Source organism: Orcinus orca, chromosome 4 (assembly GCF_937001465.1).
Source record: "Orcinus orca chromosome 4, mOrcOrc1.1, whole genome shotgun sequence".
NCBI classification, from domain to species: Eukaryota; Metazoa; Chordata; class Mammalia; order Artiodactyla; family Delphinidae; genus Orcinus; species Orcinus orca.
Genome location: NC_064562.1, coordinates 95,584,089 through 95,728,267, shown reverse-complemented (window position 1 = coordinate 95,728,267; position 144,179 = coordinate 95,584,089). Strand labels below are relative to the sequence as shown.

Here is a 144,179-nt window from a genome sequence, read left to right as displayed (position 1 = left end):
CTAGTTTGCAGCTCTTTAGAGAAATTTAGGCCCTTGAGAAGCATAGCTCACTCACCCTGGATTCTGACAAGCTTTCCTTGGCCTGTGTCAGGGGGAATGACCGTCCTTGTGTCAGTAGACTGAGTGGAAATGGGGAGTGATTACTGTTCTAAAGTGGACACTGGAGGAGGATCCATTAGGTCATGGCTCTTCCAGAGTGTGTGCCTTTTCCAGTGTCCTGCTCCTGTGGTTTGTGGCAGTCAAGAGCACCAGGTGGCCAGAAGCTTCCCTGGCACCTTCTTGGATGATTTTGTAGCAGATTGCCTTCAATGAGATACCTCCCATGAATAACTTTCCCTAGCCCCAGAGAGGATGCATTTCCAGCAAATTTGGCCAACCAGCATTATGATGGCTTCTGTGCCATCTAGTGAGTCAAAGCTGTGCCCTCTCCAACACAATCAGGATCTCAGCCCTGGGGTGGGTGCCTCTTCCTTGGGTGCTCTACCTCAGTCCCAGGGTTGTAGCTGTTCCTTATAGCTGGTCTTCCTATATGCTTTAGAGTCCCTTGAATTGCTCTTACTAGTCAACCTTTTGTTACCCCAGTCCTGGTTGTAGTTAAATATTGCTTATATTAAGCTTTTCTTGTTCAAATTACTGTGTGATTTCCATCTCATGATTGGACTGACTGATAGAAGACACCTTAAAGTACTGTCAGGAAAAATTATGAAAGACTCTGAAATAGGCAAAAAAGATTACTTAGTATCTAGTGTACCCTTCTGTGTTATCTGTGCCTTTCATCTTCTTTGAACATTTTTATGTTTTGTCAAGCTATAGAAAAATGATAGTAGTGGAAATGATTCTTGTTCACAGAAATGCAAATTAATTTTATCCAGTGCAGATATGGTTGATCCCTCCCCTCTAAAACAGGTTTATATATATGTTAACACATTTATTTCAATATCCCTGACTGCCTACATATGTGTGTATTCTTTTATCCTGTTTTGAATCTGTTGTAATATCCTCTGGAACCATCTTTAATTAATGAACTAAATTTAATCTTTGGTATCTGTTAAAAAATATGTTGGTAAAAATAGCACTTACTACATGAAATGTCTGTGAAAATTAAATGAGGAATTGGGTGTGATGAACACACATGCACAGCCTCTCCCGTCATCAACATCCCCCACCAAAGTGGTACATTTATTATAATTGATGAACCTTCACTGGCATAACATTATCACCCCAGTCCATAACTACATGAGGGTTGATTCTTGGTGTCGTATACTCTGAGTTTGGACAAATTTATAGTGATGTATATCTGCCATTATAACATCATACAGAACTGTTTCAATGCCCTAAAAATTTTCTGGGTTTCTCCTGTTCATTGCTCCCTCCCACTTAAGCCCCAGCTGCCACTAGTCATATTACTGTCTCCATAGTTTTTGCCTTTTTCAGAATACCACATAGTTGGAATCGTATAATATGTAGCCTTCTCACATTGGCTTCTTTTACTTAGTAATACGCATTCAAGTTTCCTCCTTATCTTTTCATGACTTGAAAGCTAATTTCTTTTTAGTGTTGAACAATATTGTGGAAATTGAAAAACTGATTCTAAAATTTATATGAATAGGCAAATAACCTAAAATAGCCAAATTTTAAACATAAATATGAAGTTCTTACACTATCTGAATTCAATAATTAGTCAACCTTCAGTAAATTGTACAAGTATAGCATTGGCTTAAAGGTAAGCAAATACATAAATGGAATAGAATATAGTTCAGAAATAGGTCGACATATATATAATTGATTTTCAAGAAAGATGCAAAGGCAATTTGGTGGAGAATGGAAACATTAAATGAGTAGTGCTGGAACTGTTGGAAATCCATATGCAAACCCAAACCAGAACAAAACAATAAGAAAATAAACTTTGATTCAAACCTTGATTATAATAAAATATTAACCCTAAATGGATCCTTATCTCTTTTTTAGCATATTCACTAATAATCTATATTTTTTTAAATTTTAATTTCTATTAGACTACTAAGGGAAACAATGGAGAAAATTCAGTTTAAAAGATTTTCCAACGTTCCTTATTAATTTTAGACCTGTTTGTACCCATGCCTTATGGCTGAGATGCATAAATTTAGTAAATGCACAGAAGGGAATGAGAATCTATACCCAGATATTATGTAAGACTTATTTTGGTATGAGCATACCAGGCAATCGGATTCACTTTAATAGTTTTTAAAATAATTTTTCATTTTTACTTACTCTAAATTAGTTTGTTATTTTACTAAATTGCTAGTTGATCATAGTTTAAAAAAAGATTGCTTGAAAGAATTAATTTCAGATTTTATATATAGAGTGTCTCTTTTTTGACAGGAGAAGAAACACTCTTGGATGAGGCCTTTTATCTTTACAGTCCCTCAAAGGATAATTCCTGCCCACTGGAGTAAATGATAACCCTTTCCTTCTGTGAGAACAAGGCAAGTGCAATTTCCATTGAGATTCCTTGTTTGTTCACCTTGAATTTGATTGTTTGGGATCCATTTCCCTATGAAAATAACATTGTTTCCCAAAGGGAACCAGCAATAGAAGTTTACTAACCATTACCCCACACAGAGAAGAATGTGTACACTATCTTCTGGAATTGCTTAGCAAAGACACGAACAGAGAGACGGCTTCTTTTACTTTTATCCTAAATAGTGCTATCCATTTTATTTTAGTACTTTTTGGTCAATGCTGTAAATCTCATGTTTATTCATGCCTGGATATAGTTCCTGGACCTATTATTTTAGGGCACACTACCTCTATGTTGTCCTTGATCATCTTTGTATCCAGCCCCAGAACCTAGCATGGTATCTGAAATATATTTGGTACTCAATAAATATTGAATAATTTTTTTTAATGGTCAATTCTGGAAGGAGTTCAATGAAAGAGCTACTTTTCTATACAGGTGGTAGACAGTAATTTCTGAAGGGCATTTTGCCACAAAGTATCAGTAATTCAAAAGATTTACATCTTTTATCTACTAATTTATCTTTTGGGACCATATCCAAAAGAAATAATCAGAACTATGCAAAAATGTACACATAAATAACTTCAGTATAGCTATGTTTATAATAGAATACACAAACAAATGCCAGTATAATCTAAAAGGCATAGTATATAAGAGAATGGGTAAGTAAATTATTCTAAAACTGTAAAATGGAAGAATATGCTTCTCTTGAAAAGATATTTATAGTCTATTTATTTTTTCAGTTTCAAAATGTCCTCTTACCTATTCTTTTTCATGCTTTGGGCTTTCATTATTTTTTATGTCTTTATATAGACATATTTATACATTAGTCTCTCCATATATAATATATATGTATATGTATGTGTGTGTATATATATATATATATATATATATATATATATATATATATATATATATATATATAATTTGGTAGGAGTAGAGTTTACCTTTTTCTTTGCTTTGGTTTTGATTTTTTGTTTTGTTGCCAAATTTTCTTTGGATGAGATTAATTCCATCTGGGTTACTATTTGCCTCAAAAAGCATCTCTTCTCTGTTTACCTGGAGACTCTTAATCTTTTTGGCACCTGAGTGGGAGGACTGGATGTGCATGCTTTATTTTTATGAGTCAGCAGTTCTCTCCCTGAGGAGAGTAAAGAAAGGAGACAGGGACTTGTTTCAGCAGTCAACAGTTGGAAAACTTCAATTTAGGACATTTTCTCTCTGATTTTGTTGAAACTATTTTACCAATGTTATCATAAAAATTACCCTAACCTTAGATTTCTGTTTTAACTTCAGCTTTGGGTATTCCCATCTAATTCATGGAGAACACTGGTAATAATGAGACACTACTGTAGGACTTTAGTCTGTGGTTACTCAGCACATATTTTTTCTGCATTACCATGTCACTTCTGATTACAAATGTGAAATTGTAAAGACTTACAGTTTCCTTAAAGGACTTTGCCTTCTTAGTTTACAACCAGAATCAGGATAAAGAAAGTATAACTGCATGATGAAATTGCTTCACCTCCAATCCAGCCAGCATGATTGAACCAGCTGGGGTGGTATTAGCCTTTTTTGTAACTTACTTTTGCTCTAACTCTGTCCTCTAGGTGGAAGACTATTAGTGGGGTCCTCAAAAGTGTATACTTCTTACATAAATCACTGCTAATAATTCTCTGCAACAAAAGAATATCGTGCCAGCTCCCTATGATTTGTTCCAATTTGTTTCTCTTTGGTCCATGGTATATTGTATTTAGCTGATAGTTCACAGACCTTGTTCTATAAGTTATGGGCTCTAGTGCTTGTAGAAATTAATATTCTATGTTTTTAAAATTCTTTAGAAAAGAGAATCTGTTTGGTCTATCTCAGGTTAAATGTCCTTAAGTCCAAGCAACCATGATCCACATATGTTGAATTCATCTACAAACATGTTTGGAGGGGCTCTATTTCTAGGTAACGAGCAGTTCTTATGGAAAAAGTAAACAAATAAAAAAAATGAAGTCATTGGGAAATGGATATACATTCAGAAATTTTTTACTAAGATCAATTAATTTCATTTTAGATAGTTGAGACACTTCACCTAATTCATTATCAATCAATCCCAAATTCAAAAGGATTTATCATAATGAAAATTGTTTTCCTTAATTGCACATATAATCTATCAAAGCAAATATTGCACCAGACAAAATTAGACAGGCAAGAAAGACTTTATTCAATGTTATTGCAATAGGAGAGAAAAGACAGAGTTGGGTTCAGGCTGAACACTGCTGACAAAAAGGGAAGGGGGGGTTTGTTCTTTTTTTTTTTCATCACTGGGGTGAGCTAGTGGAAAAGTACTGGAACATTAGAATGGAAGTTGATCAATGGGATGTGTGATATTAAGTTATTGCTGAGTTTGCAACTGTTTTTCTCTGTGATTAGGCCATCTGTGTTTGCTAATTGGCACCCATCAAAGTCAGGCTCCTACCCTCCACAGAGACTGAGAGATACGGCTTCTATATTTCTGGATAAATACATTTCAAAGGGATGGCTCTCAGGTCCTTGAGAAAGAAATTCCTGGGTTGTACAACTGGCTAGAGCCTTTAAAAGAGATTTACATATATCACAAAGTGTTAGAGAAAGAATTTATAATGATAAGCTCACTAAAGTAAAGCTGAGAGAAACATTAAGGCCATTTTGGTCAAATCTTAGGTAAATAAAAATACTTTTAACTTTTCCCGATTCATTTTTATTTAGCCTGTCCTAATTCTTATTGAATACCATCTTTTAAAATAATGTCAAAACATCTTTTGTTTTCAAAGCGTGTTAAAAGATGCCAAGCTCATGAGTTAGCTTTGAAAAACAAGTCTGTAACTCTAAGTTTCTGTGCCACATTTTTCTCTGTAGAATTGTTTGAATTACTCAGTTATGGTAGAAACAACAGGGGTGACAATGACATGGGTGAAAATTTGTCTTGTGTTCAAATTACTATTGAAGTACTTACTTACCATCTTTGCTGGTTAGGGAAATTTCTCCAAGTGTCATTTTCCTTATTTGAAAACTGAAGGACATATTTACCTTGTAGAACTTTTATAAAGTATAATGAGATATTTGTGTAAATGAATAGAATATGTTCATAGTATGAACTCAATAAATATGTATATTATTATTACAGTATTTGTGGGGAAAATTGTAATCCTTGGGTTGTAAATAATTAAGATTTGCAAAAACTCTCTGAGGGAAATTTAACAGAGAATAGGATGCCTGTAGCTTCCACCTTGGATCTGATGAGTTGACCCTATCATGACAGAGCTGCAGAGTACATTGCATTTACCTAAATTCTGTGGTGTTGTCTGCCAGCTCCATAAGAAATAGTTAACATTCTAGAACAGAGAGTTCAAATATGGACAGGGATATTCTTGCAAAGAAAGGTAAAGTCTTGGTATAAGTCAAAGAAATATGGCTAAAGCAGAAAAGTAAGGTAAAAGATATGGGCCATATAGGCTATACTTCCTTTTTTTAAATTTTCCTGTTGATAGCTATACTCTGTGAAGAAATCTACAGGTAAGAATTATATATGGAACATTGGGGGACTTTCAAGATGGTGGAGAATTAAGATGTGGAGATCACTGTCCTCCCCACAAATACAGCAAAAATACATCTGAATGTGTAACAACCCCTACAGAACACCTACTGAATGCTGGCAGAAGACCTCAGACTTCCCAAAAGGCAAGAAACTCCCCCACATACCTGGGTAGGGCAAAAGAAAAAAGAAAAAACAGAGACAAAAGAATAGGAATGGGCCCTGCACCAGTGGGAGGGAGCTGTGAAGGAGGGAAAGCTTCCACACACTAGGAAGCCCCTTCACTGGTGGAGACGGGGGTTGGGCGGGGTGTAAGCTTCGGAGCCACAGAGGAAAGCAGAGCAACAGGGGTGCAGAGGGCAAAGCAGAGAGATTCCCGCACAGAGGATCTGTGCTGACCGGCACTCACCAGCCTGGGAGGTTTGTCTGCTCACCCACTGGGGTGGTTGGGGGCTGGGAGCTGAGGCTTGGGCTTCAGTGGTCAGACTCCAGGGAGAGGACTGGGGTTGGCTGTAAGAACACAGCCTGAAGGGGACTAGTGCTCCACAGCTAGCTGGGAGGGAGTCCAGGAAAAAGTCTGGACCTGCCTAAGAGTCAAGGGACCATTGTTTCGGGGTGCGTGAGGAGAGGGGATTCAGAGCACTGCCTAAAACGAGATTCAAAGACGGGCACGAGTCATGGCTATCAGCGCGGACACCAGAGACAGGCATGAAATGCTGTAGCCACCAAGAATCCTGTGTGCAAGCACAGGTCACTATCCACACCTCCCCTCCCAGAATCCTGTGCAGCCCGCCCCTGCCAGGGTCCCATGAATCAGGGACAACTTCCTGGGAGAACAAATGGCATGCCTCTGACTAGTACAACATCACGCTGGCCTCTACCATCACAGGCTCACCCTGCATTCCGTGCCCCTCCCTCCCCCCAGGGTGAGTGAGCCAGAGCCATCTAATCAGCTGCTCCTTTAACCCCCTCCTGTCTGGGAGAAGAAAAGATGCCAGAGGGCCACCTACATGCACAAGCAGGGCAAAGTCCAAAGCTGAACCCCAGGAGCTGTGCAAACAAAGAAGAAAAAGGGAAATCTCTCTATGCAGCCTCAGGAGCAGAGGATTAAGTCTCCACAATCAACTTGATGTACCCTGCATCTGTGGAATACCCAAATAGACAACGACGCATCCCAAAATTGAGGCGGTAGATTTTGGGAGCAACTGTAGACTTGGGGTTTGCTTTCTGCATCTAATTTGTTTCTGGTTTTATGTTTATCTTAGTTTAGTATTTAGAGCTTATTATCATTGGTAGATTTGTTTATTGATTTAGTTGCTCTCTTCCCTTTTATATACACATATATATATATATATTTTTTTCCTTTTTCTCTTTTTGTGAGTGTGTATGTGTATGCTTCTTTGTGTGATTTTGTCTGTATAGCTTTGCTTTTACCATTTGTCCTAGGGATCTGTCTGTCCTTTTTTTAGTATAGTTTTTAGAGCTTGCTATCATTGCTGGATGTGTTTACTGGTTTGATTGCTCTCTTGCTTTTTTTTAATTACTATTTTATTTTAATGATTTTTTTTTTTAACTTTAATAAATTTTTTTATTTTTTTAACTTTCTTTCTTTCTTTCTTTTGGTTCTGTTTTTCTTTCTTCCTTTCTTTCTTTCTTTCTCTTTCTTTTTTCCTCCCTTTTCTTCTGAGCTGTGTGATTGACAGGGTCTTGTTGCTCTGGCCAGGTGTCAGGACTGAGCCTCTGATGCAGGAGAGCCAAATTTAGGACACTGCTCCACTGGAGACCTCCTGGTCCCATGTAATATCAATTGGTGAGAGCTCTCCCAGAGATCTCTGCCATAATGCTAAGACCCAGCTCCACTCAACAACCAGCAAGCTCCAGTGCTGGACACCCCATGCCAAACATCTAGCAAGACAGGAACACAGCCCCACCCATGAGCAGAGAGGCTTCCTAAAATCATAATAAGGTCACAGACACCCCAAAATAAACCACCAGATGCAGTCCTACCCACCAGAAAGACCAGATCCTGGTTCATCCACCAGAACACAGGCACCAGTCGCCTCCACCAGGAGCCCTACACAATCCACTTAACCAAGCTTACCCACTGGGGACAGACACCAAAAACAATGGGAACTATGAACATACAGCTGCGAAAAGGAGATCCCAAACACAGTTACGTTATGCAAAATGAGAAGACAGAGAAATACGCAGCAGATAAAGGAGCAAGGTAAAAACCCACCATACCAAACAAATGAAGAGGACATAGGTAGTCTACCTGAAAAAGAATTTAGAGTAATGATAGTAAAGATGATGCAACATCTTGGAAATAGAATGGAAAAAATAAAAGAAAGTTTTAACAAGGACCTAGAAGAATAAAAGAGCAAAGAAACATAGATGAACAATACAATAAATGAACTTAAAAATTCTCTACAAGGAATCAATAGCAGTCTAACTGAGGCAGAAGAACAGATAAGTGACCTGGAAGATAAAATAGTGGAAATAACTACCACAGAGCAGAATAAAGAAAAAAGAATGAAAAGACTTGAGGATAGTCTCAGAGACATCTGGCTCAAAATTAAACACACCAACATTCGAATTATAGGGGTCCTAGAAGAAAAAGAGAAAAAGAAAGGGTCTGAGAAAATATTTGAAGGGATTATAGTTGAAAACTTCCCTAATAGGGGAAAGGAAATAGTCAATCAAGTCCAGGAAGCACAGAGGGTCCCATACAGGATAAATCCAAGGAGAAACACGTCAAGACGCAGATAAATCAAACTACCAAAAATTAAATACAAAGAAAAAATATTAAAAGCAGCAAGGGAAAAGCAACAAATAACACATAAGGGAATCCCCAACAGGCTAACAGCTGATCCTTCAGCAAAAATTCTGCAAACCAGAAAGGTGTGGCAGAACATATTTAAAGTGATGAAAGGGAAAAACCCACAACCAAGATTACTCTACCCAGCAAGGATCTCATTCAGATTCGAAAGAGAAACTAAAACCTTTACATACAAGCAAAAGCTAAAACAACTCAGCACCACCAAACCAGCTTTACAACAACTGCTAAAGGAACTTCTCTAGGCAGGAAACACAAGACAAGAAAAACACCTCCAATAACGAACCCAAAACAATTAAGAAAATGGTAATAGGAATATACATGTTGATAATTACCTTAAATGTAAATGAATTAAATGCTCCCACCAAAAGACATAGACTGGCTGAATGGATACGAAAACAAGACCCATATATATGCTGTCTACAAGAGACCCACTTCAGACCTAGGAACACATACGGACTGAAAGTGAGGGGATGGAAAAATATATTCCATGCAAAAGAAAATCAAAAGAAAGCTGGAGTAGCAATTCTCATATCAGACAAAATAGACTTAAAAATAAAGACTATTACAAGAGACAAAGACAGACACTACACAATGATCAAGGGATCAATCCAAGAAGAAGATATAACAATTTTAAATATTTATGCACCCAACATAGGAGCACCTCAATACAAAAGGCAAATACCAACAGTCATAAAAGGGGAAATCAACAGTAACACAATCATAGTAGATGACTTTAACATCACACTTTCACCAATAGGCAGATCATCCAAAATAAAAATAAATAAGGAAACACAAGCTTTAAATGACACATTAGACAAGATGGACTTAATTGATATTTATAGGACATTCTATCCAAAAAAACAGAATACACTTTCTACTCAAGTGCTCACGGAACATTCTCCAGGATTGATCATACATTGGGTCACAAATCAAGCCTTGGTAAATTTAAGAAAATTGAAATTGTGTCAAGTATCTTTTCTGACCACAACGCTATGAGACTAGATATCAATTACAGGAAAATATCTGTAAAAAATACAAACAAATGGAGGCTAAACAATACACTACTTAATAACCAAGAGTTCACTGAATAAATCAAAGAGGAAATAAAAGACTACATAGAAACATGTGACAATGAAAACATGATGTCCCAAAACCTATGGGATGCAGCGAAAGCAGTTCTAAGGGGGAAGTTTATAGCAATACAATCCTACCTCAAGAAACAGGAAACATCTCAAATAAACAACCTAAAACAATTAGAGGAAGAAGAACAACAACAACAACAAAAAGTTAACAGAAGGAAAGAGATCATAATGATCAGAAGTAAATGAAAAAGAAATGAAGGAAACAATAGCAAAGATCAATAAAACTAAAAGCTGGTTCTTTGAGAAGATAAATAAAATTGACAAACCATTAGGCAGACTCATCAAGAAAAAAGGGAGAAAACTCAATAGAATGAGAAATGAAAAAGGAGAAGTAACAACTGACACTGCAGAAATACAAAGGATCATGAGAGATTACTGCAAGCAACTCTATGCCAATAAAATGGACAACCTGGAAGAAATGTACAAATTCTTAGAAAAGCACAACTTTCCGAGACTGCAACAGGAAGAAATAGAAAATATAAAAAGACCAATCAGAAGCACTGAAATTGAAACTGTCATTAAAAACCTTCCAACAAACAAAAGCTCAGGACCAGATGGCTTCACAGGAGAATTCTATCAAACATTTAGAGAAGAGCTAACACCTAAGCTTCTCAAACTCTTCCAAAATACAGCAGAGGGAAGAACACGCCCAAACTCATTCTATGAGGCCACCATCACCCTGATACCAAAACCAGACAAAGATGTCACAAGAAAAGAAAACTACAGACCAATATCACTGATGAAGATAGATACAAAAATACTCAACAAAATACTAGCAAACAGAATCCAACAGCACATTAAAAGGATCAAATGCCATGATCAAGTAGGGTTTATCCAGGAATGCAAGGATTCTTTGATATATGGAAATCAATCAATATAATAAACCATATTAACAAATTGAATGAGAAAAACCATATGAGCATCTCAATAGATGCAGAAAAAGCTTTTGACAAAATTCAACACCTATTTATGACAAAAACCCTGCAGAAAGTAGGCATTGAGGGAACTCACCTCAACATAATAAAGGCCATATATGACAAACCCACAGCCAACATCATTCTCAATGTTGAAAAACTAAAAACATTTCCACTAAGATCAGGAACAATACAAGGTTGCCCACCCTCTCCACTATTATTCAACATAGTTTTGAAAGTTTTAGCCACAGCAATCAGAGAAGAAAAGGAAATAAAAGCAATCCAAATTGGAAAAGAAGAAGTAAAGATGTCACTGTTTGCAGATGACATGATACTATACATAGAGAATCCTATAGATGCTACCCAAAAACTACTAGAGGTAATCAATGAATTTAGTAAAGTGTTAGGATACAAAACTAATGCACAGAAATCTCTTGCATTCCTATACACTAATGATGAAAAATCTGAAAGAGCAATTGAGTAAACACTACCACTTACCATTGCAACAAAAAGAATAATACACCTAGGACTAAACCTATGTAAGGAAACAAAAGACCTCTATGCAGAAAATTATAAGACACTGATGAAAGAAATTAAAAATGAGATAAACAGATGGAGAGATATAACATGTTCTTGGATTGGAAGAATCAACATTGTGAAAATGACTATACTGCCCAAAGCAATCTATAGATTCAATACAATCCCTATCAATCTACTAATGGCATTGTTCACAGAACTAGAACAAAAAAATTCACAATTTGTATGGAAACACAAAAAACCCTGAATAGCCAAAACAATCTTGAGAAAGGAAAATGGAGCTGGAGGAATCAGACTCCCTGACTTCAAACTTTACTACAAAGCTACAATAATCAACACAGTATGGTACTGGCAAAAATAAATAAATAAATAAATATACATCAATGGAACAGGGTAGAAAGCCCAGAGATAAAGCCACACATGTATGGTCAACTTATCTTTGATAAAAGAGGCAAGAATATACAATGGAGGAAAGACAGCCTCTTCAATAAGTGATGCTGGAAAAACTGGACAGCTACATGTAAAAGAATGAAATTAGAACACTCCCTAACACCATACACAAAAATAAACTCAAAATGGATTAAATCACCTAAATTTAAAGTCAGACACTATAAGACTCTTAGAGGAAAACATAGGCAGAACACTCTGTGACATAAATGGCAGCAAGATCCTTTTTTACCCATCTCCTAGAGAAAGGGAAATAAAAACAAAAATAAACAAATGAGACCTAATGAAATTTAAAAACTTTTTCACAGCAAAGGAAACCATAAACAAGACAAAAAGACAACCCTCAGAATGGGAGAAAATATTTGCAAATGAAGCAACTGACAAAGGATTAATCTCCAAAATATACAAGCAGCTCATGCAGCTCAATATCAAAAAAACAAACAACCAAATCTAAAAATGGGTAGAAGACATAAATAGACATTTCTCCAAAGAAGATATACAGATTGCTAACAAACACGTGAAAGGATTCTCAACATCACTAATCATTAGAGAAATGCAAATCAAAACTACAATGAGGTATATCACCTCACACTGGTTAGAATGGCCATTAACAAAAAATCTACAAACAATAAATGCTGGAGAGGGTATGGAGAAAAGGGGACCCTCTTGCACTGTTGGTGGGAATGTAAATTGATACAGCCCCTATGGAGAACATGTATGGAGGTTCCTTAAAAAACTAAAAATAGAACTACCATATGATCCAGCAATCCCACTACTGGGCATATACCCCGAGAAAACCATAATTCAAAAACAGTCATGTTCCACAATGTTCATTGCAGCTCTATTTACAATGGCCAGGACATGGAAGCAACCTAAGTGTCCATCGACAGATGAATGGCTAAAGAAGATGTGGCACATATATACAATGGAATATTACTCAGCCATAAAAAGAAACGAAATTGAGTTATTTGTAGTGAGGTGGATGGACTTAGAGACTGTCATACAGAGTAAAGTAAGTCAGAAAGAGAAAAACAAATACCGTATGCTAACACATATATATGGCATTAAAAAAAAAAAGGTTCTGAAGAATCCAGGGGCAGGACAGGAATAAAGATGCAGACGTAGAGAATGGACTTGAGGACACAGGGAGCTGGGATGAAGTGAGAGAGTGGCATGGATGTGTATACACTACCAAATGTAAAATAGATAGCTAGTGAGAAGCAGCAGCATAGCACAGGGAGATTAGCTTGGTGCTTTGTGACCACCTAGAGGGGTGAGATAAGGAGGGTGGGAGGGAAATGCAAGAGGAGGAGATATGGGGATATATGTATATGTATAGTTGATTCACTTTGTTATACAGCAGAAACTAACACACCATTTTAAAGCAATTATACTCCAATAAAGATGTTAAAAAACAAAGAATTATACAAGAAATTTTTTTTTTTTTTTTGCCCAGGGTACAAAGTGGATCCATATTTTAAAATCTTACATTTGGGGGCTTTTATGGGCTGAATTGTGTCCCTTGGAAATTCATATGTTGGTCCCTTAACCCCCAGTATAATGGTATTTGTGGTGCAATATTTGGGAGGTATTTAGGTTTAGATGAGATCATGAGGGTAGAGTCCTCATGACCTTCTGGGATTAGTACCTGGTAAGAAGAGGAAGAGATAGTAGTATTCTCTCTCTGTCACATAAGGACTCAGCTAGAAGGTGGCCATCTCCAAGCAGAAAGAGAGCTCTCACACCAGGACTCAACTATGCTGGCATCCTGATCTTGGACTTCCAGCCTCCAGAACTTGGAGAAAATAAATTTCTGTTTAAAATATGTGCTATTTTATTCAGCCCACACTGACTAAGACAGAGCCCATCCTAGATTACCAAAAACTTAGAAAAAAATGCAAAGAACTTCTTTCTAAAGAATCTTCTGAAAAATAAATGTCTTTGGGAAAATAAACCCTAAATGATCTCAAAATGAGTGTTCAGAAAAATGGATTGGTTTCCTCTTCATAAAATTCACTTGCCAGTGATGGAGTCCAGGGCACATTACCCCCAAATTTGGGAACATTGCACTTTGAATAAATTAAGCTGAAGGAGTTTGAGAAAATGGCAGAAGCAGGAAGATCGCTCTGATATCCCCCGCCATCCACACACCCCCAACTTCTTCCCTGAAATAAGTCACAAAACCTAATGTGAGAAGTGCCCTCCTTATACTCGGAAGAAAGGTGCATCCTTATATCCAAAAACTAAGGGATGCTGAGAAGAATCCTGACAAACAAACTTGCTGCGTTTCCCCCAGTTTACTACAATTACTCATACTCTTTAATTTCTCATAATTTCTACACAACTGTCCACACTTCGTGCAATTTAGCATAAAAGTACTCAAGCTTACCTGTTTTTTTCAGGTCATTTCCTTATGAAGTCTCCCGTGTCACATAAATTTTTAAAAATTTGTATGTTTTTCACCTGTTAGGCTGTCTTTGTCAGTTCAATTTTTAGACCCTGTCAAGGACCCTAAGAGTATTGAGGACAACTTTTTCCTTCCCTACACCAGTTATTTAGGAGGAAATGGATTTCTATAAAGTAGGTTTTAGTCCAGGACAAAGTAATCCACTGGTGTTTGAAATCCAAGCATTTGAAATACCCTTTCTTGCAACTTTCTTTTCTTGAATCTACTCTGGAAGCCAAGTCTATCTTTAAACATATTGGTTAACTCCTCAAATTTTCTTCAACAAATGCTGCATTTCTTTAGCTTTAGGGGTTCCTTGACCTATTATAATGCAAATGAGTTTTTAAAAGTTAACATTATGAGTCAATAGTTCATTCATTGCACATTTTATTTATTTGTTTATTCAATAAACTTTCACTAAGCCCTTATTCTCTCCCAGGCAGTGCTCTAGGAGTAGGGGACACAGTCCCGACCAAAGCAGACTCAAATGCCAACCTTTTGGAGTTTATACTGTTTAAGTAGCTAACAGTCCTAGTTTCAACTGGACAGTTATAATACCTATAAGAACCAGAAAATGAGAGAAAGACACCTAGAATATATAGATCATTAAATGCTCAAAGCTAACTTCACTTATTTGAAAACTTTCAGAGCTTGTGCTGCTTAGTGGATGTGTCCTAGCATCTTCTCTTCTCCAGTTTTGCTTTCTCTCTCTGGAAATTGAAGGGTTAGGAAACTCCCACATCTAAAATTTATAGAATCTGTAAGAGTTTGTAAAGGAATGGGTCTCAGCACAATGCCAAAGAGTATATTACAGAGACACATTCTGAAAGGGAGATACATCTTCCTTTAAAATGTGAACATCTCTGATTTATCCTTCATGATTTTATATCACAAGGCCACTTTATATGTAGTCCCCAAGGTCTAATTGAAGATCTGTTCACCAGAAGAAAGAAGGCAATTAAGGACAGCAGGACCCAGTTCACTTACCTTCTACTTCTGTCTAATTATGGAAAAGTTATGCTTTTTAGTTTATATTTTCAGAAGCTCCTGTAAACCTTTTTGGTTGTGAAGGTAAGCATCTTTCAGAAAAACATACCTTCCCCTGAGGTGCTTGCAAATATCATATCTGTTGTAGAACACACAGAAGACAGAACTATGTGCTCAAATTAGAGAGGAAAATTGAAATTTCTCAGTGGATCACTTAAGAGTGACTGATGTAAATAGTTGGAGGAAAATAGCTCTTTCTGATTTGAAACTATGCTTTCTACACAATTGGTATCCACATAATAGGTAAATCAAATCATGACTTTACTCCTCCATGACTGTAAATTAACAGTGAGTAAATAGCAAGACATTAGAATTGTACTGTTCCATAAGCATAAGTATAAATGTTAATCTGAATCTCTTGAGTTTGCAAAATTTGGCTGGAAATACTGTTAAAACATACTTTCTCAAGAGAATGTTCGTTGCTTCCAGCCTCCAAAAAAACTGCAAATACAACAGCAGCATCTTTTCACTGCAGCATTTTGGAGCTGTCCCCATCCAGCAGGAAGTGGGATATATGCAAAGGTCTGCAAAACTAAAAAAAAAAAAAAAAAAAAATACTGCTGTTTTAAAATAAAGTTCAACAAACTTTGGTTTAACTTCTTGCAAAGGTCGCATCAGGATTAGTTTAAATTTCAGGTCAAGAGGCAGCTTGCTTCCTATTTGATCTGCAGCAATTGAAGCATATCTAATAGAAGCACTATTTTAAACACAACGGTTAAACACTGTTGCATTTTGACAAAGGTTAAATGCCTGTTTACTGAAGTTAATGACTTAATAGCATTTTGAATACCATTCTTTATATAAAGGTTAATCTCATATTTTTAACTTCATGTTTCCTTTCTTAAAAGGAAATACTCATTAGGACCCAAACAATTATCTAATTGTTAATGTGTTTTGATCTTATTTATAGTTCTTCAACCAGAGTATTATCTGTTTTGATTGCAAGAAATTTTTTAAAGCATTCAAGAAGAAAAATGCTTAAAGAGAGAAATCAGGTTATTAGAGAATTACTGCTTTCAAAGAGTCCAAAGGAAAGGAATGAAGGTTTTAGAAAGATATCTATTGCAAAGATATAATCTATTGTGGGATCGTATACTTGCCAAGGACGTACGTGAGACCAGTCAATTTCTATTTTTTGTAAAAGCAAATAGTTGATTTCTTTCTATTTGTTGTAAAAACAAATAATTTTCTGGGCTCAATAGAAAAGTCACAATCAGATGATCATACTGTCGACAGAAAAAAATGCACAATGTGAGTGTTGTGAGTTAAGCTTTATCTGGGGCAAAATGAGGACTATGGCCCGGGAACCAGCATTTAAGATAGCTCTGAGAAACCACTTCAAAAAGGTCGGGTGGGAGTTCAGTGTTATATATGAATTTAGTGAAGGGGTGGTACGTGCAGTCAAGCGCACATTTTGGCAGAGGCTTGCTGCTTGTCACGAGGAGCAGATGTCACCATTAATGATTTTAATGCTTTGTAGATATGGGGAGGTGCAAGAATTGGGCTCATAAAATCTCCTGAAAATAACTATCTAATGGCCTGGTCTTCCAGTTTTTCCCAGAGCACAGAGTGCCTCATTCCTGATCTCCACCCTGAACTCCTTTCAGGGTGTGTTGAAGGTCAGTGGCTACAGCGGTTGTTGACTTATTCCTTGTTGAGGCAGATAGCAAGTACCAATTTTTAGTTGGCAGTACTTATCAGAAGATGTAAAAAAAATTTACTATACAAGAGAAAGGCTCCTAGTCAATTTGGCATTTACTCTGGATGACATTTTTAGTTAATATGATTCCAATAGTTTAATGGGTGTAGTGCATTAATTAGAAAAAAATATGCTAAAGTATATTGTCCATCCTTTTTTCAATATCTCTAAATGACTAAAAACACCTCACCTTACTCCCTACTCAGAAATTAAACTTAAAATTCAGACATTGCAAATGGGTGCTGAGTTTTGAAGATGGTATACATTTGGGGAAAATACTCATATTTTCTTGTACTATAGATTTATTGCTTTACAGGTAAAATATCAAACTTTGATGAAACATTTCAAATTCAATCACATGTACTATTAAGAGTAGCACAGCTGTGGCAAAGTTTGTTACCCAAAATCTGGGTTTGCCTTTTGGTGGGTGCCAAGGATTTATTATGACTTGCAGCAAGTAAGGAGAACTCCAGGCCTCTTTCCCAAAGCAGTGTCTCCCTGAACTGCAAAACTGGGGACGTTTCAAGCTAAGGGTACATGTGTATTCATGAAGGGGCTTGAGCAGAGGAGAATTCAACACAGAATTGGGGCAAAGATCAACAGAGTCCAAGCTTTAGTTGATGGATGTCAGGAGGGTCAACATCATCATTCCATCCTCCACCTGGGTGGGGGGCCTTAGTTCTTGCAGAACTGTATATCCCTTGAGGGGAACTAGGACTCTACTTTATCACTGAACTATTGTTTGCCTTTCTCTGCTCTTGTGTCCCTTTGTTCTTTTTTTTTTTTTTTTGCGGTGCACTGTTGTGGCCTCTCCAGCTGCAGAGCACAGGCTCCGGATGCGCAGGCTCAGCGGCCATGGCTCATGGGCCCAGCCGCTCCACAGCATGTGGGATCTTCCCGGACCGGGGCACAAACCCGTGTCCCCTGCATTGGCAGGCGGACTCTCAACCACTGCGCCACCAGGGAAGCCCCCTTTGTTCTTTTAAGATCATTAATTACTGAGACCTGCTCAAGGCCAAGCATTGGGGCCAGGCTGAGATCACAAAATGGCTTAGGCCAAAATGGATTCTCTTATGTCAAGAAAGCCATTCCTGATTTCTCTTTCTCTTTCTCTTTTTAGTGTGCTAAACTCATGACTAGTTCAAAAAGAATCTGAGGGTAAATCTAGGACTTCTTGGGATAAAGAAGTGGATAAAATCAACTGGTTCAATGTCCCAATAGATCCATGCACCATTTTGTATTTTACTGGTTTCATTGCTATTCTGAAAGTGTTCTGTGTTTATTTCTCCTTGATAATTCTTTCTCTTTTACTTTAGTGTTCCCCACCCCTACCCCCAACTTCAGTTTAGTGTTTCTTGGGAAATGTTACTTTAATTTTAATTATATAAACCTGGTGTCTCCTGTCCATTAGGCCTGCATCTTGGTATTGGTCACCAAAACTCTTTCAGGTGACAATGACCTAAGACAAAGTAGAATGTATAAAAGGGCAAGAGATTATTGGAGGCCGTTTGCAACCTTATTCTCATTTTGTGACTGTAAAACATTTTAAGGATGTTATTGTACTTTTGCTTTAAAAAATGCAAATTTCCTTAGTGATTTCTGAATTGGTTCATAGTGATTCTGAATTGGTTGAAAATATGAAAAAATTGTTGAGCTAAGCATATGGCTATGACAGAAAACCATGGGTACACTATCTATAAAAATCTAATTAATAAAAGATTTAATTCAAGGGATATATAAAGTTTCCTCCAGTTTAAAAAGATTATTCATACAACATTAAAGGAAAGATGAATAAATCATTTGGTTCAAATGAGGAGAAATACTTTAAACTTAACTTATTAACCTTGTTATGTTTAACATGGTTAAGGGGAGGGGAATATTTCCGCCTCTACCCTTCTTGAGTTCTTGTATCTGGACTAATAATAAAACTGTCACAAGATAGATTAATAGGTTGTATGGTCAGGCCACTCAAGATGGCAGTTCTCTTGCTCTCTAACCATCCCCTGCCTGACCAGTGCCTGCTGCACCTACACTCTACTCACGTGACTGACCTTCTGACATACTTGCCCTAGGCCCCAGCTAGTGACTGTTCTTATCAAAGGGGCGGTGAGGGGCGTGCCCCTCTGCTGGTCTCCCTGGTAACCGATGAGCCAACCCGACTTAATTCCCCCTATAACTGGCAATCTCCGCTTCCCCCAGGGAACCAAAGACTGTCACCTTGTCCTGCCCGCAGTCTACCTCACACTGTGGGGTGTCAGGACCTTGCTTCAGACATGTAAGCTCCCCTATCCATTAAACCATCTATGTCTCTGTTGCTGACTCCGGGCTCTTTGGTCTTAAAGCTGGGCAAGCACACGCCTTGTCAACCTGTGGGGTGCAGCCCAACAACGGGAGAAAAAAACAAATTTTAATTCAGGTGCCTGGAGGTACCATAGAAATGGGACCTAAGAAGTGGCCAAAGCAGGCAGCTTTTTTACTTTTCAGACTAAGAAACAATAAATTTGTGAGGAATTGACAGGACAAAGAAATTTAGCTTTTGGGTGCTCAATTAGTGAGGAATCTAAACTTAGGCTTAATTTAGGCTTGGGGTAGAATTAAAGAAGTAACAAAGTTGTTGATATAGGCTTCTTGGTCCGAATTCCCTGTCTCAGGTGATAAGAGTGTCCATTTACCTCCAGATGCATGAAGTGCACTTTTCACATTAGAGATTTATTTCCTGCTTTCAGGGAGACAGAAAGGAGGGTCAGAGTGTCTTATGTTGGCTGTTTTTAAGTAATTTTAATTCAAAATAGTCAATATGCCATTGAGGAACCTTTTGGGGTGGCTTACCCTGGGCTCCAACAGGGACAAACTGTCACAGCTTTCAAGTCATATCAATAGGTAACTCTCCTAAGTGCATCTACTGATATACTTAATTTATAAACTAATACAGTATTATAATTATTACTATTATTTTAAATTATTTTAAAGCAAGAGATATAAATTAATAAATCAATTATCAGGAATATTTACCTAAAACATGGGCTAAAATTCATATTATATAGTATAATTATTTTTAAAGGTAAAACAATATTTCTTTCAATAATTAAGCTTTTTATGTACCTAGTAATATTTTGGATATTATCATTTAATTAAAAATTAGAATGCATTGAGCAATCATAAATGTGTTATTTAAATGGAAAATCAAAAATGGAAACTGAGTCATAAAAGTCATCTATGCATATAGGAAAGTTTCCATTCACACAACAAATATTTATGGAATTCATAATTTCCGATATCAAGGAAAATAGTATTTTTGAACAACTGTCATACATTCATGTGGCATTTATCTCAGAAATAATTTTTAGTCTCTACTTGGGTATGATAGTATTTGGTTAAAGAATAATGATTTTATCTGAATTATGTAAAAGCAAATTACATCTATGTAGTGATGATTTACAGAAGCTACAGCTTCTATTCCAGCAAATGCAAGATCTCAACTGGATCAGTTTTGGTACCACATGAAATTCTCTCACCCATTATAATTTATTATTCAAAATTGTTGAGAATTATTTAGACAAAGGCCATCAAAGTCATTGATATTCAGTTCAAGAAACAAAGTCATTCAAGGAGTAATCATGAAATTTGTAGTTTGCAAACCAAAATAAACTTCTCATTTTCTCACTAATTATTTTCTGTTGATATAGGAAATGCTCCCTGAGTAGGTGACATTTACATTAAGACCTGAAGGATGATAATGAGATAAGGAGCAAGCGCATATTAGAAATAGAAAAGGGCTTGGTACAGAAGAATAGAAAGGAAGCCATTTCAAATAAAGGACACCGAATGAGATAGAAATGAAGAGTCGTGGGCTTCGAAAATTGGCCAACAAATTAATCACAAAGGTGAAGATGAGGATTTTAAGTTTTGTTCCAAATCCAATGGGAATCCAATTTTATTATAGTAAATGACAAAGTTATAGCAATTAGAGGCTAAGAGGAAACAGACCATATCTAGATGTTCTAAAAGTTTCATTCAAAGTTTCGTGTTACTATAAAGCAAGACAATAAAATATTTTCCGGATTAGATTAAATTCATTAGAATAAAACTTGAACAGCAATAACTGTAGAGTTTTAGTGTAGAAAGTAATCACTTTTAGATACAGATATTCATAGTAGTACAGAACTGGAAGAAACCATATAACATAATTTAATTCATCTATAAATGAAGAAACTGAAGTCTGAAGGAGTTAAATGTATGTTTTCCTTTGTATTTTTAAAAATTCCAGACGATAGCTTTACCTAAATTAAATTATGTAAACTTGCATATCAAAATTTAATTAGTTTAGGGGCTTCCCTGATGGCGCAGTGGTTGAGAGTCCGCCTGCCAATGCAGGGGACACGGGTTCGTATCCCGGTCCGGGAAGATCCCACATGCCGCCGAGCGGCTGGGCCCGTGAGCCATGGCCGCTGGGCCTGCGCTCCGGAGCCTGTGCTCCGCAACGGGAGAGGCCACAACAGTGAGAGGCCACAACAGTGAGAGCCCCGCGTACCGCAAAATAAATAAATAAGTAATTAGTTTAAAAGAGCTTAAATGAATGTTTAAATCCTCAATGTTATGGAGAAGAGATTTTTATGATAATTGAATACATATGCCTTCCACTTATGAGTTTACACTACAGTTTAACTTTTTCCCTTTCTTATCCCATTGATTATTATGATTCAATTGTATCTGTAATAAGTATTCAGGTAAGCACTGTTAGAGGGAAGCAGATGCAGTCTCTGAAAAGAATCAATTGTGCATCGAGGTATTAGTGTGGAGAGATTTGGGGAGCCATACAGTTAGTTGTTGCTGATATATATTTGAATTTTGGGAGACAAATGTATCTACACAAAAGAATAATGGTAGGCAAGATATGAAAGGTAATTAGAAATGTAAAAAGCAGAACAATAGAGTCTGAAGAATCAAGGGAAGCAACATTTTCCAGGGTAGGAATCGTCAAGAAATGATCTCTAGAGTTTTCAATTGAAAAATCAGAAAGTATATCAGCACTTGACATCCCTGCACTATACAGTCACTGTAACTGCCAAAAACAAAACAAGCAAATTTGAAAAAAACATTAAAATCAAAAATAAAACCCTAAGTAAATCTACTTATGACTGCTTTTGTGAAAAAGCTATCTAATTATTTTGTAGGATAGATTGTATGTAATGATACTCTTTTATTTGTACTTATAAGCCAAAGATTTCTAACACATTTTTGTTTTAGTTTAAATCTGTCAGTGGAAATAAATGGAATGATAATTTCATCAGTCTTCCAAGTATATTTTCTAATAATTCAAAGTTTAGTTTATTTTCTCTTATAAATGGATCAAGTTATTTACTCATTTATTCTATATTATTATAGGTCTACTGATTCAGGTACCGTAGATTCAATGCAGACCTGAAGTCTGTACTTAGAAAGCTTATAGCCTAGTGAAAGAAACAAGACATAGATAAAAATCACAAAATAAATTAAGTTATGATGATGACTATAAAGCAGAAGTATGGTGTGTTACAAAAGGTTTAGCAGTGATCATTGAGTCTATATGTGGGATGAAAGGTATATTTGGTTTAAGGCTCCTAGGTTTTTAATGACTTTCCAGCCAGGTTTTATTAACCAAACTTGCCAACCAGTACATGACTTCTGAAAAGTTGATAAAATGTTTAAATTTGTATATTGAATCTGCAATTCTGTGGAAAATTTTATAAACAAAGTTGATTACAAAAGCAGGTATAGATATACACAACTTGAAGGACACAAAAAGATATCTAATCTCCAATACTCTATATCAATTGTTTACTTCATTCATTGTAATATGATATGATATACAATATATATTATTTTATTATGTCATATAATGACAGACAAAATATAACATAACAAAAATGAAATATTACTTTGACACATGATTCATGTTTTCTTTCGATTTCAGATTGAAAATTTGCCTTTGATTTATTAGTTTTAGGATGTATTTGCTTGTTTCCTCCTAGCTAATTCTGCTATGTGGAGCAAGCTCATGCATGGCGGAATCAATGTGTTGCCATATTCATAAAAGAATAAAGAGATAGATATAGACATAGATGTAGATATAGATTAGATGTAGACATAGCTATAGATACGTATATGTATGTGTATATGTATATGTATGTAGTTATATACACGCGCATAAACACGTATCTTCCTTATGCTTGGTTTATTAGGTCTGTCACAGTGTCAGGCAATATTAGATCTGTGGTATAACTGTAATTTTACTAAGTCATATAAGCAGCTACTAAGTAGCTTGATCTCTTAGGGTTGCTCAGATTGATCTGGGAATTTTTTCTGAGTATTTGCCGTAGCATCTAAGCATTGAAATTAAAACTGAAATTTTACTCCAGCCTCCCTTTGAGGTCAGGGAGAATTGGTGATAACTTATGATTTTGGTTCAAATTTATGGTTAATTAGCTGTGTGGATCATTGCTTTTGGCATTTACAGGCATACCTTAGAGATATTTCAGGTTCAGTTCCAGACCACCGCAATAAAGGGAATATTGCAATAAAGCAAGTCCCAGGAATTTTTTGGTTTCCCAGTGCATATAAAAGTTATGTTGACACTATACTGCAATCTATTAAGTTTGCAATAACATTATGTCTAAAAAATGTATATACTTTAATTAAAAAATGCAAAACAAAAAACCTCTTCCAACAGTAACATCAAAGATCACCGATCACAGATCACTATAACAAACATAATAATAGTGGAAAATTTTGAAATATTTCATCATTCAACAAAACGTGACACAGAGACCACAAAGTGAGCAAATGCTGTTGGAAAAGTGGCACCAATAAACTTGCTGTATGCAAGGTGCCACAAACCTTCAATTTATAAAAAATGCAATACCTGTGAAGTGCAATAAAATGAGGTGTGCCTATAATCTCTCTCAGCCTCACATTAAAATTGGAAATGTGAGGTGGAATTCTATAAAACCATCGGATTCTCTTCCAGCAATAAAATTCTCCAATTATTTTCCTCATCTTAAATGTTTCAAAACTGGTCAGAGGGAGGTCTTGCTCTGACTGAATCACTACTTGTTATGGAGCCAGGCGATCTTTAGACACAGGATATATTGGAGATATATCCAGCTGACTCGATCCCTGAGTTCAGCTAAAATACATTAAACATGTATTCTGTGTTCTTAATCTTTCTTGAAAGCAAGCTAGCAGGCAAAAAATATATTCATTCCTTATCAGCTTAGCCCAAAATGTAAGAAGCAAAATCCTCTATCGTAAATAAGCATTTGGTATACAAATGAATGTGACAGGCTTACAATAAGGGGGAAATAGTGCCTCTGAGAAACTGGAACTCATTTCTTGCCAAAGTATAGATTGCAGTCTGTTGCCATAAAACTAAATTAAATAAAATGCAAGCAAAAAAAAAAAAGATAAATTGCACAGATATCAGAGTGCTGCATAATTAACCTTCTAAATTTTTTGGAACTTTATTTTGAAAGAAAAGAAAAAAATGTCTATTTTATGGGGTATATTGACACTACTAGTAAGATTCAGGCATCTTTTTTAATTGAAGAAAAGCCAAATAATAGAACCAAAATACACTGTACTACGACTAAATCCATTTTAAGTGGAATGAGCATGTCTGTGTACATATGAATTATAAATGAATAAATCATAAACATTGGAAGGTCAGTAAAATGCTTCCATGCTAATATTTTCTATTAGGATAAATACAATTTATAAACAAACATTTATTTCAGTTGTCCTGAAATATAAATTTGACCAGATTTACTGTGTTTGCCCTCCCCTTAAATCAGTCATTCACAACTGGGAGCGATTTTGCCCACCAGGGAACATTTGGTGATGTCTGGAGATATTTTTTTTTGTCACGACTGGGCAGGGGCAGGGGGAGGGTGTTGCTACTGTCATTGATTGGGTAGAGGCCTAGGATGCTGCCACACAATGCCCAGGAAAGCCTCCTCAGCAACAAAGAACTATCTAGTTCAAAACATCACTAGTGCTGAGCCTGAGAAACCCTGACTTAGATAAAATATTACCCCACCATCCGTTTCACTTAAAGTATGGATTTTGAAAGCTAAATTTATTCAATTTTATAATATAGAATGAAGAAAACAAGAAAATGGAAACAATTTTTTAAAAAATTAAGATAGAAACTTATGTAAATTTAAAAAAAATCAATGACAAAATTCCAGTTGTATAGCTGTTTATTCTCAAATTGCATTGAATATTTTTTGGTTTACTATAACTCTGACTGTAGTCTAGCTTGATCACTGTCACTTAAATAGAATCAAGATACTAATGGCCATATAGTAAACTACATATTCTCATCCAAATCTAAAATTGGTTAGAACAGACTTCCAAAATTAAGAAATATTAGAAAATAACACCATTAAAATACATATAATAAAACTAGATCTACTGTAGAAGAAGAAAAAGATATATTTTTGCTTTATTTTACCTAAAGAATAAGATAGTATCCTATCCTTGCAGTAGACTAATAACAAAGTATTGAGTTGCCTGATACTACAAGATTCTGGTTATGAATTTTGAGACAAATATTTTATGAGTAATTTAGTAATCTAAAGTACACACATATTATTACAAAAGTAATAGATGTTTACTAGGAGAGTGGAAAATACAAAAAGCACAAAAGTTGAAAATAAAAATTTTCCATAATTGTGATCATAATATTTTATAAAATGATTCTCTTCCCTCATCATTTCCAACAAACATTTTAATAAAGATTGCATTGCATTCCATCACATGAATTTACCTTAATATAAATAACCATTCCCTTATTAATATATTCATTCACTTGACAAATATTTAAACTTTTACTATCTACCAGGAATTCACTGGAGATGGGTCAGGAGGCAAACAAAATAAATTTCCTACCCTTATATTTTGAACCTATATGTTATTGCAGAAGGCAGGTGTGTATATGTGTGTGTCAAGAAGTGATAAATGTTGAATAAAATGAAGAAGGGTAATGTGGACATAAAATTATAATCAAGGGTGAATGGCTGCTTTCCCAGAATGAGCAGGGAGAGAGTCTTTGAGGAGGTAACATTTGGAGAGAGGCCTGCATGAAAGCATCTCTCTCAAGTGAGAACGATTTACTCTCAGCTGCCAAAAAAACATCAAATTCAAAAGCCCTGAGATGAGACCATGCTTAGTGTTATCAAGGAAAGATAAGTAGACCAGAGTGACTGGAGCACAGGAAGGTAACCAGGGGCTTGGTCAGATGAGGGTGTGAAGGCTGAGGTTGGGAGATTGGACTTTTAAGTGGGATGGGAAGCTACTGGAGGGGATGAAATGATACAATTATATTGTAAATAGACCACTCTGCTTGCTATGTGCAAAGAACATGAAAAGGAGACTAGAGTAGTTGTGAGGAACAAGTTAGGATGTTACTGCAATTGTCCCACAAACATGAGAATGACCTGCACTGGGGCAATACTGGAGGAACAGAATAGCAGAATTGGGACATAACTTAAAATGGAGCTAGTAGGCATTGTTCACGACTTTGGTGATTGATGAGAGAAAGAGAGAGAGAACAAAAATGATGCAATTTTAGCAGTTTGAAATATTTCTTGGGTGGCGATCCTTTTTCATAAATCTTCTTACCAATCTTTAATAATTTATTAAGGGTAATTACTTATAACTTGAATGATTGAATTTCAGATATGCACATTTTACATTTTAAAGCCTATTAATATAGTAGGTAGTATGTTTCTTTTAAACAAATACCTCATAATCAGAGCTTGTTAAAAGATAAACTGAGGCACATTAAAAATTTTAAGACTTTATTTGAGCAACTATGCATTCCAATCAGGCAGTGCCAAATCAGAAGTGGTTAGGAGCGCTCCACTGACAGAAGCTCGGGAGAGACTTGTCTAGAGAAAAGGCAGAAGAAAAGTGAGGAACTTATTGATTGGCTATAGCTTAAAGCCTAGTTGGCTGTTTGTGATTGGCTGTCCTTGATTTTGATTTGATTTGGTAACCTGGAAGCATTTACTGGCTTGGCTTTTGGTTTGCTTATGTGGGCCACCTTGGCCTTACAGCCCCCTCAGTCAAATGGGATCCTTGTTTAATTAGTTTAACAAGCTAAATATGGGGGGATAATTATTTTTCATCATTATTACATCATTACATTATTAAATTTTTCCATAAGCAACTTGTTTGTGAGAAAATAAGCACTAATATACAACTAGCAGTGTATCAGAATATCATTTTCCTAAACACTCACCAATATTGCCTATTGCATTTTTCTACTGACATTTTTATAGGAAGAAATTCAATGATATTATGTTTTTCACCTATGTATAGGTCTTTTATATTTCTGTTTTAGTGAATTGCATATTTATGTCATTTTGTTTCTACTTATCTCAAAAACTGATCAATATTTTTGTATACAAAATATATTTAGCCTTTATGGTATGTTGTAAATATTTTTCCAGGTTTTTATTTACATTTAGATTTTTTATTCCTCTTTTGTTATAAAAATGTTTTACTTACTGTTTGGAAAATCAATTGAATTTACCTGTAATAGATTCTTACTTTGTTTTTACAGTACCAAAGAACTCCATTCAAAGAACAAATACTTTAAAGATATACTTACTCAATGTGATTCCACATTTATCTTTTTGATAACTATTTTCCTCTAATTTCTCGGTGATGTCTTCTTAATCCTTAAACTTCTATTCATTCATCTACTATTCTATCAATATAAATACTTATTGATAATCAAACAAATACCAGGCACTGTGCTAGGGACCAGGGAAAATATCATATGTGAAAATAAAAATGGTGTCATTCCTTGTGAATTTATGCTATAATAAGTAGAAATAGTTATCACATAATCACTAAAATGCATGGTAAATTCCAACAGCCATATGTTACAATGGAGAGGAATCAGTCTCTAGGCCAGGATATAATAAAATGGATAGATTAAGCTCTTCAAGAGAGGTTAGGAAAGTTATTTCTATGACACAAAGAAGCTAAAATCTGAAGGATGTATGTATGTAAGTCAGTGTAGGGGTTTAAAGGCACATTCAAACAGGGAAAACTATTTATTCAAAGACTTAACATCAAAAAGGAACACTTAGCATTCAAGGAACTGAAGGAATTCCAATTATTTAAGAAGTAAGGTAGAAATTTAAAATCATTCTTCTTCCAAATAGTAAATAATTTTTCCAGAATGAATAACTAAATAATCTGTCCATTCCCTACCTTAATTATATACAACTATTTTTATACTTAGATCTAGGTCTCAGAATATTTGTGTCTTAAGGAACTAAGCTTTTAGTCTGTCCTTTCATGAATACCAGATACCTTTAATCACTTGGCTTCTACAGTATTACTAAGATTCATTTGAAATGAAATGCTATTTTTGAATTATGCAAATGAGGCAACATTTTCTAATCACTTGTAATTTTTTTCAGTGTCAACAATTGTCTCTTCCTTTGTACCAGATGATTGAATCATTTAGCTACTGCATGTTTGATAATGTGTCCTACACTATAATGAAACTGGAAACCAATAAAGTCAAAGAAACACATGCTATTTATGAACAACTATCTCAAATGAAGCTTTGCTTTTATATGTGCTTAAAGTATTATAATAACAGTAAAGATGCCAATTACATTTTGAACATTTGCACACTATGATCTACTATAATAAAAGCATTGCATGTGTGTCATTTAATCTTTACAAATCCAACAAAGCATAGACGTTATTTACTCCATTTCATTAATAAGAAAATTAAGTCTCAGTGACTAATCCAGTCACACACAACTAATAAGGGTTGTATTAAGGATTCCAGTTCAGAACGACATTTATTTCAAAAGTCACATATTTAAGTCCAATGTTTTATAGTTGGGGGTTCAGTTAGGTTTGGCAGATTAAGTTAAACCTCTAAATTTCTCTAAATTTCCTACTGTGTTGGTATATTTTAGGTCTTCACACCATATAGTTTATGTCAGAAAGAAAATCTGTTTGGGCATAAATATTATTAACCCCCCACTCCCGACATTTCAATGTATTGGATAAGGATTTAGTCCTGAATCATTTGATCAACTTGGCCTTGAATGCTGAATTGTACTTACATAGTCAATATTGCTTGCTCCTTTAGTCATAGATTTTTATTCTAGAGCTCCAACTAAAAAAATATAAGAATTGAGGATTACATTTCTTGAGAAGGACCATTTATATATACCTGTCTATATTGTCTCCCTTTGAGGCCTAGAGCAATTTTAGACTAAATTATACCTTTTCAAACTTCAAAAGTTGTGTATAGTAATAAATATTTATTTCTGCGAGTGGATACTACTCAAATAATGAATACATATGTGGAATCACTCGATTTTAATACCTCACATGAAAACAGTTGTGGCAGAGAATGCTGTGTAGTTTAAGATCCCTCAGGGGTGAATAATTTTAAATCAATGACTTCAGATATTGTGCTTCTGAAATATAGCCTCTCACAGGAGTTTCTTGGCAACACTGGTAAACATTATGCCATCTGTGTAATTGCTCTGTGTACTTTCATTCCTTTAACTTAAAAGGCAGTGTTGGGGGGAAGGGCAATATTAGAAATGGATTACTCTGAAAGCAATTGACAAAATTTATCTGTCATATATATATATATATATATATATATATATATATATATATATCAGATTAACAATTAGACATTAGACTCTGGACATTTCCGTAGCTAAAACACATTAGACTTTATTTCCTTCTCATAAGTGAATGCTCCTGGGTAGCTTCCCTTCACAAAGTAATTTAGGTACTCTAGCTCCATCTGTGTCATGACTCCATTATTCATTTGCTTCCCATTGCAATCTGCATCTTTTTGGAGGAAATATAGTGAATGTTGTGGTGTGCCCCACTCCTCGGACTCAAGTACTCATTCCTTCACTCTTGAGGGCAGAAAGCTGAGTGCCTCTTCAATTATCCTTGGCTGAAGAAGCTATCTTTCCCAAGGTTACTCTTCTCCTCAGAGGCTGTCCACAACAAATAACCAGTCAATACAGAGTTACAAAGATCTGTCCCATTGCCTCAAGTGTTGCTATCTCTTAAAGGCCATTCTAGCCTTGAACTCACTGTGACGTTGGCTGAGGCCTCTACTGCCGATGTATTCTTCTGTTGCTGAGAGAAGTGTTTAGCTACTCTCTCTCTTTTCAGTACTGCTTCCTTCACTTCCCTACAGGTATTGTTCTTGAGTATTCTCCAAAATAAACCACCTGTATTCAAACATGTCTGTCTCTTATGGACACAGATTACAAGAGAAGAGAGAGAAAGTGTAGAAAGCACACCCTTGTTTCTTAAAACGCCCTAGCCTGGAAGCCACATGTATCACTTTCATTCATATTGCAATAGCTAGAACTAGTCCCTTGACTATATGTAGATATAAGACTACTGAGAAATATACTGCTTTCCTGGAGTATCTACAAAGGAGGAGGGAATAGTAATCACTGCCAGAGTGGTTATGTGAATAGTAACTTTTAGAAGCTAGGAGACTCAGAATGAAATTGGATTTAAATTGTTAATATGCTTCAAGTACAAAAATGAGATATCCTTTTTACTTATGCTTACATTCAAACCAACTATAGACATAACAGAATTATATTCTGTTTCTAGGAATATCCTTTATTTTTAAATAAATTCAAAATAAATATTTTCTTGTCAAAGATAATTTGTACACACCATTCATTCGTCTCACAAGTAAATTTAAACTACCTACTACATACTGTGTTAGACAGTAGGATCATATATGAAAAACCAAATTCATACCCATGTAATATTCATATTATATTGGTGAAAATGGATAGATAGTTCTATACTGTTGGGGTAAATTTTATGATGAAGTCTAGATTAAGAGCCATAGGATTAAAAGGAGAGGTATCAAAATAATTTTGGAGAAACCAAGGAAGTTTCATCAGCACAGCCATTGCGTATGTTTGTTCACATTGTAGGTAGATGAAAAATACCCCCTTCAGTTATTCAGAGTACATCCAGGAAAGCTATACTAAAAGCCTCTATCTAGAAGATGATACAACATGAACTATGTCTTTATTCATAGTCACTAGCCCAGAGAAGTAGCGGAAAAAAACTTTTATCAATTACACGTGTATGAATCCTGTCACATGGTATGCATTCCATGTATAGTTGAGGAATGCATGTATGCATAAAGTAATAAATGTATTATCACAACATTTATTCAACATTAAGCAAGCACATTCATGAATTGCAATAATTTGATTGTATGACTAGAGCAACATTAAGATTATTCAGTGGAAAGTATTACATTGAAGGAGAAATTTAGAAATGCAGAAGTGGCAGCAAATTTAGCCAGAAGACATTTTTAGAAAGGCTCATTAGTTATAGTGATTAACCAAATCTTATGAAAAGAAAAAGATAAAACAGAGAGAACTGGGAAATGATTTGCATTCTTGCAACTACAAAAGGAATATTGCCAAGAGTTAACACCTATCCTTCTCAAATTATTCCAAAAAAGTGCAGAGAAAGGAATGCTTCTGCACTCATTCCACAAGGCCAGCATCATCCTAATACCAAAACCTGCTAAAGATATCACAAAAATAAAATTACAGGTCAATATCACTGATGCACATAGATGCAAAAATACTCAAAAATATATTAGCAAACCAAATTCAACAATATAGTAAAAGAATCATGCACCATGATCAAGTGGGATTTGTCTCAGGGATACAAGGATGGTTCAATATCAGCAAATTAATCAGTGTGATACACCACATTAACAAATTGAAGCATAAAAATTAGTTGACTACCTCAATAGATGCATAAAATCTTTTGACAAAATTCAACTTCCATTTATGATAAAAAAAAACTCTTAAAAAGGAGGGTTTGAAGGGAACATACCTCAATATATTAAAGGCCATATATGATAAGCTCACAGTTAACATCATACTCAATGGTGAAAAGCTGAAATCATTTCCTTTAAGATCAGGAACAAGACAAGGGTGTCCACCTTCATCACTTTTATTCAACACAGTACTGGAAGTCCTAGCCACAGCAATCAGAAAAGGAAAGGAAATGAAAGGAATCCAAATTGGAAAGGAAGAAGTAAAACTGTCACTCTTTGTAGCTGACATGATACTATATACAGAAAATCCTCAGACGCTACCGAAAAGCTACTAGAGATCAGTATCTGAATTCAGTAAATTTGCAGGGTACAAAATGAATATACAGAAATATGTTATATGCCAACAGTGAACTATTAGAAAGAGAAATTTAGAAAACAATCCCATTTAAAATCACATCAAAAAGAATAAAATACCTTGGAAAAATTCTAACTAAGGAGGTAAAAGACCTGTACTCAGAAAACTGTAAGACATTGATGAAAGAAGTTGAAGACAACACAAACAGATGGAAAGATATATGTTGTTCATGGATTGGAAGAATTAATATTGTTAAAATGGCCAGACTACCCAACACAATCTACAACTTAAATTTATTCCCTATCAAAATACCAATGACATTCTTCACAGAACTAGAACAAATAATTCTAAAATTTGTACAGAAACACAAACGACCCTAAATATCCTGTGGAATCATCAGAATGAAGAGCAGAACTGAAGGAATCATGGTCTCTGACTTCAGACTACACTACACAGCTACAGTAATCAAAATAGCATGGTATTTGCACAAAAAAGACATGTAGACCAATGGAACAGAATAGAGAGGCCAGAAATGAACTCACACTTATATGTGCGATTAATCTATAACAAAGGAGGCAAGAATATACAATGAGGAAAAGACAACCTCTTCAATAAATGGTATGGGAAAACTGGACATCTATATGCAAAAGAATCAAACTGGGCTAGTCTCTTACACTATGCACGAAAATAAATTCAAAATGGATTAAAGACTTAAATGTAATACCTGGAACCATAAACTTTCTAGAAGAAAACATACTCTCTTTGACACTAGACTTAGTAATTTTTTGTGGGGAGGGGGGATATGTCTCTTCAGGAGAGGGAAACAAAAGCAAAGGTAAATAAATGGGACTACAACAAACTAAAAAGCTTTTGTACAATGAAGGAAATCATCAAAACATAAAAAGGAAGCATAAAGAATGGGAGAAGATATTTGCAAATGATATGTCTGATAAGGGGTTAATATCCAAAAAAAAAAAAACTCATACAACTCAACATCAACAAACAACCCAATTAAAAAATGGGCATAAGATCTGAATAGACATTTTTCCAAAGAAGACATAAAGATGGGCAACAGGCAAATGAAAAGATGCTCAACGTCATAGGGAAATGCAAATCAAAACCACAATGAGATATCACCTCACACCTGTCAGAATGGCTATTATCAAAAAGACAACAATAACAAGTGTTGGCAAGGATGTGGAGAAAAGGGAACCATCTGGCACTGTTGGTGGGAATGTAAACTGGTGTACCCACTGTGGAAAACACTTTAGAGGTTCTTCAAAAAATTAAAAATAGAACTACCCTATGATCCAGCAATTCCACTCCTGGATATTTACCCAAAGAAAACAAAAACAGTAATTAGAAAGAATATATGCATCCCTATGTTCATTGCGACATTATTTTCAATAGTCAACATATGGAAGCAACCCAAGTGCCCATCAGTAGATGAATGAATAAAGAAGGTGTGGAATATGTATACAATGAAATATTACTCAGCCATAAAAAGAATGAAATCTGCCATTTGTCACAACATGGATGGACCTAGAGGGTATTATGCTAAGTGAAATTAGTCATACAGAGAAAGACAAATACTGTATAATTTCACTTATATATGGAATCTAAAACACAAAACAAACAAATGTAACAAAACAGAAACAGAGTTAAAGATACAGAGAATAAACAGATGATTGCCAGAGGGGAGGAAGGTGGTTAAAGGAAAGAAACAGGTACAAACTTCCAGTTGCAAAAGAAATTAATCACAGGTATGAAATATACAATGTGGGGAGTATAGTCAATAATTATGTATATCTTTGTATGGTGCTATATTGTAATTAAACTTATTGCGGTAATCATTTAAAAATGTATAGAAATACCAAATCACTATGTTGTGTAACAGGAACTAACATAGTGTTGTAGGTCAATTATACTTCAAAAACAAAAACAGAAACAAACTCATAGAAAAAGAGATCAGATTTGTGGTTACCAGAGGTGGGAAATCGAGGGAGCAGAAATGTGTTGAAAGCTGTCAAATGGTACAAACTTCTAGTTGTAAGATAAATAAGTATCAGGGGTGTAATGTGCAACATGATAAATGTAATTAACACTGATGCATATTACATATAAAAGTAAGTTGTTAAGAGAGTAAATCCTAAGAGTTCTCATCACACACACACACACACACACACACACACACACACACACACACACATTTTCTCTATTACTTTAATTTTTTCTCCGTATGAGATGATGGATGTTCACTAAACTTACTGTGACAATCGCTTCATGATGTATGTAAGTCAAATCATTATGCTGTGTACCTTCAACTTATACAGTGTTGTATGTCAATTATATCTCAATAAAACTGAAAGGAAAAAAGGCATAGTGCCAATAGGCCAATTTATTTATCAAAAACCAATCAGGCACTCATGTTATGTTCTAGGGTGAATCAAACAGAGTCTCTGACCTCAAGGATCTTATATTTCACTGGGGGAAACATGATACAGATGTTTTACGTGTATGTAATATGTAGCATGAAATGAAATAAAGCAAGTAGAAAGAGAGATTGATAGTTAATTTATTTATGTTTTTAATAAGATAATCATTGAAGGCACCTATGAAGAGGTGACATTTGACCAGATAACTGACAGAAGCAAGGGAAGGAGCAATTTGGATATCTGGGGAAAGAGAGAACAGTAAGCACAAAGGCCCTGCTAGAGAGCATGTTGAGTATATTGAAGGAATGAGAAAGAAGAGGCAGTGTAGATAGAGTCTCGTGACAGCTGGATTTGCTGTGTCTTTTGTTACAATGCCTGGGCTCTCATAAATTAGTAAATAGCAAAGGCAAATAGAAGTACATTCTCTTACTCGTAGCATTAAACCATGTCCCAGTATGACATTGAAATGGCCTTATATTCAAATTTTGGATACTTTTTAATAACAATTACATACCACAAGGAACCACACTGTATAAAACATGACATGTTTATTTTTAATGCCATAAAATACTTAATGTCTCTACTTTTAACATTATTTTGCAAAATTATTTGAACATCAAACTTTGTTTTTGCTACTGTCAATTCTGGTGGTATATAATAAAACTCTTTTGACTTTTTTTTTTTTTTTTTTTTTGCGGTATGTGGGCTTCTCACTGTTGTGGCCTCTCCTGTTGCGGAGCACAGGCTCCGGATGCACAGGCTTAGCGGTCATGGCTCACTGGCCCAGCCGCTCCGCGGCTTGTGGGATCTTCCCGGACCGGGGCACGAACCCATGTCCCCTGCATCGGCAGGCGGACTCTCAACAACTGCACCACCAGGGAAGCCCTCTTTTGATTTTTTAATTGAATTTTGAAAAGTTTGAAAATATGAACATCTACAGAAGGAACTGTTAAACATGATGATGAAAACTGAATAGACTTAGACTTCAGATAGATTTATGGACTTTGAGGACAGGTAACTTGCAGGTGTTTTAAGAAGGTAGAAAAACTTTAATCTGAAATATTTAAACCCTGAATTATGATAGGAAAGTTAGCTTAAGAGGAATCTAATACAGTCTCAAGCCATGTATCAGTAGTCTACAGACAACAAAATGTAGAAATTTGGGCCAAGAAAAGACAAACCAAACAAGCATTAATGCTATGGAAAAACAAAGAAAGAAATATCTTGAACATAATGACAAAGAACAACACATCATGCAATTCATGTTAAATAATATTTGATAGAAGATATAAAAAAGCATTTTTCATTCCCTTAGAAAGAACCACCCCCTCACACACACACACAAACCTGCACACACTCATGCATGCACAAATGAATAGCAGTAAACTTAAATCTATGGAAACATTTGCTTTGTTTGCCATTTTTTCTCCTCTAAAAAATGTCCACTTTTATTTCACCTAGTCACCTATATGAAAAACTCAGGAAAAACACAATAAAGAAATCAAATTTACTTCATTAAATCCATGGGAACAAATTTTAAAATTTATGATAGATTAACAATGTAGGGAAAAAAACCCAACTAGGCAATATTCTTAAGAATCTTCATGTATTATATGTATGTCCCTCTGATTTTCAGTAGATAATATAAAATTTATCATTTGAATTGTAAATTTCATAAAAATCTTTAACTGGATAAAATATATACATATATATTTTTATTTAATAGTAAGACAAAAGCACCCCAAAACATACAGTCTGGTAAACAGAAAGAAACCATGTTCTTATTGACTCGTGGAAAGTTCCCACATGTAAATTTCTATGTGTAAAGAGCTGAGAAACTAACACTTTGTTCTAAGAGAGAAGCTAGGAGAATTCTCTTGAAGGTGCATTTGAATATCATGAACATTTTTACTTACGTTAGTTGAATTGGCTTGGGAGTGGATGGATGATAGGGATGTGATCATCACTATCATATCCCTGCCACCCGCCAGAGCCACTCTTTGGCAATGCCACTTTGCTAGACACACAAATCAAATGGCATTATGTGGCATGCATTTATAACAAGGAGATGAAAAAAATGGTTTCTATTTTCTAGAAGTTTAGTAACTGAGTGAAATAGGGAATTTAAAAATAACATGAAAATTTCTCAATTGTAAAAATGCAAAATGTACAATAGCTTCAAACCAAATGGTCCTGGAATATAAGGGAAGCCTTTATTTTTAATATTCCTCTTCGGCTTTTTCTCTGTCGCTCATTCTTCTATTTCGCTTCACTTAATTTCCTGCAGATATTTGAACATTTTTTAGGATTTCATCCTGATTTGTTTATAGTGTTTCCTAGTATCTCACTTTGTGTAAATCTCTTAGTAGTTACTCTAGGTATTAAAAGTCATATATGAAATTTATCACTATCTGCTGGTATTGAAGTTTTGGCAGTTCAAGTGAAATGTAGAAACCTTACTTCTATTAGGCCCCTTTACCCTTCCCCTTTTCAAATTTTAATTGTCTTAAATATTTGTCTATATTCATTGAGCACCACATCAGATGGTATTATAATTGTTGCTTCCACTTTCAAATGTGACTTTATAAAACTCATGAAAATTAGAATTGTCTATTATATGTACCTTTACTTTTACACATATTTTATTTTTCCTTTCCAAAATTTCAATCTTTCTTCTATTATTTCCTTTCTTTTAAGAGAACTTCTCCTAGCCATTCTTTAGGTTAGTTTTGCTAAAATAAATTCTCTTAGTTTTACTTCATCTGACAATGGTTCTATTTTCCCTTCATTCCTGAAGAATATTTTCACCGGATATAGGATTTCTGGTTGACAATTCTTTTCTTTTACTTGAAAGCTATTGAGCAATTTCCTCCTGGACTTTATGGTTTCTGATGAGAAATCTGTTGTCATTTAAATTGGTGTTTCTCTGTAAGTAATGCATCGTTTCTCTCTGGATGCTTCCAGACTTTTCTTTCTCAGATTTCATAAGTTTAATTATGAGGTGTCTTGGTATGGATTTCTTTTGTAGGTTTATGGCTTTTTACCAATTTGGGAAGTTTTCAGCAATTCTTTCTTCGAATACTTTTTTTGACCCTATTCTCTTTCTTTTCCTCCTGTAACTCCAGTGATATGAACGTAAGCTCTTTTGTTACTGTCACACAGGCCCCTGGAATGCTATTGTTTCCCAGTTCTGTAATTTCCACTTGGTTCTTCTTAAAAATTCTATTTCTTTACTGAGATTTTCCATTTTTTGGTTTTGTTTTAAAAGAATTCCCAATGGATTGTTAAAGCATTTTCATGATGACTGCTGAAAAATACTTGTCGGATTATTCCAACAGCTGATTTATCTCAGTGTTGGTGTCTGCTGATTGTCCTTTCCCATTCATGTTGGGATTTTCCTGGTTCTTTGTATGACAGATGATATACTGGACATTTTGGATTTTATATTATGAGTCTCTGGATCCTAGCAGGTAGTCCCCCTGTTGAGGTGGACCTCTAGAGCCCGGTAGGTTGTATGTCCAGCCTGCCTTTACGCCCCACCAATGCTATCTTGGAAAAAATGGAGCACTTATGCACACCTCTTCATTTCAGGTGGGTAGGATAGAAGTACAGCTCTCCCAGGCCTTGCTGACACTTCCTTGGTAAAAACAGATCATTGATGATCACTGCTTTATTGCCTCTGATTAGGGATATAAGCTCAGTTCCCTGCTATGCGCCTCTGACACCAGGAGAAGAAAGTAGAATGTCACCCACTTCACTTTCCACCACCTTGTCTACCTCCCTGACACCTGGTGGGAGTAGAGACTCTGCTCTTCATTGGGTCTTGCTGACTCCAAGCAACAGGGAGTATTGGAGTGTTGACTGGCTCTGATTTGCACTGTATCATTCATTCTTGTTGCTGTCAGATGGATATAGAGGCTCAGCTCCCCAATAGGCCTCATTGATACCAAGAATTGTGGGGGGAAATAGAGAGCTAGCAAGCTCTAATTTAATTGTATTGCTCAATATTACTGAGATTGAGCTGAGTGGGATAGATGCTCAGTTTGCTACTGGATCCTTTGAAACTACCCTTGCTGAGGGTATCAGAGTACTTCCTGCTTCTGCCAGGTGGAGAAGAAGAGAAGCTCAATTCCTGGCCCACCATTACTATATTGGAAGGAAAATTGCATCACTGTCACCTACTTCCAAAGGGCATGGGAAGGAAGGTTGCTCTTTGCTCAGCCTGGCTGACATTCCCAGATAGGGGAATCGGAGCACTATTGCCTACTTACATACGTCTTGAAAGGTAGGGTGGAAGATAACTCTCTTCTCTGACCCACAAAAACTGTGTAAGTGTGCGTAAAGGTGAGGAGTCTTTTTTCTGTTTTTGTTTGGCTGAATAATGGGTGGTGATATAGGCTGAATATTTGTGTTCCCCTCAAAGTTTGTAGAAACCCTAACCTGCAATGTGATGTTATTTGGAGGTGGGGCATTTGGGACATAATTATTCATGAGGGTGGAGCTCTCATGATTGGATTAGTGCCCTTATAAGAAGAGACACCAGAGAGCTTCTTCTCTCTCTGCTCTCTGTCATGTGAGGACATAGCAAGAATATGGCCACCTGCAGACTCAGAAGTGGGTCCTCACCAGAACTGAAACATGCTGGCACTCTGATCTTGAACTTCACAACTTCCAGAACTGTCAAGAAATATATTTCTGTTGTTTAACCTACCCAGCCTATGATAATTTGTTATAGTAGCCTGGAGTAAGACAGGTGAGTATTGACAAAAGGTTTTTTTTCATTTGGTCAGATCATTCCCTATCATTTGGCTGAGGAAATAAACTCTACTTAAGCTTTTGTTTATCTCTGCCTGTTGGTGGTTTTGGATTAGATGTTTCTGCATCATCCTGTTCAGAAGATATGTGATAAAATAAGGAAATTCAGAGTCTCACCACTGTCTTGTTCCTCAGGTTCCATGGTCCATAGGCAATCTGAATTCTTCCCATCTTTGAAGTTTTTCTTTGCTGGTTTGTTGTGTTATATCCAGAGGGTGTTAGTTATGAGATGGAGGACCTGAGAGATACAAGAGCATTCTGTCTTGGCAGAGCTTCACTTTTCTAAAGCAACTATCTATTAAGCAGTGGGATCAAAGGCAGAGTAAGAGTTTTCAAAGTCAATATCATAGATGACATACAAACAGGGACATAGAATCTTTAAAGGCATCAAGAGAATAAATATTATTGTGTGCCAGGAGACCTTTTATAATCATGGCAGCTGGGCAGCACTGTTACCCAGGAGACCATGGCAGTAAGCAGGAGCCACATCAGTATGAGCCTTATATGCCCAGGTGAGGATTTTGAATTTCTTGCTTTGTGGACAGGAATCTCTGAAGTGAAGCTTTAGTTTTGTAACTGCAATTAGGTTTACACTTTAGAACAATAGGTTTCATTGTGATGTGGACAATGCAGAATCAAAGAAGTCAAGAGGCAAAAATATCTGATGGTAAGGTATCGGGATGGTGGTAGGAACAGGTAAAACATTTTGAGTTTAAGATATATTTGGGAAGAAAAATTTAAAAATTAAGTTGTGGAGGATTAGAAGAGTGGATTTGGGAAAATGAGGGAGGAGGAAGCATTAAGGATGCCTTCAGTGTTTCCGGCTTACTATGTTTGGCTGGATGAATTAACTGACATCACAAATACAGAATAGATATCAAATGAAGGGGCTAGTAATGAAGAGATTAAGATGCAAATTACCTTCAACTTCTATAGCGTTACCCATATATTGGCAAGTCATATCTTTCTCTCTGTGCTTCATCTCACCCACTCATGTTTAAATTCTGAAAAATGAAGTCCTAGCTTTATTCATCTTCCACACTTGTTACTTCTAGTTCTTCTACCTTAATATCAACCCTCATTACCTTTTCATGGTCTGTTATAATCACTTCTTATCTTCTCTCTCTATATAGGGTCCCATTATCATATTCTTGCCCTCAGAGCAAGCTTTCTAAAGAAGATATTGGACCACCATCCTTTCCTACCAAATATTTTCTATAGATCCCCAATGTACACAGATTATACTGCACATTTCTCATTCTTTTTAATTTTTAGAAACATTTATTATTGGCAAAATATTGAAGTATGCACATCAGGCTGTTAACATAAGTTTCTTCACATGGAATTAAATGAAAGAGGTGAAAGTAGGCCAAGATAATTACTGTTGTTTTGAATTGTTTCATTTGTTACAAAGGGAATGCATGACTTTGATAATGAAATTATAAAAGAATTAAAAGAAACTTTAGGGGCTTTTCTATTCTATTAGTTATCTATTGTCACAATAATGCTGCAAACAATCACCAATCTTCAGTAAAATATACAGTAAGTCCCCTACATATGAACCTTCAAGTTGCAAACTGTCAAAGATGTGCACATGCATCTGGTTCCAGCAAGGAACCAGAACCGGTGCCATCAATGTCAGGCATGAGTAAAACTGCAGCTTGCCCTCCATCTCCTGTTGCTGAGATCCTTCAGCTCTACCATCTCCAACCTCCTCTCCCTCCTCAAGTCAGTAACCCTTCTTGCCTGTTCACTCGATGCCAGCCCCTGTATGCCAGCTGTTGTACTGTACTGCTGTACTTTTTAAGGTACTGTACTGTAAGATTAAAAATGTTTTCTCTTTTTTTGTGTTTGTTGGGTTTTATGTATTATATTTGTATGGAAAGTACTATAAACCTATTACAGTACAGTACTATATAGCCGATTGTGTTAGTTGGGTAACTAGGCTAACTCTGTTGGATTTATGAACAAATTGGACTTATAAACACACTCTCAGAATGGAACTCATTCATATGTAGGGGACTTACTGTAACAATAATTTTTTATTGAACTCATGAGTCTGCAGTCCAGCAAACAAGCTAGTGCAGCCAATTCTTGTCATGGCTGGGCTCATGCACACATTTGGCATTAGCCACAGATCTACTCATTTAGAGTGATTTCAGCTGAGATGACAGAGGGCTTATCTCTGCTCCACATCATACATCCCACAGGTTAGTCCAAATGAGTCTGTTCTCATAATAAAGTCTGAGGAATAAGACTGCAAGCAGAAATAGGCAAGTGCCTCCTCTTGCCTCTGCATTTGCTAACATCCTGCTGGTCACTAAAGTCACAAAGCTGAGCCCAGAGTCTAGGAATGCAGCAGAACATGCCAAACAGTGTTGCCAAGTTACATGGCAAAGGAAATGTATACATGGAGAGGAGACGAATTGAAGGCATGCAGGCAATCAACTTGGAAGAACCATGGAACTAAGTAACCATGCACTCCTCTATTTTATTTCTCCATCTGACAAGTATGCATTCATCCTTAGTTTTAGATGCTATGAGTTCAGCAATGGTTAAAATAAAATCCCAGGGACTTCCCTGATGGCACAGTGGTTAAGAATCTGCCTACCAATGCATGGGACATGGGTTCGGGCCCTGGTTCGGGAAGATCCCACATGCTGCAGAGCAACTAAGCCCGTGCACCACAACTACTGAGCCTGTGCTCTAGAGCCCGCGAGCCACAACTATAGAAGCCCGCACACCTAGAGCCCGTGCTCTGCAATGAACAGAAGGCCCCACTCGCCACAACTAGAGAAAGCCTGCACATAGCAACAAAGACCCAATGCAGCCAAAAATACATAAATAAATTTATTTAAAATAATAATAATAAAATAAAATCTCGGTCCTTACTTCCTAGTGAAAGACAGAGACAGTAAATGAGTAAAATACATATAAATTCAAATTTTAAGGTGTGATATGAGTGATAAACCTGGGTAAGTAGACACATATGGGTGGATCAAGTAGGTGTTCAGGACAAGATTTCTGGGGGAGTGAAATATAAAGAAAGACTGAAGTAAAGAATCAGAGTAAGGCAATGCAAAGCTTTGGGGAAAGTGTCTTCCAGACAGATGGAAGAACATGTGGGAGGCATCTGGGGCTAGAACAAGAATGAGAGTATTTTCCAACCTTAGCAAGTCAGTCTGCCTGTAGTGCAGCAAGTGAGGAAGGCAGTTGGAGGAGGGGAGACAAGAGAGCTAGTAAGGTCACATAACTGGGACTCTAGAGCCCTGGAGGAGTACAGATTTATTTAGAGTGTGCTGAGAAGTTTAAGGGGAACAAATATGTCACCTCAAATTATGCTACTATGGCATACTGAATTTTTTTTTTTTTTTTTTTTTTTGCTGCCCTGCTCAGCTTGCAGGATCTTACTTCCCTGACCTGGGATTAAACCTGTGTCTCCTGCAGTGGAAGCGTGGAATCTTAACCTCTGGACTGCCAGGGAAGTCCCAGCATACTGATTATTTTGAATTAAATTTACTTGAGAAACAGCCAGTACAAAGACCCTTCTGTCTTTGTACTGTCTCCCTGAAAGCAGTAAATAAATCTCCCATGTGAAAGGTCCCTCCTTGTACCAGGAGGAAGAGACATCCTTATCACCAGAGATAGGGAATTTAGGGCCAAAAAGGCTATATAAATACACCTTCTTACTTCCACATTAATTTACTACCTCAAGCCCAAATTTCTTTGTCTTGTCAATTCTTCACAAATAATTGTTTCTTTGTCTAAAAGGTATAAAAGCTGCTTGCTTTGGTTACTTCTTTGAGTCTTATATTTTTAATGGGACTCTCATACATATGAAATGAAATTTGTTTTTCTCCCATTAAACTGTCTTATGTCAGTTTAATTATTAGACCATCTAAAAAACCTAGAATGAAAGAAGGGAAAAGTTTTCCTCCCCTACAAAGTCATTTGAACTTTGAAAGTAAGGCAAATTTAAATTTTTATGAGAACTCTAGGGATGCATATCCTTCTCCAGACATAAAAAGATATATGTTTATCTTCACTTTACATTTGAGTAAAATGAAGCTCAAATATGTTAACATAATTTTTTATTAGAGAGTTCTCACAGTCTGTTCTGAATTAATAGTGTGATGGTCTTGAAAATACCAAAGAATAAGTTTTAAAATAAATAATTAAAAATGTTTAATCATCTTTAAAGAATGCTATTACTAGAGCAGATGGAGGAGAGGTGAAATTTTTACAATAATATATAGGATGATGTATCTCGGAATAGAAATGCTGCAACTCATGAGTTGAGCATTTGTTTAATCAAAATGCATTGAATATAAAAAGTTCACTGTGTACTACAATGCTGTTGACAAGACATAAAAGATTCTCTCATGATTTCTATAGGTGGACAGGTTTATTTGGCAGAAATATAAATGAGGTGTCCTCCAAAAATGGTGACAAAGATCAAGTCATTTGACAGTAGAGTAAAAGGAAACATAAATTCTTTTGAAAGACTTAACAAATCTAAGAATATTTTCAATAATCCAACTTCATGTGATAATAAAGAAGAGGTTGAGATATATGTAGCAAATAATAAATTAATTAGGAAGGGAAGGTGACCATGGAACATTCTACCTCTTATGAAAGATTTTGGTATTTAGGGCTAGATTGAATTTTGATAAATAATACGATCACCTGTTCCTGCTTCGTGAGGGAATCTGAAACAATCCAGATTAATTAACATGATACAGTCCCTCTGTCAGCACTAGTGAATTCTGACTGTATGCCAATTTTTGCATTAGGAAAAAAGAATCACAGATGTTTTAGTAAATTTATAACTTAGCATAGACCTTGGACAGTAAATTCTTTTACTGGCATCCTAGATTATGATGCCTTAACTCTGACACTATAAAACTAAGGCCTTAATACCTTTATAGCTCCATTCCCACACTTTGAAAGGTATTGTATGTTTTAATTCTAAAAGGTCAATTTGGTAAGAACCCTTCACTCCTTATCACTGAAACCAAGTCTCCCTAAAACTGAGTTCTTCTGCTGAGTTTATGATTAACCTCTGTATCCAAAACTTTACTCCCTTTCATTTCCTGAACATGTTCCCCTCAAGACTGAGGAGTATCAAAGAAATGGAGGGATTGAAACCACATACAAACTCCTGTGTCCTTGTCCTTTGAAGAAAAAGGCTCTTGTTTTAGTCTCCCAGTCCTCCCTTCAGTCTCAAAAGTTTGACTCAAGAGTTAATGATAAGGAAATGTGAAGATGTAGAAACAAAGAATAGCTGTTGGGCTGGGAAATTGGTAACAATTTAGGCTATAAATCTGCCACATAGCAGAATCACTGAACTCACAGTTCCTTTAAAGATACAGATAAAGGCCTATCACACATTCCTAAGTTGTTTCTACAGGAAGCAGAATATCCCCAGATGAAAACTGCTGATCACAAGAACATAGACCCTAGACTGGTTGAAACCAGAAGGTTGATGATGCTTGAAACTTCACCTTGATACCAACCAGTCTGAGAACTGTGCATGAGCTGATCACACACTCTGCAATCCCCTCACACTGACTTTAAAACTCCTTCCCTGAAAGCCATTGGGGAGTTCAGGTCTTTTGAGCATAAGCTGCCATTCTCCTTGCTTGGCACCTTGTGATAAACACTGTCCTTTCCTTCATCACAACCCGGTGTCAGTAGATTGGCTTTACCATGCACAGGTGAGTAGACCCAAGTTTGGTTCAGTAAAATCATGTCCAATCTGCAGGCTTGCAACATGGTCTACACAGTACTGAGAATAAGGAACTATTGTCAAAAGTTTATTTTTTCCAAAGATCATCATATTTTTGGCTATACTTCCCTGATGTGTTAAACCTAGTGGTTTAAAAGAAAAAGCATCTTGTGTCTCAGAGTTCTGTGGGTTGACTGGATTCAGCTCTGCAGCCCTTCTGCTGGTTTCACTTGGTGTCTCAGGCAATAGAAGTCAGCTGTGAAAATGAGGGTTAAAAAGTTAAGAATTTAATAACAGCAGCAGCAGGGCAGTTAACCAAATGTAGCACCCATCTAAATGCAGGCCCTTCTGAGCACCAGGCCTGGTGGGACTGCACAGGTCAAATGCACATGTTACCAGCTCTGGATGTTGGCAAAGTCCTGAGCCATCTTTGGGCTTAAAGGTGATGGGATGCTAGGATAGTTGCACCTCATTCAGTCCCTCCTCACGTAGTCTAGGACTTCTCTTCTCCACGTGGCCTATACACATTGTCTTTCCATGTGGTCTCTCCAGCAAGATCAAAGAACTTCTCACATGGCAGCTCAGTGCTTCCTGTGACAAGCATTCAAAGGGAGAGGAAGAGAAAGCTACAAGGTTTCTGAAAAGCTAGTGCCAGGATTATCATTGTTACTGTGTTCAGTTGGTTAATGGAGTCATAGGCCAGCCTAGAGTCAATTCAAGGACATGCACACTAGATGTTCATCTAGTTCATGGCCATATATAGGAGAATAGCTATCATACTCCTCACTTATTAAATCACAAGGATTATTCCATATATTCTTTCAGGTATATATGCAAATGTCACCTGTCCTGTGAGATAGTCTTTGGACATTGTAACTAAATTGGTCTCCCCTCCCCAGCATGTTATATCAATAATCAGGTAGATATTTGTCCCACTAAAATATTTTCTTCATGAAAGTAAGAACTTTATCTTATCTACAGCTGAACACCCAGTGCCTGGAAAAGTGCCTTACATAAAATAAGTAAATTAATTATTTGTTAAATGAATTAATCAGTAAATCTTACATAACACAAAATGCAAGTATATGTCTCTATCTAGCATCTATCTATCTTGAAAATATAGGTAAAATAATTTGGGTTTCATTATGGTAGTGATGATGGTCTGTAGGGTAGGAGTATATTCAAGAAAAATTTTCAGTTTTGATGGATAACTCTGATTTTGCCTATCTTATATGTCTGTGCAGTGGCTTACACTCTGGGTAGCTATATCAATCACGATCATAAAGATGGCTTTCTGATTTGGTTTATTATCATCCATATAAACAGGCTCTTTCTTGCTTTTACATAACAAATTCCTCCATTATATGCTGAAAGGGTCTGGTTTCTCTGTGTATTTCTTTTTTCTTTTTTTTTTTTTTTTTGCGGTCTGTGGGCCTCTCACTGTTGTGGCCTCTCCCATTGTGGAGCACAGGCTCCGGACGTGCAGGGTCAGCGGCCATGGCTCACAGGCCCAGCCACTCCACGGCATGTGGGATCTTCCCAGACTGGGGCACGAACCTGTGTCCCCTGCTTCGGCAGGCGGACTATCAACCACTGCGCCACCAGGGAAGCCCTGTATTTCTTTATAGTGGTCACAATGTTGCCTCTGACTAAAGGAAAGACACCAGTATATAGAGTTAAAAGGAAGAAGTACCCTTGATGGCAACGTATATATACTTGTCATCTTCTTACTTTGCTGGCCAATGGTGTAAAGAGGCTATTAATAAACAAGTTTATTTATAAGGACATTAGAAAAATAGCATAGGGAAGAAGAGAGCATTGCTTTCCCTATCTCCCAGGGAGAACAAATAAGTAGAAAAATTATAGCGAAAAAGCCAAGAACTCACATGAGCACGTTTATGCAGTTCACATGTGTGCATCTATCTTAAAGATATCTATAGACATGACTGTGTCCCTGGACTCAGCATTACTCACGGATATTAATCTCCTAAGAGTCAGAGCTTAATTGATATGCTAGATTTGGCTCTTTGCATTCATTTATTTGCTTAGCCTAATTCTTAGACTAATTATTTGACTAAACAAGCAAGCTGTTTTCAATCAGCTTGTACCAAGTATGTAATATTGTCTTTTAGTGAATGTTGTTTCGAATATCATGAGGCAGATTAGTATTAAAAAAAATAGGTTAGTATTAAAAATAAGTTAGTATTAAATAGGTTAGTATTAAAAAATAAGTATATGTATCTTTCTGAAGGAAAATGACAAAAAATAATATACTGTTCATTATATTATATGCAAATAAAGTGGATATCCAATCGTATACTGTCCACCTGCTGAAAGTCTTCAATCCAAAGCAGAATCATTACTTTGAAACCTCCTCCAAATCACAAGCCCGAATATTTTAACAAGATTATACACACACCAGCACACACACCCACATATACGCACACACATATATACTATACCTATGTACACATTTGTATATATCAGGGCTAATCTATAGTAATCCATCATTTCACAATAAAAATGTTGTCCTTAATAATATTCCCTGATTTGAGATTAAGATTTCATTATAATATTAACATCCATTATATTTCTATGTAGATTTAAAACATATTTTAAATGTTTACATATATTATGTAATATCTAATTTTAATACTACTTTACACAAATATATATTCATTGTCTTTTCCATATTTTGAAAGCCACATGTTCTACAGTGAAAGACAATGAGAGAGGAAGAACAGAGATGAACCCTATTAGCCTTGTTGACCAAAGTTTAAGGAAGATGTGTTTCAACTTTATTTCAACATCTTTATAAACTATTAAATGCCAATAAATTTTTGAGATATGTAGAGTTATTTTTTAAGGCAAGAAAAAGAGAAGAAATAAAAGGAAAGTTTGATCCAATATATTCATACTTAAAATAACCAATAACACAATCACAAGTCTAACTTCTTGGGAAACCAGTCCAATACTCATATCATTTCCCCTTCCACCTCATTTTACAGCTTTGATCTTTCAGTTAATGTTTCTGTATCATTTACAGTCATTCTTTTTACATTTGAGTTTGATTTAGCTAACACATAAAAAATACACATATAAAGATTCATTCACTCAGGACACACTCTTCATTAACGAAGCCAATCAGCACTCATTTATTGAATACCTGCAATTGTCAGAAACTGAACTTGATCATTGCTTCTTAGTTCTCAGGAGCAATGCAATCTACACTGAGTGAAAAATAAAACCATGAGAAAAAAATACATATTCTATACAATAATATATATTGTATATATATGTATATAATAGCACACATGTGCTATATGATAATATACTACATAAAATACTGTTACTACACAATGCAAACTGATCATACTAAGTATGTTGAAATTCTTAAACAACTAGTCAAAAGCTATTATTATTTAGGAATTTATCAAAAAGTATCTAAACACAAAATCCTTCTTCAAAATAAGAGCTATTTAGTTAATCAAAGTTAGACTTTGAAAATATACAATGTGTTCAATAATTTCAACCTACAATAAGAGTGCAGGCATGAGTCAACTTATTGCAAATCCTGAGACTAAATGATTGAGGGGAGTGGAGCCTTTCCTTCCTGTTTTTTTCCAGTATCCATTTAAGAAACTCCTGATCATGAGAAATCCTCGTGGAAATTCAGCTACCAATTCACAAGCTTCAATAAATGATCTTGTTTTTTCTGAAATGAAAATTTGTTCTCGTGGGGTAAATGGGTTTGAGATATTGTTGCTTTTATGGAAATTGCAGACATTTTATCATGACACTTCAATGCAGCATTTCTTACCTATTCATATTTATCTTTGGTTCTAAAGATCTTTCCAAGTTTGTAAGTGACAGATAAGAATCGTTCCAAATTTAATCAGTGAAATTCTCAATACTATATTAGAATGTATCTTACTGCATAGATTTGATGTATTGCCTAAGAAAAGAAAAATATATACCCTGGTTTGGTTTAATATGCCTTTTCAGAAGAGCATTTGAATTAGCTAGAAACCATTTTGACATGTACTTCAAGACTATAAATGCTGCAAATGACAGCTTTTAATCAATGTGATAAATAGCAAAGGTCTGTAAATAATTTCTAAAAATGAAAACTAATTTTCCACTCCCACTGCTAGCAAATTTGTCAACTACAGTTTGGTAGAACCAAAACATCTGCTCTTTGAAGCTGTGTAAACTCTCACAGCAAAATGATGCATTATTTTGTTTTCAGACATACATTCATCTCATTGCTAATTTAGTATGTTTATGAAGTACTAAGTCCCTGATTGAAAATTTTGTGCAGTTACAGACAGAAGTTTTGTTGATTAAAGTTTGACAGACAGAAGTTTTGTTGATTAAAGTTTGAGCTTTAGTATTTCTCTCTCTCTCTTTTTTTTTTTTTTTTTTTTTTGCGGTACGCGGGCCTCTCTCTATTGTGGCCTCTCCCGTTGCGGAGCACAGGCTCCGGACGCGCAGGCTCAGCGGCCATGGCTCACGGGCCCAGCCGCTCCGCAGCATGTGGGATCTTCCCGGACTGGGGCACGAACCCGTGTCCCCTGAATCGGCAGGCGGACTCTCAACCACTGCGCCACCAGGGAAGCCCTCTTCTTTTCTTGTTTCTTTCTTACTGTGCCATAGAACAAGTGTCTTCTTTCTTTTCAATTTTTTCTTTTATTTTGAAATTTTTATTTTGAAAAAGCAAATGCATATAAAGAATATAAAACACTGAATTAGAATATAGCAAGCATTCAGTAGTTCTTAGATATTATTATTATAAAGAATTATATTGAACATTATGTGTTTTAATTTTATAATTAAAAATATATAGTTTTTGATAGCATGATGTTAGGATACTGTTTTGGTCAGTGCTAAATTAAGCATCTACCTTGTGCCAGGTGCCTTGTATACCAAAGATACTGGAGTACACCATGGGTATACCATGGATGTAAACATAAATAAAACATAATTGTATCTTAAGGAATTTATTTAGTAAGGGAAATGTCTCAATGTATTTTGTATATCATTATCTTGATTGAATTCTAAGAAGGATTCCTGTAGTAAATAGTTTGGGGACTGGAGGAAGACTATTTCAGATAGGAAGAAGAACCTGAAAAAGGATATAAAGACAAGAACATGGACAAAAATATAAATCCAATATTTCTGGATATACACTGCACAGTGTGATATGATGGGACATTGATAAAAAATTATGTTGGGCCAGTCTACCAAGGCCATGCTTAGGGCCTTTGTATTATTTTTTTAACTGCAATGTTCTTCATCCATCTATCTTTCATCTTTCAGTTCCTGTATATCTCTGCACATTTATCACCATTTTAGAAAGGCTTTCCCCAGTCATCCTATGTGACATAGAAAGTCTACTCTCTTCCACCCCTACTCCTGCCTTTTATTCTCATCCTGCTGCATTACCGTAAATGTCCTTATAACTATCAAGCACATTATGTACTTACACATTTATATGTTTTATTGTCTATGTTCCTCAGTTAATGATCATTCCATTAAGGGAGCAACTTTGGTTTATTCATTGCAGTATTCCCTACTAGTACCTAGAGCAGTGCCTGGCAAATAATAGGCACTCAATAAAAATTTTTCTTGAATTATTGGTTTAACTTATTTACGCATTAATCAAAATTTAAGCATACATGCATAATTACCTACTTTAGTGGACACCTCTTCCCCTTTCCATTTCCCTGGAAAATTTGGATTCCCTTTTCTAGGTTATAGGTTCCTCTAGCACAATCTTCTCTTGTTCACTGCTAAATCCTGAGCATATAAATGGAACATAATAGGCACTTAAAATATATACGATGAAAGGATGAATCTACAACCATCATTCCAATGCCTTTGTTGTAAATTCTTCATCTGAGTCTGTATTTTATATACTTATACATTCTACTCAGTCATTCCAGGTCTTCTTTAAAGACTATTCTTCTGAGAAGAGTACTTAATATGCAGAAAAAAAGTCAAATTCATAGAAGCAGTAGAATTGTGTTTGCCAGGAGCTGGGGGGTGAGAGAAATGGAGAGTGTCAGTCAAAGGGTATAAACTTCCAGTTTTAAAATAAGTTGTGGGGATCTAGTGCACAGCATGGCGACTATAGTTAACAATACTGTATTATATACTTGAAAGTTGCTATAGAGTAAATCTTAAGCGAAAAAGAAATAGTAATTATGTCAGGTAATGGATTTGTTAACTAACCCTACAGTGGTAATCATTTTGTGATAGATAAGTGTATCAAATAAATTATCATGTTGTATACTTTAAACTTATACAATGTCATATCAATTATATCTCAATAAAGCTGGAAAAAAGTTATAAATGTATCATATTAGTTGACATATCTTTGTTTTAAACTTAGTGAAATCTACACTTCAAAGAAATAGTGATTATATCATTGATTATAACATATATTTTTACTACAAATTAAATATAATCAATGATATATATCATATATCGTAATATATATGTATCATTTGATATTTTTATGCCAATTATACCTATTCAAAAATTTGTTCTAACTAGAGGGAGGGACAATTTTAATGAAAACATGAAGCACCTTCACATTCATATTAAAGCATGCTAGGTATTCTATGCTCTCTTTAAGGAAAGGAGTAAGAAACACTTTTTTCTCTCCTTGTTCCTGACCCTCTCCATCAACTTTGTTTCTCTCTTTCAAAGAAGGCTTCATATATTGAGAAATAATTTATTCAGTTATTATGTTAATTGCTTACTTCTTTTTCCTGCATACCAATTTTCCATATATCCAGTTTCAAAACAAAATTTTTTTGTTGTAATGATAGCAACTATTATATAAAGCTTACTATGCCTGTGTTCCAGATGCAGTTCTAAGGACCTTATAGATATTAACTGCTTTAGTTCTCATAACAATCTTATGAGGTTGTTAATAGAGAAACTGAGGCAAGAAAGATTATATAACTTTCTTAACATCACATAAGCCATTAAGTAGAATCGGGTACAACACCAAGGCATCTGCTCTTGACCTCCACAGTAAACTGCCTTTCCACATGACATGTGCTATCCATATAATTTTGGCTTTTACTACAAAACCCCTCAGTGTTTTTTACTGCATAATTTACCTGATTCCTGAAATACAGACCAAAATTAACCTATCTGTGAGGTTGCAAACTGAACATAGAGAGAGACGTGTCTGCTCCCTAGTATAAATGAGAAATGCTATTCTCAGGAGGTTAATTATTGCAAATTAGGAGCTTTCAGTGGTCTGGAAGCATCAGGAAAAAATGGTAGATTAGTACTGATAAAGTCTTATGAGCTCTGAGGAGAAGCACTTTATACTGGCATTATTGAAAAACTCAGAAGCAACCATGCTTCAGCTGCTTAGAAATTTCAGGTTTCAACATATTAAGAATTCAGTCAAATAAGACTCAAAAGAGCTTTAGGATTACAATAATTGAGTGAAAGGATGACTTTTGAATAACGGCCCCAACTTTAGGAAAATCATTCTATTTTTTTAATGCATTTTTCTGAGTAGTGTATTTATACCTAATTAGAGCATAAATAATTTTACTGTTTTAATATTAAACTTTTTTTTTTAAACAGGATTTTGAACTTTTTTTTTAGATGCTGGGGGTAGGAGTTTATTAATTAATTATTTTTTTTGCTTTGTTGTGTCTTCATTTCTGTGCGAGGGCTTTCTCTAGTTGTGGCAAGTGGGGGCCACTCTTCATCAAGGTGCACGGACCTCTCACTATCGCGGCCTCTCTTGTTGCGGAGCACAGGCTCCAAACGCGCAGGCTCAGTAGTTGTGGCTCACAGGCCTAGTAGCTCCGCGGCATGTGGGATCCTCCCAGACCAGGGCTCGAACCCGTGTCTCCTGCATTAGCAGGCAGATTCTCAACCACTGCAGCACCAGGGAAGCCCCTTAAAATTAAAGTTTGATTAGAAAAGAATAATGCTTCATTTATTTATTATTTATTTATTTATTTTACATCTTTATTGGAGTACAATTGCTTTTATTGGAGTACAATGGTGTGTTAGTTTCTGCTTTATAACAAAGTGAATCAGTTATACATACACATATGTTCCCATATCTCTTCCCTCTTGCGTCTCCCTCCCTCCCACCCTCCCTATCCCACCCCTCCAGGCGGTCACAAAGGACCGAGCTGATCTCCCTGTGCTATGAGGCTGCTTCCCACTAGCTATCTACCTTACGTTTGGTAGTGTATATATGTCCATGCCTCTCTCTCGCTTTGTCACAGCTTACCCTTCCCCCTCCCCATATCCTCAAGTCCATTCTCTAGTAGGTCTGTGTCTTTATTCCTGTCTTACCCCTAGGTTCTTCATGACATTTTTTTTTCTTAAATTCCATATATATATGTTAGCATACGGTATTTGTCTTTCGCTTTCTGACTTACTTCACTGTATGACAGACTCTAGGATTATCCACCTCATTACAAATAGCTCAGTTTCGTTTCTTTTTATGGCTGAGTAATATTCTATTGTATACACGTGCCACATCTTCTTTATCCATTCATCTGTTGTTGGACACTTAGGCTGTTTCCATCTCTGGGCTATTGTAAATAGAGCTGCAATGAATATTTTGGTACATGACTCTTTTTGAATTATGGTTTTCTCAGGGTATATGCCCAGTAGTGGGATTGTTGGGTCATATGGTAGCACTATTTGTAGATTTTAAGGAACCTCCATACTGTTCTCCATAGTGGCTGTACCAATTCACATTCCCACCAGCAGTGCATACCCTTTTCTCCACACCCTCTCCAGCATTTATTGCTTCTAGATTTTTTGATGATGGCCATTCTGACTTGTGTGAGATGATATCTCATTGTACTTTTGATTTGCATTTCTCTAATGATTAATGATGTTGAGCATTCTTTCATGTGTTTGTTGGCAGACTGTATATCTTCTTTGGAGAAATGTCTATTTAGGTCTTCTGCCCATTTTTGGATTGGGTTGTTTGTTTTTTTGTTATTGAGCTGCATGAGCTGCTTATAAATTTTGGAGATTAATCCTTTGTCAGTTGCTTCATTTGCAAATATTTTCTCCCATTCTGTGGGTTGTCTTTTGGTCTTGTTTATGGTTTCTTTTGCTGTGCAAAAGCTTTGAAGTTTCATTAGGTCCCATTTGTTTATTTCTGTTTTTATTTCCATTTCTCTAGGAGATGGGTCAAAAAGGATCTTGCTGTGATTTATGTCCTAGAGTGTTCTGCCTATGTTTTCCTCTAAGAGTTTGATAGTTTCTGGCCTTACATTTAGGTCTTTAATCCATTTTGAGCTTATTTTTGTGTATGGTGTTAGGGAGTGATCTAATCTCTTACTTTTACATGTACCTGTCCAGTTTACACAGCACCACTTATTGAAGAGGCTGTCCTTTCTGCACTGTACATTCCTGCCTCCTTTATCAAACATAAGGTGACCATATGTGCGTGGGTTTATCTCTGGGCTTTCTAACCTGTTCCATTGATCTATCTTTCTGTTTTTGTGCCACTACGATACTGTCTTGATTACTGTAGCTTTGTAGTATAGTCTGAAGTCAGAGAGCCTGATTCCTCCAGGTCTGTTTTTTGTTCTCAAGATTGCTTTGGCTATTCGGGGTCTTTTGTGTTTCTGTACAAATTGTGAAATTTTTTGTTCTAGTTCTGTGAAAAATGCCAGTGGTAGTTTGATAGGGATTGCATTGAATCTGTAGATTGCTTTGGGTAGTAGAGTCATTTTCACAATGTTGATTCTTCCAATCCAAGAACATGGTATATCTCTCCATCTATTTGTATAATCTTTAATTTCTTTCATCAGTTTCTTATAATTTTCTGCATACAGGTCTTTTGTCTCCTTAGGTAGGTTTATTCCTAGATATTTTATTCTTTTTGTTGCAGTGGTAAATGGGAGTGTTTTCTTGATTTCACTTTCAGATTTTTCATCATTAGTGTATAGGAATGCCAGAGATTTCTGTTCATTGATTTTGTATCCTGCTACTTTACCAAATTAATTGATTAGCTCTAGTAGTTTTCTGGTAGCATCTTTAGGATTCTCTATGTATAGTATCATGTCATCTGCAAACAGTGACAGCTTTACTTCTTCTTTTCTGATTTGGATTCCTTTTATTTCCTTTTCTTTTCTGATTGCTGTGGCTAAAACTTCCAAAACTATGTTGAATAAGAGTGGTGAGTGTGGGCAACCTTGTCTTGTTCCTGATCTTAGTGGAAATGTTTTCAGTTTTTCACCATTGAGGATGATGTTGGCTGTGGGTTTGTCATATATGGCCTTTATTATGTTGAGGAAAGTTCCCTCTATGCCTACTTTCTGCAGGGTTTTTATCATAAATGGGTGTTGAATTTTGTCGAAAGATTTCTCTGCATCTATTGAGATGATCATATGGTTTTTCTCCTTCAATTTGTTAATATGGTTTATCACATTGATTAATTTGCATATATTGAAGAATCCTTGCATTCCTGGGGTAAACCCCACTTGATCATGGTGTATGATCCTTTTAATGTGCTGTTGGATTCTGTTTGCTAGTATTTTGTTGAGGATTTTTGCATCTATGTTCATCAGTGATATTGGCCTGTAGTTTTCTTTCTTTGTGACATCATTGTCTGGTTTTGGTATCAAGGTGATGGTGGCCTCGTAGAATGAGTTTGGGAGTGTTCCTCCCTCTGCTATATTTTGGAAGAGCTTGAGAAGGATAGGTGTTAGCTCTTCTCTAAATGTTTGATAAAATTCGCCTGTGAAGCCATCTGGTCCTGGGCTTCTGCTTGTTGGAAGATTTTTAACGACAGTTTCAATTTCAGTGCTTGTGATTGGTCTGTTCATATTTTCTACTTCTTCCTGGTTCAGTCTTGGATGGTTGTGCTTTTCTAAGAATTTGTCCATTGCTTCTAGGTTGTCCATTTTATTGGCATAGAGTTGCTTGTAGTAATCTCTCATGATATTTTGTATTTCTGCAGTGTCAGTTGTTACTTCTTTTTCATTTCTAATTCTATTGATGTGAGTCTTCTCCCTTTTTTTCTTGATGAGTCTGGCTAAGGGTTTATCAATTTTCTTTATCTTCTCAAAGAACCAGCTTTTATTTTTATTGATCTTTGCTATCATTTCCTTCATTTCTTTTTCATTTATTTCTGATCTTTATGATTTCCTTCCATCTGCTAACTTTGGGGTTTTTTTGTTCTTTTTTCTCTAATTGCTTTAGGTGCAAGGTTAGGTTGTTTATTCGAGATGTTTCCTGTTTCTTAAGGTAGGACTGTATTGCTATAAACTTCCCTCTTAGAACTGCTTTTGCTGCATCCCATAGGTTTTGGGTCGTCATGTCTCTATTGTCATATTTTTCTAGGTATTTTTTGATTTCCTCTTTGATTTCTTCAGTGATCACTTCGCTATTAAGATGTGTATTGTTTAGCCTCCATGTGTTTGTATTTTTTACAGATCTTTTCCTGTAATTGATATCTAGTCTCATAGTGTTGTTGTCGGAAAAGATACTTGCTAAGTTTCAATTTTCTTAAATTTACCAAGGCTTGATTTGTGAACCAAGACATGATCTATCCTGGAGAATGTTCCATGAGCACTTGAGAAAAATCTGTATTCTGTTGTTTTTGGATGGAATGTCCTATAAATATCAATTAAGTCCATCTTGTTTAATGTATCATTTAAAGCTTGTGTTTCCTTATTTATTTTCATTTTGGATGATCTATCCTTTAGTGAAAGTGGTGAAAGTGGGGTGCTAAAATCCCCTACTATGATAGTGTTACTGTCGATTTCTCTTTTTATGGCTGTTAGTATTTGCCTTATGTATTGGGGTGCTTGTATGTTGGGTGCATAAATATTTACAATTATTATATCTTCTTCTTGGATCGATCCCTTGATCATTATGTAGTGTCCTTCTTTGTCTCTTCTAATAGTCATTATTTTAAAGTCTATTTTGTATGATATAAGAATTGCTACTCCAGCTTTCTTTTGTTTTCCATTTGCATGGAATATCTTTTTCCATCCCCTTACTTTCAGTCTGTATGTGTCTCTAGGTCTGAAGTGGGTCTCTTGTAGACAGCATATATATGGGTCCTGTTTTTGTATCCATTCAGCCTATCTGTGTCTTTTGGTGGGAGCATTTAGTCCATTTACATTTAAGGTAATTATCGATATGTATGTTCCTATTCCCATTTTCTTAATTGTTTTGGGTTTGTTATTGTAGGTCTTTTCCTTCTCTTGTGTTTCTTGCGTAGAAAAGTTCCTTTAGCATTTTTTGTAAAGTTGGTTTGGTGGTGCTGAACTCTCTCAGGTTTTGCTTGTCTGTAAAGGTTTTAATTTCTCCATCAAATCTGAATGAGATCCTTGCTGGGTAGAGTAATCTTTGTTGCAGGTTTTTCTCCTTCATCACTTTAAATATGTCCTGCCAGTCCCTTCTGGCTTGCAGAGTTTCTGCTGAAAGATCAGCTGTTAACCTTATGGGGATTCCCTTGTGTGTTATTTGTTGTTTTTCCCTTGCTGCTTTTAATATGTTTTCTTTGTATTTAATTTTTGACAGTTTGATTAATATATGTCTTGGCATATTTCTCCTTGGATTTATCCTGTATGGGACTCTCTGTGCTTCTGGGACTTGATTAACTATTTCCTTTCCCATATTAGGGACGTTTTCAACGATAATCTCTTCAAATATTTTCTCAGTCCCTTTCTTTTTCTCTTCTTCTTCTGGAACCCCTATAATTCGAATGTTGGTGCATTAAAATTGTCCCAGAGGTCTCTGAGACTGTCCTCAGTTCTCTTCATTCTTTTTTCTTTATTCTGTTCTGCAGTAGTTATTACCACTATTTTATCTTCCAGGACACTTATCTGTTCTTCTGCCTCAGTTATTCTGCTATTGATCCCATCTAGAGCATTTTTAATTTAATTTATTGTGTTGTTCATCATTGCTTGTTTCATCTTTAGTTCTTCTAGATCCTTGTTAAATGTTTCTTGCATTTTGTCTATTCTATTTCCAACATTTTGGATCATCTTTACTATCATTATTCTGAATTCTTTTTCAGGTAGACTGCCTATTTCCTCTTAATTTGTTAGGTCTGGTGGGTTTTTATCTTGCTCCTTCATCTGCTGTGTGTTTTTCTGTCTTCTCATTTTCCTTATCTTACTGTGTTTGGGGTTTCCTTTTTGCAGGCTGCAGGTTCGTAGTTCCTATTGTTTTTGGTGTCTGTCCCCAGTGGCTAAGGTTGGTTCAGTGGGTTGGGTAGGCTTCCTGGTGGAGGGGACTAGTGCCAGTGTTCTGGTGGATGAGGCTGGATTCTGTTTTTCTGGTGGGCAGGTCCACGTCTGTGGACTTATTATGATTTTAGGCAGCCTCTCTGCTAATGGGTGGGGTTGTATTTCTGTTTTGCTAGTTGTTTAGCATAGGGTGTCCAGCACTGTAGCTTGCTGGTCGTTGAGTCAAGCTGGGTGCTGGTGTTGAGATGGAAATCTCTGGGAGATTTTTGCCATTTGATAATATGTGGAGCTGGGAGGTCTCTTGTGGATCAGTGTCCTGAAGTTGGCTCTCCCACCTCAGAGGCACAGCACTGACTCCTGGCTGCAGCACCAAGAGCCTTTCATTCACATGGCTCAGAATAAAGGGAGAAAAAGTAGAAAGAAAGAATTAGTAGAAGTAGAAAAAAGAAAGGAAGAAAGAAAGGAGCGAGGGAGTGAGGAAGGAAGGAAGGAGGGAGGGAAGGAAGGAAAAAAGAAAAAGAAAGAAGATAAAGTAAAATAAAATAAAGTTATTAAAATAAAAAATAATTATTAAGAAAAAAATTAAAAACAAACAAAAAAACACTGGACGGATAGAACCCTAGGACAAATGGTAGAAGCAAAGCTATACAGACAAAATCTCACACAGAAGCATACACATACACACTCACAAAAAGAGGAAAAGGGGAAAAATCATAGATCTTGCTCCTAAAGTCCACTTCCTTAATTTGGGATGATTGGTTGTCTATTCAGGTATTCCACAGATGCATGGTATATCAAGTTGATTGTGGAGCTTTAATCCGCTGCTTCGGAGGCTGCTGGGAGAGATTTCCCTTTCTCTTCTTTGTTCTCACAGCTCCTAGGGTCTCAGCTTTGGACTTGGCCCCGCCTCTGCATGTAGGTCGCCGGAGGGCGTCTGTTCTTCGCTCAGACAGGACAGGGTTAAAGGAGCCACTGTTTCGGGGGCTCTGGCTCACTCAGGCCGTGGGGAGGGAGGGGCATGGAGTGTGGGCGGGCCTGCGGCAGAGCCCGGTGACGTTGCACCAGCCTGAGACGTGCCGTGCGTTCTTCCGGGTAAGTTGTCCCTGGATCCTGGGACCCTGGCAGTGGCGGGCTGCACAGGCTCCCCAGAAGAGGGGTGTGGATAGTGACCTGTGCTCACACACAGGGTTCTTGGTGGCGGCAGCAGCAGCCTTAGAATCTCATGCCTGTGTCTGGGGTCCGCGCTTTTAGCCGCGGCTCGCGCCCGTCTCTGGGGCTCCTTTAAGCAGCATTCTTAATCCCCTCTCCTCGCGCACCAGGAACAGAAAGGTAAGAAAAAGTCTCTTGCCTCTTCGGCAGGTCCACACTTTTCCCCGGACTCCCTCCCGGCCAGCCATGGTGCACTAACCCCCTGCAGGCTGTGTTCACGCCGCCAACCCCAGTCCTCTCCCTGCACTCCGACCAAAGCCCGAGTCTCAACTCCCAGCCCCACCCCGCCCGGCGGGTGAGCAGACAAGCCTCTCGGGCTGTTGAGTGCCGGTCGGCCCTGATCCTCTATGTGGGAATCTCTCCACTTTGCCCTCCGCACCCCTGTTGCTGTGCTCTCCTCCGCGGCTCCGAAGCTTTCCCCCTCTGCCTCCCACAGTCTCTGCCCATGAAGGGGCTTCCTATGGAAACCTTTCCTCCTTCACAGCTCCCTCCCACTGGTGCAGGTCCCTCCCTTTTGTCTCTGTTTATTCTTTTTTCTTTTGCCCTACCCAGGTACGTGGGGAGTTTCTTGCCTTTTGGGAGGTCTGAGGTCTTCTGCCAGTGTTCAGTAGGTGTTCTGTAGGAGTTGTTCCACGTGTAGATGTATTTCTGGTGTATCTGTGGGGAGGAAGGTGATCTCCGCGTCTTACTCTTCCGCCATCTTCCCCTCGTCCAAGTATATAACTTCTTAATGGTTCTTGGTTTATTGATTAATGCTTTAGAAAAATAGTGTCCATATAACACTCCAAGTAAAAACATGCAAGAGGGACCATTATATAGAGAGATACGCAGGCAGCTAATTGCCCTCCCAAAGTCCTCTATTGCTTTCTTCAATAGTAACTAAAGATTTAAGTGACACATGGCTGACTAACTAAACTGTTCATTCCCCAACCTCTCTTGAAATAAGTGTGGCCATATGACAAGGTTCTGGCCAATGGGTTATAAGCACAAATGATGTTTGAAACTTGGGGGCCCAGTTTTAAAAAGAAAGAAGCATACAATTCTTCTTTCCCCAGTCTGCAGGTTGGAATGTTAAAGTAATGATGAGCCGTCTTTAATCACTGGACAAAGGCAGACCCTAGAGATGATAGAACAAACAGATGAAAAGTTCTTGAGTTCCTGAAAGCTTCAATTTGGCATACAACCCTAAACCAAACTGCTACCAGGTGTGTGTGTGTGCGTATCTTGTTGATCACTCTATTTTTCATTCTCTTGCTCTGGTGATCTAGCCTATATTGTTGCACACACACCCTATATGTTTGTAGGTTTGTTTACAATTGTTTTTTCTAATCTGTCATTATGGCAACCTGGATTTTTATCTGATTACAAATGATTAAATGCTTTTCGTTACTTGATATTTTCACTTTTGAGTTACTTGTTTTTGAATCTAGCTTGTTTAACATTTGTCTCTCAGATTTACAGCAAACAAATATTCTATGTTCTGTTTTTGCTGGTAATTGTTTTTTTATATTATAATACTACATAGAAACAAAACAAACATAAATTGAAAATGTACACTAATCCTACTGAATAATAACAAATGACTTAAGCTATTTCTCAATTTTAGCCATTCATATATATTTATATTGTGTGGGCGTTTCCAAAACTACATATATTTTTTCTGATGAGTAGCGATATAATGACGGGAGCAAGGACTTCTCATTTTCTTTTCTTTTTTTTTAGTGATCCTATTTGTTTGTTTGTTTGTTTTAATTTAAATATAGTTGATTTACAGTGTTGTGTTAGTTTCTGGTGTACAGTAAAGTGATTCAGTCATATATATACATTTTTTTCAGATTCTTTTAAATTATAGGTTATTATAAGATATTGAGTATAGTTCCCTGTGCTATACAGTAGGTCCCTGTTGTTTATCTATTTTATATATATTAGTGTGTATCTGTTAATCCCAAACTCCTAATTTATCCCTCCTCCTCTCTTACCCCTTTGGTAACTATAAGTTTGCTTTCTATGTCTGTGAGTCTGTTTCTATTTTGTAAATAAATTCACTTGTATCATTTTTTATATTCCAAATATAAGTGATATCATATGATATTTAATTATTCATTAATTCATTTAATATGATAATCTCTAGGTCCATCCATTGTTGCTGCAAATGGCAATATTTCATTATTTTTTTTTCAGGGGAAGAAATAGTAAGCCATATTTGAATTATTTAGAATTTATGTGTCAATTATATCAATGTGGACTTTTTAAAGACACAGTAATATAACTGGGAAAGGCAGTCTTGTGCATGCAGTCTATCTACCACAACTGGCTGCTTAAAAATGGGCCTTGGGCTTGGAACACTTACTTTACAAGAGATAAAGAGCCCACATGCCCTGAGCCAGGCTTATCACTTTGGATGGGGTTATCTTTCCTGTTTCAGGCTCAATTAATGCCGTTTGAAGCTAGAAGCTTGTATGTCATATGGCATCTGGTCAACCCCACTGTTATATCTGTCTTTTGCAGAGAGGAGACAGGGTCCTTTCTACTGAGGCACAAGAAGGGTGTGTGTAGGCAAATTGTCCTGCGTCAGCCACTGGGAGAGACTGGTTGTCCCTGGGGGACCAAAGCGCACTATTGGAGCTGACCCTGATCTGTCTCTTCTTTATGTAAGTAAAGCATTATCCCATCTATTGCTTGACTATGTTGTGTTTTTCTTGGTGACTGATACCACGATGCAGTGGGCAGAAGCGCTTGGACTTCGTTTCCTGGTGGCTGGTACTGTGATGATTTTGCTATTCTCCCATGTAATTCAAATCCTTCCCTGGGATTGGTAACTGGCTGCATAGTGCCCTACTCCTTTGGAATTGATTTAACACGTGCAAGGAACTCTCTCTGCTCACAATTATTACCAAATTATCAGTACAAATCTGATAGAATGCAGGATGATTGCTAATATCAAATACAACATGTTGGTAGAAATCACAAAAAAATAGCAATAAATATGCTTCTAGTCTCATTGTTTGAAATGCTCAAGAAGTTTTCTATGTCATGCTTGTGAATGATGCCTTTGTGTGTTGCTGTCTTTGATGTTTGGATCTATGTCCATATAGCTTCTTCACATCATGTTGTACCTCTCATGTAACAAATAGAATATGTAGTCTTATACAGACTAGCAGTTGACTACTTTTTCATTTGGGTAGTCTAATGAGCTACCTTTACTTCTGTAATAGCCACATTCCCACAGGCATATGTTTGAAATAAATATTCAGTCCAACTTTACTTTTTATGTGGAAGTTAATGAAGAAAAGGCAATTAAATATTGTGCAACTAAAAGAGTATGGCCTAGGATATCAATAGGAGGATCAATATTCTTACATATAGACAGAAAATGAAATATTCTGGGTCTTGGTACAGAAGATGAAAGGACCCCCAATTCTTTAACGTAACCCAGAGTTGCATGAGTTAACATACACCTTAAGTAACAAACTTTACCTTATGCTATTTTAATCTTTCTTCAGATCCAGATCCCCAACTCTATGAAACCAGATTGATGTTCTGATGTATCCTAAAATATTTTATTGTAGTCTATTATGTGATTGACATGGTCCAAGCCCTCAGCAATTATGTAATCAAAAAAATCCGACAAATAAAAAATAAATTTAATTTAACTTTTTAGACATGTGTTGCCAAATATTCTAAAGAGAATGCAGCAAAATTTAAAAATAAACTTTACTTTCTTTAAAATCTACTTTTGTCATATCTCACAGATGCTTCTGTATAATGCTCTTTCATAATCCATCAAAAGTTTACCCCATAGCACTGGCCTGAATGTTTTTCTCATCTTCTATTTTATTTCACCTCTCCATTTTTGTCTCCCTCTACCCATTCTCCCAAATATCCATCACAAAACACAAAGAACCTGTCTAACGTAGGAGAAAATAACAAAAAACCTATGCTGAAGAAAAGACAGAATGCTTTTTAATGGAAGGGAAAAAATTGTCTAGTACAACTCATATGTTAGTAACTTTCCTGACATAATGATTACATATATTAATAACTATGTGCAGTGGAGTTTTAATGTAAAGAGAGATCTTTATTCTTATTTTATCAATTCTATATGCAAAAAGTTTACAAATTTGAAAACTCTACTTCTTTGTCCCCTTTATTTCAACCTATAACTTCTGTATATCAATAATATATTTAAGTGATTTGCATATAAAATGAAATCACATTTTAAAATGTGTATTGACTAATATTCAATTAATTGATAAATTCCCTTAAATATTTGACCCCATTTACATACTAATTCCTTAAATTAGTTTAGCCTTTCAATCTATAATTGCAATTTAATATAGCTAACTTTTTTCAAACATCTTTTTTTTTAATTGGGGTATTTTTGCTTTACAATGTTGTGTTAATTTGTGCTGTACACTAAAGTGAATCAGCTATATGTATACATAGATACCCTCCCTCTTAGACCTCCTTCCCGGCCCCCATTCCACCCATCTAGGTCACCACAGAGCACCAAGTTGAGTTCCCTGCTCTATACATCAGGTTCCCACTAGCTATCAGTTTTAAACATGTCAGTGCACATACATCAAGCTCAACCTCCCAATTCATCCCACTCCCCCGCCATGTCCACACATCCATTCTCTACATCTGCATCTGTATTCCTGACCTGCAAATAGGTTCATCTGTACCATTTTTCTAGATTCTACATATATGCGTTAACATATGGTACTTGTTTTTCTCTTTCTGACTTACTTCATTCTGTATGACAGACTCTAGGTCCATCCACATCTCTGCAAAAGATCCAATTTCGTTCCTTTTTATGGCTGAGTAATATTCCATTGTATATATGTACCACATCTTCTTTATCCATTCATCTGTCGATGAACATTTAGGTTGTTTCCATGTCCTGGGTATTGTAAATAGTGTGGCAATGAACATTGTGGTACGTGACTCTTTTTCAATTATGGTTTTCTCAGGGTATATGCCCAGTAGTGAGATTGCTGGGTCATATGGTAGTTTTGTTTTTAGGTTTTTAAGGAACCTCCATGCTGTTCTCCATGGTGTCTGTATCAATTTACATTCCCACCAAGAGTGCGAGAGGGTTCCCTTTTCTCCACACCCTCTCCAGCATTTATTGTTTGTAAGATTTTTTGATGATGGCCATTCTGACTGGTGTTAGCTGATACCTCATTGTAGTTTTGATCTGCATTTCTCTAAAAATTAGTGATGTTGAGCATCCTTTCATGTGCCTCTTTGCCATCTGTATGTCTTCTTTGGAGAAATGTCTATTTAGGTCTTCTGCCCATTTTTTGATTGGATTGTTTGTTTTTTGATATTGAGCTGCATGAGTTTGTATATTTTGTAGATTAATCCCTTGTCAGTTGTTTTGTTTACAAATATTTTCTCCCATTCTGAGGGTTGCCTTTTCATCTCATTTATGGTTTTATGATTTTCTTTGCTGTGCAAAAGCTTTTAAGTTTAATTAGGTCTCATTTGTTTATTTTTGTTTTTATTTTCATTACTTTAGGAGGTGGGTCAAAAAAGATCTTGCTGTGATTTAGGTCAAAAAGTGTTCTGCCTATGTTTTCCTCTAAGAGTTTTATAGTGTCCAGTCTTACATTTAGGTCTTTAATCCATTTTGAGTTTATTTTTGTGTATGGTGTTAGGGAGCATTTTAATTTCATTCTTTTACATGTAGCTGTCCAGTTTTCCCAGCACTGCTTATTGAAGAGACTATCTTGTCTCTGTTGTATATTTTTGCCTCCTTTGTCATAGATTAGGTGATCATAGGTGCATGGGTTTATCTCTGGACTTTCTATCCTGTTCCATCAATCTATATTTCTGTTTTTGTGCCATTACCATACTGTCTTGATTACTGTAGCATTACAGTAGAGTCTGAAGTCAGCTGATTCCTCCAGCTCCATTTTTCTTTCTCAAGATTGCTTTGGCTATTCAGGGTCTTTTGTGTTTCCATACAAATTGTAAAATTTTTTGTTCTAGTTCTGTGAAAAATGCCATTGGTAATTTGTTAGGGATTGCATTGAATCTGTAGATTGCTTTGGGTAGTATGGTCATTTTCACAATATTGATTCTTCTAATCCAAGAACATGGTATATCTCTCCATCTGTTTGTGTTATCTTTGATTTCTTTCATCAGTGTCTTATAGTTTTCTGAGTACAGGAGTTTCACCTCCTTAGGTAGCTTTATTCCTAGGTATTTTATTCTTTTTGTTGCAGTGGTAAATGGGAGTGTTTCATTAATTTCTCTTTCTGATCTTTTGTTTTTAGTGTGTAGCAATGCAAGAGATTTCTGTGCATTAATTTTGTATTCTGCCACTTTACCAAGTTCATCAACTAGCTCTAGTAGTTTTCTGGTCGCATCTTTAGGATGTTCTATGTATAGTACCATATCATCTGCCAACAGTGACAGTTTTACTTCTTTTCCAATTTGTATTCCTTTTATTTCTTTTTCTTTTCTGATTGCCATGGCTAGGACTTCCAAAACTATTTTGAATAATAGTGGTGAGAGTGGACACCCTTGTCTTGTTCCTGATCTTAGAGGAAATGCTTTCAGTTTTTCACCATTGAGAATGATGTTTGCTGTGGGTTTGTCATATATGGTCTTTACTTTGTTGAGGTAGGTTCCCTCTATGCCCACTTTCTGGAGCGTTTTTATCATAAATCTTAAGCACCTAAGAAGCAAAGTTACTCATTTAAAAGCCAGAATCTTACTAAGCCTATAAGAACACATATGTTAACTCAGAGATGAATTTAGTAACTCAAATATTTAAACAACATAAAAAAATGCACATCAGATCACACAGTGATTAAATTTGTTTGTTAATTCTCCTGAATATCACAACTTAAAAGTGTTTTCTTTTTAACAATTCTGTAGTTATAAATCTATTCATACACTGAAGGCAGTAGTTCCTGAGCAGCCAAGATCAGATGATCATAACTCAAAAATAGAAAATGGGTGTGAATTAAAACAATTGGTAAAATAATTGCCACAGCACATAGGCTCTGGACAAAAGTGACTCAACAATAAAAGCAACATAGGACTTGAATGAGACCCAAGACTATACCAGAGAATGGTAATATGAGGAATTTTTACAGTTTTTTTCCTGCCGTGCAAATTAGGTTTTCCAATAACCATGCCCTTCAGCTGGGACTTAGTTAATCATGCTGTTTCCCATTTCTCAAAACTTACCCTTCCATTGAAATAATCCAAAACTAATATAAAGAATACCAGCAGAGGCTTCCTTGGTTTTCAGATGTTAATCCCCTTTTGTATAAACACTGAGTAATTAGGAACAATGAACATAGCAAAGTTTCAGCTTCCATCTTTCTTAACCAATTTGTCAATTTAATGAATATGATATTCTGTGTCTTCTAACTAATAGGCCACAATTGCAATCACTAGTTCTGAGTTATGAATATAATATGAAAGATTATCTTTCTCACTTTAATTGCTTTTGCAATAATTCTTTAAATAATCTCTTTGAGAAAAATATGAAGTTGCAGGAATTTTCTGATGCCTTGAAGTTAGAGATTTGGTAAAGATAACTTTCTTAACTCATTTGTATGGCTTGAATTATTAATTACATCATGAAAATTTGTAATTTTCTGGTTATGTATTTTAAGGGTTATATTTGATACAATTCAACTCACTTTTATTGTTTCCAAATTTTAGAATGTAAATAGAACACTTAAATATGATACATGTAAATGTCATACTTCTCTCATACTTGGTCCCAACTATCCATAGAATTTAAAGGGGAACCTGGCAGACTTGTGCTAAATGAAGTGAGCTAGTCAGAGAAGGACAAATTCTGTGTGATTCCAATAATATGAGGTATCTAAAATAGTCAAACTGATAGAAACAGTAAGTAGAATTGTGATTGTCAGAGGCTGCAGGGTGAAAGAAATGGGGAAATGATGGTTGAAAAGGTACAAAATTTCAGTATGCTAGATGAAAAATTTCTAAAGGGCTGATATACATAATGCTTATAGTTAATGTTAACCAAGAATTCCAAGAACAGAGACCTGGTTGAAATAAAAAGGCGTTTATTTGAGGTTTGTTAGGACTGCAGCTTACGAGACACAGATTCAAGAAGCTCTTGAATTGTGTTCCACTGGACTACGTAATAGGGGAAGCTTGTAAAGGCAAAAGAACACAAGGTTACATAAATTGTCAAGAATTACGATTGGAGCTGGCAAGAAGTAAGGGCACTTGTTAAGCAAGAATTGGTAGGGATTTGAAATGATTATGTAGTTGTGAAGAGGGGGAAAACTTTGAAACTACAAGGTTGCAGCTAGCATCTGCCAGCAGATATTGTTTTGAAACAGCTGGTGGTGTCCTTGAGTTTGATATAGTTAAGAGAAAATTCATGTTCTCAGCGTTGCAGGGATGTGTCTGAGACCAGAACCTCAATGGCTACCTGACTTCATTTCTGTATGCCTGAACTATGATTACTCCATTATAATTTCAATTTTTTCTTATTAGTAATACTATATTACACATTTCACAATTTGTTAAGAGGGTAGATTTCATACTAAGTGTTCTTCTCACTGAAATGCAATTGTATTCAAACAAACAAAATTTGAAAACATTTTCAACAATGTAAATTAAATTAATATGAAAATGAAAGTATTTTTATGTATAACTATTGTCCTCTAAAACACTAAGATTATCTAAGTTAAAACAAAGTATACATTATAACAAATTATTAAAATTAAATATGATAATTGAGTTGAAAATTTAATTTAATTTTTTAAAACATAAATTATGTCATTACATATTATAAGAATAAAACCATTCACAATTCTAATGGTCAATGTGCCAAAGTTAAAAAAAAAAGTAATCATTTATGCACACAAGCCCTATAGATATATAAATATAGTGGTTGTATAAATTATTTAATATTAAAAATATTTAATAGTGACCAGGTGCAACTAATCCAAAACCTACAGTACATCATGGGTATCTTTTTCTTTCTTTCTTCCTTTTTTGTCTATTTATCCTTTGGGATATTTTTCTCTTTTTTTTCCCCTTGGATATAATTGAAATGTAACATTGCATAAATTGAAAGTGTACAATGTGTTGATTTGGTAGAATATATATATTGCCACATGATTACCACTGCAGAATTAGCTGACTCCTCCATAAGATCACATAATTATCATTTCTCCCTTGTAAGAACATTTACGACCTAGTCACTTAGCAACTTTCAACTATATAATACAGTATGGTTAACTATAATTACAAAGCTGTAAATCAGATCTCAAATTTGTATTTTCCTTTTAAGTAGAACTCTTTGAAAAGCAGTGTCCTTTTCTGACACTGCTTAGACACACATTAGAAGGAGTGCAATCCACAACCTTCATAACCTTCAGATGCAATTGTCCCTGTTTTGGGAACATAGGGTGAAACTTGTGAGGAAGGGCTTCTCTGGAGCATAAAGTATTTTAGTCACTAGAGAGGTCCTTTTTCAGCACTGAGCACCAAATCCTGAAAGAAAAGGTACTGAGAAGATGTGGCACATATATACAATGGAATATTACTCAGCCATAAAAAGAAACGAAATTGAGTTATTTGTAGTGAGGTGGATGTACTTAGAGACTGTCATACAGAGTGAGGTAAGTCAGAAAGAACTGTCATACAGAATGAAGTAAGTCAGAAAGAGAAAAACGCATACCGTATGCTCACACATATATATGGAATTAAAAAAAATATTGTTCTGAAGAACGTAGGGGCAGCACAGGAAAAAAGACGCAGACATAGAGAATGGACTTGAGGACACGGGGAGTGAGAAGGGTAAGCTGGGATGAAGTGAGAGAGTGGCATGGACATATATACACTACCAAATGTGAAATAGCTAGCTAGTGGGAAGGAGCTGCATAGCACAGGGAGATCAGGTCGGTGCGTTGTGACCACCTGGAGGGGTGGGATAGGGAGGGTGGGAGGGAGACACAAGAGGGAGGAGATATGGGGATATATGTATATGTACAGCTGATTCACTTTGTTATACAGCAGAAACTAACACACCATTGTAAAACAATTATACTCCAATAAAGATGTTAAAAAAATAAAAAGATGCTGATGTACTCAAATAATTTGAGGGTTGTAACTTGTGGAAACTTCTAAAGAGCAAGCCCAGAGAGGGACTCATCTATCTCAGAATTTAGGGCAATAAGAAGGAAGAAGTTTCAATTATTGAAAAATATTTTCTAATTTGTGTGTTGTTTTTCCCTTTAAAATTTTTTTAGTAAGAGAAAATGTTCTATCAAATCCTTGAAGTTAAAGTAAGAAATGAGAGTTGCTCAAATAAAATACTTGGAAAAGTTAATTTTTTGGCATGAATGAGTTTTTATTTTTAATTTTTTAATTTAACTTTATTTACTTTTTTATAAGTAGGTTCTTATTAGGCATCAATTTTATACACATCAGTGTATACATGTCAATCCCAATCACCCAATTCATCACACCACCATCTTCACCACCCCGTGTCGTTCTCCCCTTGGCATCCATACGTTTGTTCTCTACATCGGTGTCTCAATTTCTGCCCTGAAAACCGGTTTATCTGTATAATTTTTCTGGGCTCCACATACATGCATTAATATATGATATTTGCTTTTCTCTTTCTGGCTTACTTCACTGTGTATAGCAGTCTCTAGATCCATCCACGTCTCAACAAATGACCCAATTTTGTTCCTTTTTATGTCTGAGTGATATTACATTGTATATATGTACCACATCTTCTTTATCCATTCAACTGTCGATGGGCATTTAGGTTGCTTCCATGACCTGGCTATTGTAAGTAGTACTGCAATGAACATTGGGGTGCATGTGTCTTTTTGAATTACGGTTTTCTCTGGGTATATGCCCAGTAGTGGATTGCTGAATCATATGGTAATTCTATTTATAGTTTTTTAAGGAACCTCCGTACTGTTCTCCATAGTGGCTGTATCAATTTACATTCCCACCAACAGTGCAAGAGGGTTCCCTTTTCTCCTCACCCTCTCCAGCATTTGTTGTTTGTAGATTTTCTGATGATGCTCTATCTAACTGGTGTGAGGTGATACCTCATTGTAGTTTGGATTTGCATTTCTCTAATAATTAGTGATGTCGAGCAGGTTTCATGTGTTTCTTGGCCATCTGTATGTCTTCTTTGGAGAAATGTCTATTTAGGTCTTCTGCCCATTTTTGGATTGGGTTGTTTGTTTCTTTATATTGAGCTACATGAGCTGTTTGCATATTTTGGAGATTAATCCTTTATCCAATGATGCTTTTGCAAATATTTTCTCCCATCCTGAGGGTTGTCTTTTCATCTTGTTTATGGTTTCCTTTGCTGTGCAAAAGCTTTGAAGTTTCATTAGGTCCCATTTGTTTATTTTTGTTTTTATTTCCATTACTGTAGGAGGTGGATCAAAAAAGATCTTGCTGTGATTTATGTCAAAGAGTATTCTTCCTATGTTTTGCTGTAAGAGTTTTATAGTATCCAGTCTTACATTTAGGTCTCTAATCCATTTTGAGATCATTTTTGTGTATGGTGTTAAGGAGTGTTCTAATTTCATTCTTTTACATGTAGCTGTCCAGTTTTCCCAGCACCACTTATTGAAGAGACTGTCTTTTCTCCATTGTATATCCTTGCCTCCTTTGTCATAGGTTAGTTGATGGTAGGTGCGTGGGTTTATCTCTGGGATTTCTATCTTGTTCATTGATCTATATTTCTGTTTTTATGTCAGAACCATATTGTCCTGATTACTGTAGCTTTGTAGTATAGTATGAAGTCAGGGAGTCTGATTCCTCGCACTCTGTTTTTTTCCCTCAAGACTGTTTGGGCTATTCGGGGTATTTTGTGTCTCCATACAAATTTTAAGATGTTTTGTTCTAGTTCTGTAAAAAATGCCATTGGTAATTTGATAGGGGTTGCATTGAATCTGTAGATTGCTTTGGGTAGTATAGTCATTTTCACAATATTGATTCTTCCAATCCAAGAACATGGTATATCTCTCCATCTGTTGGTATCATCTTTAATTTCTTTCATCAGTGTCTTATAGTTTTCTGCATACAGGTCTTTTGTCTCCCTAGGTAGGTTTATTCCTAGGTATTTTATTCTTTTTGTTGCAGTAATAAATGGGAGTGTTTCCTTAATTTCTCTTTCAGATTTTTCAGCATTAGTGTGTAGGAATGCCAGAGATTTCTGTGCATTAATTTTGTATCCTGCCACTTTACCAAATTCATTGATTAGTTCTAGTAATTTTCTGGTGGCATTTTTAGGATTCTCTATGTATAATGTCATGTCATCTGCAAACAGTGACAGTTTTACTTCTTCTTTTCCAGTTAGTATTCCTTTTATTTCTTTTCCTTCTCTGATTGTCGTGGTTAGGACTTCCAAAACTATGTTGAATAATAGTGGTGAGAGTGGACATCCTTGCCTTGTTCCTGATCTTAGAGGAAATGCTTTCAGTTTTTCACCATTGAGAACGATGTTTGCTGTGGTTTTGTCACATATGGCCTTTATTATTTTGAGGTAGGTTCCCTCTATGCCCACTTTCTGAAGAGTTTTATCATAAATGGGTGTTGAATTTTGTCAAAAGCTTTTTATTCATCTATTGAGATGATCATATGGTTTTTCTTCTTCAGTTTGTTAGTATGGTGTATCACATTGATTGATTTGTGTATATTGAAGAATCCTTGCATCCCTGGGATAAATCCCACTTGATCATGGTGTATGATCCTTTTAATGTGTTGTTGGATTCTGTTTGCTAGTGTTTTGTTGAGGATTTTTGCATGTATATTCATCAGTGATATGGGTCTGTAATTTTCTTTTTTTGTGACATCTTTGTCTGGTTTTGGTATCAGGGTGATGGTGGCCTCATAGAATGAGTTTGGGCGTGTTCCTTCCTCTGCAATTTTTTTGGAAGAGTTTGAGAAGGATGGGTGTTAGCTCTTCTCTAAATGTTTGATAGAATTCATCCATGAAGCCATCTGGTCCTGGACTTTTGTTTGTTGGAAGATTTTAAATCACAGTTTCAATTTCATTACTTGTGATTGGTCTGTTCATATCTTCTACTTCTTCCTGGTTCAGTCTTGGAAGGTTATACCTTTCTAAGAATTTGTCCATTTCTTCCAGGTTGTCCATTTTATTGGCATAGAGTTGCTTGCAGTAGTCTCATAGGATACTCTGTATTTCTGTGGTATCTGTTGTAACTTCTCCTTTTTCATTTCTAATTTTATTGATTTGAGTCCTCTCCCTCTCTTTCTGGATGAGTCTGGCTAATGGTTTATCAATTTTTTTATCTTATCAAAGAACCAGCTTTTAGTTTTATTGATCTTTGCTCTTGTTTTCTTTGTTTCTGTTTCATTTATTTCTGATCTGATCTTTATGATTTCTTTCCTTCTGCTAACTTTGGGTTTTGTTTGTTCTTCTTTCTCTAGTTCCTTTAGGTGTAAGGTTAGATTGTTTATTTGAGATTTTTCTTGTTTCTTGAGGTAGGCTTGTATAGCTATAAACTTCCCTCTTAGAACTGCTTTTGCTGCATCTCATAGGTTTTGGATCATCGTGTTTTCATTGTCATTTGTCTCTAGGTATTTTTTGATTTCTTCTTTGATTTCTTCAGTGATATCTTGGTTATTTAGTAATGTATTGTTTAGCCTCCATATGTTTGTGTTTTTTACATTTTTTTCCCCAGTAATTCATTTCTAATCTCATAGGGTTGGGGTCAGAAAAGATGGTTTGATTTGATTTCAATTTTCTTAAATTTACTGAGGCTTGATTTGTGACCCAGTATGTGATCTATCCTGGAGAATGTTCCATGCGTACTTGAGAAGAAAGTGTAATCTGTTGTTTTTGGATGGAATGTCCTATAAATATCAATTAAATCTACCTGGTCTATTGTGTCATGTAAACTTCTCTTTCCTTATTTATTTTTATTTTGGATGATCTGTCCATTGGTGTAAGTGAGGTGTTAAAGTCCCCACTATTATTGTGCTACTGTCGATTTCCTCTTTTATATCTGTTAGCAGTTGCCTTATATATTGAGGTGCTCCTATGTTGGGTGCATATATATTTATAATTGTTATATCTTCTTCTTGGATTGATCCCTTGATCATTATGTAGTGTCCTTCCTTGTCTCTTGTAACATTCTTTATTTTAAAGTCTATTTTATCTGATATGAGTATTGCTACTCCAGTTTTCTTTTGATTTCCATTTGCATGGAATATCTTTTTCCATCCCCTCACTTTCAGTCTATATGTGTCCCTAGGTCTGAAGTTGGTCTCTTGTAGACAGCATATATATGGGTCTTGTTTTTGTATCCACTCAGCAAGCCTGTGTGTTTTGGTTGGAGTAGTTAATCCATTCACGTTTAAGATAATTATCGCTATGTATGTTCCTATGACCATTTTCTTAATTGTTTTGGATTTGTTTTCGTAGGTCCTTTTCTTCTGTTGTGTTTCCCACTTAGAGATGGTCCTTTAGCATTCGTTGTAGAGCTGGTTTGGTGATGCTGAATTCTCTTAGCTTTTACTTGTCTGTAAAGCTTTTGATTTCTCCATCAAATCTGAATGAGATCCTTGCCAGGTAGAGTAGTCTTGGTTGTAGGTTCTTCCCTTTCATCACTTTAAGTATGCCAGGGCATGAGTGAGTTTTAATACCACATGAAAATCTATACACAGAAAAAATCTGTGAACAAAATATGTATATCCCAATGATGTCTGTGTCTTAGACCTAGAAAAATTATCAGCTCTACCCTATCAAGAACTGGTCTGTGATATTGGGTAAATAATTTAAAGAGTGTTCCTGTTTCTTCATCTTTATAATGAGAGTAATAGTGTATTTATTATCATTCCCATAGATGCAAAGCCACAAAAGATTCCAGGCATGAGGGAAAGCCACAAAATGTACCTTCTGCTCAGAAATTATAAGATGATGATGATGAAGATGATAATGATGAATCAGTGCCTACTATATTGTCTAGTAAAGTAGTAGTAAAGAACTATTCATTGTATAAGTAAATATTTACTAGTATTACTAGGTGCATATGATCTAAAACCCAGAAATATCTTTTTCAGAGACCCCAGAACCATCTCTCTGAAAGGTAGTCATAAGGAAGATAGCACCGCTATCCAAACTCCCTGTGGACAGCATAACCTGGGTGGTGTGCCTCACTCTAAGTTGTAAAACTACCTCTTGCCATAAGGACATGAGAATTTTATTTTTCCTTTGGATAAAGCCAGTTAACTAACACAGATTGTCACCCTAATTACCAAATGAATTTAGAATTAATTCTGTGATAAATAGTGCTGTCACGTCATCTTAGTTGAGGACTAGTTATTGTTTATCTTGAGAAGATGTACGTGATGGGTTATACTGGTTGACTATATAAAAGGGTGAGGTATCTTTCCACTTGCAATCCTTTTAGTAGATTGCCTGTGATAGCATCACATTCTGGGCTAATGCTTACCCAATCATACATTTTTAAAATTTTCTCTTTCACTTTGTGGAGAAATTTTCAGCCTTGGGGGGATATTTTGTTTTAAATTAATTTCTCCAACAATTCTGGCAATGGGGAAGTGATGTTGTTTAAGCCACACAGTCTGTGGTATTTCATTATGGCATCCCTAGAAAATTAATACAGCCCTCATCTCAAACAAATGAATTACTGGTATTTTAGAATATCATTCCAAGAAAATAAAAGTAAAAATAATTTGGATAGCTAGAAGAAAATATTGAGAGGAATGGAAGAGGAAATGCAAGAATTAAAGACACCTTCCTTTTCACAGAAGGCTTCTCCTCCTTTCTCTGCTCTATCAGCTCCCTCTTCTTTGTTTGTCTTTATCCCTCATGGCCTCAGAATGATTCTGGAGAAGGGGGAAGTGATGACCTTTTAGATAGATGGTTCCCTTCATTAAGGCATTTCCTAAAAAGAGTGATGAGGACACAACTTTGTTAGCTGATAATTTGTTCTGTTTGAGGACACAGATGTGATTACCCACTGGCTTAGCCCAGATTCCACCTCCTTATCATACCTACACCAGATAGCTAGGAGAGCAAATGTGATAAGGAGACCTGATCAGGAAGAAATTGTGAACTTGGATAAACAACTGTCCCCTATAAAGGCAACAGGATGAAGAATAGCAGCACTAGTCACTTGAAAAAAAGGCAAACAAACCAGATGTTAATCAGATGAATGTCAACACAGGAATGGAAGCCAAAGTGCCATATAATTTACATTTTTCTTGTCTCAAAAAGCCCTTCCTATTTGGACCACCAACAAAGATGATGCTGTTGAAAAGCTACCCAAGGACTCCTGAGTCATTCCCATGCCTTCCTTATCAGCTGATGTTACTCACTTAAAGCCTTCTTTCCCTTGTGCCCCAGAAGTTTGAATTACTCCAAAGCCTGTTTTCAGTTTACTGCCCCGCATGTGGAGATGTATACTGGCTACCTTATGGAAGTCTGCAATCAGCCAATTTTGCTCTTTTTATAGAGCAAGAACTTTGGGGTTCCAAAGATCACCACATCAAGGAGTTATTGTGACCAGGGGAAGACAATTATCTGTCACCCACACAAGTATGGAAGATCTGAAGGTGTTAGAGACCCAGTGAAAGGGGTGGCTAAAAGCAGTACTTGAAGTCTTATTGTTATGAACTGGAAGAAGTTGTAGCATTATACCCAGAAAAATGGGTCTATTCTCAGCTGATTTCCACTAGTAGTTTGTTGAGGCTTTCACAAAATTTATTGGCATGGATCCAAGATCAGATCAAAATAGCCCACTAACCCTAGCCACCTTTATCTTGGCTTTCATGCAGACTCTCCAAAACCAAGTTAAGGAAAATGTGGTAGGATGGCAAAGGCACACTGGTACTCAGATTTTAGCAGCAACTACTCAGTTTTGTGATAATCTAGAGAAAGACAAGGAACACATCAAAGATTGCTGGGTTGGCTGCTCAGAACTCTTTCCTAAAGCAAATAGAATAATCCCTGCTCTGGCCAACCTACGAAGGGAATAAAGGAAGAATGGAGAATGAGTGCCATTTTTACAAGAAACCAGAATATTGGAAGACGGATTGTAGAAAGAGACGCTGAAGGATGCAGGAGCAAGGGAATCAGGGAAGCCCAGAAGGCTAGGGAATAATTGGCAAACTACTAAAAGGAAACAGATTTAAGGTATCATAGGTGGGAACTGGTGATACTGGTTCTGCTTAATATGAAGTTTTCTCAGGAATTTCTCACTTTCCATTTGGTGAAGAAAGGACCAATGCAGCTGTCACGTTGTTAGTCATGTTCCTTTTCATTCTTGTTCCTTTTCCTCCTTGGTTCCCATACAGATTGGTACCCAGACTGAGGAACATGCATCATTACTTTCCTCTGATTCTCCTGTAAATCTACTGGGTCCTCCTTGGTTCCCATACAGATTGATACCCGGACTGAGGAACATGCATCTGATTCTCCTGTAAATCTACTGGGGAGAGACCTGCTGTTAGAAGGGCTACCATTTTCTGTATTTTGAAGGCCCAACAGTGGAGCATCTTAAGAAAAGGCATTTTACTTAGTTACCATATGCCTGCTGAAAGAAAAAGGATCTGGAGAGAGTGGTAGTCATCCGTGCTGGAAGAGCACCCTGAGCTGAAACCAATTGATGTGTATCACTTGGGCCCTAAGGAATAATGATACTGATTTCATTTGAGATATAGAATCAGTAAAAACCATTTACCAAAAGGATAAGTCATGGCCATATGTAAAACAATATCCTTTGTTAGGGGTTCAATTAAAAATAATAAAATCAGTAATAAAAAATTTAGAAAAACAAAGGATACTTTTTAAAAGGGCACTCATTCTGTAATACTCCCATACTTCCAATAAAGAAGAAAGAGAAATTTGATAAAGATGACCCTTATATAGATTTGTACAAGATTTTAGAGAAGTAAATAATTTGTAGTTCCATTAATTCATATAGTTTCTAATTCTGCAATTCTTTTCTTCTGACTTCAGTACTATTGTCTACAAAGTTTTTCTCTGTAATTGATCTATGTTCTGCATTTTTTTCTTCCTCCCTCCCTCCTTCCCTTCCTTCTTTCCTTCCTTCTTTTTTTCTCTTCCTCTAGGATATGAATCTTGTTTCCTTTTTCTTGTGAAGAGTCCAATATTTATGATACAGGATCTCTCAAAGATTTAGGGACTCTTATTTTCTCTAGTCGTTTACAAACAAACACACAAAAACCTAGAGAGATGTTTTCCTCAGGGGAATCTATAATTATTCAAATTTAGAAACTTTTTGGTAGCCTCAGAAATTAGAGAAAAATGCAAAATTGACACTTTAGCTTTGTGACATTTCTTTGCTTCACAGTAGCAAAGAGGCCCATTAGGCAAATTGCAATATTGCTTAACTGAGGGCATCTGTTGTCAGCTACAGGCCACAGAATGTTACAATCTAGATGTTAACTCACTTTGCAGATATAATCGACTACTAACTGAAAAAATTTAGACAATTTGGGGACAAGTACAATATTATACAGTGGATTCTAGTTTTTGCGGAGTAGGAAAAACCGCTGATTTACATGATAATTCTCCAAATTTCTGCTTTGGCCCCTAGAATATGAAGAGGCTTTTGAAACCTGAAATTGGCTATCACCTTTCTCCCAGGTTTGGGGATTCCAAATTTGGGGAATTTTAACATTTGGATATTCCAAATTTTGACCTGATTTATCTGATGCTCTGACTCACTTTGCATATTTAACAATGCTTACTCAAGAGTCTTGTACTCAGGATAAAAGTGGCTCCCTTATAACTTCCTATGCTCTGGTAACTTACAAAATTCTGGAAGCTGAAGTGTTGTCTGGAGTTAAATCTGCACAAGCAGACAAGTTAATAGCAGGTAGTAGAGCTATAATTCTTGGTTCTAGATTTAAAGTGAATATATTCATTTATATATTTATGTATATTCACTTTCCATGAATAGTTATGAATTTTCATGAATTTGTTATATATATAACTATATATATGCATATAACTAATAACTATATGTTTGGTATCTGTCATGCTATAAAGCCAATTTTTTAAAAAGATTTTTACTTCAATGGGAACTGAATAATCTCATAGAAATTTGTGGGGGGCTTTATAATTGCATGCTAAAATATCAATAATTCATTTTGCATAGAGAGCTGTGGAAGCTGTTATTAAAACATGACAGACTCCAAATTTAGAAGTTTTACTTTTAATACAATAAGAAAGATTTTTTCCATTTCCAAAAACATGCTTCATAGAAAAAATAGGCAAATGGATTATAAAAGGGGCTAGAAGAAATTTGACTGGATCATGGGAATTAACTAAAAAAACAATTCCTATATCACAGCTTGATTAGATGTTGTGTCATAAACAAAATCATCTGATTAAAAAAGGTTTATTGTAAGGAGAACGGGTGGCTTATGCTCAAAAGACTCGAACTCTCCAATGGGTTTCAGGGAAGAAGTTTTAATAGGCCAAATTTGGGGGCAGGGCTGCAGGGTGTGAAACCCTCATCTGATTGGTTGGTGGTGAGATAATAGTATGGTGTTCCTGGAATGTCAATCATCAACCTTCTTGTTCCAACCAGTCTGGAGTCAGGTGCTTGTGTTCAGCCTGAAGTTATCATCCTCCATCTGGGGTGGGGTTGGGGGGCTGCTTAGTTCCCATAGAAGAACCCAGAGATATGTATCAAATTGTTATGTACCTCCCCTGAGGATGAACCAGGACCAGGTTCCCCATCACTGCACTATTGTTTCTTTCTGCATTCCCTCACTCTCTTAATTAGTAGCTGTTTGAATCTGCCTTTTGGAAGGTCTAGGAGGCTGAAAGCCTTTTTCATACAAATAAGAAACAGGGGGAACAGGGGACACTGAAAGGCTTTTGTGCCGGGGAGGGCCCGACAGGGTTCTGCATAGTTTCAATACCAGAGCATTTGAATACAATAATGAAAGTTGTGTTATCTCTACTGTTGTCCAGGAATTATGCAAATGTTTGCAGATTCCTATACATTATCATACACCCTTCCTCAAATTTGGAATTTCAGAGGAGGGCTGAAGGGTATGTAACCCTCCTCTGATCAGTTGGTGTTGAGGTAACAGTATGGTCGTCTGTTAGACTACAATCAAGTAGAATGATTGAATCAAACTCTTAAAAAACTCATTGGCTAAGATTCATCTATCTAACTGGTTGAAATGGCCCAGAGTTTTACCGTTAGCCTTGCTAGAATGACCCCTGCACACAAACACAGAATCTCTCCCTTTGAATATATGTTTGGCAGGCCTTGAATGTATGAATTAGAGTCTGAGATCATGCCCTCTATTGGACTTCAGTGAATCTTCTCATAATCACAATCATTTTCAATACTTAAAAGGGCTTCTTTCTTCCGTAAAAACCCTGAGACTTAAAGCCATAAGGATCTGGAAGGACCTGTCCCTATGGACAGGGATATTTCATCTACACGTAGGTGTTCTGTAAGAAAGATAGACTGTTACCCTGCTGAGAAGAGCCTTTCAAGTATTACTGATCATCCGTTCAGCTCTCAGAGTTAACAAAAACTCACAAGAATTCATGCTTCCCCATGTAATGCCAGCACAACAGGACTGGACTGTGGTTCCCACAAAGGATTTGAAACTTAAGTTTTCAAGACTAACTGATACTAGTACTGAACTCAAATGAAAACAAGTGTTCTAGAAAACATATTACTTTTCTCGTAGACTGTCTTGCTGTCATAATCACAGTGAGGTTATTTTGATTACTTTAAGAATCATAGTTTACTAGAAAACAGAAATTACTTGTTATTTTTTGTTTTCTTTCTGTCCTCCCAGTAATGGCTCCCACAGTTTCATTTCCCATCAGCTCTAAACTGTCCCGCCAGTATAAGCAGGGTCTGGACTTATAAGTCCAACAATCTGATTAATGAGAGAGTAAAAGAGAGATCATCTTCATTAGTAATTTTTGATAATAACAAAGTAAAAGTGACTAACATGCCTCCAGCTACTCAATCCTGAAATGTGAAACACGAATATTTTAACTGGTTTGATTGGAAAGATGATGTAAAAATTCTAATTAATAGAAAAACAGAAATTTGGAATTGTAATATAGAGACTGCAAAAGACAGGGCTAATGTTACTTGGTTAATTTCAGGGTGCAATTTCTCTCTAGTCCCAATATAGGTCGATAAATAAATATTAATGCCTGTTATTCAGGGAGATTTTGTTAACTGTTATAATAGTATAACTATTGATTTAGACCCAAAGTAAGCAAAACAAAACAAAAACACCCACAGGATGGGTTTGTCCTAAAGACTTAAAACAGTTAGAGCCATATACATTACACACTAGAATTTCAATCTGTACCTTTCAATGGGTGCCTCATAATAAGACTTTTATACTAGATGATGGCCATGGATATCATTGTGTTTCATATCTGGGGAAATTATTTGTAAAGATAGAACAATTAGTAAAGGGCCTAGAATCATATAAATGTGATGGTACTTATGTAATTCTCTAAAACGCAGGAGAAATTTATTAGGCCTTGCAAGAAAAACTTAATTAAAAATTTAGATTATTAGGATACAGAGTTAAGCTACTCCTTATGCTAAGGTGGGGAAAGACTTCATAAGGATCCACCACACAATATTTAGATAGTTATTCATTGAAAACCCAGGCAACAAAGATATCACAACAATTTGTAAAATTCATGTATGACTAGGAAAAATTGTTATTCATTGCTAACTAAGAATTTCATTTAACCTTTTACCATTGATATGATATAGTCAAAGTTTATTTCCCAAAGGCAAATAATGTACTGAGCTTTTAAAGAATCAGTAATTCTGCTATTCCATCACAATTTTGATAATTGCTTTGCTTTATATTTCACTGTGTATTTACTGGATATTTAGATGGCTGCAGTTTTCCCAGAGAATGGTAGAAATAACAATGGACATAATTATAAAATTGTTACTATTTAATAGTAACACAGGCAGGAGTTGGAAAAGGCATATAAATAAGAATTAAAAATAAGATACTTAATTCTTCATGTTGAACATAGCTAAGAGACTCCTCTGACCACGACTTCTCTCTTCTTAGAGCATTTGCTTGAGAAAACTTGTAATTATAAGCTTCTTCTTTGTCACTTTGAAATGTATGTAAGTTGTTTTAAAGCTAATTAAGCTTCTTGCCAGCTTTAAGACGCAGGAGTGTCTTTCTCAAGACCTGGGGAACATGTTTGACATGTAATCATCAAGGAAGACATCAGCTGTATCTCTGAGTTTTGTGGGAGGGTAGGAACCTAACATCAGTGGGTGCCTCACTCCAAGTTGGGAAGCTAGCTCTTGTCATAAGGATACAAGATGTTTATGTTTCCACTGGATAATGCCAGTTAGCTAACACACATGGTCACCCCATTGCCAAGTGAGTTTAGGATGAACTTGGTAGAACAGATGCTGTTGTCAAGTCTCTTACCTGAGGACTAGTTATTGTTTATCTTGAGAACATTTATATAATGGGGAGCATCTGATTAGCTGTATAAAAAGATATTGTTTCTTTCTTTCTGCAGTCTCTTTGGTGGATTACCTGTGATATATATCACATTCTGGTTTATAGTTTTCTTTCTCTTCTATCTTTGTGGAGAGGCTTTTAAGGTTGGAAGATTCTGTTTTTAATTATATTTCCTCAACTCAACCTAAATATCAAAGGATATCAAAGTAACAATTCTGATGTTCACCCCATCACTGAAATTGGGGATTTAGATTTAATCATGATCTTCCACTCAAAAATAGTTACAAATCTAAAAATGTACCACAGAATGACTACCTTACGATCTGTGAATATAAGAATCATTTTATTCATGAAAATAACTTTTCTCAAAGCTAAGACGTAATTTTTCCTCTATTAAAGAATTTTGAATCACTGAAATGTATTACCTGTATGCTCCTTATTTCCAGTAAATTAAGTTATGGAGGGAAATGGTTGATTGTAAACTTGGAAAATATATTTCATTTGAATTGAAAAAAATATATATATATATATATCCCAATATAATGTTGTTATACTTAAAATCTTATTACCAAACATAATCTCTATAGCAAATTCAATAGTAAAAACTGAACAAAGGTAAGACACAACTATTAAGAAATAATATTGGATGATGGACAACATTGCTTACAAATGCAATTGAAATGTAAAAGAAACATTCTGTATATGATCTATTAAAATGTAATTTATGTATATAACAAGTAAGTTAGTCTTGTGATATGTTTTTAAATTAGATTTTCATTTCTTATTTATTTATCCAAAAAATTGCTAAGTCGCTCCTTATAAATCCCATTTATCTCATGTATTTTCATAGTATGTTCTGAAGAAATACTAAAATGAAAATATATGCCAGAAACTATTTGGTAGATTGTGTATTTGACTTAGATATGTGTATGAATAATATTTTCAATGAATTTCAATGTATCATAAGTTCAGAGAAAAGTGTTTCAATTTAAAAAATAAATAGGTACTGGTCTCAGCATAATTTAATATAAGCTTGTGCTTCTTTTCCATTTTATTTTAATTATTTCCTTTATGTTTCCAGATGACCTTTTGCAAGTAACTCAATTTTCCACTTTTTTATGATAAGTATTTATACTTTATAACAAACAAATATCATGCTGTTTTCTTCATTCATTCATTCACAAATTCATTTTTAAGCTACTACATGCTAAATGCATATTAAATGCCACATGTTGTCCTGCATACTTTCTCACCTCTTTGGATATCTAATTGGCATTTCAAAATTTATACCAAAATTGATCCTTCTCTAACATTAATTTTTAAAGTGAAATGTTGTCCCCATTTTATAGAAAGATACTTCCAAACACCTAGTTTTTCAAACTATAAACTTGAAGTCCCAATTCCCCCACCTTTCTTTCATCACAGCCTACAAGTTATGAATTATCTAGTTCTGCCTATTTTAACCCTTAAATAATTCAAATCTCTTTGCTTTTCTGTATCTCCACCAATACCAGCCTAGACCTTTCTACCTAGTCTCTACCTAAGGAAATGTATTCTTTCTTAGTTGTTTCCCTGAGTGCATTCTTCCCTCCTTTAATTTGCTTTTCATACTGCAGCCAAAGTATGTACCCAATGGAAATACTAACTCCCCCCACCAGGACCCTGTTTCAAAATTTTAACAGTTTCCATTGGTGTGGGATAAAAACTGCCATCTTAACATGAATTAGGAGAATATACATGATTTGACCCTTGCTCGTTTTATTCTTTACAGAGTCTCCAACACAGCTCCTTTTCCACCCTATATTCTTCATGACATATTTCACTGTTCCTCAAATGATTCATTCTCCCTTCTACCTAAAAACATTCTGCCATGACTTTTCCTCTTCCCGGAATGAATTTTTCTCTCTTTCTCATCTACCTTATTGCCACAAATCTTCAAAGTTCAATTCATTCATGATCTCATTGAGAAAACTTTATTCAAACCTCTAGACTTAAGTCCTTATATTATGACTTAAGTCCTTATGTTATTAAAATAAATATAATATTTATTGGCATTTTAATAAAATAATTGTGTAATTGGTTCTTCAATTTCTGTCTCTTATTCTAAACTTCAAGCTCAAAAAAGTGCTTTCTTGTCTTGTTATAGCTGTAAATGCATCTATGCAAATGCAGCTATGTAAACAGTGGTAAGGTTAGCACCTTGCACATAGTAGGTGGTCAATAAATATATGAAAAATAAATAAATATATAGTATAATATTTAATTTATTCTCATTTCACATTTTCCGCCATAAACCTGTATAGTGTAATTTATTATTCCTCAAATAAATGCATTGAGGTATGTAGACAAGAGAAACAAACAAATAGAAGAGTAATGTTTTCTCACTTTTAGGTTTTTTGTTTCTTATAATTTTTAAATTTGCTAGCATCTCACTTTATTTTTTCCTTCCTCTCAATGCCTATATTTATGGTGCACAGCCTCAGGAATACAAAAAAGATGTGATCACAAGAGTGAAAAAGAGAGTCTTTACTTCTGTTTGAGCAGTTAAGTGAATGGTCTAATGCCTTCTAATTATGTGGATGAAACTACGTACAGTAATTGGTTTATTTTATTTTCTGAAGTGAATATTTATTTTACTAAGTAAACCATTTGATAGTTTTAACAAATCAATGAAATCAAAATATTTAAGTGGTGTTTTAATGCAGGCAGAATCTAATACAAATAAAGGCTTTTACCTCACACCTGGGAAAAGTTGGGCCAAATATTGAAATAGGTTGTTCACTCAACACAGCCACTTCAAGATTTTTTAAAATCCAACTAATTATAAGCATGTGTAATGTGACCACCTGGTAATTTTAAAATGCCAAAATTACTGTGTTGGGCAAAATGTTTCAGCCCAACTTCTGCCAAGGGAATTTTGTTTTTCTGTAAGAAAAGATGGCCTCTGTCCTGAACTAGACAGCACTTTAAAGATGTCCTGGAATTGACTGATGAAAGAGTGCCATTTCACTTCCCTGATCATCCTTGGTACATCAAGACATGGATTGAAAGAGCTGATAGTTAAGAGAGGGTTTGTAGTCAACTGGGATTTTGTGTCCACTGATATTTCTTCTTCCTTATACTCTGTAACCCCCTAATTTTCACATTTTGAAAGAACTTGGTTGCTTTTCCTTTGGTTCTATTGCTTTAAAGATTTTCCTAAGAATGAGAATGAACAGAGAGCTTAAAAATATTAGGAAGATAAATAACAAATGCATGTTTGGGATAAATGGAATTGCTACTCATCCTAATAGGAAGCAAGGGCATGTTGGGGATGGTGGCCAAGTTCACAAAGGTGGAGAGTGACTAAAGACCTGTGCTTTATTAAGAGCTCTTCTTCTCCTTCCACCTTCCTGTTAGTTCTGTCTTGGTTTTGTGTTTATATGGTTTTTTATTGGCTGGCCTATCTTCATTCACATTTAAATATAAAAGTTTTTACTTCCTCCTTTCCTTTTAAAGATTTTCTCAAGAAGATTTAGCCTTCTCTGTATTTTGATCTATATCCTTTTTACTTCATTCATATCTAATTAGTATCTCCAGATATTATTTCTCTATTGACCCCAAAATTAGGTGTTTCAACTCATAAATCTAATAAATATATTTTCTTGAATAATACATAGACAACTCAAACTCAGTAAGTGGTATGACATGACTAGATGATTTCTTTGCACTCCTTGGGCAATCCTTGAAGCAGGGATAAGGTTAGGGAGATTTTCGCATAATCTAGATTAGGGTTTCTCTACCTTGGCACTGCTGACGTTTTGGGTCAGATAATTCTTTGTTGTGGAATTGTAGGATATTTACTATCATCCTTGGCGTCCACCAGATTAGGGTTTCTCTACCTTGGCACTGCTGACGTTTTGGGTCAGATAATTCTTTGTTGTGGGATTGTAGGATATTTACTATCGTCCTTGGCGTCCACCAGATCTCATTAGTACCCTGCTCCTAGTTGTATCACAAATATATCTAGACACTGCCAAATATCCCCTTGGGGGCAAAACCACCCTTAGTTGAGAACCACTGATCAAGATGATAAAGATCTATATTAGGACCACAGCAGTGAAAATGGAGAAGTAATAAAAGCATCTTGGAGGAAGATGCAATGAGATTAATGACTGAGTATATGAACTTAGGGAGAAGGAAGAATCTCAGGTTGTTTTCTAGTCTGGTTATTAAGGACTTCCTAAATTTCAAAGTCTCATACCTTTGTAATGCTTTTATCTTCTATGCCTTTATTTTCATACTATTCTCTTTACCCAGATTTCTCTTTGATCTCCTTATATATGCCTAACAAAATTCTATTAATCTTTGTGGCCTAACTCAAATATCACTCACCAGCATTGTGACTACTTTTCCACACTTACACTCTGAGAATATTTTCATTCTTCTTTGATTCATGAGTTATCAGTAATGACCATATTCCTCATGTCTTTACTGGTAGAAACTTGCATCATTTTTATATCCCTTCACAACTTACTATACTGCATGAAATATAATAAGTGCTTTAAAAATGTTGAATGGTTTACTTAGTGAATAAGATACAAAAAAATTTTTTTTTCAAAGTGAACAATTACTGTTGTTTAGATATTCAACATGCCTTAACATTATTATTTATTTTGAAATAATAGGATAACTCTGCAGTATCTGTATATTTATTTTCAAAAAATTGTTTGGATAGAGCAGGTAAAATATGAATATGAAGTATAATTTCAGGAACATAAAGTATGGAAATATAGAACAATTAAATTTATATCTGTAGAAACCAGAAGTTTATCAAGTAACCCAATAGCCATTTCATATATAGCAAAATAGATGGTCAAAAAAATGAGCATAATGAAGTTAAGTGCTTCTCTAAGAAACAGAAATCTCGCTTAACATTAGTTAATACCATTTCCTTAATATTTTCATAGGTTTGAACAGAGAATATAGGCCTGGACTAAAAAAAATGCAAAGAGGGGCTAGGGATAGAGTCTATTTTCCATAGCTTCAAAAAATGAGTCTAAAAATTTAATCTATAAGTATACTTCTACATTTTCTAGGGAATATGTGAAGGGTCGTACATACACTTAGAAAAATATTTATAAAATAAAATTGTAAAATACAATCAATTCATTATACACAGAATAAAGGATTAAAATAAACTTTAGGAGCCAGATATTTCAAAGTAACTTTTACAAAGCTTTGCATCCACGTGTTTGAACCAAGGGAACTGTCTTTCTTCACACACCCTCTTATTCAGCATCCCCACTGAGCTATTGTAAATTATTTCACTAATAAACTTCATCTTGAATTTCTTTAATCCTAAAAAATTATGCTCTTCTTGTTATGAGGAATATGATGGTATTTTGTAGTTATGTAATGTCAGAGAGTACAATTTTTGAGTTTAAAAATAGCCCTTCTATTTTTAAAATTTAAAACATAGAGAAAATGTTCTAGTTTTATTGTGTTGTCTATCAGAATTCTGGATTATCTTATCAATATTTACTAATTAACTGTTATATAATAATATTTTACATTGTTTAAATATCAAAATACAAAAATAATTACACAAACAGTGAAAATCTGAAGAATTAAATGTCTGTTTTGTCTATAAGACCTCAACAAATGAGCTCATTTGGGATGTTTTGCTGAATTTGGAAAAAACAAATATTGCAATGATCTTTTATAGAAAAAAGCCCTCTGTTTACTACACAGGCACATTATTTAAAATGATCAGAAGAGAGAAAATGAAACACTACATATTTGCATTAATGGTTAAAAAATAATTTCCTCTAGCCACTTAGGCAGAACCATATTCCCATTATGCTAATGTGGTTGTTGTTTTCCATACTCTATTTATCTGCCTCCATATAAAATTCATTAGATCCACTTCAATGTACAGATTTTAAAATCAGTCATATTGTTATGATCTCTACCATGACATATGTAAAACTCCAGCCTTCCTTTTACAAACCCTCTTCTACTTCTCACAATTCACTTTAACACATAACACACACACACACACACACACACACACACACACACACACATATCTTGGCTCTGGAATATGGGGAGTTATAAGTTGGTAGTTTTTTTGTAATTAAGACCACAGGATTTATTGTTTGACTTAAGTTTGAATTCCTCCTTAAGCATTTATTATTCATGTGGCCTTGGCAACTTGCATCACTTATTGAAGCATCAATTTTCTCATTTTTGAAAATAAGACTTATAATTCAGTGCTGTGAGGATAAATGAAAGAGATACTACAGTTAAAGTGCTTAGCTTAATAGTTGGCTCATAGTAAGCCTTAAATAAATATTAGTAAAAATTATAATTAGATCACTGGTATAGTAAACTCTGGGGTTATAAAATCTTCCAGTGCCTGCAATTTGGAAATTCTAGTTAAATGTTGAAGTCCTACAACATTAATGAAAAGATTTAGGCTCAAGAATCTGAAAATATGTTCATCAGATAAATATGTAAGGGACTAGGACCAGGAAAAGGAAATAGAAAACATCTTTTGAGAAGGATCTAAAAACCAATTTTACTATATAGAGAAAAGAGTTCTTAACTCTTCAGAAGTAGAGGTTATTAGAACAATTTTCAAAGGTCCCAGGGTATAAAGGGCTGGTGAGAAGAAGAATTAACCCGTGCGAGGGAAAGCAAAGCAAAACAAACAAATCACCTCAACTGATCACCTTCCCAACTGCCATTTTTCCAGTTTAGTGTGTTTCAGCTAGAATAGACTAATGCTGCTATTTCCTGACTGCTCTCTTTTACATTTTTTCTCTTCTCCATTTCATTTTAGTCATTATTGCCTGACTGATCTTCCTAATCCATAATTCTGTTTTTTTTAAAAAAAAAACACATCAGTTGTACTCCATCACTTACACAGACAATGAAAATTTTCTATCCCTGGTATGCCAGGACCTTTATTATGTGGCCTCAACTTGCCTCTGCAACATTTCTCAACTTTCTACCTTCTGTACACACTACATATTGCTTGCTTTCAGTAAGCTTTCTTTTCTATTGGATGATAAAAATCATATCATTTATAATTGCAATAGAGTGTATACTGTGTACCTATTAAACATGGGTTGTGTTAAAGTCAAAGAAGATTATAATGTAAATCAGATTGGGAGAATCAAGAATGGATTCATAGGGCTAAAGCTGAGCTGAGGGCTCCTAAGGGACAGTTAGAATCTAGCTAAATTAAAAAAGGTAAGGTGGAATATGATTTCAGGTAAAGAGAATGCTTTGTATAATGGACAGCATGGCCATAGTAGGGGCTGAGGCTATATATGCACACACATAGGAGGCTTCATATATATTATATATATGACCAAGTTCTTAAAGAACATTTTGTGTTAATGTAGGAAGTTTGAGGAGTCTTTAGGATTTTCTATATATAAGATCATGTCATCTGCAAACAGAGGTAATTTTACTTCTTCCTTTCCAATTTGGATGCCTTTTATTTCTTTTTCTTACCAGGTTTCTCTGGCTAGGACTTCCAGTACTATGTTGAATAAAAGTGGTATGAGTGTGCATCTTTACCTTGTTCCCTATCTTAGAAGAAAACTTTCCAGTTTTTCACAATTTGAGTATGGTGTTAGCTGTGGGCTTGTCAATATATGATATTTAGTATGTTGAGGTAAATTCTATACCTAGTTTCTTGAGGGTTTTTAAAAGGAAAGTGTGTTGAATTTTGTCAAATGCTATTTTATTTCTGCCTCTGTTGAGATAATTATGTGATTTTTATCATTCATTCTGCTAATGTGGTATATCACATAGATGAAGAGTCATTCAAAACATGTAAAGTTTCAGTTATACAAGATTAATAAGTTCTAGAATCTATTGTACAACATTGTGCCCTTAGTTAGCAATACTGTGTTGTGCATTTGTTAAGATGGAATCTCATGTTAAGTGTTCTTACCACAAAAGACACAAAAAATGAAAACAAACAAACAAAAGCACAAAAGGGAAAAAAGAAACCTTTGGAGGTGATGGATATGCTTATTACCTTTATTGTAGTGATGGTTTTATGGGTGTATGCATATGTCAAAACTCAACAAACTGTGTAATTTAAATATGTGCAGTTTCTCATCAATTATACCTCAATAAAGCTGTCTACAGAAAAGTTTGAAATTTATTCTAAGGACAGTCTTTGAAGGACTTAAAGTGGGGAGTTTTGTGATAAGATTTCCATTTTTAAAAGTATCCTAGAGAAGAATGCAGAGAATAGTTTGGAAAGGGTACAGACTGATATAAGAAAGAGAAATAGAAATATTTAGTATTTTAGAAGGAAATATCTAGAAGCCCAAATTAAGGCAGCATGTTAGGAATGGAGAAGCTGGTTCGAGTCAAAACAATCTAACAAAAAATGTTGAACAGATGCAATGAGATTTGGTGACTTCATAGATGTGACAGGGTGATGCATGCCGTTCAGAGGAAGAAGTCCAATATAATTCACAGGTAAAATTTGCTCAGGCCATGAGGTACTGACTCAAAGGATCTGGGACTCTTCTGGTATAATCTGTTTTTTTGTGTGCAAGTTTCAGGATATCCTTCTTTGTGGCGATAGCTATGTACTGGGTTGGCCAAAAAGTTTGTTCGTATTTTTCTGCAACATCTTATGGAAAAACCTGAACGAACTTTTTGGCCAACCCAATATTTGAAATAAGTGGACGATGTTAATTTCATTCCTAGAGAAAGTTCTCATGTTAAAAAAATGGCAAAAATTTATGGTATTTGGAATTTAACTTTTGTCAATCAAACTTAAATGGATGAGATTTGCAACATTTCTACAATATTAATTTTTTTTCAGTGATTCAAAATGTTCACTGAATGTTGATTTTACAGCATTCATAGCTAAAACTTTATTAAACCCTCTTGCACTATTGTTGGGAATGTAAACTGATACAGCCACTATGGAGAGCAGTACGTATGTTCCTTAAAAGACTAAAAGTAGAACTACCATATGATCCAGCAATCCCACTACTGGGCATATACCCTGAGAAAACCATAATTCAAAAAGAGTCATGCATATATACACTATCAAATATAAAATAGATAGCTACTGAGAAGCAGCCGCATAGCACAGGGAAATCAGCTCAGTGCTTTGTGTCCACCTAGAGGGGTGGGATAGGGAGGGTGGGAGGGAGACGCAAGAGGGAGGGGATATGGGGATATATGTATATGTATAGCTGATTCACTTTGTTATAAAGCAGAGACTAACACACCATTGTAAAGCAATTATACTCCAATAAAGATGTAAAAAAAAAATCATATACCTCAGTAACAACTTATTTATTGATATTTGACTAACTACAATCATACTAAAACTAGAAGAATATTATTAATATTTATTATATAATAAATTCCATTTAAAATTACCTTTATTTGGCAGCACTCACCACTCAATGTTAATATTAAGGATGCTAGTAAATTCATCTAAAATTCTCAATATTGGGACATCATTCAATGTCCAAAATGCTGTATTAGGCACTTTAAGTAATATATTATGCATTTAATTCATTTGTGAGTTATTTTTAGTGAGTTTTTAAAAATCTCATTTGGTAAGACTGAGTGTACTGAGAGTATGAAATATCAAAAATACTTTCAGACAGAGTTAGCTTCAAGGAGATACAATCTGTGAAGTTGCACAAAGCCTGGCACTCAGAAAGGCCACATGTCTGAATTTTAAAAGTCACCCCCACGTTCACATTTTACAATTTAGGATTCTTTGTTTCTTTCTATTAGTTTGATTTTTAAGATACATTTTGCTTTCTAGGTCTTGAAGTAGCATTAAGAATAAGGACAGAGTTTTGAAAAATTGTGGACAATGCTTTCAGTGAACAGATTTTCCTTGGTATTTTAAAAATTTTACCCTATTAAGTTATAAAATAATTTCTTTCTGGGCTTCCCTGGTGGCACAGTGGTTGAGAGTCCACCTGCCGATGCAGGGCACATGGGTTCGTGCCCCAGTCCGGGAAGATCCCACATGCCGCGGAGCGGCTAGGCCCACGAGCCATGGCCGGTGAGCCTGCGCGTCCAGAGCCTGTGCTCCGCAATGGGAGGGGCCCCAACAGTGAGAGGCCCGTGTACCGCAAAATAAATAAATAAATAATTTCTTTCTGCTATAGCAGGGGTGGGCAAAACCATGGCCTACACCCATGTATTTACCTATTGTTTATGGCTGTTTTTTTTTTTGAAAGTAAAACCATTTAATTCATTAATGCCTGTAAAATTTCATAATATAACATGAAAAGAATTCAGTGGTAATTAGACAATTAAATCCATGGCAGAATTGAGCTTCATGGTGACAGCTTCACCTGGGTAGAGTCATCTAGCCAATAGGTTGACGTTTTCCTCTCCCCAGTCACTCTTCTTCCCAGAAAGTGTTGCTATTGCCTCTTTTCTTACTTTCCTGACCTTTCTCTTCAGTGTTCCATGTTTGTGCTTTTGTGTTAACCTTTGGAATTATCGAACAACTTGCAACCAGAATCTGGGAAGTCATGGCCAATGTGTTTCTAGCTAATAAAGCAAAATCAAAGGAAAGCAATCCTCAGGTTATCATTTCAGCACCACATGGGCTTCCTCTGTATTCCACACGTTCAGTGTTGATGATGATTCTTTTTCTTTTTTTTCTTTTTGTTAGTGTTAGTGATTCTTTATCAGATACTGACCTCTTTTATTCCAGTAAGATGATTTATTTGATATTCTGGGGGGAAAAATTAAACCTCTTACATTTGGTTCATTTTTTTTTTTTTTTACATCTTTATTGGAGTATAATTGCTTTACAATGGTGTGTTAGTTTCTGCTTTACAACAAAATGAATCAGTTATATATATATATACATAAGTTCCCATATCTCTTCCCTCTTGCGTCTCCCTCCCTCCCACCCTCCCTATCCCACCCCTCCAGGCGGTCACAAAGCACCGAGCTAATCTCCCTGTGCTATGCGGCTGCTTCCCACTAGCTATCTACCTTAAGTTTGGTAGTGTATATATGTCCATGCCTCTCTCTCGCTTTGTCACAGCTTACCCTTCCCCCTCCCCATATCCTCAAGTCCATTCTCTAGTAGGTCTGTGTCTTTATTCCTGTTTTACCCCTAGGTTCTTCATGACATTTTTATTTTCTTAAATTCCATATATATGTGTTAGCATACAGTATTTGTCTCTCTCTTTTGAGCTACAACAGCAGATGTTAGTAGTTATAACAGAGACAATCTGGCCTGCAAAACCTAAAATATTTGAAAAAGTTTGCCAGTCCCTGTACTGGAGAATGAGAAATATTATATATTGTATGTTGATGAATATTCCAGTGAGATTTTTGTTTATTGTAGGATGGGGGTCCGCAACCCCCAGTACCAGTCCCTGGCCTGTTAGGAACTCAGCCGCACAGCAGGAGGTGAGCAGCAGGGGAGCAAGTGAAGCTTCATCTGCCACTCTCCATTGCTCCCCATCGCTCGCATTACTGCCTGAAACATCCCCCCCAACCCCGTTCATGGAAAAATTGTCTTCCACAAAACCAGTCCCTGGTGCCAAAAAGGTTGGGGACCACTGTTGTAGGACACCCACACAGCTGGGGTAGTCAGTCTTAGTACTTACAAGAACACAGATATTTCATGTTTGTACTGGGTTGAATAGTGTCCCTAAAAAATCATGTCCATTTACAACCTGTGAATATGACTATTGTGAATGTTGTTGTCCCCCACAAAACTGGTTTGTTGAGATCCTAACTCCCAATGTGATGTTATTAGGAGGTGTGGCCTCTGGGAGGAGATTATATTGTATGGGTGGAGCACTCATGATGGGATTAGTGCCCTTAAAAAAAGACCCCAGAGAGCTCTTTCACCCCTTCTACCATGTGAGGACACAGTGAAAAGACAGCTGTCTATTAACCAGGAAGTGGACTCTCTCCAGACTCTGAGACAACTAGTGCCTTGATCTTTGACTTCCCAGCCTCCCAGGCCTGTGAGAAATAAATGTCTGATGTTTAAACCAGCCAGTGTATTTTATTTTTATTATAGCAGCCCAAACCAACTAAGACAGTGACTTTATTTGTACATACGGTCTTTGCAGATGTAATAAGATTAAGATGTAGTCATACTGGATTAAGGTGGTCACAAAATCCAATATGATCAATTTCCTAAGAAGAGGGAATTTGGGGCACAGGCACATACACAGAAGAAAGATGATGTGAAGATATAGAAACACAGATACATAGGGAAGAAGGCTGTGTGACAAAGGAGTCAGAGATTGGAGCAATGAGTCTGTAAGCCAAGAAATACCAAGGATTGATGGCAAACACCAAAAGCTGCAAGTGGTAAAGAAGGATTCCTCCCTAAAGCCCTTGATCTGGCAGAAACCTTGATTTCAGACTTCCAACCCCCCAGAACTGTGAGAGAATAAGTTTCTGTTGTTTAAGGTGACCCAGTTTGTGCTATTTTGTTACAACAGCACTAGGAAACTAATACAATATTTTAAACAATTTTGATAAAATACTTAAGTACACTTGAACTATTGAATATTTTTTCTAAAATTTTACTGGTTTAAAGTAGAAGACTAATGGTTATTAGTATTATAGCAGAAGAGTTACACTTTGAATAGGCTTGTGCCATATGGCAATTTTACAAAATACTTTATTCCTTTTTAATATAAAAATTGTATTGCATTTTAATTATCAACTATGACTTAGTGGGTCAACATAGTCCTCCAGAGATAAAATAGGATGTATAAATGTTTATCTTAATATTCATTTAGTAAAAGACCAATCATTTTTATGATTCTTAAGAGCACACAAATTAAAGTTATGATGGAAAGTATAGCTTAATTTCTTCCTTTTATTACTTATCTCTGTTAATTTCATAACTATTAAATTCTGTAAAGCAATTATTGCCAATCACTGCAGCTCAAGAGTAATAGCTACTTTATTTGTTAATTAAATACTTATCTAAGGCACTTCATTTTGAGTGTTAACAAATATTTACTTATTTCTTACTAAGAATAAAAAATTTATTTGTAATTCAGGAGGACAGCCTGGATATCTAAGCTATTGGATATTAAAAAATAATTTTGGAAAAATTACATAATCAAAGAAGGAACATGAGAGCATGTGTAGTAACTATGAGTGTCTTAGCACCCAATATTATCAGTAACTTATCATCTCTATTTCTCCAAGAAATATCCTGCTACATTCCAGAACGTTCTACATATTTTTGTGTTTTAAGGTACAATTGAGTGTATGTTACTACATTTGTCACCATGTAATTTGTGGATCCAAGTATCATTTCAGAACCCCAAACAGCATTTATTAAATTTGCTAAGTAATTATATTTACTCCTGATAATTTCAATTCTACAGTGCAAATCAGCACAAGTGTGTCTAGCAAGTTATATTTCTTCATCTACAGAGCCCCTGCTGTACATAAAGCATCCACTAGTAACTTTCTTTAATTCTCTTAATTGCTTGGAGCAGCCTGAGCCACTCTTTTCACCTAATCTGATACTTTCTGTTGTGTTTCATAAGAAAACATAATAGTCTGGAGAGAGGCCACTTATAATTACAAGACTTGAAATACAAGCACACTCATGTCTAATATAGATTTGGAGTCAACTTTGCAGCATTTACACGTATATCTGTGTAATACAAACATTTCGAGAAACTCTAATGGCCCAGACTCAGAGAGAGGGAAACAATAAGAGGAAAGAAATGCAAAATAAAACAGATGACTAATGTTTTGAAAAGATTATTATGCATTCTTTTCATATTGTATAATGATACTAAAATTCATTTTATAACAAATCTTTTTTGTTTTATTAGGATTTTATAATTATATCCACTTGTGTTGCATTTATTTTCCAAAGAATCAGTTATGAATGTACATTCCAATGTTGTTCAACTGGGTGTTCATTGAACATGTTGTTTTTTTTCTACTACTCTTAACTTTGACATTCTGTTTCATCTAAATAAAGTGCATGAGACTAGATTTACCTGATGCTCTTAGACATGCTCAGTCTTTGATGCCTATGTTTAAAATAAATGAATGATTGGATGGATGAATATTGCTCTTAAACCTTTAAAATGCTGAAAAGGTGACCAGTAATATTTCTTGCAGTGTAATAGCTTAGCTTTATGCACCACAATTAAATAGGAATTATTTAGTGAGTTCAGCTTATTTTACCTGTACAGTAAATAATAAAAAAATGTAAGCTAATGTTTTAAAGTGTTTAAAGAAACAGAACTCTTAATATATTCTGCAGAAATTTTACTCAAAGAAACCTAATAGAAGAAGCAGTTTCCTTCCGAAAAGCTCAATTACCATACAAAGTAAAATGCTGTTACTAAAGAAACAGGTTCCCCTAGAACAAAGCAAATGACTACATAATTTGAAATCTAGCTTGTACCTGCATGAGTGAGAGAGAACTTTTGATTCCATTAGTCTCTGTCACTCTCAGCAACATTGTGGGTATTGTGTAAAATTAAGTGAGGAAGGCAACATTGGCTGATGGAATGGCAAACACCTATTTAATAAAATCATTTTTCTTGTTTCCATTTACATTTTTAACTGATGATATTTAGACTGTGGGCCTGCATGTACCAGGAAGCTGTGCAAGCACAGAGGGCTGGCTAAAAATACTACCTATATCGTTATTGAAATAGCTGAAAAATCACCTTGGTCCAATATAAGAGACATTCTTCTATTAATTCAAACGTGTTTGTTCTTAAGATTTTGGAGGTTGTCAAATCTTTTGAGAACCTGATTAAATCTAAACACTCTGACCAGAAAAGTACATACAGATACAAATAATTTCCATATTATTTTAGAGGGGCATGTACTTCCTAAGCTCTCCTTGAGAGGTGATACATTCCAAATAAAGATGCCTATTCAAAATCTACCTCACGAGCAAAGTGTTTATTACTGTATCTGTAGTTCACTGATATTTTATATCCGAGATTCACTCTTCTTGAGTCTTCAAAGTCATTCTCTGCTTAGATAATTTCTTTCACATGGTTAGGATATGGCCATAATAAATCTCTTTTTACTCCCAATTGGCACTAAAAATACAAAAGGATAATGAATGCATATTATTAAATATCATTTGCCAATGTTATTTTATATCTTTATAATAATTTTTCTTTTGGATATACCATAATTTACTTAACCATTATTCAGCATTTAGATATATTTTCATAAATAATTGTACAAATCTCTGTCTTTTCCCTTAGTGTAAATTCTTAGGACTTGGAATTACTTGGTTAAAAGTGTGAATGTGTTAAAATTATTGATGTATATTACTAAATGGGTCGACACAAAATAGAAACAATTTATACTTCCACCAGTGTTTGTTTTAAGATAAAGACTATTTCTATATATCCTCAGTAACTGGACAATATTCAGTTTTGCCGTTGAAAAAACAATAAGTAAAAAATAAAATTTACTGTTACTACCTTATAAAAGGCATTATCTGGGACACAGAATAATAAAACAGATAATAGATTTTATAACAATTACAAGGCAAATGAAAATCCAGTTTCATTTGACTACTTTTTCTGATGATCTTTGCCAAAACAAAAATTGTACCTGACAGATTTAAACAGGCAAGACTTTACTCAAGGTTATAGGTGATAGAGACCATAACTCAGTTTGAGCTCAACTCCAATAAAACAAAAGGCAATGCGGGCTTCCCTGGTGGGGTGCAGTGGTTGAGAGTCTGCCTGCCGATGCAGGGGACACGGGTTTGTGCCCCGAACCCCGGTCCGGGAAGATCCCACATGCCACGGAGCGCCTAGGCCCATGAGCCATGGCCGCTGGGCCTGCGCGTGCAGAGCCTGTGCTCCGCAGCGGGAGAGGCCACAACAGTGAGAGGCCCGCGTACAACAAAACAAACAAACAAACAAAAAACAAAAGGCAATGGTTTTTTTCCTGTTTTTTTTTTTTTAATTGAAGTATAGTTGATTTACAATGTTGTGTTAGTTTCAGGTATACAGCAAAGTGATTCAGATATATATATATATATATATTCTTTTTTATATTCTTTTCCATGATAGGTTGTTACAAGATATTAAATATAATTCCCTATTCTAAAGCAGGACCTTGTTGTTTATCTATTTTATTTTTTAATTTAAAAAATTTTTATTTTATATTGAACAATAATTGATTTACAATGTTGTGTTAGTTTCAGATATATAGCAAAATGATTCAGTTATACATATACATATATGTATTCTTTTTCAAATTCTTTTCCCATTTAGATTATGACAGAATATTGAGCAGAGTTCCCTGTGCTATACAGTAGGTCCTTGTTGGCTATCTATTTTAAATATAGTAGTGTGTATATGTCAATCCCAAATCCCAATTCATCCCTCCCCCCCACCTTTCCCCTTTGGTAACCATAAGTTTATTTTCTATGCCTGTGAGTCTGTTTCTGTTTTGTAAATAAGTTCATTTGTATAATTTTTTTTACATTCCACATATAAGCAATATCATGTGATATTTGTCCTTCTCTGTCTGACTTACTTCATTTAGTATGATAATGCCATTTGAAGCAACATTGGATGGACCTGGAGATTATCATACTGAGTGAAAAGGCAATGGGTTTTTAAGCAGAGGTGAAAGTGTGAAAAAAATATGGGGAGATTTTAGGAGGGGTTGATTAGTGGGAGGTGTGGAGCAGATTGAGTTATTCTTGAATATGCAAATATTTTTCTTGTTTGTTCCTATTTGCATGATCATTAGACTTTGGGACTCAGATGTCTGAACACAGTGAAACTGCAGAGAAGTACAGAATCTTTCCTCAGTTGGATTCTTAAGTTCAGAGAACTTCTAAGTGACATCTGAGGCTTAGTTCAGAAAACATTCCCAGACACTTTATACTTGTGGGATCTGGATGTCCAGACAGACTCTAGCTAGATGATAAAATTTCTCTTGTCCAACATTTATGTTTCTGAGATCCTAACTCCACACTAAGCATTTGAACAGGAGATGTCAGTAATATTAAATGAACATATCACAGATTATTTTCTCATGTAGTATACAATCAGGCAGAGGTGATAAGATATGCATATAACCAGGTGCACTCAAGAAGCATATGATCTACAGATGCCACAGATAGTCATGTATTTGTTTATAATTTTAACATTTTAACTTGTGTTTCTTATTGCCGTCTTGTCTTTGCCTTTTCTATTTAATTCATTAGCTTTCATTTTTTTCTGCATACATCACTACTTTTCATAGTAATTGCTTTTTTGTGAATCTTCTATTGCTTCTCTCCTCAAGGGAAAACATGCTGTTGTCTATTCATATATTTTTGTCCTTTCCTTCAGTTAATTTACTCAGTTCTAGCTGCTATTCATTCTCAAGGTGAACTTTCTGCATTCAGGATATCTACTCTTTATTATAAAGTGACATCACACAAATACTCAACTTTTCTGGGTTATAAAAGACACAGATATTGTGCTATTATGAGGCAAGTGCATTATGCCCCTCCGCAAAAGTGCATACTTTCTTCCTGTCCAAAGAATGTTGCTACCAATTAAAGAAAAATGTCTTAAACATAGTAACTGCATTCAGTTGATATTGAAATACGCAAAGGGACAGAGTTTTGGCATCATGCTTTGTTTCCTATTTTTATTTCCCTTAATAACTTCTGATAACATTTTGAAGTAATTCTATTAATATACACTTAAGGAAAAATAATTGGCACCGTGGATATGCTTCAGTCTTTCTAGCATTTGAGTGAAATTCATTATAATGCATGTATAATGTAACTTTTTATTATTAATATAAAACCTACCTAAAATTATGTACAACTTGCAGCTTATGCATCATGTATTCTTCAAGCAAAGAGGAGACTTAAGCAGTGACCAGGCCTGATGAGGATAAAAGTAGATTTGGAGAGAGAGTGAAGCCAAGACAAGATGCAGGGGGCTCCTGCATCTCCCTTTGCTGGGCAGGCAAAATTGGCTGTCACTTTGCTGAGCATAAGCCTGGCTAAAGTGGAACCATGGAAATATGCGATGGAGGGGACTTTTCTATGTTTCCTGCCAAGTAAAAAAAAGTCTTACTATCTCCCTCCAAACATGAAGGGAAGAGTCAAATCAAAAAGGCACCAGATAAAATGTTGTTAATGTTTGCAGGTCAAGAACTCCTTTGAAAAATTCTCCTAAATGTGGGGGGAATAAATAAAAGAACATGCACTGATAAGCACTGATAATTGTTCTATCATTTCTGTAGCTAAACAAGACACCCTCTCCCCAGCAGCAGGTCGTATACTCTAAGTTAAAACTTTCCTCATATCAGAAAATTACATGTTAAAAATGAAAATCTTGTTATTTTTTCCCCAGACCTAGATCTTTAGTGAGAGCATAAGAAAAGACTGAAAGATTAAAAGGACTTTTTGAGAAGAGATTTTTCTCACTGAGTCACTCAATTGAGAATTTCGATGACAATATGAGCCCAGAAATTCTTTTTAAAGACTCCTTAAATCCATTTGTTAACAAAATAATTCAGCAAAAGTACAATTTAAATCAGAATGTTATTTTCAGATACCTCAGTTGTAGAAGAATTTGTTTGCTAGAATTTAGGTATTCAATGCGCAAGCCCATTTCTACTCACTTCAGCTAGGATTTAGGCTGCTCTTTGCTTACCTAGCCAAACTGTCTTTCTGCTTGAGAGGAATTAGGTTACAAATCTCATCTGCTTGCCTTATGCATGCATTTGGCAGAGAAGTCACCTGCTTATTCCACAAAATGTACCCGGAGAAACAGTTTTTTTCTTTAAGCTTGTTTACAACCCATTATTTATGTGATAGTACCAGGGGAAGAATTTGTATAATTACTAGTTTCTTCTCTGCTTCTTTAGGCAGAATACCATAGGTGCTAAAAACTTATCCAAAATTTAACATGCAATTAAAAATATCCTCTCTATAAGATCTATAGTTAGGTCAAATGTGCATAAATTTAAAAAATTATATGCAACTCATTTGGGTGATCACGTTAAGGAAAAACGTGGTAAACTAAATGAAAGCATCCTAGGAGAAAGGAAGCTCTCAAAACTGGAGTGATTTTTGATGATCATGTCATTAATGATTTTCCAATAAGTAACACTAATTATTTTGGCACTAAGTTCCTGGTTTCCTCAAAATTAAAAGCTTATGTTCCCTCAGGGACATGAACTAAGCAGAGAGAAGTTCATCCTCACAACAGCTGAGTGGGCAAAATATGTCAAAACGTCAGACTGTGAAACTGGAGTAAAAATGTAAGAGAGGGAAATTGCCAGTCCTTGTGCTTTTGTGGCCATTAAATCACGTTTGGTATGAGAGTTGACATTCAAGAGTTCACAAATCACATAAACAGAAATATCTTTATAAAATAATAGAAGAATCCACCCAATACTAGACCAGTGTTTCTTAATTATTTTTGTTGTCCCTCTCCCAGGAGACTTCTTAAATAGTTTTTCCCCAAATCATTGCCCTTTTGAAATTTTGTACTACAGATATATGTCTATTTACTGTATGTACACTTCTGCTTTATACATAAAGAGATTGAAGATTTTTTTTCCACACACCCTCCACATGGGCAATTTTTGGCCTCATGGGGGCAATAAACCCCCGTTACAAAAGCATTCATTGACATGAAAAAATTAATGTCTGGAGGAATAAATTTTTTTCTTCAGATTCTAGATAATTGCCCTCTCAATCAATTTATCTTAGCTAAGGATGACTTTCATTAAAAATCTATTTCTCGGGCTTCCCTGGTGGCGCAGTGGTTGAGAGTCCGCCTGCCGATGCAGAGTACACGGGTTCGTGCCCCAGTCCGGGAAGATCCCACATGCAGTGGAGAGGCTGGGCTCGTGAGCCATGGTCGCTGAGCCTGCGCGTCCGGAGCCTATGCTCCGCAACGGGAGAGGCCACAACAGTGAGAGGCCCACGTACCAAAAAAAAAAAAAAAAAAATCTATTTCTCCAAAAATTCATTTCTGATTAAACACAAAATAGGTACTTCTGTGAATTATTGATTAGCTTGTTTCCTGCAGTGTCGTTAATCCTAATATTAGTATGCAATCTGTACCATGTACCCCCTCTACTAGTAGTAGTTCTACTACTACCTACACATTAACAATTGTTAATTTTATACTTGTAGCCCAGAATCTTTCTAGGGCTGTATATTTTACTGAATGCTATACATTTTCACCTGAAGAACCCACAGGTACCCAAGATAAAAATGTACACAGTACTTCTCCTTTTATAAAAAGTTTTTAATCAAAACTTTTTTCTTCCCTTATCTGCCACTTCTATTTGTTCACTAATATCTATTGAACTCTGGGATTATAATCCCTCACATTTATTATAATCTCTCACATTTATTATAATCTCTCATGTTTATTCTTTAGCCTAATCACACACTATTTCTGTATTAGATCAACTCTCATCCTCCCACATCTACACTATTCAATCACTCTAACATTGTCTCTCTGCCTCTAGTTTTGCCTACACCAACTCAGTCATTTTCACTGTTACTTGGATAGTTTCACTAAAACAGAAATCTAGCAATATAATTCATTTTCTTTAAAATGACTCCCCATTCCTCAAGAAATAATGTTAAATCTCTTTGTCTGAACATACAAACCTGACACTAGTCTAACATATCTAGCCTTATTTTTAGCCACTTCTGTCCAATGTTAAAGCCCTATTAAGTTCATTAATTATACCAATTTCTGCAATTACTCCATGTGGTTATGATTTTCTGAGACTTTGTACATGACTGCTAACCCCTGCTGGCCTCTTTAAGTCAGCCTCCTGAACCTTCAAAATCCACTTCATGTCTCTGCTTTTGTAAAGTCTTCCTCTACTCTCTAACTGGAGTTTATTAATCAAGCTCATTTTATGCTACTTTAATATTTAGTATTGACTTCCAGTATAATAGTAATCATATTTTTCAAATATTTTTATATGTCTGCCTCCTTGATTATGCTTAACAACAAGAATAATTTAATTCATTTTTGAATCTATGTCAACTGATTCAACTCAATATATACTTAGATATGAATGAATGGATAGAACATCAACAAATGAATGAAAGAAGTTGATGAGAGGCAATATGGCTGGAATAAATGAACTCATGAAAATAAACCAAATTTCACTTGTCAGTGAGAGCTTCCAATACAGTTATTCATATGCCAATAAAATTCATTTTGGGGAAATGGTATTATTTTCCATCAATAAATTAATATAGTTTCTGGATTTTTCAAAAGAAAAAAAAAAGCCAAAGTATACTAATCAGTGAGAAACTAATCATGTTTTCCTAATGAGGAACATAGTAACCTTGTAAATGTTTCAGTTCATAAGCCAGTGAGCCATTTCACAAATTTTAACAGTGTGTTTGCTGGTTTTCTGTATCCTTTTATCATATGCTTAACACACATGAAAACGAATTCCTTAAAAATGACATCCCTTAAAGATGTACTTGAAATATTCAAGTAAAATCAAAGTATTTTCTATTTTCTAGAGTTGATTTTAGCATCTCATGTCACCCCAGAGATAAATGAGCTAATTTTCTGTAAAATCTATTATTAATCCTACCAATTATCCATAAAACAGCAAAATATCTGATATCGTGCATTATCCATTTAAATTAGGATAAGTATCTCAGTCAAATAAAAGGACTTGCTTTTTTACTTGAAGTTTGTCACTGGAGTACTTGGACCTGATGATGTTTTTTTCTCTTAGCCAAAGTCTGTCTAAAACATCTTCTCCCTAAGCCTCATTTTGATAGTTATGAGATATTTTGATTCTTCTTTTGGAAGTAAAAAAGTATCTAATGCTTGTCAAATCTCTAAAACTGTAGTCTGGTATGAGTTTCAGAAAAGAGCAGAATCTCTAGGTGTACAGATGATTAATGAGAGAAGTCTGAGCACTGAAACACAGAGGGGAAAAAGGTTAACGGTGTGTATATGCTTAACTGGAATATTATGGAGAAACTGGAAAATGTCAAATATTGAACAGATATAGGATTAATTCAGGTTTCCTTGACAGTTATTTATATGGCATCTCTTAGGTAATAAAAACATAGATGGCATAAATTGAAAGTAAAGAGATAAAATTTATAAATAAGATTGGTGATAAAGGGAAAAAGAGAAATTGTGTATTAGTAGAATACATCAAGTTTTCCTACCTAGAAAATGTAAGTGGCTTAATTATTATTTATAACACATAAACTTCCAACAGCTTTGAATTCAGAATAAGAAGAAATCTGAAGTAAAAAGCATTTGTGTGGATATAACTATCCAATCTATGTGGTCTAATTAGTTTAACTTCTTTTTATTCAATCTGAATGTCAGAATCTTTCACTCCACTAAATCTCTAGTTCACACATGTCACAAATCACTCTCCTTCCCTTTCCATTATGCCCAGAAAAACTCTGCTCTGAGAGTTTGAGTCATGAAGAGATAAAAAGTAAAGTGAAATGAACATTAGGTTTTGACCCAATTAGTGATTAATTATTTTGTTGATATTTAATATTGCAATGCTCAATTACTCCTCCCATTTTGTGCTTCTCCATTTTTGCAAGAATTTATGTTCTCTCAATTTTCAACTTATTTTTGTTGTTCTTGTCTTTCCTGTTATGTTTTTAGAAGTGAATCATACAGAAGTGAACATAGCCAAATGTCAGGACAATTTAAAAGTAAACAAAAACAAAAAAAACTAACTGAGATATATAAGCAATTGATTAAGATAAATGTAGATGTATTATAGATATGTGTATATATATATATATATATATATATATACTCTGTCTTCCAATTATCTTTCTTTTACGACTGTATGTAAAACTTTCAAGCTACAGTTTATTTTTTAAATGTTGAATCAAATGTATTTCCTCTGTAACACTATGGCTTACTTTATCCACTTTCAGTATAAAACTAGTTTGACTTAATATACAGAAAGCTATGGTAGGAAGTATAGTAGAGCTGTATGTAGGAAGGGTTAACAAAAATGCCCACTGTTTGTAAGATTAAAAATGCATCCGAGGAAAAACAGGAAGATTGCAAGTAATTAGGCAGTCCAGGGTTGATTTTCTTCCTGTACCAAACAATCTACATGATTTCTAAAATCTCCACAGCAAATGTGAACAAAATTATGAGGCAGAGAAAAAGATAAGAAATAATTACACAAACACATCTGCTAGTGTATTGCAACACAAAGTACCTTAAAGAAATTCAAAGGAACTGAAACCAATATGCAATATTGTGACTAAAAGAAAATGGAAGATGACTGATATAAGATAGTGGATTGCACATTAATAATTAAATACAGGCATTGCATATATACTTAACTCTTAAAAATTTTAAATATGACAAATTTATGTGAAAAATATGAAATAAAATGCATCATTACATTAACCAATGAGATTAAATTATATTGAGATTCATTTTCTCTATTGACAACCTAATTGGTTAAAATGCTTCCAGTTTGGTACTGAAATTCCTGAATCATATCTGGAGCTGTTATACAGTATCGGCTTTGAGGAAGGTAGGATGATCTTAAAAATAGAGAAACAATCTCACCCATTGGATTTTAAGTCAAGTATACAAACGTATAGTCAAAAAGTCATTTTAGGGAAAGTGAATTCCAGACCAAGAAAAATGAAACTATGTCATCAATCAGAAATGGTGGGTGGGGGAAGTGAATATTGGAAAATTGAGTCACTGACATAATTGTTGGACTTCTAGTGAAGAGGTCAATTATTAAATTTTCTTTAGTTTTGTAGATAACTTGACACCGACAAAATACTAAATTCATACAACTAAACTTCCTTTGATTTTCTTAAAAACTACTTTATTGAGGTATGATTGACATGTAAAAAGCTGTACGTATTTAGTTTATAGAATCATATATAGACTCACCACCATTAAGGCCGTAAACATATCTATTACCTCGCAACATTTACTCCCATCACCTTTCTTATTATATTTTTTCTGTGGTAAGAGCACTTGACATTATATTTACCTCCTTAATAAATTTTAAACAATAAAATATTGTTAGCTATTGGCACTATTCTATATAGTTGGTCTCCAGAACCTACTTTATCTTGAAAAATGGAAACTTTGTACCTTTTGACCATCACTTCCCATTTCCCCATCCCTATAGCCTCTAGCAACCACGTTTCTATTCTCTGTATCTGAGTCTGACTAATTTAGATTCTACATACGGTGAAATCATATAATATTTGTACTTCTGTGTTTGGCTTATTTCACTTAGCATAATGTTCTCCAGGTCCATTCATGTTCTTGTAAATAACAGGCTTTCCTTCTTTTTTAAGGCTGAATAATATACTATTTTATGTATATATCACATTTTCTTTATTCATTCATCCATTGTTAAGAATTTAGCTTATTTCTATATCTTAGCTATTGTGAATAATGCTTCAATGAATATCAGAGTACAGGTACCTCTTCTAGATATTTCCTTTCGGTAGATACCCAGAAGTGGGATCACTGGATTACATGGTATTTCAACGTTTAAATTTTTTAAAGAAACTCCATGCTATTTTCCATAATGGCTATAATAAATTATATTCCCACAAACACTGTACTAGGGTTCACTTTTCTCCACATGCTAGCCAACACTTGCTATCTTTTGTTTTTTAGACAATAGCTATCCTTACAGATGTGAGTTGATATTTTCTTGTAGTTTTGATTTGGATTTCCCTAATGGTTGCATCCCTGATGATTTGTATTTCCACGATGATGTTGAGCACCTTTTCATACACCATTGGTTATTTGTGTGTCTTATTTAGATAAATGTCTTTTCAGGTATATGCCCATTTTAACATCAAGTTATTTGTTTTATGAGTTTTTTGTTTTTTGTTATGTTATGAGTTTTTTGTTATTGAGTTATATCAGTTGCTTATATATTTTGAATATTAATCCTTTGTCAGATACAATTTACAAATATTTTCTCTCATTCTCTTGGTTGCCTTTTCATTTTGTTGATTTTTTTTTTTGGAGTAAAATTGCTTTACAATGTTGTGTTACTTTCTGCTGTACAATGAAGTGAATCAGCTACATGTATATATATGTCCCCTCCCTCTTGAACCTCCCTCCCCCTCTCTCCTCCCATCTAGGTAGGTCATCACAGAGCACCAAGCTGAGCTCCCTGTGCTCTATGGAAGGTTCCCACTAGCCATCTATTTTACACATGGTAGTATATTTATGTCAAACCTAATCTCCCAGTTTGTCTCACCCTCCCCTTCCCCCTCTGTGTCCGCATGTCTGTTCTCTACATCTGTGTCTCTATTCCTGTCCTACAAATAGGTTCATCTGTACCATTTTTCTAGATTCTACATATCTGCATTAATATACGATATTTGTTTTTCTCTTTCTGGCTTACTTCACTTTGTATGACAGAGTCTAGGTCCATCCACATCTTTACAAATGACCTAACTTCATTCCTTTTTATGGCCGAGTAATATTCCATTGTATATATGTACCACATCTTCTTTATCTATTCATCTATCATTGGGCATTTATGTTGTTTCCATATCCTGGCTATGGTAAATAGTGCTGCAATGAATATTGGGGTACACATGTCCTTTTGAATTATGGTTTTCTCAGGGTATAGCCCAGTAGTGGGATTGCTGGGTCATATGGTAGTTCTATTTTTAGTTTTTGAAGAAACCTCGATACTGTTCTCCATAGTGGCTGTATCAATTTACATTCCCACCAACAGTGCAAGAGGGTTCCCTTTTCTCCACACCCTCTCCAGCATTTATTGTTTCTAGATTTTTTGATGATGGCCATTCTGACTGGTGTGAGCTGATACCTCACTGTAGCTTTGATTTGCATTTCTCTAATAATTAGTGATGTTGAGCATCTTTTCATGTGCGTCTTGGCCACCTGTATGTCTTCTTTGGTGAAATGTCTATTTAAGTCTTCTGCCCATTTTTTAATTGGGTTTTTTGTTTTTTTGATATTGAGCTCCATGAACTGTTTGTATATTTTGGAGATTAATTCTTTGTCCATTGTTTCATTTGCAAATATTTTCTCCCATTCTGATGGTTGTCTTTTTGTCTTGTTTATAGTTTCCTTTTTTGTGCAAAAGCTTTTAAGTTTAATTAGGTCCCATTTGTTTATTTTTGTTTTTATTTTCATTACTCTAGGAGGTGGTTCAAAGAAGATCTTGCTGTGATTTATGTCCAAGAGAGTTCTTCCTATATTTTCCTCTAAGAGTTTTAGAGTGTCTGGTCTTACATTTAGGTCTTTAATCCATTTTGAGTTTATTTTTGTGTATGGTATTAGGGAGTGTTCTAATTTCATTCTTTTACATGTAGCTGTCCAGTTTTCCCAGCACCATTTATTGAAGAGGCTGTCTTTTTTCCATTGTATTTTCTTGCCTCCTCTGTCATAAATTACGTGACCATATGTGCTTTGGTTTATCTCTGGGCTTTCTATCCTGTGTAATCTCATGTGTTTAATTTTGCTTTTGTTGCCTGTGCTGTTAGTGTCATATCTGAAAACATTGTCAAGGCCTGTGTTAAGGAGACCATGGATTCATTCTGAGTTGATTTTTGTGTATTGTGTAAGAAAAGAGTCCAATTTTATTCCTTGGTAAATGTTCAGTTTTCACAACACGATTTTTGTAAGAAACTACTTTTTTCAATTTTGTATTCTTGGCACCCGGGTGAAGATTAATTAAACATATATGCATGATTTTATTTCTGAGCTCTTGGTTTTTTTCCATTGGTATATATGTTTGTTTGTATGTCAGTATCATGCTGTTGTAATTGCTACAGCTCTATAATATAATCTGAGATCAGTGTGAGGGTTCCAGTTTTGTTCTTCTCTCAAATGGCTCTTTGGAGTCTTTTATGGCTCCATATGAATTTTAAGGTGTTTTTCCTATTTCTGTGAAAAATGCATTTAGAATTTTGATAGGGATTACATTGAATCTGTAGATCACTTTGATATATGGAAATTTTAATAATACCAATAATGAACACAGGATACATTTCCAATTATTTGTTTCCTCTTCAATTCCTTTCATCAGTGTTTAATACTTTTCAGTGTGCAGTTCTTTCACCTCCTTGGTTAAATTTATTTGCATTTCATTGTTTTTGATGTTATTGTGAATGAGATTCTTTTCTTAATTTCTTTTTTGGATAGCTTATTGTTTGTGTATACAAACACCATTGATTTTTGTTTATTGATTTTGTGTACTGCAACATTAGTGAATTCATTGATTAGGTCTACTAGTTTTGGTGGAGACGTCAGCATTTTCTATATACAAAATCCTGTCATGTGCATAGACAGTTTTACTTATTCCTTTCAAGTTTGGATGCCTTTTATTTCTTTTTCTTGCCTGATTGTTCTGGTTAGCACTTCCAGTACTATGTTTAATAGAAATAATGAGGGTGTACATCCTTGTTTTGCTCTTGATCTCGGAGGAAAAGCTTTTATATTTCTGGTTATCAGTTGTAATGTCTCGTCTTTCATTGATAATTCTATTTATTTGAGTCTTCTCTTTTTTTTTCTTAGTCTAGCTAAGGTTTGTCAATTTTATATAGCTTTACGAACATTAATGTTAGATTTGTTGGTCTTTTCTATTTTTTTCTAGACTCAGTTTCTTTTATTTCTACTCTGATATTTGTTATTTCCTTTCTTTGCTAATTTTGGGCTTAGTTTGTTCTCCTTTTTCTAGTTCCTTGAAGTGTTACGTTAGGTTGTTTGTTTGCAATCTTTCTTTTTACTTAAATTAGGCATTTATCTCTAGAAATTCCCTTTTTAGAACTGTGTTTGCTTCATATCACAAGTCATGATATATTGTGTTTACATTTTCATTTTTCTCCAGATATTTTTTGATTTTCCTTTTTGTTTCATCTTTTACCCATTGAGTGATCAGGAGCATGTTGTTACATCCACATACTTGTGAATTTTCCCCTTGTCATTTATTTTGAGTCTCAAAGCAATGTGATCAGAGAGGATACTTCATATGATTTCCATCTTTTTAAATTTGTTAAGAGTTGTCTTGTGGCCCAGCATATGATCTATCCTGGAAAATGTTCTGTGTGCATTTGAAAAGAGTGTGTATTATGGTGCTGTTGGACAAAATATTCTATGTGTGTCCCTTAGATCCCTTTGGTCATTAGTGTTGTTTAACTCTGCTATTTTCCTTATGGATTTTATATCTGGATAATCTGGATAGATGATTGCTGAATTGAGCCTTTTATCATCATAAAATGACCTTTTTGTCTCTTCTGACAGCTTTTGACTTACAGTTTATTTTGTCTGTTCTGAGTATAACCATTCATTCTCTGTTGGTTATCATTTGAATGAAATATTTTTCCTTTCTTTCACTTTCAGCCTATGTGTGTCCTTAAGGTTGAAGTGAGTCTCTTGTAGGAAGCATGTAGTTGAGTCTTGGTTTTTCTTTTTTAATCTATGCAGCCATTTTTTATCTTTTGATTATAGAATTTAATCTATTAATACTTAATGTAATTATTAATAGGTAAGGACTTGCTATTGCCAGTTTGTTAGTTTTTTGTTTTAAAATTCTTTTGTACCTTTCTTCCTCTCTTGATGTATTTCTTTTGATTTGATGACTTTTTGTATTAGAATGACTTGATTCCTTTCTCTCTCTGTTTTGTGTCTACTACAGATTTTTACTTTGTGATTACCATGAGGCTTACATAAAACATCTTTGGGTTATAAAATCTACTTTAAGCCAGTAATAACTAACTTCTATCACATATAAATACTCTGCACTTTTATTCCCCCCTCCACATTTTATGTTATTGATGTCACAATTTACCCCTTGTTTACTGTGTATCCATTAACAAAATTTCTAGCTACAGTTTTTAATAATTTTCTGTTTAAATTTTTATACTAGAGTTGTAATAGTTAATTGTCAATTTTGTACTAGAGTTATAAAATCAGCAGTGATAGCAACTTAACTTTGGGATTTCCAATTTCTGATACTGAATGTGAAGAGCTTAGAACTTGCTACTTGAACCTAACAAGTAAAATTCTGAGAAGAATGAAAAGTAAACAACTCTTCTTGGATTCTTAAAAGCCAGGAGGACACTCCTGGCAAACTACTGGCCCCAAGATTGAAGAAATAGGTCAATACCAGGAGTTGAACCTCACTGGAGCAGACTCTGGTGCAGAAACTGCCAGAGTAGCAAGTACTGGGGTAGGAAAACCTAATTATAATTGATGAATTGCTAGAAACTCAGTATGGGCAAGTGAGAGAGTTAAAATCTCCAGGGGGACTTAGTCATCGGAGATGACTTTTTGTGTGATTTATAGTCATTGGAGGTGAGTTTTTGTGTGATTTACCTCCAGAGCTTGTTCAGTTTCTCACAGTAAATATCAGGGAAACAATACTCATGTTTCTGGCAGCGGGAGGGGAAAATAAAACATTTTAAAATAAGTCAGAGCACTTGGTTCTTATTAACAAGGACTTCCCTTAGGAGACACTAGTTAACAAGAGCCTAACCTGCTGGGGTATTATCAGAAACTAACTTGGGGAAAGGAAATACCCAACTCCAGGCAACTCTAGCCATCCTCTCCTACCAAAAGGGAAAAACAAAACCAAAAAAACCAACAGAGAAGCACTTGTTAAGTTCATAATCCAGAGGCATAGACTCAGTAAAAGACTGAGATGTCATTATAGGACCATCGAATGCTTTCCTTTCCACCACACCTCACCACCACTTTACAAAAGGCCTATTTGCAGCAGTTCCTTTTACCCAATATGTCATGTCTAGCTATCATGGAAAAATAACAAAGCATATCAAAAGGCAAAAAACATAATTTAAAGACAGTGTAAGCGTAAGAACTAGACATGGCAGGAATATTGGAATTATCAGATGAAAAATTTGAAGCAACTATGATTAATATGCTAAGAACTCTAATGGATAAAATATACAGCATAGAAGAATAGATGAACAATGTAATCAGAGACAAAAATCTTAAGAGAGAACTTAAAAGAAATGCTAGAGATAAAAACCACTGTAAAGGTAATTAAAAATACCTTTGATGCACCTATTAGTAGACTGAACAGGGTTTGAAAAGAATCTCTGAGCTAGAGAAGATATCAATAGAATCCTAAAAAAAAAAAATACAAAAGCAAAGTGAATAAAGACTGAAAATAAGATAGAACAAATTATCCAAGGACTGTGTGGCAACTGCAAAAGGTGTAACATATACATAATGAAACACAAAAGGAGAAGAAATACGGAAAGGTATGGAAGAAATATTTAAAACAATAATGGCTGAGAATTTCCCAAATTAATGTCAGACACCAAATCACAGATCCAAGGAGCTCAGAGAACACTAAGCAGAATAAATGCCAGAAAACTATGTTGAGGTATATCATTTTCAAATTACAAAAGTCAAAGATAAAGAACAATTCCTGAAAGAAGTCAGAGGGAAAAAACAGCTTACCTATAGCGGGACAAAGACAAGAATTGCATGTAACTTCTCTTTAGAAACCATGTAAGCAAGAGGGTGGAGGAAAATATTTACAGTGTTGAGAGGAAAAACAAACAAAAAAACATAAGCCTAGAATTCTGTTCTCTGTGAAATTATCCTTCAAACATGAAGGAGAAATAAAGACTTTCTCAGAAAAACAAAAATTGAGGGTATTTGTTGTCAGTAGATCTGCCTTACAAGAAATGTTCAAAGACATTATTCAGAGAGAAGGAATATAATCTAGATCAGAAACCAGAAACTCAGATATACATAAAGAAAGAAAGATCATGTGGCATGGACATATATACACTACTAAATGTGAAATAGATAGCTAGTGGGAAGCAGCCGCATAGCACAGGAAGATCAGCTCGGTGCTTTGTGATCACCTAGAGGGGTGGGAGAGAGAGTGTGGGAGGGAGATGCAAGAGGGAGGAGATATAAGGATATATGTATATGTATAGCTGATTCACTTTGTTATAAAACAGAAACTAACACACCATTGTAAAGCAATTATACTCCAATAAAGATGTTAAAAAAAAAAAAGAAAGAGCATTTAAGAGATTTGGTGTGATTATGATGTGTCAATGTAGTTTCATCCTCGGTAAAAATATATCATAGTGATGAGTGATGTTGATAATAGGGGAGGCTATGCATGTGGGGGGGCAGAAGTTATATGGGAAACTTCTGTATTTTGTTGTGAGCCTAAAATTGTTCTCAAAAATAGTCTAAATAATATCTTAACTTTGACAGTTCTTGATAAAAGCTCTACACTTTTACTTCTCTCCCAAATATCTTATGTTATTAATGTCACAATTTACATCTTCTTATATTGCATATTTATTAACAAATGATTATAAATGTAGATATGTTTAATACTATTGTCTCATATTAGAGCTAAAAGTGATTTACACACCACCATTACAGTATTAGAGTATTCTGAATTTGACTATATACTTACCTTTAGCAATGAGTTTTATACTTTCACATTTTCATGTTTCTGACTAGCATCCTTTCATTTCAACTTGAAGATATCCCATTAGAATGTTATATAAGGCAGGTCTAGTGGTAAAAAACTCTCGGCTTTTTTGTTTGTTTGTTTGGTCTGGGTAAGTCTTTATCTCTCCTTCATTTCTAATGGATATCTTTGCCGATTTTATTATTCCTGGTTGGCTGTATTTTTTTTTCTTTCAGCAGTTTGAATGTATCTTTCTACTCTCTCCGTGCCTGCAAGGTATCTGCTGAAAAATCCACAGATAGCCTTATAGGGGTTCCCTTGTCTTTGAGCTTCTAAAATTCTTTATTGTTATTAATTTTGATAATTTGATTTTTATATGTCTTAGTGAAGACCTCTTTGTATTCAATCTATTTGGATTTCTTTGGACTTAATGGATCTAGATGTTCATTTCCCTCCCTAGATTTTGGAGTATTTCTTTCACTTTGTCTTTAAATAAGCTTTCTGCTCCCTTGTCTTTCTCTGCTCCTTCTGAGACTTCCATAATGTATATAATGACTTATTAAATGGTATCCCATAAGTACTGTAGGCTTTCTTTCCTTTCTTTTTTAATGTAGGCTTTTCGTTTATTTTCTTTTTTTTTCTTGACAGGATAATTTCAAATGATCTGTCTGAGTCTGCTGATTCTTCTGCTTGATCAAGACTGCTGTTGAAGTTCTCTATTAAATTTTTCAGTTCAATCTTTGTACTTTTCAGCTCTAGAATTTGATTGGTTCTTTTTCATGGTTTCTATCACTTTGTTAAATTTTTCATTTTTTTATGTATCGGTTTCCTGATTTCATTTAGTTGTCTGTGTTCTCTTGTAGCCCACTGACTTTGTTTAAGATGATTATTTAAAATTTTGTCAGGCAATTTGTACCTCCATTTTGAGGATCAGCTACTGGAGCTATAATTTTTTCTTTTGGTGGTATCATATTTCCTTGATTCTTAGTGTTGCTTGAAGCCTTGTTTTGCTGTCTTCACATTTGAAGAAGCAATCACATCCTCTGGTCTTTATTGACAGGCTTCAGAAGAAAAAGACTTTCACCATTCAGCCTGGCCAGAGATTCAGGGAGTATCTTAGACTTTTTCTATGGATGTGCCTTCTCCAGTCCTCTTGCTCCCTCTTGGGAGAGAAGGTTTAGGATTGTGTCTGTTTTCAATCCTGCAAAGCTGAGCTGGTTGTTGAGAGACTCGTATTTATTTTCCCTACGGCAGTACTCAGAAGTGTCCAAGGTTCTGTGCTCCTCCCAATCCAACAGAATTGGGACTGATGCTGATATCCCTGTGCTTTCTGTGGGGGATCCCATGCACTGTCTGTGGAGGCTTGTGCCACCACCTGCAGGGGAGCATGGGGCACTGACTAAGAGGGGAAGTACAGAGTACTGGGGGTACACATCAGCTAGTTGAAGGGGTGTACAGATGAGGTGGCCTTTGGAGTTCATGGGATGCTGAGGTCCATGCACCAGTTACTGTGAGCCTCTGTCCTTTTTCTTTGCTCCTAGCTGTCCCGAGACTATTCAGTCATGCCAATGCCCTCAGTATTCTAGATCGGGTGAGAAAGATTTGGCTCTGTTGATCAGAAACCCATTGGTCTGGGGAAGCTGCAGGTCACTTCACTCACCCTTTGTCCATGGGGGAAACTGTGAGCTGAGGGTCTCTTTTGGCACCAAACTGTGCCACCTGTGGAGAGGCATAATGTAGGTAAACTAAAACTGTTTTTCTTACCCTCTTCAATGTGTCTATTCTTGAATTTTTGGCTCTATTGAGGTGCTGGAACCTCTCAGCTGGACACCTAGACTTCTATAAAGATTGGTCGTTGCTAAAATTGTTGTTTTTGTCAGGATATAAGTGTTAGAACTTCATATAACACTATCTTGCTGACATCACTTCTCCTAAACTCTCTTTTATTAATTCAATATACATTAAATGATTTTCTGGTGGAAATCTGTGTCCTCACGTAGCTTTGTCTGTATAGAGAGAACACTTTTGTCAATTTCAAGTGAATATTTCAGTTCCTATGGTAATTATCTTTGTTTAACAGGTTTGAATATTAATCTCTCTGTTAGTTAGTGCTAGTTTGCCCCTAAGAAAACTAAATGATGCTTAGGTGTCTGTGCAGGAAATGCTGTCACTCAGGATCTACTAATAGTAAAATAACTAAGGAAATGACTTCTTGTGTTTCTTGACAGTCAGGACTTCACAGCTCCTGTTTTGCAAAGCATAATCTTAGCTTCCAAGATTTTGGAGCTATAGATCATCAGTAAAAGGCTATATTTATGTGCACAAACATTAAATATAAAATGTCAACATTTTAAGTCTTATTTTCTGTCATGATCACATTTCTAATTAAATGGTATTCGCAAATATTGGTATATACAGTAAAAGCAAATAATTTTTAAAAAACAACCTACATTTTCATTCATAGCTTGCCTTCTTTTCATCAAATTGGTCTCATATAATATAAATGTTTTATTTTAGGTATGCAGTGTTTCTTTGTTTTCATAACATCATCACTCAAGATGCTCATTACCATGGTGGACATATATGTCAATAGAATGGCTTATAGTTTAACAGACTGTTATAAAATTGGATCTTGTTCTTAAGCTCCAATGTCTGTATGGCCCTGATAATTTAGAAAATGCAGTTACCATTGTACCTAACCTGAGGAAATGAATAAATGACTGTCTGCAGTCTTGGCTTTATTTGCGCTTTTATATTGCTGAGGCCATGGCTTTGGTATAGTTCGCAGAATATGTCAAAGACTAATTGTGAAATATTTGGCTGAAAGGTGATTTGGATGTCCCTACTTATACAACATTTGCATATGAGATGATCAACTATTTTCAATCATAATTTTGTGTATAAGTCCTCATTATTTAGGATTGACTTTTGACTGGAACTATGCCTATGTGCTGACATAATATTTTGAACTCTTCTCTTACATTTATTCTGCATATGAGAAAAGGATATTAATTAATTGAAAGTTATTTTCTTGTCTTGCATGTTTTAGATTTTAAAGAGTAAACTCTAAAAGATTTTAAAGAGTAAACTCTAAAAGTTTACTTACAAATATGCTAGATAACCATTTCACAGTTTTTAAAGTGAGACATTATTTTGTTTTATTTATGTCCACAGAATCGTAAAGATCATTCTGGTATTGCTATTTTCTAAAAAGTAACATTCCTTAAATGAAATACTTTTGCTAAAATTTTAGTGAGAAGCCATACATATATTACTGTATGATTCTGTATGTGCATGATTTTTTTCTTTTCAAGTATAGAAGAGTAGAGATGTAGTTGACATAAAGGAATATCTCCCTAAGTCACAGAAGTATGCCCATGAAAATAGAATGTCTTTGATATCCCCTCAATGAGGAGCTACTGCTTCCTCACTGCAACCTTGAGATTCTAATGTCAGAGAAGATTATACTATTTGATTCCGTGTGCAGTGATTTTTGATCCAAGTAAAATATCCATGATATGAGGATAGTCAATCAAATTGCATCTCTTAAATTTTTCAAAAGTGCTGGAGGATGTTTTATTTCTGATGGTAAAGATGGGAAGAATGAGTTTATATCTGCACATGCCACGTGAAATAAACTAGAGTAAGAATAAAGCTGATGCTTAGAGAGGGAGAAATGAGAGTTAAAGATACTATAAGCTGCCTTAGAGTCCTCTTTAAAATCTTTCCTGAGGTCAAATCTACAAATGTCTTTTCTGCTATGTGATTTTCTATCCTGGTAAAACCTTCCTTTGTTGCTTAGTTCAAATTAGGCTTATAAACTCTCAACTTAAATAAAAGGTACAAAATAAAAGTACTAGTTATCAATCAAATGGTATAATTAAATATAATTAAATAATCACCTTATCCATTTGAATGTATTGCTCTGAAGCTAGATTGATATTTGGAACACCAGAGGTCAACCTAAAATGGTATCATTTTACCCACAGCTCATTTTATGTTATATCTCTCTGGCTTTGACAAATGGTGAAAACATTCACACTGAAGATGTTACCTTTTCAAGATTGCCTTTAGTCTTGATAGATACCTGGGGTGGGGGATGAGAAGGGAGGACACATTGGGAAAACTAAATAATATGGCTCAGAAGAAGTACTTTAATATTTTGAAGTCTAGCCTCAGTGTAACAACTGAATACTATAATAAAAAAATTAAATTGTATTATTTTAGATTATGACAATGACTTAAGAATCATTGTACCAATTACAAAGACTTAAAAAGTTGAAAGGATTTACAAGGCTCCATAGAATTAACTCTTGTTCATGTTCGATAAAGGTTAAGTACATAGTGCCACAGGAAAACATACAGGAAATCATTGAGAATCCAGCTATTTCAGGCACAGTACTGTCTCCCACCCCGCTCCCCACCAGGATCCCTTCTCAGTCTCACAAAACTTCATAGGGTTTCAACTTCAGCTTATGAAATCCCAAGATTTGAGCCAGCTATCATTGTGATTTCAGGGAAACCCAAGCAGATACTTATAGTAGGGTATTTCATACACAGTCATACACAGATGGTCACATAACTCAAGCCCAGTTGTGCAAACTATCAAATTGAACATCCCCCAACAAGTAGAACAAGCTGTCACCAAGATTTATACAGCACATTATGATTCACAAGTCATTCTTAACTTGCTCAAGGGTCAGTCACCACTTCCACGCATCTTCAGAGATAAGCATCAGCTGTTCCAGTCTGGCTACCTGATAATCCCATCTTACACAAGCATCAATTATAATATATGAAAATATAAGATGTGTGAAGGAGGAAATTTGAAAGGAATGGGAAAGCTACATTGATTTAAGAAAGAATGAAGAGAAGGCCAGGCTATACTTGATGCCATCAAAGATGATTCTCTTTGATTGTCATTATTTTCTCTTCACTTTACTTTCTGTTATTTTTTATTGCTTCTCCCCCATCCAATAATTTTTTTTTTTTTTGCGGTACGCGGGCCTCTCACTGCTGTGGCCTCTCCCGTTGCGGAGCACAGGCTCCGGACGCGCAGGCCCAGCGGCCATGGCTCACGGGCCCAGCCGCTCCGCGGCATGTGGGATCTTCCCGGACCGGGACACGAACCCATGTCCCCTGCATCGGCAGGCGGACTCTCAACCACTGCGCCACCAGGGAAGCCCCCCCATCCAATAATTCTAATCAATTTTATTGAAGAATAATTTGCATATAACAAGTGCACACATTTCAAATTTCAAGTTTGATGGCATTTTTTCCTGATTTAGGTTTTTTTTAATATGTTGAAATATATTTGCATATAACATGGTGTAAATTTAAGGTGTACAACAAATTAATTTTATACATTTATGTATTGCAATATGATTGCTAAGTAGACTTAGCTAAAACCTCTATCGTGTTACATGATTATCATCTCTTTTTCTGTGGTTCTGATTTGCATTTCCATGATGATTAGTGATGTTGAGCATCTTTCCATGTTCCTGTTGGCCATTTGGATGTCTTCTTTGGAAATACGTCTATTTAGTTACTCTGCCCATTTTTAATTGGATTGTTTGGATTATTTTGTTGTTGTTATTGAGTTTTCTGAGTTCCTTAATATATTTTAGCTTAGCCCCTTATCAGATATAAAGTATGCAAACATTTTTCTCTTATGCTGTAGGTTGCCTTTTCATTTTGTTGATTTCTTCTGCTGTAAAGAAATTTTTTTTGATGTAGTCCCACTTAATTAATTTTTGCTTTTGTTTCTTTGTGCTTTTTATGTCATTCAAAATCATTGCCAAGACCAATGTTGAGGAACTTCTTCCTTGTGTTCCTCTAGAAATTTTATGGTATCAGGTCTTATGTTTAAATCTTTGATACATTTCAAGTTAATTTATATGAGTGATATAAGATATGAGTCCCACTTCATTTTTCTGCATGTGGTTATCCAGTTTTCCCAGTAGCATTTGTTAAAGAGATTATTCTTTTCCTACTGGGTGTCCTTGTCAAGTATTAGTTGACCTTATGTATGGGAGTTTCATTCTAGACTCTTTTTGCTTATTGGTCTATGGGTCTATTTTATGCCAGTATCATACTGTATTAATAACTATAACTTTGTAATAGAGTTTGTAATCAGAAAGTGTGATGCCTCTGACTTTTTTCTTCTTTCTTATCATTGCTTTGGCTATTTTAGGTTCTCTTGTGGTTCTGTAAAAATTTTAGGATTGTTTTTTCTATTTCTGTGAAAAATGCTATAGTAATTTTGATAGAAATTGAGTTGAATATAGAGATGACTTTGAGTAGTATGGACATTTTAATAATATTAATTCTTCTTATCCATGAACACAAAGTGTCTTTCCATTTGTTTGTGTCTTCAATTTTTTTCAACAAGTCTTATAGCTTTTGTTGTATAGATATTTCACTTTCTTAAATTTAGGTATTTTATTGTTTTTGATGCTATTGTGAATGTGATAGTTTTCTTTATTTCTTTTTCAGATGTTTCATTGTTAATGTTTAGAAATGCAACTGATTTCTGTATATTGTTTTTATATCCAGATTAGTTCCACCGGTTTTTTGGTTGAGTCTTTGGGATTTTCTATATATAAGATCATATCACCTGTGAATGACAATTTTAGTTCTTCCTTACCAATTTGGATGCCTTTTATTTCTTTGTCTTGCCTAATTGCTCTACCTAGGACTTCCAGTACTATATTGAATGGGAGTGGTGAGAGTGAGCATCCTTATCTTATTCCTGGTCTCAGAGGAAAAGCTTTCAATTTTTCACCATTAAGTATAATGTTGGCTGTGGGTTTGTCATATATGTCCTTTATTATGTTAAGGTATGTTTTTTCTATACCCAATCTGTTGAGGGTGCTTATCATGAAAGGATGCTGTATTTTGTCAAATGCTTTTCCTGCATCTTTCTGATGGTCATATAATTTCATCCTTTATTTTGTAATGTAGTATATCACATTTATTGATTTGCACATTGAACCATCCCTCCATCCCAGTGATAAATCCCACTTTGTCATAGTATATGATCCTTTTAATATGATCTTGAATTCAATATGTATTTTGTCAAAGATTTTCCATCAACGTTTGTATAGTATATCGGTCTGTAGTTTCTTTTCTTGTAGAGTCTCTTTTTGGCTTTGGTATCAGGATATGCTGACCTCATATAATGAGTTTTGAGTTTGTGCTTTAATTTTTTGGAAAAATTTGAAAAGTATTGATATTAATTCTTATTTAAATATTGGACAGAATTCACCACTGAAGACATCAGGTCCAGGGCTTTTCATTGTCAAAAGACTTTTGATTGCTGATTAAATCTCCTTACTTGTTACAGATTTATTCAGATTTTTATGTTTCTTCATAATTCAGTCCTAGCAGGTTTTGTGTTTTTAAGAATTTGTCTACTTCACCTAGGTTATTTTGTTTGTTGGTGTACAATTTTTTCATAGTGCTGTCTTACTTTATTTCTGTGAAATCAGTAGCAGTGTTGCCACTTTTATTTCTGATTTTAGTAATTTGAGCCTCCTCTCATTTTTCATAGTCCATCTAGCTTAAGATTTGTTAATGTTCTTGTTATTTTTGAAGATGCAATATTTTTTTAAATTTATTCTATCTTTATTCTCTATTTTGTTTATTTCTGCTTTAATCTTTATTTTCTTTTATCTGCTAGATTTGGGTTTAATTTATTCTTCTTTTGTTAGTTCCTTAATTTGTAAAGTTAGGTTGTTGATTTGAGTTCTTTCTTATTTTTTAATGTAAGCATTTATAGCTATAATTACCCTCTTAGCACAGCACAAACACACACACACACACATACACACTTACCAACACTAGTCATATTAATAACAAAGTTTAATTTAGTAACAAAGATGATATTTTATGACAAAAATGTGTGATTATTTTTTATACAGTAATTTATGTCTCTCTTTGCATTATTTCAGGGTATTTTAAAACATATTTTTAAAAGTCTCCCCAATCTTCTTTTATATACGTATATGTAATTTTACATTTAAAGTTTTAAATCAATATGGGATTTATTTTGAGATACGGGATCCAATTTTATTTTGTTGAAGATAGATAGCCAATTCTATCTTCTTTGTTTATTTAATTATTGCATAACAAATAATTCCATAATCTAAGATGTTAAATAAAAGATATTTTAAAAAAATATTTGAAAGAAAAAGGAAAGTGGGAATATTTTTTAAAAATATTTGAAAGAAAAAGAAAAGGAAAGTGGGAATTCACCAATACAAAATGTCTGAATCGCCTGTTGATATATTACAATATAAACTGGCAGGCAGCCATGACCTATAAGTTGACTTGGGGCAGTTGCAAAATATAAGATTAGAATAAGGAAGGTGTGTAACATTACTCAATTTTTCTTAAACAAGCAATAACAATTTCTAATTCTATTTCACATATGCATGCATTTTTTTATGATTATGAGTGTGATGAATGCCATTACATACAATGGAAGAATAGAATATATCTGGTATACTGGTTAAGATTGTTAAGATTGGTGAATGCATGAATGGAGAAGAAGAAAAGAATACAATGTATAATCTGACTTTACTGGAGTAAAGTTCTGTGTGTGTGTGTGTATATAATGAGATACATGAAATATAGTCATGGAAAAGTTACTGTTTATATCATAAAGTGGGGTTTTAGGTGACTTCTACTTTCATCAGTACATTTTTACATAATTTAAAAAACTCTCCAATAAATCTATTTACTTATGCAACTAAGAAACCACTCTCATTGGAGAAAAGGAAAGTAAATATATCACTTAATTAACAGCTGTATATGTACATCTAAAACTGGTAGTCTATTGCAATAGACAGTTCTAAAAAGAGACTTAAGTTTCTTATTATTTCTGTCTGCCTTTATGCACATCAATAATGACTACTTTACTAGTTTTAGACATCAAGAAATTAGAGCAAAGACTTTCTAATGCCTAATTGCTTTTAATTTTAAAACCAAAATTCAAGATGTAGTATTAACAAATTTACGAACAAGTTTGAAGTTGTACCTCAATTACTAATAGGAAAATGATTGGTTAGAATGATTGAAAACAGCAACAAAAATCTGCTTAAATGTGGTCATATATTTTTCTATGCTGTCCCATGATCAATAGAATTTTTAAAAAAAAGAAAGAAAGAAAGAGAGGCCTTGGGTACTGGATTATTAAATCAGTAGCTTAGCTGCATTTTCATAAATTGTCTCATGTGTTTTTATTGCTAGCAAACTAATGAAGCTGTGACAGATGTATTTCCTCAGAACCATCAAAAAGGCAGTATAGAGAGTAGGCACACATATCATGAAATTTTCTGCATTAAATATATTTTTTTCTCATGACATGCTCAATTTGATATGGCACAGTGATTCAGAAATTAAGTTTCTGAATGGCTTTGTGTAATTTTTTCTTGCCCTTTTAGACCTTTAACAAACAAGGAAACAGCATGTGAAAATGATTGATAGGACATTTTCAGGTACTCCATGGAACTTTTGGTATACACAGAGAGTGCAGCAAAAACTGATTATTAACAAATGTAATTGGAGATCCATGCCTTATTTGCACACACAATGAAAATTTACATTACTAGTGTCCCATGCAACTTGAAAAAAAATCAGTAACCAGAAATGTTAATATAACCCACATTTAGGCTAAAATTTAAGTAGAGTGGCCTAGATGAACCAGTCAAGTGTAAAATAATATTTCAAATTTTGTAATTTTTTTCAATAAATGAACTCTCAATGACACCTATATTAACAATAGCCTTTAATTTGTGAGTATCTCAATAAACATATCTCCTTAAACAAAATAAATCATTTTTATAAATTTATTTGTAAGCATCTATAAAAGTGTAAGCTGAGAGTTCCCCCCCTGCTCTGATATAATTGCTTTTTATATTATACATGAATGTGCATACTAATATTATTTTTGAATGACATTTAACATGATTTATGCCAACATTTTAGGAAAGAGAAAATTACCTATCAAAAAATAATCACAATACAAATAAACTGTATTATTAATGATATATAATATATAATAAATTTATGGCTATTTTATTAAGTCAAGAATATAAACAATTATTAGCAGTTATTAAGCACATTTATGTATCAGCAATTGTAATTGATGACCTCAGCACTATTAGGAGGTAGGTGCTATTCACTCTCCCAATTTGTAGATGAAGAGATAGTTTATCCAAAGTCACACTGTTAAAATTCAAACCCCAGTTCAATATGACAAGAAAGTCTGTGCTTTTACTTCATGATGCACGAACTCTCAAAGCCACATCTTTTATAGCTTCCTTTTTTCATATGCAGTCTAATTAACATATCTCAGATGGAATCTAAATAGTGAAAAGTTTAATTACGTGTTTAAAGATTATTACTGGAAGAGGTATTTCTTCAGAAGCTTGACTTTCCATAAATGATTGCAAGTATAATTATGGACATTATTTAGTCCCTTTGAGTACAAGAGAACACTAGCTATGTGATCTTAGGCTTAATTTATCTTTATTATGTTAATCTTGCACATTAAAAGTTGTATTTATCTATGAATCTTAGTCATTGTATTGATAGGGCAATCCTGGAGAGAAGAAACAACATCTTATTAGTTTTTCTTTATTTCCCACTAAGGGTTAGCATAGTGTCTAGCAGTTAACATTCAATAAATGGTTGAATTGACTTGTTAAGTGGATGGACAAAGAGAAAGCAGAAGGCATAGGCTGTCTGAAATGCCCAGATATGTATTCCTTACCTCATCCTTCTTGAATATTAACCTTAAGAGATTCTTACTGCCAAAATAAACAAGTCAAATTGCTGTGTGATATAGCTCCCTGTGGAAGACTCACAATAATAATTAACACGTTGATTCTCTGAGAAGCCCTATCACAAACTTGGTCAAATCCAGTGTTTCCCACACCCATGTTAACTGCAGCACAAACTCCTCCTCTTTCATACTGTGGGAAATATGATAAGTACTATGCAAAATTTCAGTAAAAATCATTTCATATTCTAGTCATAGTGGTTTATCATCCTAACTTAACTAATATAAGTGAAAAATTATTAGCTGAGTGAATAGTAATTTGTCCTTCACACTTTATCTTGGACAGCAGTGTTATAATTTTGTTTTCACTCTGAATTATAGGATTAGATATTATTGGCTTCAGGTTTCCAAGAAGTGCCTTAGTCATATCATCAGTGATGGTCAAGAATTTCTCAGTATTAAATTGGAAAATACATTCATATATGTATATATCAATTAAATATTCTAAAGAAATCTAACAATAATCTTTGAAATTTAAGCCGATTTATTTTCTGCCTTACTTTAGGTGTTCATTAGAATACCAGAAGTTGAAAAAATGTGAAAATCCCTGGTGTACCTTCATGTTTATTTGTGTTCTGTACAGACTTTTATTGTGGAATTAGCACATGCTGGAGTGTTTTTTGATGAACAATATTGATAGAGAGACCTTAGTTTCTAGTAAAGGGCTCTGCAGCCCTTGCAGAACCTTATTGAAGTGGCTTTCCTGATTAAGTTAATTTAGGGACAGAATTTTGATATTAGAATTTTGACAACACTGTGACTTGTCATTGTGGCTTTGTAAAAGGTACAGGTTTCTACCAGAGAATGTTTTCTTTTTATTTTTTAATTCACATATTTTCAGAATTATTCAAAACTTGTTAAAATGCCCTAAACATCTTTATTAGACAAAAATGTATAACAAGGAGCTATTGTACATTCATGTTTATCAAGAAAATTTGAAAGGAAGCAGCAGTGGTGACATTGTTTTCCTGTGGCACCATGTACAAGATATACTACTACAAGGTAACTTTTTCATTTGCAAACTTTTCTCTATTTTCATAAACCTTTTAAAACCAGTCTGATATATAATGCCAATTGTAAAGAACACTTCTCTGATGTGGACTTAACATTCAAATCTTTAAAAGTCATTGATAGGAAATGGGGTTGATAAAGCTGAACGAACAAGAAAAGGTTTTTATGGAATTGGTGATATACTTTTCCTGATCTACTCATAAGTTCTCTTCCAATATTGTACATGGCCAAGGATGCCAGCTTATTCTGATGGGTCTTAGCCTCTTCTGTTGCACTGGTCAGAGAGAAGCTATGTGGTTTTCACCAGCATAAAACCCACTGGTATAAAGCCTTCTCTTCTGGAGCTCACTGAAGATCACCTGACCTATCTGTTAAGGTTATGTTTCTGTAAACAATTAGCCATTTTCAGCTTTTAACTCCTTACTGGATCTAAATTCTGCTAAACAATTCCACTACACAAAAGTGCTAACAATATCATCCTCTGTCTTAAAGACATTCAAAGCAATACTTTGCTAACTTTATGATCTGTGTATAAATTTTTAAAATATCTTTTACCTTTATCTAAGTTATAGGCATAACTAACATATTTCACCTAAAAATTATACTGTGACATTATTTTTCTTTAGTGTACTTTAAGACATTGACAGATTTGATGAAAAAGTATTTATTGGGCACCTAATTTTACCCAGACTTGGATAAGCAGAGAAGCTCAGGTCATTGTGGTGAGGACAAAACAGGGAAACAAAATTTAAATTGAAAGCTGATATGCCATAATAAAAATGCATAAACGTATGGAGAACTGTTAAGTATACACTGGGAATGGGACAAAAAACGGACTAGAGAGTTTTCAAAAAATGGCAATGCTTTGGCACTGTTTTGAAAGATAATTATTTTTTTCAGGTAGCAGGGTGGACCAGGTATTTCAGGTGGAGCCAATAGTTCAGGCTAGAAGAGACAAAAATAGTTATTAGCTAGATATTGTTACATCATAATGTGTCAAAGAAGCAGAGGAAGACTAAGATAGAAAAGCGAGCTGGGGCAAGAACATGGAGGACATGATGAGGTGTTTGAGGCATTCACTTTGGGAAAACAAGAGTAGTTACAATGTTTTAATCAGTAGAAAGCAAGGGGAAATGTACATTTATATAGGCCATTCTAAGGGTCATGAGAAAGTTACCCAGAATGAGTACAACTCACGAGACAGTATAACACATGGACAGCTGGTGCAAGATTTTGTTTTTATATATAGCAGGTTCTTATTAGTTATCTATTTTATACATATTAGTGTATACATGTCAATCCCAATCTCCCAATTCATCCCACCACCACCACCCCACCACCCCACCACCCCACTTTCCCCCTGTGGTGTCCATACATTTGTCCTCTACATCTGTGTCTCTGTTTCTGCCTTGCAAACAACTTCATCTATACCATTTTTCTAGATCCCACATATATGTGATAATATACGATATTTGTTTTTCCCTTTGTGACTTACTTCACTCTGTATGACAGTATCTAGGTCCATCCACATCTCCACAAATGACCCAGTTTCATTTCTTTTTAAGGCTGAGTAATATTCCATTGTATATATTTACCACATCTTCTTTATCCATTCATCTGTCGAGGGGCATTTAGGTTACTTCCATGACCTGGCTATTGTAACTAGTGCTGCAATGAACATTGGGGTGCATGAGTCTTTTTGAATTATAGTTTTCTCTGGGTATATGCCCAGTAGCAGTATTACTGGGTCATATGCTAATTCTATTTTTAGTTTTTTAAGGAACCTCCATACTGTTCTCCATAGTGGCTGTATCAATTTACATTCCCGCCAACAGTGCAAGAGGGTTCCCATTTCTCCACACCCTCTCCAGCATTTGTTGTTTGTAGATTTTCTGATGATGCCCATCTTAACCAGTGTCAAGTGATAACTCATTGTAGTTTTGATTTGCATTGCTCTCATAACTAGTGATGTTGAGCAGCTTTTCATGTGCCTCTTGGCCATCTGTATGTCTTCTTTGGAGAGGTGTCTAGTTAGGTCTTCTGCCCATTTTTTGATTGGGTTGTTTGTTTTTGTAATATTGAGCTGCATGAGCTGTTTATATATTTTGGAGATTAATCCTTTGTCCGCTGATTTGTTTGCAAATATTTTCTCCCATTCTGAGGGTTGTCTTTTCATCTTGTTTATAGTTTCCTTTGCTGTGCAAAAGCTTTTAAGTTTCATTAGGTTCCATTTGTTTATTTTATTTTCATTATTCTAGGAGATGGGTCAAAAAAGATCTTGCTGTGATTTATGTCCAAGAGTGTTCTTCCTATGTTTTGCTGTAAGAGTTTTATAGTGTCCAGTCTTACATTTAGGTCTTTTATCCATTTTGAGCTTATTTTTGTGTATGGTGTTAGGGAGTGTTCTAATTTCTTTCTTTTACATGTAGCTGTCCAGTTTTCCCAGCACCACTCATTGAAGAGACTGTGTTTTCTCTGTTGTATATCCTTGCCTCCTTTGTCATAGATTAGGTGACCATAGGTGCGTGGGTTTATCTCTGGGCTTTATATCCTGTTCCATTGATCTATAATTCTGTTTCTGTACCAGTACCATATTGTCTTCATTACTGTAGCTTTGTAGAATTGTCTGAAGTCGGGAGTCTGATTCCTCCAGCTCCATTTTTTTCCCTCAAGATTGTTTTGGCTATTCAGGGTGTTTTAGGTCTCCATACAAATTTTAAGATATTTTTTCTAGTTCTTCAAAAAATGCTATTGGTAATTTGATAAGGATTGCATTGAATCTGTAGATTGCTTTGGGTAGTATAGTCATTTTCACAGTATTGATTCTTCCAATCCAAGAACATGTTATATCTCTCCATCTGTTTGTGTCATCTTTGATTTCTTCATCAGTGTCTTATAGTTTTCTGAGTACAAGTCTTTTACCTCCTTAAGTATGTTTATTCCTAGGTATTTTATTCCTTTTGTTGCCATGGTGAATGGGATTATTTCCTTAATTTCTCTTTCTGATCTTTCATTGTTAGTGTATAGGAATGCAAGAGATTTCTGTGCATTAATTTTGTGTCCTGCAACTTTACCAAATTCATTGATTAGCTCTAGATTAATTTAGCATCTACTCCTTTGTCTCAGGGATTAACTTTGAAACTTCAGTTTTTTGTTTTGTTTTGTTTTGGAAAAAAAAGCACGTTGTGTAACAGCAGAGCTATTCCAACAGCACATGAATGATAGCACTCATCCTACAGATTCTCAGTATGTGAATATGCTGTGTAGATGATTTATGGTAAGAAATGTTCTTAATACTAGCTTCCATGTGTTGAGCACTAGCCGTGAGCTAGAACCCACTATACATGCTTTTCTTGTGTTAACTAATTTATCCCTGAAAAAGTACAATGAAGTAGATACTATGATTATCTACATTTTACAGATGAGAAAACTGAGCCCTAGAGGGAGGGATTAAATAAGCTGTTCTGAATCACAAAATAGTAGGTAAATAAAATGTGGCAAATTTTAATAGGCTCTTAACCACTATATATACTACCCTACAAATGTTTTATTACATGAATAAATTTCATTATAATTATAGATATTGGCTCTTTTCAAATTATAGGAAATGGGATGTTCTTTTCTACCTTTTCAAAATCAACTTATTTACCTTTTACAGCTCAAATCAAGAGCCATCTCTTCTAGAAAGTTTCTTTGGCACTGTTCTCTAAAACTCACAGTTAATTTCTCCTTTGGCATTTGCAGATTGCAATGCATTTATTTTTTAAATTATATTTATTTATTTTATTGTGCATTGCAAAGGTTTTGTTATTTATTAAATAGACATTTTTTAGTGCCTTTTGAATATGTGTTACTACGGTAGGTTCTAGCTTCTGTGGAAGAAATACAATTAGCACTAAATGGGAGGCATATCCCTTTCTGTCACAGGAATGTAAGTGCCATATTTTATATTATATTCCTTTAAGTAAGAGAAATTTATGTGTGGTAATAAATGTGTAAATAATAAATTTTATTGAATACATAAATTCAATTCATTCCATTAGCTCGGTTACCCAGTGCGGGAGGATGACCTCAAGATTGGCCTTGGATTAACTCATAATAGGTGATGTTGCTTTGGTCTGTCAGACTTTTTTCATAGGAGAAAAGCACATCAAAGAATTGTAGCTACTTGGCTGTATCTACTTTCTTATAAAATATTGTTTTATTTCTTCATCCAATTCTTATTTTATCAGTTATGTCTTTATGCTTGTATGAATCTTTTCAGTTCCCTTTTCATATTATGGTGAATATTGAGGTACTATCTTGTAATTAAATCATGTTTAACAGAATATTTAAAGCAGGCTCAGACACATGTACTTGACCATCTATGACTAATGCATTATCATATTAACAGACCTATTTAAATTACTGAAATTTAATATAAAATTTTAGTAGGGTTTTTCTCCTCAAGAAAGCTCACAAATTAGAGAAAAACAAGTACATATAGAATTTGTCCTTTGTCTACATCCGCATTGGGCATCTTACCTGGGTAAGTTTTCTGTGTAAAATTATCACATTAACTTTATTTATATACTTAACTTTTAAAGACTTACAGTTTGGAATAATAATCCCATGAGGAGATTCATTTATTTGACCTAAATATTTTCAGCAATAGATGAATCCATCTTCTGAGTGTGTATGAAGAGGTGAGGAGAGAGAAATAGGCTGTTTGAGGCTAGTGGGAAGTTTGTCACAGCTGCATTAGAGATTAGGCCTTGGAGTAAATGAAAGAAGAATAAAAATGCCAAACAATTTAAAAGGCCAGCTATTACAAATACCAAATATATGTATTCTATCTTCTGTGTACAACTTCATCACCTCTTTCTAGTTAAAGAAAACTAGTTGGTCATAAAAAAAAGACAACTCTATCTCTCTGCTTGATGTACTACAACATAGATAAAGTATGAATAGCAGCTGGGATTTTATGTTAAAATTGGTCTAAAGAAAATAGGGAGGAAATAAAGTTTGATGCATTAGGATAGAGGATAATAGCCAATGGTTTCATCACAAAGAACAAAGGGCATGATACAAGAACACTAAAGTGATGATGACTATTCATCAATTCATCATGAATTTTAAGCAACTGCCATATTATCAAATACTCTGATAAGTCTTGTGACATATAAAAAAAATAAGACAAAGTCACAGCAATCAGTGCTGCTACTAGAAGAGAGGTAATACAAATGACTAAGATTCAGAGCTGAAAGAAATAAATTTTAATCTTCCATTAAATTTTTAAGTCACAGGATATGAGACTTAGATGAGTACTTACTTGTATATCTTTCAGAAGATCTTCCTTGAGTGTAATTCAATCATTCATCACACATTTTAAGCATCTGTAATACTATTGAAAAATCTGTGATGAGTTTTGTTGACATATAAAAGTTATCAAAGTTTGAAGGAAGTAGTGAATAATTCATACTGGAAGGGATGTAAAAAATTCAAGAAGTAGGGCATTTCAGCTCAGCCTTGAAAGATGAGTTATAATTAGAAAGAAAAGAAGGAAAAGGAAATTCCATGATAAGGGATCAATATGGACAAAGGCACAGGGGTTGTCTTGTAATTTCATGCCATGGTAAGTGGCATGAAATCAGAGGGCACATGGATGAAAGTATCTGTAGAAGATATTAAAAAGGAAGTCTGGTCCCAAATCATGAAGAGCTTTGTATGACATGGAAATAATTAACAACTTTATTCCATAGATAAAAGCCTAATAAGATTTTCTTGAAATCAATGTGATATTTATTAAGTTGTCTCTGTGGACTGAGGCACAAATATAAGGGTAGATACTAATGCAAATAATAATGGCATTAGTAAACTGGTTGTGGTACTAAGGGATGCTGTCCTGAATTTCTGTAACTGTATGTCAGATCCTTCATAGATCTATACACAATCATATAGAATACTATGATTTACTACAGTGGTAGGCAAACTTATATATGCAAGGGGTTAGATAGTGTATATTTTAGGCTTTGAGAGCCATAAATTCTGTGTTCTCACTAAACTGTCATTGTAATGCAAAAGCAGGCACTGTCAATATGTAAATGAATGCCTGTGGTTTATGGCAATAAAATTGCATTTACAAAAACAGCCAGAAGGTCTTATTTGTCCTGTATTTGCTGATTCCTGATTTAGTCCAATGAGAAGATCCTCTGGAATCTTTCTTCACCCAGTATTATAAAAAAGCCAACATAGTATAGGGTCTATCTGTAGATTTCAGGAAATCTCTAAGGCCACCCTCACTTCTGAAACTATTACAAGATTAATGGTTTGCGAAACCACCCTCTTGTTTAATAATTCACTAGAGGGATGAACAGAACTCATTGAAAGCTGTTATACTCATAGTTATTTTTTTTTATAGCAAAATGATACAGATTTACATCAACCCAGGGAATGTGTATGAGTGGCAAAGTCCAGGAAGAGTTCCCAGTGTGAAGCTTCCTGTTCTCTCCCAGTGAAACCATAAATAGCACTAACTCCTCCCATCCTAATGTGTGACAGTATTCACAGAGTATTGCCAGTGTTCTCAGGAAAGCTCACCTGAGTCTTGATGTCCTGTGTTTTTACTGGTGCTCAGTAATACAGGCATACCTTGCTTTATTGCAATTTGCAGATACTACTTTTATTACAAACTAAAGGTTTGTGGCAACCATGAGTTGAACATGTCTTTTTAAACAGCATTTGTTCAGTTCATGTCTCTATGTCACATTTTGGTAATTCTCACAATATTTCAAACCCCCCACCAGCAAAAAGATTACAACTCACTGAAGGCTCAGGTGATGGTTAGCATTTTTTAACAATAAAGTATTTTTTAATTAAGGCATGTACCTTGTTTTTTTAAGACATAATAATATTGCATGTACCTTGTTTTTTTAAGGCATGTACCTTGTTTTTTTAAGACATAATAATATTGCACACTTAATAGTGTGCAACATAGTGTAAACATAACTTTTATAGGCACTGGGAAACTAAAAAATTCATGTGACTCACTTTATTGCAATATTCACGTTATGGTGGTGGTCTGGAGCTGAACCCACTGTATCTCCAAGGTATGCCTGTGTAGACATGGTTGACTGCTCACATAGCTGACCTTAGTTTCCAGGTCTTCAAGAGATTGAGCTGATATTGTGGGGCTTAAAGGACTCCCATAAATCATATTACTAGCATAAGCTATCTGTCATGACCCAAGGCTCCCAAGTAAACAGAGATACTTCTTATCAGGCAAGATATTTCAAGAGTTTAAAGATCATCTTCCAGGAATTGTGGGCAAAGGACAGACCTCACCTTGGACAAGGTCAATTCTTTACGACATACTACCTTTTATTAGCTTTCTGTCATGACAAAATACCACAAACTGGGTGGCTTGGAACATACAGACATTTGTTTTCACACAGTTCTGAAGACCAGAAGTCTGAGATCAAGATGTTGGCAAGACCATGCTCCCTCTGAAGGCACTAGGAGAGAGTTGGTTCCTGCCTCTCTCCTAAATTCTGGTAGCCTCAGGCATTTTTGGTTTCTAAATGGCCATGTTCTCCCTGTCTCCTTACACCATTTTCCCTCTGTGAATGTCTCTGTGTTCAAATTTCCCCTTTTTATAAGGACACCAGACACATTGGATTAGGGCCCACACTAATGACCTTATTTTAACTTGATAGACTCTGTAAAGACCTTTTTCCAAATAAGGTCATATTCTGACGTACTGAGCTTTACGATTCCCACAGATCTTTTTGAGGGGACACAAGTCAACCCACAACAACCTCATTGATTTGTTGTGAGGATTACATAAATTAATATATGTTAAAAACAAAGCAGAATGCCTGGCAAATAGAAAACAGTTTGTAATTGAAATCTTACAATTAGAACAAACCCAAGAGTATTTGAGGCCTCATAAATGTTAGTTTGTCAGAGAACTGAGTGGAACACACACCAAGATAATAGTCTTTGATATGGATGTATATATCACTGAGTAGGTCATGGATTGATAGAGTAAATTATAATAAAATAAGTGCTTCAATCTTTGAGGGTAGTACAAGTGCCCTGGAAATCCATGGATAATAATAAGGATAAGGAGATTCTGTCAGATGGTATTGACTTAAAAAAAAGCCAGAATTTTTTTGTGACACATTTCTTCAGTTATATGAACATTTATCACATTTTATTGTAATACTATATTTGTTTGTTTACCCAGGATATGCCATGTCTTCATAAACATCAGGAACCAGGTCTGTCTTGGCTATTAATGTATCCCCAGTTCATGGTAAGTCACACAATTTTGTTTTTTTTGAATGATTGATTAAATAAATGATAATCATAGAGCCTTGGATATGACAGACAATAATCACTTTTCTTTTGTGAAGTAGGAGTTAAAAAGTATTAATTATTATAGGAAAAGGTGATTAGGTAAATTATATAAAAGTCAAAACATGCTTTGGCAAAAACATGGAGGTGGGTGTCTCCTTTGTAGAAAAAGTCATGGAAAACCATGAGACATAGAAAGAGAAATAATTTTGTCTGTCATCAAATCAATTTTTTAAACATTTTATTGATATTGAAATTTAGAAGAGAGGATGTAAGGAATTTGTTCATGTTTTTGCAACTAGTTGGAGGTACCATGATTCCCTGCTCGGTTTCAAATGAATACATTTTATAAATGGGAAAAATGCATGCAAACATAGTTTATTTTTGCTCTGTGGTATCCACCTCCTATTTAATTTTAACCATATGTTTTGTTTACATGGATGATAATCATCGTTTTAATTGAATATCTTGGCATGAGATTTCCCTGTTGGCAATTACCATTCGGCCTATAACTTTAAGATTGTTAAAGCAAGTCAGTTAAAATTTATTGTGTCTTTTATTTGCAAACCACTATGCTAAGCTATTTGATGAGATAATCAGAGGGAAGAATAGCCAATCCTGTACTTTAAGAAATTTAAATACATTTATACATACGAAACATACCCAAAGTAGACAATTCATTCAGTGTTAATCTAGATAGAGTGCACAAAGAGCAACCATATACTTTTGAATATATTTCAATATCCCTGAAGGTCACATGATCCTAGACCTTATTCCTTGATCATAAATGATATAATGCAAACTGTCTAAACCTAGATTTGAGAGCCCACAAGTCCAGGTACCTCTCTCTCAAGTCCTCAATTACAGTGGTCCATTGAGTTTTTGAACAAGTAAACAATGGTTCCATAGACAATAAACTATATGCATATGGTAGAGTCAGATAAGGAAAATTTCAAGAAGAAAATAATATAAGGACTAGTTTTGCCGACTGTAACAAGGACTAGCTTTGCAGACTATAAAGGGAAACATAATTTTTGGTACAGTTAATTCGTTGATTTTCAGCCTTATTTTCTCACCTAAAAGCTGAGGAGTCTGATTACGTGATGTCCCAAGCAAGAGTCTTCAAAGACAAACTGAGATGTATATACTCCTGTGAATATTTAAAATCTCTCTAGGAGATATACACACGTAAATAATCTTTAGGAAATTATTTTTTAGATATCCAGCTTCCTACTTCAAAAAACCTATGGTCTCCTGGCTCTGCTTTCCAATATTTCTTTTTACCATGACCTGTCTGTTCTCACTCCGCAAAATTAAGACAAATTTTCCATCTTGAATCACATTACAGAGCCATCCTAGCCATATCTTGCATCTGATTGAGGGTCTAGTAAGAGCAAAACAAGGCATATTGAGGGGGTCAGTGCCTTATTTCACCCCCAATATAAGCTCTTAGCAAATTTCCTGTTGAACCTATGTAGTATTCTATTATAGAAATTCAGAGGAAGTGAGATGAATCATGGAAGCATGCATTAACAGGCTTTTAAGAAATAAATCAAATCAGACATTTTTCTGACATAAAGTTTGCTTTGACTGATTGACTTTACGATTTAGCTTTTCTAATTAGATTACAGTGGTCGTTGTCTATAAAAAGAAAATTCACAGTTCTAAGATTTGATGAAAGTATATTTGAAGCACATAAGAATGTACATTATGCTTTATGAAAAATCTACAGTTATGATAAAATATTTAGATTTCAATTCAAAATGGCTACATATTTTCCCAGGATTATTTTAAGGGGTGCAGAAGCAAAAAGGTTTGAAAACCATCCAGTTTCTTCTAATATGAATGCAACTATTATTGTATCAGGCAGAGAGGGAGTGGGTAAGAACATACTAATATCTTTTATGTTAAAGAGAGGAAACAGAAATGTAGCAAACATTTTAACCTTAAGACTCTGCTTTACCTCTCTCTCAATGCATGTGATCCTTTTCAAGTGTAGGAACCACTGTGAATTATCCATTTCCTGGGTGTCTTTATGTTTTATACATTTATATTTTTCATCTGCAAAACATTATAACTAGCATTTTCAGGTGAGCATCCCAGCAAGCACAGGAAGACAGTTGTAGTTCAGAAGGCAAGGCTAGGTCACTTATGATCTATAATCAAATATATCAAAAATAATAATCAGACAGAAGCCTTCCTTTGGGGAGAGGGGAAATGTTTCAAAAAGTTTCTGTGAAACAAGACCACACTAATCCACCTATTAAGACCCAATCTAAAAGCATTCTCTTCTTTCTTTCTGAAATGTATTGATGCTCTTTCAGTGATGTAGACTTAGAGTAGCAGTGATTATATAAAATTTCTCTTTGAAAGATTTTGAACTATGCCACACAGGCTGTGTTAATAATGAAGCTGTAGCTACTGAGGTGAACTAATCTAACTTATACAAGAGCCTTAATGTAAACAGCCTACCAAGAGAGATACACAGACATGAAAATATTTGCAGGGGAATTTATTACATTCTCTATGGGAAAACAGATTAAAGTGGAGGAAAATGTACATAAGCCTTTCAACAGTGAAAAATATCAACTAAAAGACAAAGCTGTCAAAAACCATATTCCCAAGAAGCTGGAGGATGATTTCAGGTTCCCAGAGCTGCAAAGTGAATCAAATAAATTTCATTTTGTTATTTAGTTGCTGAGAATGAAGTCTTTCTAGAAGATCAGGAAATATTTCCTTCCCTATGTTTTATTTATTTGAGGCAGGTGTTGGGAAACAATGAAATTTGGAGCCTAGTTGAGGATAATAGATTTTATTAACAACAAATTTATTTGCATATACCAGCATAACAGACCCACAAGGGAAATTAGTGAACTAGAAAAGCTTGAACAAAAGAAGCGTGTGTATAGACCGCGTGGCCTTGAGATGGTTCATTTCCAGGTATGATACTTAGCTTTATCATTATTAACTTTCTTGCTAATATAATGATTCAATTTAATTCTGAATTTTCAAGTGAGATGGATAATTTAACTGAGCTGCTTATTGCTGTCACTGCTCTGAAAGACAGCCTTCTGCTTGTGGTGATCAATTTGGCTACATTTTCTTAAATTCACATTTTCGTGTAACATCTGATACTAAGACATGTCTGTACCAGTTTGATCATTCCAGGACAATAGACAATATTTCAATGCCTAAGTAAAACAGATTTAATTGCTAAACAAGATTTCAAGGAACTGAACTTCATTTTAATCAGAAACAAGCTGCAAGACAATTTTCAATTACAGCAAGCTTTTTATTTTTCTCCAGCTGTGTGTCCCTGCTGATTCCTGAAATTACATGTAAGTTGTCCCAGATTTTGAAGTAGTGTACCTACTGAGGTTTTTCTTTTGTCAGTTGATGAAGTATCTGTGATTAGAACCTAAATAAATTGGCATTTATAAGATGCATTACCCCACCCTGTATATTTCAGGACATGATGATTGAGCATGAAGAAGGTCTGTACTATCCCCTAGTGACAGGAGTGTTCCTAATTAGGCTGCTGGTGTTACAAGTACTCACCTCTTCCACAGGAACATCAAAAGATAATGTGGGAACTAAGCCCTTGAAAAAGTAATCTGTTGGGTATTAGACAATCAGGTCAATAATGCATTGTATTTTCAAAGTTCTACAAAGTTGCAGCTTTTAGAGAAGTTTGCTGTGTGAGACCCAGAGTTTATTAATTATTATCATCTTACTACAAAGCCTGACTGTAGGGGAAGTTGAAACAGATGTCCTTAATTTTGGAGGGTCAGAAGAAAATCTGGCTTTTAAGAGAAATCAAGGATAGCATCATTTAAAGACAGAGGAGAACAATGCTAATGGAACACAGAAAAGAAAAAAATGTTTTATTTCAACTTGCAGGATTTATTTGTTTTCCTTACTAACCTAATTACCATTACTATTACTAATTACTATTTTTTCTGTTGCGTCTTCTTTGACCCTTTATTTATTCAATAGTCACTCACCAAATATGTAACTGACAGCTATGATATGAAAATTTTTACTGCTTTTGCTAAGTACTGATTCACACAAAGATATTTATAAAGACATAGGGGGATTGCAATAAAAGGTGAGATCAAGAATACCAGACAAGGCAAAAGGTAAGAAAGATTTCAAGTAGAAGAGAAAAATGATATCAGATCACTCCTAGTCAAATTTGTATAATTTTATGAACAGATGTAAGGGGGTAGCTTATCCTAGAAATGAGAGAATAATATAAAGGCACAAAAGAAAAAAGAAATCAGCAACTGGGTCTCAGGATTATAAGTAATAACTTTTGGATCCGTTTTAGACTGGTAAAGATAGGTCAATGTAAAACTGTGAAAGACTATTCTCTTGGCAATGAAAGCAGTTGGAAAGGCTTAACGAGAGCACTGCATTAAAAAAAAAAAAGCTTTGAGAAAATTAATGAGATGAAATATTTGAATATATTTACAAGAGTGAGAAAGTGGGGGCAAGAAAATCACTTGAGGGAATTTTGCTAAAATTAGAGATATTTAATGGCTGAGGTGGGCATAGACTCTAAGACTTACTCGCTGCTGGAGGTGTTGACTGTGAGACTTGAAGATAAGCTTTGAAAATTGGAAAATGTGTAAAAAAATAATGAACTGGAAGGATATGTTGATGGGTTAGGAAAGAATGCGAGTTAAATGAAATTAAATTTTAAAATTGGCTTAAACTTAAAAATCCAAAAGTATTATTTTCTTTGTAATAAACTGCTTTGACTGAACATTGTGATTTGGGGCTTCAATAAAAAGCATACAAACATTTATGTAACATATATGATCTTTCACAAGTTATAAATTTGGAGATGCAAAAACCAGTAACTATTTTTCCCATAACCTTTCTCTATCAAGTTTCTCTACCCATTAACACACCATCATCACTGACAACGACAATTTAAGAGATACCTATAAGAACATTGATAGAAAGATTGTGTGAAGATTTACACCTTTTCTAAAGAAGATTTCATTACACTGAAGTCAGCTCAACTAATTTTGCAGAAATGCTCATCATGTCTGTGAATTTTAATTTATGGCAAAATTTCTGATCTTCAAAGTGACCGCCGATCCTCTTGCACAACTGCTGTGTTGTATAACTTTATTCTCATTTCCATGTAACTATGAATCCTATTCCTTTTTAATTGCTAACTTGTGACATATAGTTTCATATCTCACTATCTATTGAACGTCTATTTCTTAATAACCATTTCTCATTTCATTTGATAATCTTATGGATTTAGACACACAACCATATCACATATATATGTGGGTATGTGTGCAGGTAAAATCCTAGTGGGATGACACAGGAAAGAGTGCCTAAAGAAAGGGAAGAAATCACTGACCACCTGCCACACAGTAGAATATTTCCATTTAGCAGAATACCTATTAATATATCTTTTTTTCTTGTCGCCCAGTTAGTTCCTCCTTGTCTCCCTAGATCTTTTCAAGTAATCTCAGTTATTGTGAATTAGTTCAGCTCAAAGGCAAATTTAAACTGAATGTAAAACCTAAAATTTATTATAAATAATTATTTTAACTTATAATTAATAATACTTTAATTTAAAACATAAACTGTGATTTGTAAAATAGTGCTCATGGATATTTTATTTTAAAAACATTGCCCTTTGACATTACATGACTCATTTCTTTATTCTGTACTAAACCACTAAATATTTAATACATATTTAGATATTCATGTTTCCCCTGTTTAAAAAAAAAATTCAACTGAGTAAATTTGAAGATCATATTGACTTTATTCAACAATTCATGAATCAGGCAGCATCGCATCTAGTAAGAGAAAGGCCCTGGAAGGAACTATACAAAATGGAAGGTTTTTATAGAAAAGGGGCTGGACAAGGAGGTTACTAGCGAAAGAAAAGGGAAGATTGTTGAACCAATGTCACCTTCCCTTAGGGGAAAGGACAGGGGGTCTTATCATGCAGATCACCTAACCATGGCTGACTGGGAAATTCCAGAGTGATTTATTTAAAATTTCACTCCTGAGAGAGGCAGAAACTGCAATTAGGTTATGTACTAAGTCTTGGTGATATTTCCACATGTTATACAGTAGGACCTTGTTCTTTATCCATCCTACATAAAATAGTATGCATCTGCTAATCCCAATCTCCCAGTCCTTCCCTCCCCCACCCCCTTCCCCTTGGCAACCACAGATATGTCCTAGATATCTGTGAGTCTGTATCTGTTTCATAGGTATGTTCATTTGTGTCATATTTTAGATTCCACATATAAGTGATATCATATGGTATCTGTCTTCCTCTTTCTGACGTACTTCACTTAGTGTAATAATTTCTAGGTCCACCCATGTTGCTGCAAATGGCATTATTTCATTTCTTTTTTTTAATGGCTGAGTAATATTCCATTGTATATATATACCACATCTTCTTTATCCATTCATCTGTTGATGGACATTTAGGTTGTTTCCATGTCTTGGCTATTATGAATAGTGCTGCTATGAACATAGGGGTGCATGTATCTTTTTGAATTATAATTTTGTCTGGGTATATGCCAAGGAGTGGGATTGCTGTGTCATATGGCAACTCTATTTTAAGTTTTTTGAGGAACCTCTATACTGTTTTCCATAGTGGCTTCACCAATTTACATTCCCACCAACAGTGTAGGAGGGTTCCGTTTTCTCCACACCCTTTCCAGCATTTATTGTTTGTAGACTTCTTAATGATGACCGTTCTGACCAGTGTGAATCTTGTAGTTTTGAATAGATCTACTTCTTACCTATCATTTTGCCTCTCATTAAATTCCTTCTGTTCCAAGACATAAAGAACCTGAGCTTCATTAAGTCCTGAGATGAGTTGTGTGATTTCAGTTGGAAGATTGTGTATTTGAGCCCCATCTGAGGTGTGGTATCAGAACCACTGCCTCAAGATTCATAGTACCTAACAGGAGCATCTTATTGTTCAAGCCTAGAACAGAGCCCTGTGACCAGGCTAATCAAGGAGAGGAAATAATTATCATCTTCCATTTGAACTATTTAGTCTAGGAAGAATACTAAATCTGAAAAATGATGCCTAGTTGTTTACAGGAATGTTAGATAATGGGACACTGATGAGTGCAAAGAAGATGAGTATAATTAAGAAAAAAGAAAAGGAATGTTACTTCAGCTAACTGGAACACTGATTATTAAAAGGGTGTGAAAAGACTTCTGGTTTCAGCCCCACCATGTGAAGAGTTTAGTGGTTATTTCTTCCATCTTTACAACAAATAAAAGATGAACAAACTCAGAATCAATGACTTTTTTAACCCACAGGGCAAGATGCCACCTCAAAATCTGGAAAGTTGGGTGAATTCAGACAGTCACAAATGAGATCTGCTTACCAGGAAAAGCTGCTATAGCCATAAACTGGTAGGAACAAATAAATGGTAATCTTAATGAATTGCTAGAGGCTAAGTGTGGATTAATATGAGAGTGAGAAACTTCTGGGGATCAGGTCTTACAGAGCCTCACATACTTTTGTGGGTTTTAAGATCAGAAATCCCACCTATTTCTCACAGTGAAGAGCCTAGAAAGATCAACTCTTGGTTCTCACAGTGGGAGAGGAAGAGTGAAATTGTGAAATGAATCCATGAGCATTCTCTATAACAAAGTCCTGCTCTCCTGAAAAACAGTTTACTAGAGATTACCCCACCTGCGGGAAGGGTATTTTTCATACTCCAGCCCCACCCAGACCCAGACTCACTTTCTCACTTAAAGAGGTGAGGGGGAGAATGGAAGCTAAGAAACAGTTGTGAAGTTCACATCTCGGGGACCCAGGCCCGTTATGATACTGATATTCATCATAACATTAGAGAAGTTTTCTATTTCCTCACACCTTACCACTAAACTAAGAGGGCTCTGCTATAATACCAGTGAATTACAACAGAAATAGCTGCAAGATGCAACATCTCTCAGAAGAGTAGTAAGTAGGGAAGCACAAAGTCAACACAAACAAGGACACTAGAGGAAATTGAAACCTCCATCACCTACAGCTATATCAACCATTAAGCACACTGGAACTCCCATTCATATTAATATGCAACCACACACTAACTACCTATTTACCTCCTGAGATATTGCAATTTGTAATAAGAAATATATATATATTTGGTCTTTGCCCCCATTTCTGGCACAGAGCTCTGAAACTCTTGGACTTTCCAAAGTAATAAGAGCAGTGGAAGCACCTCTGTTTTATAACATTTGGTATTTTGTCATCCTTTCCTGAAATAGATCCAGAGGCATAAAGATGAAATGGGTGTCATAACAAGCTGCTTTCAACCACACCTGAGTTTATGTTAATGGGATGACTTTTGGAAAGCCCTGAAAGATGGGGACTGGTTGCCAGGGGAACCAATCAATATTAGAGTGTTGGAACTTTCAGTCTCACTGCTTGACCTCAGGGAAGGGGGAAGGAGCAGGAGGTTGAATCAATCACCAATGACCAGTAAATTAACCAGTCATGACTATGCAGTGAAGCCTCCATAAAATCCCAAAAGGACCAGTTTCAGAGAGATTCCAGATTGGTGAACACATGGAGATGAAAAGAGTATGGCTGCCTGGAAAGCACATGAAAGCTGTTTGATCCTTCCCCTACAACATGCCCTATGTAGCTCTTCATCTGACTGCTATTTTGTAGCCTCTAATAGAGATTCATAATACCCTAGTAGTCTAGTAAGTAACTTGTTTTCCTGAGTTCTGTGAGCCACTGTAGAAATTTAATCAAACCCAAGAGAGGCCCATGGGAACCTCCAGTCTATCAGAAGCGCAGGTAACAACCTGCATTTGTGATTGGTGTCTACAGTGTGGGGTGGGGGTGGGGGATGTCAATGAGAAAAATCAGTAGTCAATCTAAGAAAGAAATGGGAAATTGTATGCGAGCCAACGTGCGGATTATAACCTGGAGACAGTGTTTCAGAAAGCTCTAAGGACTGTTCTGCTCATTAGAGGTCAAAGCAGTTATATAAGCTTTTGAGACAAAGGGTTATGCATCAAATGACATATTGTTGATAGTTTACACAATCCAGATCTAAACATACAAAGTAAGTAGTGGGTCATGGGTCATCCTGGCCCCTTACAAGATTAAGAAGGAATGTTATCTCCTAAGGAGGTCTAATTAAGGCAGATGCACAGTACACTCTAAAGGGAAGGGAGTAGGCCAAAATGGGCAAAGAAAAATTTTGTGTTTAAATTTTGCCATAAAATATAAATTTTATTTCATCAGGGGCAATCTTGTAAGCCTGAGTCCTTAACCTCCAGGTAGACAGTGTCAGAATTGAGTTAAATTGTATGACATCGATCTGGTGTCACAGATTAGCTTAATGTGTGAAAAACTTACACATCTGGTGTCAGAAGTGAAGCGGTTGTTGTAGAGTAGTATTGACAGTGAAGGAGACACATAAGAGTATGTTTTTTTCTTTATACCTCCATTACTATTATCCAATACATCATGACTGGTTTTCAACAAAAAATTACAAGTAATGCTAAACAAGGAAAAATCGCAGTCTGAAGAAGTAAAGTAAGCATCAGATTTGGACTCACATATGTTAGATTTTGGAATTACCAGACAGAGATCTTAAAATAACTATGATCAATGTTAAGGGCTATAATGGAAAAAGTAGACAACATATAAGAATAGAGTAATAATGTAAGCAAAGAGATGATTCTAAGTAAAAAATTCAAAAAGAAATGCTAGAAATAAAACATACCTTAACAGAAGTGAAGAATACCTTTGATGTGCATATTAGTACTCTGGACATAACCAAGGAAAGAATCAATGACCTAAAACTGGTCAGTAGAAACTCCCCAAACTGAAATGCAAAGAGAGAAAAATGAAAATTAACAACAACAAAAACAGCATCCAAGAACTATTGAAAGATTTCAAAAGGTGTAACAAACATTTAAGTGTTGCCAGCTCTCTTTTCAACACTGCATTCCTTATTGCTTTAGTGAACAGAATATCCTCTGGGTCCTCCCATTAAAAAGAATTGGCAGATGAGTTTTATTAGTTATTTATTCTAATAATCCCACTTTTCTGAACCTTATCATCCTTTTTTCTACCATCAGCCATGCATTTGTGGCTTATCAATTTCACCATGGAATATTGCTTCTCCAAGATTCCCAAAGTCATTTTAGCAGCATGTTAGCACATTTCCCAGAATTCTCATCAGGGTGTTAAATCCTGCGTTCTGAGAAAGTGCTGCCATATCA

At 35.1% G+C, this 144,179-nt stretch overlaps 1 long non-coding RNA gene across 1 annotated transcript; it reads left to right on the top strand.

Moving 5' to 3' along the window:
• The first annotated feature begins 60,834 nt into the window (after nucleotides 1-60,834).
• On the top strand, nucleotides 60,835-141,347 carry LOC125964350 (uncharacterized). Its single transcript, XR_007477311.1, has 6 exons — nucleotides 60,835-60,978; nucleotides 62,282-62,424; nucleotides 133,813-133,881; nucleotides 136,767-136,862; nucleotides 137,229-137,260; nucleotides 141,246-141,347. It is a non-coding gene; the product is annotated as an uncharacterized LOC125964350 (long non-coding RNA).
• Nucleotides 141,348-144,179: the final 2,832 nt, after the last annotated feature.